Raw genomic sequence first — 120414 nt, forward strand, 5'->3', positions numbered from 1 at the left:
CAACTGGTAAGGGTCCCACATAGACGAACAATACTCTAACACTGAACGAACTAACGTATTGTAAGCTATTTCCTTTGTTGAAGGACTACATCGCTTCAGGATTCTACCAATAAATCGCAATCTAGAGTTCGCCTTACCCGTTACTTGTGCAATCTGATCATTCCATTTGAGATCATTTCGAATAGTCACACCCAGATACTTGACGGACATTACCGCTTCCAAAGACTGGGCATTTATTTTGTACTCGTACATTAGTGGAGATTTTCGCCTTGTTATACGCAGCAGGATACACTTACTAATATAACTGCCAGTCATTACACCACGCATTTATTTTCTTCAAATCCTCATTGATTTGTTCACAACTTTCATGTGATACTACTTTCCTATAGACTGCAGTATCATCTAAGGCCGCTGTCAATACCATCAACCAAATCGTTTATGTAAATCGTAAGAAGCAGGGCACCTATTACGCTGCCTTGGGGCACACCTGAAGTTACGCTTGTTTCTGTTGAAGTCACCCCGTTCAGGACGACATACTGCTTCCTGTCTGTTAGAAAACTTTCTATCCAACTGCATATGTCATCGGATAGACCGTAAGCTCGCCCCTTTTGTAGCAAGCGACAGTGCGAAACTGAGCCGAACCCCTTTCGAAAGTCGAGCAATATGGCATCAACCTGGTAGCCGGTATCAAGAGCCTGTTGTACATCATGTACAAAGAGGGCCAGGTGTATCTCGCATGACCGCTGTTTCCTAAAACAGAGTTCGACCACCTTCTGCTGCAATACATATCGCAACACAGTCCGGCATCGAGCTGATTAGATGTCTGAAGTTGTCCTGAGGCAGAATGGCCCACAAATCCTGAATAGCCAGCTCCATATTATATACGGAGTAACACAGGGGAATAAGGCGTTTCAGCTGGTCTCACACTTCCTCTATAGGAGAAAAGTTCGGGGAGCGGAGCGGCCATGGGATACTCAGAACATGACGTAAGAAGAGCAACTCGAGCTGTATGCGGACGAGCTTTACCTTGCTGGAGAAGTGTCCCTTGTAGATCATCTAGCAGAGGTCCCATATGGGGTTGAAGAATGTCATCAACATAACGCTGCCCTGTTAAGGTTCCATGTGATTTGGAGTTCACCGGCTGTCATACTCTATATCTCCACCAGACCAATACGCAGGCTGTGCGTCTGGTGTTGCGCTTGACAGCATGGGTGGAACAGTACCGTTCATGACGCTGCCTCCACACCCGTATGCTTTTACCATCCGTCCCCAAAACGAATCGGGATTCATCACTGAAGACCACGTTTTTCAAACTATGGCAGTCTCCTTCGATCTGGCTGGTCACCATCGTAGTTGGAGTCGCCGATGTCAGGTTGTTAACGGTGGTACACGACAAGGTGGCCTCGGCTGCAAATTCGCATCGCCAAGATGTCTGGACATCGTTTGCGGAGCAACTGGCACCCGTACATCTTCTTGTTTCCTGGAGCGAGTCACTGTAGGATCCCTGATCGCTTGCTGCACGATCCTTCGATCCCCTCGCCTCGTCATCTTTCTGGTCGCTCCATGGGTGTGCCATGTAGAATCCACCGCTCCTAACATCATCTGATGGAACGCTCTGAACGATCGACCTGGCGAACCACAGGGTGTGTCGATCAGCTCGTGCTTTTCATACCAATGATTAGACCCCTCTCAAACTGTCCATAGATGCCGCATAATACGCTTACCTGGCATTCTGCTGCTACGAACATCCTCCTTGAGTCGGTATGTAATAGTCACTGTATGATTCGTCTACCATGCACCTTTTAAATGGAGTCACCTGTACAATTGCAGCTCCACTACAGGGTCTGTGGCCACGCACACTGGCACCAAACATGGATCATTTTCATATCGGATCTAACTGTACTTGTTTGCAAGTTTCGCGTTTGTACCTTTATTCCCTCTGGGTGCAGAATTTTCAGGTTCCTGAATGTATATTCAATCTGAAGAATTTATCAGTTCATTTGACAAAACCGTGATGTTTCGGTGACGTCCCGGATCTTGTGCTGTAATGGGTGACAGGGGCAATTTGAGCAGCCGCCACTTTCCTTTTTAGTGACGTTTGACGTCCTTAACTGTCGGGAAACGTGACATCATTAGTTAAATGTGTTACCACATATTATGCGCTTTCAGGTTAGCGGAATGTTGTAACTATTCACAAGCAAATAAAATTGACAATACCTGAGACACAATGAATTTACAAAAAGAAACTTGCTAACTTAGATTTGCTTTTGGAGAGCGTCCGCCTTGAGCACAACAAAATTTCTTATTTTTCTTTTTATTCTTAGCTTTTTTAAGTAGCTTCCTACGTCGGAGAGGAACAGAAAATTAACTTCAAAACTGTTAAAATATCAATATTAAACATTGGTTAACGATGCAACAAAGCACAACAGAGAGATACAGAGACTGAGATTCGGTAGCAGAGGTTCAGCCACTCTGTTGATTCCTTTTCGTCGTAAGCAGCGGAAAGCGAAGATGAAGTGGAGGTTAGTAGGACACCCGTAGGCTGAACATACTGAGACTTCAGGAGGCCCTATGCACCTGTAGGCTAGTCCATAGAACCCACGCCCCTAACCTCTGTTACTAGGAGCTAAACAGCATTACTCGGGGCAGTTGTATGTCTACCAAATATTAGTCATTATCAACATTCCAAATACATTGTGATAAATTAAATTTTGTAATACATGGCTGAGAAATATGCAGGGTGAGTCACTAACTATTGTCACCAATAATAACTCCGAAAGTATGACATAAGCTGAAAAGTTTATAGGACAAAAGTTGCATGGGACAACGGGGGCCATAATATGACGTTGGTTTTTTGTAGCTAGGTGGGGTCTCTTCAGAGATATGAAAATCAACTTTGTTTTTCTTTAAATGGGATGCTATAGTTTGGTACTTATTTTCTGATGGCGGCTATCGAGAAGAATCCAATGATGTGTAAGAGTAAGATCTTTGAGGGTCAACACAGGTCACAAAGTTCGCATGAACGTCCATTTCCAGAAAGTGTTCAAACGATGACCATTGGTATGAATGCAGTGCTGCAATCTTCTTATCACACTGGCACTTATTGAAGCACATACTCTGACAATTCTCTGTTGCATATCTTCAGGTGTAGTTGGAACGTCTTTATAAAAACAATGTCTTTTATGAATACCCACAAGAAAAATCCAGAGGCGTCAAGTCTGGTGAATGAGCCGGCAACGTCACATCTCCTCCGCGTCCAATCCAACGGTTTGGGAATTGTCTCTGCAACTCATTTCTAGCCATCAGCGAAAAATGTGCCGGACACCCATCGTGCTGATACCACATTCTGTGTCTTGTTCCTAAAGGTATTTCTTGCAATAACAGACTTAATGTTTCTTGCAGGAATGAGGTGTACTTCCTGCCATTAAGATTTCCTTCGATTAAATAGGGACTATAATTCTGTCCTCCAGAATCCCACATCATACATTCACTGACCACGGTATTTGGTGTGCAACTTGCCGCAGCCAACATGGATTTTCAGTTGCCTAATAATGCATGTTATCCAAATTAACATTTCCATGGTTCGTGAATGTAGCCTCGTCAGTAAATAAAATCAAATTAATAAATGTGTCATCCCTCTAAATCTGAAGTTGAGCCCATCGGCAGAATTCAGTGCGACGCATACAATCCGTGCCACTTAATTCTTGGTGGAGACTGTTATGGTAAGGATGATATTAATGGCGACGCAGAACGCAAACAACACTACTCTGGCTCATGCCAGATCCCCTTGCGATTTGATGCGAACTAGCACAAGGACCTCGAACCACAGTGGCAAGAGTACCAATTTCCGTTTCCTCATTGGTGACTTTCCTTTGCCGGATATGTTTCCGATGCATTAAGGATCTCATTGTTCTCAATTTATCATACACATATTTAAATGTACGACGTGTATTGTGTGTACGTTGAGGAAATCTTTCAGCGTATAAGTCTCTAGCTCTCACTAAATTTCGTTGATATTCTCCGTGAATTAGATGCATATCGACTTGTTCTTCGAAGGAATACATCATTCACATTCGCTTTATTCGACGACACTGGTCTTACCGTTTGTTGCGAAACCGTCGAATGGTGTTTACATGGCAATGCCACTTTAGCTTGATACACCGTATTCAACGAATATTTATTATTTGCAGGATATATGAGAGAGAATTGTCAGAGCATGTGCTTCGATGAGTGCCAATGTGATAAGGAATACCACTCGATCCATGATAAGAAGATTGCATCACTGCATTGATACCAATAGTCATCACTTCTAACACCTTCTGTAAATGGACGTTCATACAATCTTTGTGACCTTCGTTGACCTTCCAAGACCTTACTGTTACACATCATTGGATTCGTTTCGATAGTCGCTATCAGAAATTAAGTACCAAACTGTAGCATCCCATAAAAAAAAGTTGACCTTCATATCTCTGACACGACCCCATCTAGCAACAAAAAAACCAACGTCTTGGTGCAGGCAGTCCATATGAAATAAAACGTTGTTCTACATCTTTTTGTAACAATTATTACATAACTGTTTATGTTATCTTCGAAAAACAGTAGCAGCAGATTTTTACTTTTTCTGTTGAAACACACTGGTTTCTCTGCGTTACTTATTTCACAAACAGAAAGCTTCTTTCGAGAAATTACAACAGCACAGGTCAAACACATAATTTTTACCGCAGTAAGCATCTCTTCGAGGTGCAGCATATCGCATGGAAAATTTTAACTCTATTCACATTGCAATTATACTAAAGATTTACGTTCATCATCAAATTTTCTGTTCCAATTTGCTTTTGACAGACAGACGTACATATCCTCAGTTGACTTGATAACTGCTCACAGAAATTCTGTTTTTCAGCTGGGACATAATGCTTCATGTCACTTGGAAAATTTTAACTCTATTCACATTGCAATTATACTAAAGATTTACGTTCATCATCAAATTTTCTGTTCCAATTTGCTTTTGACAGACAGACGTACATATCCTCAGTTGACTTGATAACTGCTCACAGAAATTCTGATTTTCAGCTGGGACATAATGCTTCATGTCACTTCTTCGAACTTTTTATTGGCAGAAGTTTATCATACAAGATAGGGAAAACAGACATGTTATCTGGCCACATATTTTTCCCAGTATCTGTCCGTTTCTTTGTAATGCTTTGACAAAGCCACGGTTGCAGAATGCTTCTTCTTCGCCATTAATGTATTAGTGTCGTGAGGTGAAATTTGTAGCCAGGCGTACTCTTAAGTTCTGAATGAGCCTCCAAGCAACCCTTAGACTGGCGCGCTAAGAATCCTGGACACCTCTAGATCCATTTGGCAGACAAGAAATCCGTTGTTCTTGGCGTTGGACATTACTGTAATCTAGTCGTGTGTGTGATGTAACTTACGTGAAAGGATCTTTTGTTCCACTCTGTGAGGGCACATTCTCTATGACTTGGTGTGATACACTATCCACAGTCAACGTCTATCTTCAGAAGTTCTGGGGAACGGGCTGATATGTGTAGGCTGTACTAATACCTTCAGCACTTCGTACTGGTTAGTACGAGTTCATGCTTTTCAATCGAATCATTATTAAAATGGTTTGGAGTATTGTTATCAGTAGTTAGTGACTATCAGTTAACGTAGTTAAAGTGCTGCGATTACAATCAACAGCCACGACGCCATTGCATCGTGGGCAGCTATAAGTTGATCATTTCTATTTTCTGCAGTTTTGATAGGATCTTACGTCAGTTTTTTACGGTATTTATTTTTCATTTATACAGATTATGCACTTCAATTACCAGTTGCGAGATTTCTTGTAAATGTGTGCTACTGTGACTTTTCTTTTTTATTCTCGAAGTCAGATGGCGTTACAGAATTGATCACTGGTTCATGAATTTATTCATTAAAAGTCATAGTTCCGCTAAATAAAATTTTCTGGCTACTACTTGCTGTATTGCGAGGTGCCGGGGCTAGCAGCGTATTTAACACTAAATTTTTCCAGAATCTTCATATGTAAATGATTCTCTAAGCCCCTCCTATTCTAACTCCGACTTTTACTGTTGCACATGGATTAAAAAGAAACGCGAACTGACTGTAATGGACCCTGCAAGTGGAGTAGAAAAGAGTTTGGCACCTGCAATAATTTAATTTGATAAATAAGTTAAATAAAGGAAAGTTTCATTAACGTAGTGAGAAATGATAGGGTTGCTCTACCGACTAACAGAATGAAAGTTCTGTCCAAAATAACAATATGATTTATTATGACTAAAAATAATAAACAAAACACATGAAACATTTACAATACATCCAATTGGCTCAAATTGGATACTCAAACAAATGCTGTGAAGGTGAAGTTGTCCCTAAACTAGATTGTGACATTTATGACGAAGTGGTATGTGGAGCCAATTCCTTGCAACTCAAATCTTAAGAGTAACACACAGCAAACCTAACACTAATTGTTGCTACAGTAGTGAGAACTCAGACAATGAACGCCCAAGACAGAACAAAGTTAGAAAAGATGAACAGGCGCGCTCTGCTGAGCTCTGATTATCACCTAGCAAAATTGCCTGCTTTGCCAGTGCTGCGGACGTACATTACCAAGCTGTCTTCTTAACTGCAAGGACACGATCTGGCGTAACGGAGGCGATGGCTGGTTGCTTCGACGTCCCGTCGTGGTGATAATAATGTCGCGAGTATAGCCCGAAACAAATTATCCTGGTCTGGTTGTTCCAGACTAAAGACTTCCTAGCAATACAAATACGCCTCTGAGGGAGACGAAGAAGGCTCCCCACACAATCACTGACAGTACAGTGATTGATTTTAGCAAGCGAAGTCACACAGTAACTCCGATACAGTCAACTTCAGTCAAAACTGCTCAAGACAGACAACATAGGCCGCTTGTACGCAGAACGCTCAATTGCCAACTGTACTCGGAAAGTTACGTTGAAGTTGAAACTTCAGCAACTTCGTCAAACAGTTGCAATTAAATAAAAGTATATTAGACAGCCAACGGAAGGCAGGCTGTCCTGAGCAGCGAGAGCTCAGTCTTATAACCTACTCTGACCGACAGGCGAGAGCCGACTCTCTCAAGAGCACGCGTACGAACCGAACACAGAACATTCCCGCCCCCACGACAGTGGCCGTGGTTAAATGTTCCAATCAGCAACTCGTAAACCGCCGCCGATTTTGCTACGTCACGGAACTATGCCCTGAGCAAGCCAATCACAGTTACGATTTTGCAGAAAACGCGGGAATTTGCCAGCCAAGACTGCCTGGGAACACAAGTCATTTCCATGCCTCGCTGGTAGCCCGCCAGAAACGGTTTTCACTAAGTTTCTGCGAAGTAACGGAATCTCTAGCCCAGCCGCCCCTTCCGGGGCATCTGGGCGTGTCGCTCCCACTCTTATGACAATGTCGGCTTTTGGAAAGCATCCACTTGACTCCCTCACACCCGTCAGCTTAACCTTTTCAAGCTCAGCGGAACTCGCCTGTCACCGGACCACCCGGGTGACGAGAGACGCTGTGTGAAGGAATAGCAACTTTTCACCGCATGCAATTAGAGAGAAAAATCGAATTAGAGTAAGATAGAAACATTAGAGGGGGCTTCTGCCACCTCTCAGTATTAGTCCAGTTTCTAAGCAGTAGCCCACTTACAAGTTGTGTAGATAAATGAGTTCCAAAACTGAAAATGTCAAATGGGTCAAATGGCTCTAGGCACTATGGGATTTAACATCTGAGGTCATCAGTCCCCTAGACTTAGAACTACGTAAACGTAACTAACCTAAGGACATCACACACATCCATGCCCGAGGCAGGATTCGAATCTGCGACCATAGCAGCCGCGTGATGCCGGACTGAAGCGCCTAGCTGAAAATGTCATACCACATGAAAAGGGCACCTATTCGCACAGTGATTAGTGATCACGGATTAGATTTCAGATTTATAGATATGTTTATTCACTCCAAATAATTTCAAAATTTCTGCTAGATGATGATAGGTGTAAACTAATCGCAGAAAACAAAACCTTTTAGCAGCTTGGAGTGGCTATTTTATAACAAACTGAACTGGAGTGGTCGTAGATCAGACACAGTTCTCAACATTAAATTAATTTTATTCACTTTTAGCTAATCGAGCTGCAGCACTTACCTATAGATATGGAGAGTTGGATACTGGACGGGACATCGAGCCCGTTCGCTTCAAGTCAGTTTCAGGACCGCTGACACAAAAGTTACATGTATAAAAATAAAATAAAAATTTTCCTTTTAACTTTTCGGTAGGATTTTGGATACGGACAATGTCAAACTGCCGCTGAGGTGCTCAGAGTGGTCACATCCCTAGTGCGTGTCGCGTAGACCTGCTGACGTCACCAGTCCGCTGTTGCGCGTCCGTTACGGGGAAAGGCTGGTGGCAGGCGTCGGGTTAATGGGCGGCCGCGCGGCCAAGAGGAGCTGCTTCCGGCGGGACTGCCGCGCTCTGATTGGCCGCGCTGACCCGCGGGTCGCGCCGATTAGCTCCGGCACGCAGGCAGCCGCCGACTCTGCGCAAGCAGGTCCGGCTCTCCGCCGTGGAGTACTCTCGCGGACGAGGAGCAGGTCAGTGTGTACTATCCCGTCGACAACGAAGTCGTTAGAGACGGAGCACAAGCTCGGATTAGGGAAAGATTGGGAAGGAAACTGGCGGTGACCTTTCAAAGGCATTTGCCCTAAAGCGATTTAGGAAAATCACGCGAAACCTGAATCTGGATGGTCGGAGGCGGGTTTGAACTGTCGTCCTCCCGAATGCCAGTCCAGTGTGCTAGCCACTGCTTTACCTCGATAGGTTCTCTCGCGATGACCAATGCATGGGGTGAACGAGTCATTGCACCGCCCACTCATTTAAGCTGTAACGCAGTGGTCGTGAAACTTTTTTGCTCAAGAGCCAAATGCAGTCATTATTAGACGGCATGTATGACCACAGATGTACCAATTTAATTATTAATAGGTAATGAATTAGCACGTTATGAGCCCAAATAGACTAGCTATAGTAAGGGTGCAGTAAGTTCACCGCTGATCCCCCATTATTGATCGTTATGTCGGCAACATTCGGAACATTCCCTGTCGACTATTCTCTGTTTAATTGCTGCCACTCTCGGTGACCCTAAAACTGTGACACTGTAATTGTCTGACGACCTATTGTTGCATTATTTAATGAATGTAGCTCCATCTTCTGGTGGAGTATGGGATTACCGCTGTTCAATGTTCAATAAAAACAGTAACAATCGCTGTTATATATGTTTATTTCTAGGCAACCAGTTTCGACATCACACTACGTCATCTTCAGGCCAAAACTGCTCCAATCCAGTAACCTTCGTGTCACAAATATAGCAATGACTTTAACTGGTCTTGTAAAAGCTATTACGAGACGAGTTAAAGGCACTGCTATATTTGTAACACGAAGGTTACTGCATTGGAGCAGTTTTGGCCTGAAGATGACGTAATGTAAGGTCGAAACTGGTTGCCTAGAAATAAACCTATATAACGGTGACTGGTATTGTTTTTTTAATATTGTTGCATTGTCCATGTGAGTGGATGATTATTTGGGTAATAGCGGTAACTACACTTATATTTAAATGGATTATGAAATACGCAGCAGCAGAAAATGGTATAACGGAAGTAGGATTCCTTACGAATAGAAAGATAGGGCACAGAGTGTGTAACTGTGAACAGTCCAGTGATAGTTATGTTCTTATCAGAAACGACAGCAAACCAACGTCGACAACGATTGTTCAGGTATACATGACGTCGTTGCAAGCTGAAGGTGAAGAGATAGAGAAAATATATTAGGATATTGAAAGGGTAATACAATACGTAAAGGGAGATGAAAATCTAATAGTCATGGGGGACTGGAATTCTGTTGTAGGGGAAGGAGTAGAAGAAATAGTTACAGGAGAATATGGGCTTGGACCGAGGAATGAGACAGGAGAAAGAATAATTGAGTTCTATAACAAATTTCAGCTGGTAGTAGCGAATACTCTGTTTAAGAATCACAAGGGGAGGAGGTATACTTAGAAAAGTTAGACTGCATCATGGTTAGACAGAGATTCCGAAATAGCGGATTCTAAGGGGTACCCAGGAGCAGATATAGACTCAGTTCTCAATGTAGAAGTGATGAAGAGTAGGCTGAAGTTTAAAAGATTAGTCAGGAAGAAGCAATACGCAAAGAAGTGGGATACGGCAGTACTAAAGAATAACGAGATAAGCCTGAAGTTATTTGAGGCTATAGATACAGTAATACTTAATAGCTCATTAGGCAGTACAGCTGAAGAGAAATGGACATCTCTAAAAAGGGCAGTCACAGAAGTTGGAAAGAAAAAGATAGATACAAATAAGATAACTGCTAAGAAACCATGGGTAACAGAAGAAATACTTCAGTTGATCGATGAAATAAGGAAGTACAAAAATGTTTAGTGAAATTCAGGAAAACAGATATAACGTCACTGAGGAATGAAATAAATGGGAAGTGCATAGAAGCTAAGACGAAATGGAGGCATGAAAAATGAGTAGAATTCGAAAGAAAAATTATTGTCGGAAGCACGGAATCAGCATACAGGAAAGTCAACACAATATTGGGTGAAATTAAAAGCAATGATGGTAACATTAACAGAACAACGGGAATTCCACTGTTAAATGCAGAAGAGAGAGCAGATAGGTGGAAAGACTGCACTGAAGTCGTCGATGAGGGAAAAGATTTGTCTGATAATAAGAATTATCGCATAATTAGTTTAGTAGCTAATGCATCCAAGTTGTTGACAAGAATAATAAACACAAGAATGTAAAAGAAAATTGAGGATGTGTCAGATGACGATCAGTTTGACTTAGGAAAGGTAAAGGCACCAGAGAGCCAGTTCTGACGTTGCAGTTGATAATGGAAGCAAGATTGAAAGAAAAAAAAATCAAATCATTTTCGTAGGATTTGTCGACCTGGAAAAAGCGTTCGGCAGTGTAACATGGTGCAAGATGTTAGAAATTTTGAGAAAAATAGGGGAAAGCTGTAGGGAGAGATGGGTAATATACAATATGAGTAAGAACCAAGAGCCAATAATAAGACTGGATGACCTAAACGCAGTGCTCGGAGTAAAAAGGTTGTAAGACAGGAATGTAATCTTTCGCCCCTACTGTCTAATCTGTAAATCTAAGAAGCAATGATGGGAATAAAACAAAGGTTGAGAAGTCGGATTCAAATTCATAATGAAAGGGTATAAGGATTCGCTGTTGACATTGTAATCCTGAGTGAAAGTGAAGAAGATTATGTGATCTGCTGAACGGAATGAACAGTCTATCGAGTACAGAATGTCGATTGAGAGTAAATCGAAGAAAGGCGAAAGTAATGAGAAGTAGCAGAAATGAGAACTGCGAGAAACTATACACCAGGATTGCTGGTCAGGATGAAGTTAAGGAATTCTACTATCTAGGCAGCAAAATAAGCCATGACGGATGGAGCAAGGAGGCCATAAAAAGCAGACTATACTGGCAAAAAAGGCATTCCTGGCCGAGAGAAGTCTACTAGTCTGGAACAGGGGCCTTAATATGAGGAGGAAATTTCTGAGAATGTACGGTTGGAGCACAGCATTACAGGAGTGAAATATGGACGGTGGGAAAACCGGAACAGAAAAGAATCTAAGCATTGGAGATGTGGTACTATAGACGAATGAAACAATATGTGGAAAACACTGATAAGGAGAAGGGACAGGATGATAGGACATTTGTTAATACATCAGGGACTGATTTCATGGTACTATAGGGGCTGCAATCTGTCGAGGACGACAGAGATTGTAATACCTCCAGCTAATAATTGAGGAAGTACGTTACAAGTGCTACTCTGACACGAAGCGGTTGGCACAGGAGAGAAATTCGTGACGGATCGCATCAAACCAGTCAGAAGACTAATGACTCAAAAAAAGTGAAGTATGCGAAAATCATTTATTTCGTTGGTAACCACTTTCGGAGTTTGACCATTCTCAGATCCTCATAGGGTGAATGGAGTTACAACACGCACTCCATTCGCCGCCTAACATCATGGTATGACGGTTCGAGGACGGTCAAACACTGACCAAAACTGGTTACCACCGAAGTAAATCCTTGCTCTCGATACTATTTTGTAATCCATTTTTAAAGTACTTTTAAACAGACCGCAGTTTCTCCACGAGAAAAGTTCTAAAAAATTAGCTATCACAGATGGTTATTCAATGTTTTGAACATAACTTTTTTCTATTAATTTCACTGTATTACAGCAGCCTTAATTTACTGTCGTATTCCTTGCTACAAATATGTACCGCATACGTAGATGACCGTCTCTATAATGCGCATTCACGATTCTATGTTTCTTCCGTTTGAAATTTAAACCATAGCAGCATATCAGTATGAAGCATACGTGCAGCTTAATTGTGAGCAGCACTGGAAGACAAACAATAAAACATTTCCCTTCTCACATCCTTTAACTCCACAGTGGCCGCATTATGGGCGCATTACTTACACCTCAGACGCTGAGGTTGACGGCCACCTTTACTTGGCTCATGGTAGAGTTCATCACCGTCAATGTAAATAAAGCACATCTAAAAATATTACTGTCAGTGTGCGTATTTTTGTGGGGAAGCGTACACTCTTAAGAAGCTGTTGACTTTTGTTGACGTTTTCGGTTTCAGGTGTTAGTTGCTGTCATATGTCATATGTGTGTGAAATCTTGTGGGACTTAACTGCTAAGGTCATCAGTCCCTAAGCTTACACACTACTCAACCTAAATTATCCTAAGGACAAACACACACACCCATGCCGGAGGGAGGACTCGGACCTCCGCCGGGACCAGCCGCACAGTCCATGACTGCAGCGCCCTAGACCGCTCGGCTAATCCCACGCGTCTGTTAGTTACTAGATACATATTGTTGTAAAATACAGTTAAGAACCTCGGGCCGCACGAATACTTGATTTCTGTCGCATTCTGCCGTGGACGCATCTTGACAACCACTTCCCTATAGTTTCTGTGCAACAAAACTACACAGAAGAAGGAGAAAGAAAATTTCCAATCTGTTAGATGACCAGTTTGGCTTTAGGATATGTAAAGGCAACGGGAGGCAGTTTGGACGTTTTGGTTGATAATGGTCCCAAGACTGAAGAAAGCCGGCCGCGGTAGTCTAGCGGTTCTAGGCGCTCAGTCCGGAACCGCGCGACTGCCACGGTCGCAGGTTCGAATCCTGCCTTGGGCATGGATGTGTGTGATGTCCTTAGGTTAGTTAGGTTTAAGTAGTTCTAAGTTCTGGGGGACTGATGACCACAGATGTTAAGTCCCATAGTGCTCAGAGCCATTTGAACCATATGAACTGAAGAAAAATCAATACACGTTCATAAAATATTTATACCTTTAAAAAGCATTCGACAATGTAAAGTGGTGCACGATGGTCGAAATCTGACAAAAATAGGGGTAAACTAAAGGGAAAGATGGGTAACATACAATATGTACAAGAACTATGAGGGAATAATACGACTGGAAGATCAATATTCATAAAATGGTATATTTCTCATGAAAGCCGTTTCGGTCTTCTTGGCTATCAATTATTACACTTCACAAGCAGTTTTCTTGTCCTCCTGTTGCAATTATTTTGCCTGCAGTAATGACTGAAGTGCAAATCATCAACAGCAGGCCAGTGCCGATACCGGTGTGGCTTTTTATCAAACGGTGCACTCGCTGATTTGTATATTTTATTTGGTGGCTCTTTGTCAGGTCCGCTTAGGTGTTCTCCGACAGAAGATGAATAAATTGACACTTACCTAATCACCTGTCGGAAAATCACTGACGTCTTCCTTGTTGTCTTCATGTAATAAAGTTAGAATTTCTTCACTGATAAGTCCTAAAATCTTTTTTAAAAAACTGACGTACTGTGACAATAACGTGTAAAACTAACGTTAGTACGAAACGTTTATTCCGTTATCTGCTCCAAAACCTAACCTCAGACAGCGACTGAAATGAGCATACGCCGAAAACATAGTTCCTACATGCATAACTGTGCGTGCAGGAGTTACTGTCTTTGTAGCTGTGAACGATTTAAAAATTTTTGCCGAACAGATTTTTAATTCTAGAATGAAATTTTCACTCTAAAGCGGAGTGTGTGCGCTGATATGAAACTTCCTCGCTGATTAAAACTGTGTGCCGGACCGAGACTCGAACTCGGGACATTTGCCTTTCGTGGGCAAGTGCTCTACTAACTGAGCTACCCAATCACGACTGACAAAAATAGGGGTAAACTAAAGGGAATGATGGGTAACATACAATATGTACAAGAACTATGAGGGAATAATACGACTGGAAGATCAATATTCATAAAATGGTATATTTCTCATGAAAGCCGTTTCGGTCTTCTTGGCTATCAATTATTACACAGCTTTACTTCTGCCAGTAACACGTCTCCTACCTTCCAAGCTCTCCTGCGAACCTTGCAGAAATAGCACTCCTGAAAGAAAGGATATTGCGGAGACATTGCTTAGCCACAGCCTGGGGGATGTTTCTAGAATGAAATTTCGAGTCTCGGTCCGGCACACAGTTTTAATCTGCCACGAAATTTCATAATATTTAATTGTTTCCGTATACCTTTCAGATACTGAAATACGTCTGTCTAATGTCAAAATGCAATAAATAATACACAACTAAGGCTTTTATCCACGCATATGATCCCTATAAACCATCTTGAAAAATTCCAAAAATTTAAACACAGTATCTCGCATCTGTAACGAGATATCGGTATGCTTCGAGTTGTATATAAAGCCGTAACTCCTGCACAGCCGTTTCACTTACGACTTAGTGCATAATGCGATAATATAAGGCTACAACGAAAAAAAAACAGCACCCATACAATTGTGCGTGTTACAACCGAACGTGCGGCCGAGGTGGCCGAGTGGTTCTAGGCGCTACAGGCTGGAACCGCGCGACCGCTACGGTCGCAGGTTCGAATCCTGCCTCGGGCATGGATGTGTGTGATGTCCTTAGGTTAGTTAGGTTTAAGTAGTTTTAAGTTCTAGGGAACTGATGACCTCAGAAGTTAAGTCCCATAGTGCTCAGAGCCATTTGAACCGTTTGAACAACCGAACGGAATAAGATAGAATATAGATACCGGAATTAACAAGAGAGAAGTGTAAAGCCAGCTGTTCAGATTACCGTCTATTTGAACACGAGGTGATCGGACTGCGTACGCAATAGCATCCCGTTGCATCACGCCTAGTGCTTGGTCAGCATGATGATGACGACTCCAGTGTGGAAACGTTTATCATATCCGTAGTCCCACATACAGTTGGGTCCATCACTATACTGCACGCAGAACCGAGTCTGGCCTGAAGAGACGACGTGGCCCCACTGTCATGTACAGTCTTGCCGTGGGCGCACCACACTCCCTGATGCCGTGTCATGGATAGCCGCAACAATGTGCACCTTGCTTACAGTCCGCGGTGCTCCCACGTTCTGTCACCGTCCGTGAAGATACTTGACTCGCTGCGGACAGTCCCATATTCTGACTCAAGGAACACAACGCAGCTGTGCAATCCTGCACGGCCGAGCCAACGATGGACGTGCTGAGATCTGTATGGCGTTGAGTACACTCAGCTTGAACACACTGATTTCACATTTACATGGCAGTCATGAGATCCTGACAAACGCGAGTTGCGATATCGTACAATGATCAAGCGCAGTGGAGGTAAGCCATAATCCGCCGCTGCAGAATTCCTACGTATTAGGGTAGATGTTTCGTCTTGCATAAGACTTAGCACGATCTTACCGCAAACAATCGGCATTCAGATGCGGTTTCTGAATGTGAAATCCGCTGTATAAGATTTCTAATATACAGAATGTAGGTGGTGTTTCTCCTACATACTCTGTGCGGTTGCCCCGAAATGCCAATATTTTGCACATGCAAGTGTGCAGTTCACTTCGTGCAAATATGACATTTGTTGCATGCCGCTTGCATCATGTTGCAGTTTTAATGATCAGACAAATGCTGCAGTTGCGCAAAAAATAAGACAAATTAGTCTACAGATATATCACCTTCCTTTTTGTAATATTCTAGATATTCACAAAAAATGCCAAGAACCACATAGAAAATCAAGACAAGAAACAATCTGGCCTTAGATATAGATATAGCACAATGCATGATTTGCAAATCGTTATGGAACTAATAATATGCAGCAATGAGTCTGAATTACTGCTTTGTTTGGGATACAGCGCTTGAGATAGATTTTGACGCGCTTGTCAGTTTTACCAGTGGTTCGAAGCCTTTATGAGATCATTACCCATGAGATCAATCAATCACACATTTGCTAGTTCCCCAATCCCCTTCCCCACCGTCACCGGCATTAGCGCCGAACTAAAGTTTACAATGAAAAATAATTTTCTTCGAATACTTTTATTTTTAAAATGACGAAGTATAAATTATATTTCGTTTTTTACGTTTTTTATTAAACAACAAGCTGATGAGACAATGATATAATTGGTACTGCTTATTTCTAACAACCTTTTTATGGAAAGATGTAGCAATTGTCAGTGTATCATGAGTCCCACCCAGAACTCCTTCTCACAGAAGAAAGCTACCTGCAGTAAGGGTGGACACAGGTTGCAAAATATGCTTCGTCTACACCACTCCTCTCGCTAGCGATATTTGCATTACCCACACCTTGCATCCCCATTTAAAATCAGCAAAGTTGAAATGTATGGACTATATTTACTGTTCTTAAATCATTTGATTGCTGGACTCTTTCTTTTGAAGTGCAAGAAATTGGAAGACTTCGGGCTGCCAATGCTTTGTGAGTTAGCGCTGCTACTACTGCTAGCCTACTACTACTACTACTACTAATAATAATAATAATAATAATAATAACAGTATAGTGCAGGCCCTACAGCAGCCATAACATATTGTTGTGATCTAGTGTCAATTTGTTCGTCTATCTCCTGCTAAGTGGTTAATGAAGGAATTTCTGGTCTACTGTGGAACCTACTTACAACCTAGAGAAGGCACTTCTATGATATATTTAAGCACGTGGGATGCATATGTCTGAACTTCACTGTCATAGATGTATGATGGAAAGTATACTGCAATCGAAAGAGAATTCATTTCACAAGCCGTAACCTCCAGCACACTGCAGCACACGCTAATGCTGGCATTTGAAGAAAATGTAATTATTGGTAACTTGTGTAATCAGTGACCAGACTTACCAAATAGTGATGATCTTTTAAAAAGATTACGAGTGCACATCAACTTGCTGTAGTAAGAATTATTCTGATAACACTAATACGCTTCATCATATACTTAAACCACCACATCTTAATGAACAACAATGACAACAACGGGAGGAATTACTAATGACACATTTACATATATTCAATGAAAAATCTAGAGTAATAAACACTCAAGTCTATCTCATAACGTGGCGCCACAGGATACTTTTTGTAGGAAATCATACCCCATCCCACCATCGACACGTGAGGTTGTAGGTCACAAGTTTAACAGAATGCTATCATGGAATGTTATCGAGCCTTCATACTCCTTGTATTGTAGTACTTTGTTACCTGTAACAAAACATAATGGAGAAGTATGTCTAGTCCCAGACGCATATGCAGTTAACAAAATTATAATACCAGTATGTACAGAACTTGAGAGTTTGGAAGACTAACTGCAAAATCCCCACGGTGAATACTATTTATCTATTCTAGAGTTGAGACCCACATATTTGCAGATGCTGTTATCAGTTGAGTCTAGGAAATACATGGTTTTTGTTCACACTGTCAGGAGCTATCAGTTTAGTGTTTTGCCCTTTGGAAATCAAAGTCTGGTAGAGAGAAAATTAAGTTTCTAGGTCATATTATTTCCCCATCAAGCATAGTACCTGATCCTAATAAAAGCAGTGCAAGTAAGAATTTTTGGGAACTACGTACCAAACTTCAGTTTAAACCATTTACTGGTTTATGTTCCTTCTTTCATCGTTTTGTAGGCACTCAATTGCTGACTGTCACTCTTATGTTTCCTACATACTAAGAATGTAGTTTTGTTTTGGTCAGACGGTTATCAAAAGATTTTGATGTTATTAAAGATGCACTTGTGAATTCCAATATCCTGGGACACCCTGGCATGAGATTAGACTTTTGTTTTGCCACTGATGCACCCTTTTCAGGGATCGTAGCCTGACTGTTTCAGATACCACAGAGAGCCGGTAAAGTTGAGACTGGTATGATGAGTTTTGCAAACAGAACTTTCTCTAAATGTGTACATGGATATTGAGCTGTACCTGTCATTTGATCATTTAAAAAAGTTAATTATTAAGTTTATGGTAAATATATCAAAGTGTACTACAATCTCCAGGCATTTAGTTTTCCATTAACATGAAAGTTACTGCACCCTATGATTGCTAGATGGATGGCATTTCTTCAAGAATAGGACTTGGAAATAATGCATATACAAGGTAAGAATAATGTCATCACTGTCGCTTTATTGCGCGTTCTGCAAGGGTGAACTGAACTTTTGGATCTCACTCAACAAATCGCAGATTACTGAATACTTTTCATGAAAGACACTCATTTTACCCAATATTATTTTGACATGTGTAATAACATGGCAACATAGCAGGATTTAGATCCTAGGTGGCATAAGGTAGAAACACTTCTATCAGCCAATCCATCTGAGGGAATTCAAGAACATTACAAGATTCACAATGATGCTTTATTCTACACATGCAATGTCAGTAGCAATAACTGGTGTCTATGTAACCCTAACGCATGCAGAGGATCTTTAGTCTGGCATACTCATTGTGTTTGGGGTCACTATACCGCTAGTCCTCAAATATGCACTGATAAACTGAACAGGTTTTAAAAACTTGTCTCATGTAAAAGAAGACTAAGCCAAACAATCAAATGTTGTAAATATTGAACTCAATACTTCCAAGACAAAATATGCTTTTAATATCTGTCGATATAGATGGGCCATCGCCAACTGCATGAGGTGAAGTCAAATACTTACTAGTTTTCTATGATATTTCTCTAAATATATTAAATTACCTGCCTTGAAGTTAATAAGAGCGTTTGCTATGATAAGAAGAATTCATAAACAGTACAAATCCACAGTTGGAAAACTTGTTGGACTCGATACAGACAATGCTTCGACGATTTTCTGAAAGACGATGACATTAAGCGTGTTTTGATATCTCACTTTCGTCAGCAAAGTAACCCCGCTAAACCTATTTTTAGGAAATTTAATCGAGTTACAAGAACTACACAACGCACACTCTAGGTAGATTTTATAGAACCTTTTGAACAAATAGTGGGTTACCTGCTAATTTACAACCACACCACACTCACCTCCTGAATTACTAAGCAACAACAAAGAAGCAAATGATTGGATAAATCCCTTGCCACACCTGTCGAAAGAAAAAATCACTCTACGAGAAAAAGTAAGAGTCACACTGATCGCACTGACAGAACACGCCATAATTCGAAGGGAAACACACGATAGAGAGTTAGGACGAGTTCAGACACTTCTGGAGAAACAATTTCGCTAAGATCACATTCGAATCTTGATGCTCATACATAGCGCGTGTTATGAACTTTTATGGAGAACGCTGATGATAAATACTGCGTTGTGTTGTACCACAATCACGTGAAAAAAATCATAAACAAAATTAGACAAAATAAACTTTACGAAAGGTGATATCCCTTGGCAGAAAATTCAATGGATCTCAAAGCGAAATACAAAAAAAAGTTTTAAATTTATTTCTCTGTGTTTGATGTCAAGAACGATAATTTTATATTTTTATGTCTAATGTTTTTCTTTCAGTACAACCATTGTGTGTTGTGCTGAGATATCAATGATCCCTTTGTGTAACTGTTTCATGATTCCGAAACCTGTTGAGCACCTGAACCCTACCCGAATGACATCCTGGTCATCCTACAACGCCAGATGACAGTCCGGACAGACAACTCCTTCCTTGCGTCCTGATCCTTGGGCTGGTACCATTCGTCATCCTGAATCGTCACCCGTTACACGTGGTTTCTACGTCGACAACGGTTCTACGTCTAGACACATAATATATTGTTATACGGAATCAGTGGAGAAACTAAAACTGGAACCTTTATTCCTCATGTAAACCAATCTGTTTCTTAACAGTTAAACGACTATGTAGCATCCAATATCGACAAAAAAATAAGTACGTTCAGAACGTTGCAGTCAAAAGAAAAGGACGATGCAGTTCCCAAACTGAGTAAAGACAATAACTGTGTAAATAGAACTACCATCTGTTATTTATGAACTCAAAAGCATATAAAGCTAAAACTCTGCACAATGTATTGTAAGGTAAGTTACTGAATTATTAATGTGAATGTGAGTTAAAGAGAAATGATTATGAGAATAACAGATAATTAACAGCCACCACCTCACTACTTGTTGAACGGCGTCGCCAAGTTAGAAGATAAACTATGTCACCACCATTCAAGGGGGCGTGTGTCATCCCTTCATCTAAATTAATCGGATAACCGACCAATCCATAGACGAAGAAAGTTATGTAAGCACAATCAGTAACTCTCAAAAATGTGAACTAATGTCTGTTGAAACAAATGATTCTAGTTACTTTAGTGGCGGATCTTGTCTCCCTCACTCTCTTCTGTCTTAGCTTCCGATGTAGACTCTCGCTTTGATAAGAGGTGCGTTATTTCTAATGTCTGAATCGACTGCTATTGTGGCAACCTATATGCAAATTTGTATGACCAATCATACAACCTGTCTTCAAAATCTTTTCATGATTTGAAAAGTCCGATTAAAATCTGTTGCAAGCATTTTTATGCGCCCCAGCATTGGCGATTCAAACATTTACTACCGATACGCGGTCTAGCGCCACGCTATCAATGACTAACCACGAAAACCAGCTACTCCAGTTTTAAGGTAAACCTTTTATTCATTTTATTTCCTTTACCAGAAAGTCTCGTTCTTCCTTACAATGTTGTTGTTCTTATCAATTTCACTAGCAAACATTATCAATGATTAGCTCTGAAGCCGAGCAGAAATATTATATTACCTATCTACAGAAAGTGTCTACTTTTGCCGCAAGGATATTTTCATTTTTTTGTGATTTCAGCATTGCAATGAATTAATTTTATCAAAATAAGTTCATTATCACTACTGTAAAACCATAATACTGCATTAGGGTCTGTTTCACTGAATACAACCATTATTCGCTGATAGAATGTTGTGAAGTATACAGCATTGTTTCGTAAAGTAATACTCTGTACTATTAGAGGCAGAAATCATCTTCGTGAGTCTTTATTATTGTCATGTTCAGCTACAGCAAAAATGAAATTATATCCAAGAGATTTCTTCCATTGCCTACTCAGTTGTGTAAATACCAAACGTAGCTTTACAAGAGAGCAAATCTGTTTCTTGCTGACAGCACTTATTTAACAAACATATTAGCAGAAACTGAGAACATATGTTCTTCTAATAATTTCCGGGTATGCAGCCGGATCCGGTCGACATTCTGCTACGATATTTCGGCCCAGAGACATCCGACTATCATCAGGTGAGTACACAACTACTGAAGAGCCCAGGTGCACCACCGAGGGCAGCACGTACAACTCGGCTATGCCGCGCATGTCAACATCTGACGCATGCGCTGTAGGATGCCAGTACATTTCGCTTCCGCTAGATTCGGCATAAATACCGCGACTGCACCTGGGCTCTTCAGTAGTTGTGTACTCACCTGATGATGACCGGACGTCTCTGGGCCGAAATATTGTGGCAGAATGTCGACGGGATCCGGCTGCATACCAGGAAATTATTAGAAGAAGAAATACGCCGGGAAATTTTCAGAAGTCACATGAGAACATATGGATTGGAAATTAATAAAATAGTACTTTCTGCAATTAAAGTAATGTGGTTTTCAATCGTTTATATCTCCATCAGACAGATAAAACAAGGAATACGTAGAAGTTAGCAGCATCATTTCATAGCATCACACTCAGTACGAAATCTGCTCTCAACTAAACTATAGCTGACGTTCCGTATTTTTCTTGTTGTTACATAAACTTATTTCAGTACAATTTCAAGTCAAATTCTATGTACCAGCTTCGTTAGTATTCTTCATCAAAGTGACATTTAGTCCACCATTTTACTCTCATTACCTGTCAATACATTCTCGTGTCAGAATGCAAGCCTCCAGCTGGATTATTCTGTGAACACATCAGATAAGTGTTAGAAAGGAGAGTGAAAGAAAAACACTTTATAAATGCAAATAATAAAAGAAAGGAAACATCAGAATTATTATTAACGCTGTAGAGAAATGTTTATTTTTATCCTTTCCAAGAAGCAATTTACTCATATGTAGTAACATCTCCAGCAATATTAGAACAAACGTAATCAATGATCTCTTCAGCTGTAGTGTAATTCACACTTGAAATAAACGATTGGCAGTAATATCAGTGAACGAAGGGATGAAAGTTATACATAGAGTATAGAAAACAATTAAATGTGGTACACATGGCTTCAGAATTATTGTACAGAAACTTTGATACAGCACATAAAAATGTGTTATGAGTATTCATAATGTGATACCCAATTGGACGACGGCTGATTAGCATAGCAAATGATAAGAAAAACGCCAGAGAATTAACTGATTTGATATCGGCAACAAATCTTTAACGCATACAACAGTATTCGAAATAAATAATTTGCCCATCTACCTTTCATAATTTTTTTTTCTGACCCTTACGTTCATGTCCGAAGTTTTCGTGATGGAAATAGTATCAGGCTGTTATTGGTCGTGCAGGTGCATCCATTGTTTACATAGTTTTGGTCTGGTCTCATGTGCCACGCCAAGATTTAATTTCAATCTCTTCATCTCAGAGCAATTACACATTCCGTCCTCGGTTATTATTCTTGGATGTACTACAGTCTTCTCCGACAACTTTCGCTCTCTAAAGCCCTGCCTAGCATCATGAAAGTCTTACACATGTCGTATCATCCTTCACCTTGTCTTGTTAATGTTTGGCATAAATTTCTTTCCGTGCTCAGTCCCTGACTGCGATGTTACATAACGGTTTTCTCTCTCAGCAACAGTCCGTACGAACAAAACAACTGCGAATTTACCTGTTGTCGCTCGCACCATAGGTAACTGGGCTTTGCGCGGCACTGTTTAAAAAAAATGACTGATGAAGTCATGGGCTCGAGCTGCGCACGACTACTTTCAAGCCCATCAGCTAACTCGCTGCAAATAATAACTTATAGCTGCATAGTCAAATAGGCTATGCATTGACTAGAATTGCGAATTAATAACATAAACAGACATATTAAATAAAGGTAAACGAATAATTAATAAACAGGGAACATGTATAGGTGCTGTAGACAACAGATAATGATGTTGAGTAATGTTTATTCAAGAAACTGAAACTCAAAAAAGGGAATGTGGCCCTACGACAACAAACTATAATGCAGACAAAAATAATTTTATTAAATGCAGTAAAGTTGCATTGATAGCGCTACGAGAATGTTACCAGAGTCACCAAGCTAAATGTCATCGAAGATTCGCGAAAACTAAGACCAGCTCCAAATAATTCAGAGTTCACCAGAATGATTTACAAATTAACACACTTAAGATGACGAGTAGAAACTCATATTCTTTCCATTCTCAGATCCATAATGCAACAGGAGAAAGAGCACTGTAGCGCCCAGACTCAGTTACCTACACGACCCAATAACTCAGCTCACCTCAGGCAGGTCTGCCCTCTTCCAGAACAAACGTAATAGTGTCTCAAAGTTAAAGTCTCCTAGCGGCCGTTCACTGCCCAAAATCTATCACTTATACGACCAAATACCCAGCACTAAATAAGCGTAACATTGCACGGCAAAATTCATTACAGTATCAGTGCGATTATTTTCCGCAGTCCTGTAACATCACATTTCAAACATTTCAATTATTCTCTTTCCCTATTTTTCTGCAATGCATCATTGACTTCCAACCAATATTTTGCTCCGAACATTCCCAGAAAATTCTTTCTGCAGATATGTCCCATGTTTGATTATGCTAGACGACTTTTTTCCTCCAACTAATGCTCGTTTTGCCTGTGCTAATTAACATCTCTTGTTCTCCTTGTTTTAACCATTACAAGTTATTTTGCTTCCAAGATAGGAGATTCTCTCAATTTGTCGGGTACGTGGTTCCCAATTTTGAACTCAAGTTCGCCGCTAATGTCATTCCTACTACTACTCAATACTTCGGTTCTTCCTTCGGTTTACTCTCAGTTCACACTCTGAACTGAATTAACTGCTCATCCCTTTCAACAGGTTCTACAATTCTTCTTCTAGGACAATTGTGACATTACAAAATCACGACAGGATTTTAATCCCACTTCTGAATCGTACACATTGCCTGCCATTGTAATTCCCAGAGAACAAATAACAAAAGTTTACTTGCTGTATGTATACAGTGTAGTAGGAGTAACACATACAGTGAAGTTCATTTGGGGGATACGTCGAGCGAAATTTAGCGCACTGAGCTCCCACCGCTGTCACAAACAACGCTTTAACTGGGATGGGTATCGAATCAAATTGAGTGCGAATGACAGAGACGGCTACGTCTTTCCATTCTGCTTTAGCCCTATACCAGGATTCATCAACTGTAGTGGCTGAGGAGACATAGCATGACAGTTTCTTGACAACTGATAGATGTTTCCAGCGGGTGAGAGGTATGGAGAACGTCCTGAGTAGGGTCCAACGCCTCTCTATTGAGACAGATCGGGACACTATGGCCTACATGCAGTCTTGTTTTGTATCGTTGAGAGATAACAACACAGAGATTTCGGAGATGGAGCAGAGCCATCAGTGTTATCAAGGCAGAAAAGTGACGCCAACTGTCCAAATCACCATCTGTGTGAACAGGAGGTGATCGGATAGTGTACTCAATAGCACCAATTTGATCACGCAACTTGTTGAGCCGGAATGATGCTGAATGTAGTCTGGCAACTTTCATTACCACACTAGTCTACACACACGTTGGCATCCATCGAGATGGTGTACACAGACTGGGACTGGTCGGAAGGGACGACGTGGTGCCAGTTCCGTGTGTGTCAGTGGGCGCCCCTCGCTTTCTGCGGCATCAAGGGATGCTGCAACAGTGATCGCCATGCTCACAGGCCTTGGTGCTGCAGATGCCGTCGCACTGACTGTGTCGACAGTTGGCTTCATATAAACGAGCCCATCCCATGACACAGCGTGCGTGACGTAGCTACACGATCCGGCCGAGCGACAGTACACGGAGGCGACAAAGTCATGGGATACCCCCTAATATCGTGTCTGATCTCCTTTTGCCTGGCGTAATGCAGCATCTCGACGTGGCATGCACACAAGAAATCGTTGGAAGACCTCTGCACAAATACTGCGGCATACTGCCTCCATAGCCGTCTATAATTGCGAAAGTGTTGCCGGTGCAGGATTTTGTGCACGAACTGACCTCTCGATTATGTCCCATAAATGTTCGATGGGATTCATGTCGGGTGATCTGGGTGGCCAGAAAAATCTCCAAAGTTGTGTTGTTGTTGTTGTGGTCTTCAGTCCTGAGACTGGTTTGACGCAGCTCTCCATGCTACTCTATCCTGTGCAAGCTGCTTCATCTCCCAGTACCTACTGCAGCCCACATCCTTCTCAATCTGCTTAGTGTATTCATCTCTTGGTCTCCCTCTACGATTTTTACCCTCCTCGCTGCCCTCCAATAATAAATTGGTGATCCCTCGATGTCTCAGAACATGTCCTACCAACCGATCCCTTCTTCTAGTCAAGTTGTGCCACAAGCTTCCCTTCCCCCCAATTCTATTCAATACCTCCTCATTAGTTATGTGATCTACCCATCTAATCTTCAGCATTATTCTGTAGCACCACATTTCGAAAGCTTCTATTCTCTTCTTGTATAAGCTATTTATCGTCAACGTTTCACTTCCATACATGGCTACACTCCATACAAATACTTTCAGAAACGAATTCCTGACATTTAAATCCATACTCGATGTTAACAAATTTTTCTTCTTCAAAAACGCTTCCCTTGCCATTGCCAGTCTATATTTTATATCCTCTCTACTTCGAACATCATCAATTATTTTGCTCCCCAAATAGCAAAACTCCTTTGCTACTTTCAGTGTCTCATTTCCTAATCTAATACCCTTAGAATCACCCAATTTAATTCGACTACTTTCCATTATCCTCGTTTTGCTTTTGTTGATGTTCATCTTATACCCTCCTTTCAAGACACTGTCCATTCCGTTCAACTGCTCTTCCAAGTCCTTTGCTGTCTCTGACAGAATTACAATGTCATTTGCGAACCTCAAAGTTTTTATTCCTTCTCTATGGATTTTAATACCTACTTCGAATTTTTCTTTTGTTTCCTACACTGCTTGCTCGATATACAGATTGATTAACATCAGGGAGAGGCTACAATCCTGTCTCACTTCCTTCCCAACCACTGCTTCCCTTTCATACCGCTCGACTCTTATAACTGCCATCTGGTTTCTGTAGATATTGTAAATAGCATTTCGCTCACTGTATTTTACCTCTGCCACGTTTAGAATTTGAAAGAGAGTATTCCAGTCAACATTGTCAAAAGCTTTCTCTAAGTCTACAAATGCTAGAAACGTAGGTTTGCCTTTTCCTTAATCTAGCTTCTAAGATAAGTCGTAGGGTCAGTATTGCCTCACGTGTCCCAGTATTTCTACGGAATCCAAACTAATCTTCCCCGAGGTCGGCTTCTACCACTTTTCCCATTCGTCTGTAAAGAATTCGCGTTAGTATTTTGCAGCTGTGACTTATTAAACTGATAGTTTGGTAATTTTCACATATGTCAACACCTGGTTTCTTTGGGATTGGAATTATTATATTCTTCTTGAGGTCTGAGGGTATTTCGCCTGTCTCATACATCTTGCTCACCAGATGGTACAGTTTTGTCAGGACTGGCTCTCCCAAGGCCATCAGTAGTTCTAATGGAATGTTGTGTACTCCCGGGGCCTTGTTTCGACTTAGGTCTTTCAGTGTTCTGTCAAACTCTTCACGCAGTATCGTATCTCCCATTTCATCTACATCCTCTTCCATTTCCATAATATTGCCCACAAGTACATCGCCCTTTATCGACCCTCTGTATACTCCTTCCACCTTTCTGCTTTCCCTTCTTTGCTTAGAACTGGGTTTCCATCTGAGCTCTTGATATTCATGCAAGTGGTTCTCCTTTCTCCAAAGGTCTCTTTAATTTTCCTGTAGGCAGTATCTATCTTACCCCTAGTGATATACGCCTCTACATCCTTACATTTGTCCTCTAGCCATCCCTGCTTAGCCATTTTGCACTTCCTGTCGATCTCATTTTTGAGACGTTTGTATTCCTTTTTGCCTGCTTCATTTACTGCATTTTTATATTTTCTCCTTTCATCACTTAAATTCAGTATTTCTTCTGTTACCCAAGGGTTTCTACTAGCCCTCGTCTTTTTACCTACTTGATCCTCTGCTACCTTCCCTACTGCATCCCTCTGAGCTACCCATTCTTCTTCTAATGTATTTATTTCCCCCATTCCTGTCAATTGTTCCCTTATGCTCTCCCTGAAACTCTGTACAACCTCTCGTTTAGTCAGTTTATCCAGGTCCCATCTCCTTAAATTCCCACCTTTTTGCAGTTTCTTCAGTTTTAATCTATTCATAACCAATAGATTGTGGTCAGAGTCCACATCTGCCCCTGGAAATGTCTTACAGTTTAAAACCTGGTTCCTAAATCTCTGTCTTACCATTATACAATCTATTTCATACCTTTTAGTATCTCCGGGGTTCTTCCATGTATATAACCTTCTTTCATGATTCGTAAACCAAGTGTTAGCTATGATTAAGTTATGCTCTGCGCAAAAACTCTACCAGGCGGCTTCCTCTTTCATTTCTTAGCCCCCAATCCATAATCACCTATGTTTCCTTCTCTCCATTTTCCTACTCTTGAATTCCAGTCACCCATGACTATTAAATTGTCGTCTCCCTTCACTACCTGAATAATTTCTTTTATCTCATCATACATTTCATCAATTTCTTCATCATCTGCTGAGATAGTAGGCATATAAACTTGTACTACTGTGGTGGGTGTGGGCTTCGTATCTATCGTGGCCACAATAATGCGTTCACTATGCTGTTTGTAGTAGCTTATCCGCATTCCTATTTTCCTATTCATTATTAAACCTACTTCTGCATTACCGCTATTTGATTTTGTGTTTATAACCCTGTAGTCACCTGACCAGAAGTCTTGTTCCTCCTGCCACCGCACTTCACTAATTCCCACTATATCTAACTTTGATCTATCCATTTCTCTTTTTAAATTTTCTAACCTACCTGCCCGATTAAGGGATCTGACATTCCACGCTCCGATCCGTAAAACGCCAGTTTTCTTTCTCCTGATAACGACGTCCTCTTGAGTAGTCCCCGCCCGGACATCCGAATGGAGGACTATTTTACCTCCGGAATATTTTACCCAAGAGGACGCCATCATCATTTAATCGTACAGTAAAGCTGCATGCCCTCGGGAAAAATTACGGCTGTAGTTTCCCCTTGCTTTCAGCCGTTCGCAGTAACGGTACGGCTATCTGTATCGTTGAGGCACGCAAGCCTCTCCACCAACGTCAAGGTCCATGGTTCATGGGCTCTCCAAAGTAGTCGCTACCAATTGTGGCACGATGGCATGGAGCACTGTCATCCATAAAAATTCGATCAATGTTTGGGAACGTCAAGTCCATGAATGGTTGCAAATGGTAGTCGAACATGGCCATTTCCTGGCAATGATCGGTTCAGTTGGACCAGAGGACCCAGTTCATTCCATGTAAAAACAGCCCCACACAATTATTGAGCCTTCACCAGCTTGCACAATGTCTTGTTGACAACTTGGGTCCACGGCTTCGTGGGGTATGCACCCCACCTTACTGTCAACTCTCACCAATTGAAATCAGGGCTTATCTGACCAGGCCACGGTTTTCCAGTCGTCTAGGGTCCATATGCAACAGTCACGAGCTCAGGAGAGCTGCTGCAGGCGATGTCGCGCTGTTAGCAAAGGCAATCGCCTCGGTCGTCTGCTGCCATAGCCCATTAACGCCACATTTCGCTGCACTGTTCTAACAAATACGTTCGTCGTACGTCCTACATTGATTTCTACTGTTATTTCACACAGTCTGCTTGTCTGTTAGCACTGCAAACGCTGCTGCTCTCGGTTGTTAAGTGAAAGCCTTTGGCCATTACGTTGTCCATGGTGAGTGCTAATGTCTCAAACTTGGTATTCCTAGCACACTATTGACGCTGTGGATCTTGGAATATTGAATTTCTTAATAACGATTTCCAAAGTGGAATGTTCCATACGTTTAGCTCCAACTGCCATTCCACGATCAAAGACTTAATTCCAGTCGTGCGGCCATAATCATGTCGGAAATCCCTGCACATGAGTCACATTACATATATCATCTCCGCCAATGCACTGCCCTTCTAGGCCTTGCGTACGCGATGGTACCGCCATCTGCATATTTTCAATCGCTGTCTCATGACTTTTGTCACTATGTCTGCCCTCCCTGACGCAATTAATATTGTACATGGCAGTATCACTCTTTTGAATATTTCGATTGAGAATTCGGATGACACACGTGAGTTCCAGAGTAACTCAAAGTTTTATAAAGCGGAACAATAAACAGAGTCTGTCTTATTTCGACAGATGTTGACCCTTTCTTACACAAGGGATAATGCTGTCTTCTCACAATGAACCAACATTCAAATGCTGTTTTCTTTGAGGGAACTTTTCGTATAAACAGCGTGTAGAGGACGTTACTTCTACCTACATGGGGCTGCACTGAAATGCTGACCATTTGCATATCGTAACATATTGAGCAAAACACGGCAATTTGTCGTTTCTTGCACGCTGTCTTGATGACGTTGCTGTTTAATGGCTAGCAATATATGTACGAGGTTCTCAAGACCAGAAAAAAATGTCACAACACACATTTCGAAAGGCGAGTGTGTAGCATATCCGGTAGATGCAGGAAGTGGCTATCGTATGTGACAGTTAACACTTCCTGGCGCTGTCACATCCTCCATCTTAGCTACTTAAAATAGTTACTCTGAGTTTTCCTCCTTACAACTGCAAGGAAATGCGTGCGCAATCGTTTACAAGCTCTTGGATCGTAGAGCCTATGGAACTAGCTGCTTATATTGTGTCGCCTGGACATCGTGAACAAGTAGATAGCAGTCGTCTCTCATTCGTGACGACTTTTTGCATTAAATGCGACAGTGAAGTATGCATAATGATAATGAGAAACTTGAAGATGACTATAGACCCGAAGTAGCAATAGTGTCTTATGGTGAGTAAAAGAAAAACCAAATAGCGAATCTATGAACCCGAAATCGCGATAGCGTCCAAAGCGAAATAAAAGAATAATCAAATGACGAATTTATTACCATTTAGGCTGTTGCTCAAGTTCACAGATGTGCAAAGTGATCAAAAGTGTCATAGCATTACAAAGGCTTGCTGCAAAGTAATGCCTCCGAACTTTTGATGTGGAAAGTCTTAAAGTTTATTAAAGAAAACTAATTTTATTATAATTCTAAATCTTTATTTGTGAACATTGTATTGTATTGTACGTTAACCGGGGGCCTAGAAACGTCGGAGAGGCTCCATCCCCGCCTCAGTCGCGGTGGTCCACAACCCCACGACGACTACCGCAGCCCACTTCACCCCTCCGCCACCCCACACCGAACCACTCTTTCAGGGTTATTGTGCGGTTACGCCCCCGGTGGACCCCCCCCCCCCCCCCCCCAGCGAACGTATCACACCAGACGAGTGTAACCCCTATGTTTGCGTCGTAGAGTAATGGTGGTGTACGCGTACGTGGAGAACTTGTTTGCGCAGCAATCGCCGACATAGTGTAGCTGAGGCGGAATAAGGGGAACCAGTCGCACTGCCGAGGCAGATGGAAAACCGCCTAAAAACCATCCACAGACGGACCGGCTCACCGGACCTCGACACAAGTCCGCCGGGCGGATTCGTGCGGGGGAGTTTGTCAACATAGTCACCCTGGTGTCGAACACATTTCTCCCAAAGAGGGACCAGTTTGTTGTTACCGTCACTGTAGAATGCTTTACTTTGTTGACGGAGCCACAATCTCACCTCTTATTGCACCACTTCACCATCATCAAACTGAAGTCCTCGAAGCTGTGCTTTAAGTTTTGGAAACAGATGAAAGTCGGATGGGGCCAAGTCTGGACTGTATGAAGGATGATCGAAGACGATAAAACAAAGGCCTCTGATTGTTTCAGAAGTCGCAGCGCTCGTGCGTGGTCTGGCATTGTCATTCCGAAGCAGAGGGTCCTCCATGGGTGAACAAGTTCTTCGAATTCGTTCTTTCAATTTTCTGAGCTGTTTCCCATTCACCGACATACTTACGATACACAACGCCACGTTACATGTTACAGTTCCGAGCCCTCTAGCGGCAGAGGTTTGTAACTTGCGTAAGCGAAGCGGGAAACTCGACCAAGTAATAAGCATGACATGTGTTTAACCGATATTGAGAACAGCAAAAAATGTTGGAGGTATTACTTTTCAGCGCGCTCTCGTATATGCGTTAAAATTTAGGTCCATACACAGGAAATCATCGTTGGCATCATACATGTGAAATCTTGTGTTTCTGTCTAGGGCAGTGTCTCAGTAGTTCTGGTCAGCCGTCGCCTTGCTCTTATCTCTTATCAAGTATCAAGTGTGTACGTGCGTCACGTTAATGACCTTGATGATTGTACATTATAGTGTTGTATTTGTAGAGCCTTGTTGCGGTTATTCGAAGGTCACTCCAAAAGAAATGCGTCCAACTTTCGTTCTACACATTTGCTGTTTATACTGCTCTCAGGTGTCCAGCCGCGTGTAGTCATCTTCGTAACGCGATATTTCGACATCGTACCTTGCCGTCATCTTCAGGTGATACCAGCAGAATGATTGCCTTCTCTATATTCCGCATCCTTTATACTGCGATCGCTCCCCACCCCTTCCGCACAACGCCGTGGCACAACGCGTCGGTTGTCTGCAGCCGCCTTCGTGGGCGGTTGTGGCTCTCAATTGGCGCTGTGATTTTAGTTGGCTGTGTGCTGGGTCCAGGGTGTGCTTAGGATTTCAAAATGTTTCCACCAGTGATGCTGGCGTATCACTCCCTCAAGAAAGCTGTTTCACTTGATGTTTGTCTGAAGCAAAGTGCTGTTACAGCGTTCCTGTCATGTGATAACGAGACAGTGCCACAGTTTCACAAGAGATTGAAGACGGTTTATGGGAATGACGCTGTTGATCGCAGTACAGTTATTCATTGAGCAAGCAGATTATTGGTGAATGTGGGCACGCCAATACTTCGGACCCCGCGCAGCGGCAGACCGAAAACTGCACAGATTCCACTGTGCAGCGTATTCACAAACTAATTATGGCTGAAAAACGCGTAACACTGAACGAACTGCCAATCCGAATTGGAGAGGGGGAAGCGAATATGTGCAGAATATTGAAATAGTTGAAAAATATTTGGGCCAGGTGGGTTCCGAGAACGTTTACGACTGGACAACACTGAAATACCTACACATCTACCCTGACTTGGCACCATGGGATTACCACCTCTTCAGTCAACTTACGGAATACCGTCGTGGAACTAGATTTGAAGAATTCACGCCCTTAAAAAGGCTCCTAAGCAGTGGCTCAGATGTGCTGATTCTGACTTTTACCACACAGGTTTACAAGTCTTAGTTCCACAGTGGCGTAACCCAGTTTAAAGGGACAGAGACTATGTGGAAGTATTACAATTTGCCTCTCAAGAATGTATTAACATACTGAAAAAAATACCAAAAATATGGAAAATTAATTAGAAGTTAAAAAAAAAGAACATTGTGCACTTCCTTTGGAGCGACCATCGTACATAGACTAACATCAATATCTGCATATAGATCCAGAAAGTCTTAAAAATATTTTCCTCACCGGGTCTTGTCGTTCGTCTGGTCGGTCCACTTGGCCGAAGGCGCAGTGTTTCGTGACCGGCGTGAAGTTTCCAGTCACCTGGAAGTGGTGGAGGTAGCCGGGTGGCGGCTCCGATTCGCAACTGGAGGGACCCAGGAGCACGCTGGGAACAGTCCGGCCCAGCTCCACGTCTTCGTGAAACACCCGGAGGCCCGCTTGCTGCGCCAGGTCCATCAGCGAAGCCTCCACTTCTTTGTCTCCACCTGCAGTACAGTCAGAGACCGATGGTCAAATATTTCATCTGTCGACAGTGCAGCAATTACATAGCGGTGCGGGATAGCGAGTGTCGCTTTTGCAAGATGGTACTGCTAAAAACGGAAGAAACGGATTATTAAACTAGTATATGACAGCATACACTATCTGATCAAAATGATCCAGATGCTAATAGGGTGCATCGGGGAATGCCTCCCAGATGTGGGTCGTACCGGGGAAATGAAACACCTGGGGTGGACCAAAACCAGCAATGTTGGCAGCGTCTATACTCCAGAGGATCGGCTTCACGTAGCGCCTGTTCTCTACGTTAAGAGCGGCTGTTTACTACAAGCTGACACAGAATAATGGGAATGCTTGAAATGAGTAGGGGCAGCCATGGGCAGCTGGCAGCACTGCGGGTTGGTGACAGTTAGCGAGTAAACAGAACGCCATTTCAGTAATCATGGATCAGTGGAACGGACAACAGCGTGCGTTAGCCATAAAATGTTTTAAAAAAACAATGACAGTTTGGTAGCGCTTTTTAATTTCTGTAATTTTTCTAATCTTTGATGTAGAAATAGCATTAAGTCAATCAATTGTAATTGTTATGATAACATCAGATATTATAGTTTTTACAATTTAGAACGTCATGATGCCGTTCCGCCGAAATACGCGATACAGTGATGGATTAATAATTTTTAAAAGACTGGATCTGCCCTCAAGAAGAAACCAACAGGACGATCAAGAAGTGAGCGTTCTACAGCGAACGTTGATGTACGCGAGTCTGTCTTACGAAGTCCAAGGCGTTCAATTCGTAAGCAAGCAGCATTGGTTGGAATGTCCCGAAAGAATGTTCGCAGAATTCTTCATCTTGATTTATAATTTCATCCATACATACTACAGATGGTGGAACAACTGAAGGACAACGATTTCCGGTTACGATTAGAATTCTGTCAACAAGTGAGAACAAAAATAGACAATGACGGTGAATCCTTAAACAAGTTGTGGATGTCAGATGAGGGACATTTTCATCTCACAGGTTATGTGAATAAACAGAGCTACCGTTACTGGGCAAACAAAAGTCATAATGACGCTCATGAGCGATGAGCGCCTTTTACACGCTAGTAAAGTGACACTACGGTGTGGCGTTTCATCATATGGGATTATCGGACCGTATTTTTTCACAAATTAACAGGGAAAAGCAATAATTATCAATGCCGATCGTTATGTGGAGATGTTACGAACTTTCCTTACACTTGCCTGAATAACTTTCCTAACGTTCAAGAAGGACGGAGCAACTTCACATACTGCACGGCAATCAGTGCCACATGTGCGAGAATTGTTTGGCAACCGTGTGATCTAACGATTCGATACCATTCCTTGGCCCCCTAGATCATCATATTTATCCGTTTGTGATTTTTTTCTTGTGGTGGGGGTACCTCAAGAGCAAAGTCTACAGGACTCGACCAAGAACCTTGGATGAGTTAAAACAGAGAATTACGGATGCAATTTACAGTACTCCAGCTGAGATGTTGCAGCGGTCAATGAGGAATCTCAACAGCAGATTTCACAAATGTATTCGTACAGGAGGAGGCCACCTAAAGGACGTAACTTTTTAAAAATGATAAATGCCATCAGTGTTTCGTAAATGGTAAGTTGTAAAGTTTCAGTTACTATGAATGCAATTTCTTTCCTTCATCACTTCTAGTTTTATTGGGTTGTGGAAATTTTCCAGTTTTCTGTGTCACATGGGGAGGATGGCAACCGGAAACTACCTCCGACAATAATTCCCAAGAGAATCACATAAGCCAAAAAGACAAGCATATTTAACCCAAAATTTTTAGGAGGTATAAATAGTTCCACAATCGGATCTCCCGTGGGAACTCTGTCAATTGCTCCTGAGAGTAGCAACATGAATCTTCGAAACTAAGTAAGGATCGGTACCTGGAACGTACAGAGTTTGCATGAATCTGGGAAATAACCAAACTTAATGCAGGAAATGGGAAGAATGAAAACATATTCTAGGAGTGGCAGAGACGTGGTGGACACATGCTGGAATGTGTGAGGTTCACGGAGGAACTATCTACTATTCAGGGAATCAAGACAATAGATACAGAAAAGGCGTGGGATTAACTGCCTCAGAAGAAGTTTCGAAATCTATAATAAATTTCTTCCCCACTCAGATCGACTGGCTTTAATTAAACTTAATGCCATTCCAATTAATGTCAACATCATCCAAGTAAACGCGCCCACATCAGATTCAGCTGAAGATGAAGTGTTCTACGAAGAGTTGAAGCAACTTCTTAGGCTGGTAAAAGGAAGAACATGAGATAATAATGGTTTATTTTAACTCTAAAATACGAGGGGGAAGATTTGAAGAACTAGCCTGTCCATGTGGATTATGGGTACTTAATGATCGAGGCGAACGGCTTTGTTATTTTTGTCAAGAGTAAAGGATGAAGATAACAAACACTTGGTTTGAGTTACCAACTAGACGCTTGTACACATAGAGAGCTCCAGTTGACCCCCTTGACAGTAAAGTACGGAATCAAGTAGATTACATTCTGCTTAACAAGCGCTTTGCATCCTCGGTAACGAGGGCATGCACCTATTAGTAGAAATAAAAATAAAAATTACGAATGTCAAAAAACATACACAACAGTGGAAAATAGAATACGATCGCCTTACGGATGAAGATATCGAAAACAAGGTAACCACAAAAATCAGGGGAAGAGTTACAGAAACATTTAAACCACAACTAGGAGAAGGAACAAATATAAACAACGTATGGGACGAAATACATAAAATTGTGACAGATGTTGTGGAAAATGAAATAGGTTACAAACAGAAAACACGAAAGAAAAATTGGCTGACAGACGAAATTTTGGCATTATTTAAAAAAAAGAAGAAAGTACAAAAACGAAATAAATCAGGACAAACGTAGGGACATGCAGAAAGTCATAAGAAAGGAGATAAGAGCAGCAAAAAATAACTGGCTGAAACAACAATGTAAAGAGTTGGAACGACTGCAACAAATAGATGACGACTTTAGCTTACATAAGAAGATAAAGGAAACTGCAGGTATATGTCGTAATTTTTGTAGATAAAACAAAAGGAAAGAAAACTGTAAAAAGATGAAAAACGAAAATTGTAAGATATACGACCTGTTTTAAACATCAGGTAACAGGTCTATAATTTGGAAATAAATAAATAAAAAAAAAATATATGTCGTAAGAAAATCTTCTCAAATACAGAAAATGACCAAGACGAAATAGAATAGGAGAATCAGCAAAAGAAAATTATCAGGGAGGACTATATAAACAATCTTTTTGCAGATGAAAGACCTGAAATAGAAAATAAAGATGACGAGGATCTATCGGATCCTGCCATCACAAAAGATGAAATAAGAAGAGCAATATGAACGGCAAAAGATAGAAAAGCAGTTGAAATTATTAGATGATAACGGCATCTCAGTTCTCCAAAAAATATTCAATCAAATTTATAATACGGTTAAATTTCCTGACAAATGGCTGACGTCACACCTCATCCCTTTACCCAAGAAGAACACTGCAACAAAATGCGGAGACTACAGACTAATTAGCCTGATAAGCCACACCGTAAGGATATTTCTCAAGATCATCCAACATAGAATCACAACCAAGTGTGATAGGGATATGGGATAGTCACAGTTTGGATTTAGACGGGGTCTAGGTGCGAGGGAAGCATTGGTCGCGATTAAGGTATTTGTTCAAAAGTCCTACGATCTGAGGAAGAATGTTGCGCTTCATAGACTCTGAAAAAGCGTTTGACAGAGTGCAACACCATAAGCTTGTACAAATTTTGAGAAGACGGGAAAGGTATTCGTTGCATAGAAAATCTGTACTGGAATCAAACTGCTGAGGTCAGAACTGGCGGCCAATCGACAGAAGCACAAAACATCTTTAGAGGAGATAGACAAGGCTGTGTACTCTCACCACTTCTCTTTAACCTGTACTCAGAACACATATTCCAGGGAGCGCTTGAAGATTATGAGATACGTATAAAAGTAAATGGGGTATGGATTAACAACATAAGATACGCAAATGACACAGTCTTAATTGCAGATAACATGAACGAGCTGCAAGATCTTCTAACTACAGTAGGAGAACAAAGCACGAATGTTGGTCTGGATATCAGCACCAAAAGGACCAAATTTATGATAAGCACTCGCAGTTCAAATGAGCAATTAATGGATAATAATCAACCCATAAACAGGTTGAATAGATTGCACTACTTGGGGACGTGGTTGTGCGAAAATTGGTCATCGGACATGGAAATCAGATGCAGAATAGAGAATACCCGCAGCGCATTCATGAATTTTAACCTCGAAGTTAGATTTATGAAGAGCTACGTGTGGTCGGTGTTTTTGTATAGCGTGGAAAGTTGCACGTTGAAAGTGAACACCGTGAACAAGCTGGAAGCATTTGAGATGTGATTATGTCGAAGAATACTTACAATTCAGTGAGCAGCAAGAAAAACAAATGGAGAGATCTTGAGAACAGTAAAAAGAGACCGCGAACTGCTAACCACAATCGAACGTAAGGAAACAGCTTACTTAGGCCATGTGATACAAAATGAAAGGTATCACCTTCTTAAACTGATAATTGAAGGGAAGACTGAAGGCAAAAGAGGAATTTGCAGAAGAAAAACGTCATGGCTCCGCAACATCAGACAGTGGGCAGGAATAAGAAACGCCGGCGACTTGAACCGTGCTGGAAGAGATAGAGAAGACTTGTCAAATGTGATCGCAAAATCCATTAGTGGGTATGCAGCAGAAGAAGAAGAAGTATCTAGCCTTCGCCTTTATGACGGCTTGAACTCTGCTGGAGACAATTTCGAAGAGGTGCCTGACGTATGTGGACGAACAGCAGCCCATTCTTCCCTAACAGCCGAAGCCAGAGAAGATAGTGATGCTGGACGATGAGATCTGGAGAGAAATCGACAATCTTACTCATCGCAAATGTGTTCGATTGGGCTCATGACGGGACTCTGAGCAGTTCAATCCATTTTTGGAATGTTAATGTCCACAGACCCGCGAATACACAAAGCTGTAAAATTTATTCATATACCTCCGCACTTAGCGTTTTTAAGCACAATAAGGGGGCCGCAACCTAACCGAGGAAAACGCCCTCCTACTGTAACACACCTCCTCCATACTTCGTTCTTGGCACTGCACATTATGGCACGTAATGCTCTCCAGCTGTTCGCCAAACCTAAACCCTTCCCTCTGATGTTCACAGGGTATAGCGTAATTCATCACTACGAATGTCCGCCCCAATAAGGCGGCACGGTAGCTCAGCGTGTTCGGTCAGAGGGTTTAGCTACCCTCTGTAATAAAAAACTCAGTGAACGGATCAACGAACAACTTGAACGAGTGTCATCGGACGTCCGCCACGAACAAAGTCAACGAACAATATAGAACCAAATGGGATCTAAAAAAAAAAAAAAAAAAGCTGAGTGGTCAACGTGACGGATTGCCGTCCTACGGGCCCGGGTTCGATTCCCGGCTGGGTCGGAGATTTTCTCCGCTCAGGGACTGGGTGTTGGGTTGTCTTCATCATCATTTAGTCCCCATCCGGCGCGCAGGTCGCCCAATGTGGCGTCGAATGTAATAAGACCTGCACCAAGGCGGCCGGACCTGCCCCGCAAGGGGCCTCCCGGCCAATGACGCCAAACGCTCATTTCATTTCACTACGAATCATTCTTTTCCAGTCAACCACTGTCCAGTGACGACGCTCTTTACGTCACCTCACGTCTCACTTAGCACTGACTACAGTTTCTTTTACCATATTTTAAGTTAAAATTCCCTACGTGCGGTCACTGTCCTATCTGGACTGGTGGCAGCACTTTGAAACTCACGAGTGATTCCTTTCGCCGACGTCAAGTGATTATTACAGCCGCCGTCTGCAATATCCGTTGATTCCTGTCCTTGAATACATGAGTTCTGCCTTGGTCTTCAGTTAGCTGTGGTTCATCCTTCGCATATCCACTTGAAAATCACATCGTCAACGGGCGACTCGGCCAGCTTTAGAAGGGGTGAAACGTCGCTGACGGATGTGTTACTCAGGTGACATTCAGGGAAGTCACTGAGCTCTGGTGACCGACCCTTTCCGCTCTTACTGCTTCCCTACTGCCAACAAAGTACTCCCCATCTCCTTTTATACATCTCGTGGCATCTAGTGGACCGCCGCGCTGGGTAGCCGCGCGGCCTCGGGCGTGCGGCTCCCCACGTCGAAGTTTCGAGTCCTCCCTCTGGCATGGGTGTGTGTGTTGTCTATAGCATAAGTTCGTTTCAGTTAGATTAAGTAGTGTGTAGACTTAGGAACCGATGACCTCAGCAGTTTCGTCCCGCAAGACCTTACCACAAATTTGCAAATTTGCATCCAGTGGTCAATTCCGCACAACATATGAGTGTCCGGATACTTTTCATCAGATAGTGTATGGGATTGTGAATATTCCATATATTGGCAGTGGAGTTTGACTTAAATGTTGCTGCGAACTGCGTAGGATGCTAGTTTGCATAGTCTGGTTGTCCATCTTGATATAGAAAGGATAGCTTTTAAAGGCCTAGAGACATCATTCTACAATGTAAGATTGAGTAAGAAGTTTGCAATTCTTAGAAGACTGGAACTAAAGCACAGAGAGAGGACGAATAATCTAACACATCTACAAAACCTAAGCGCGAGTAATAAAAGCGGAAGGCAAAGAAAGAGCGTGTTAAGAGTGATGTGAAGCAGGGCTGTAGCGTATTTCTACTGATGTCGAACTTGCTAGTCGAAGACGCAATAAAAGCAGTAAAAGAAACTTTCAGAAGAGGAATAAAAGTTCAGGTGGACTAAATATCAATGCTAAGGTTCGCAGAAGACATGGCGCTTCTTCTCAGATGTAAAGAAGTCGTAGAAGACGTGTTGCAAGAGAAGGGCTACATACTTAGCGCGGAATATGTATACGAATGAGTAAAGCAAAGACGAAGGGGATATAGAGTACTGAATAACAAAATGCTTAACATCAAAGACGCAGTAATGGACGGAGTATAGAATTCTCCCACCTAGGAAGCAAGATTATGTTATATGAACAAAGCATGAAAAGTAACAGGCATAGTTCGACACACCTGAAGAGCTCTACTGATATGAGATGTTGATACGTAACTGAGGAAGACGTTCGCTGAAACTGTATCTCTGTATCACAACATTGTATGGAAAGGAAAGAACATCAGAAGTACAGAGAAGAAGAAACTGGAAGAATTTGAAATTTAGTGCTGTTGAAGAATATTAAAATTACGTGGGCAGATAAATTACTAAATGAATGAGTACTGAATGTATAGATGAAGGGTAACAGCTACGACATCAAGAAATAGTTCAAATGGTGCTGAGAGGAGCAACAGAAAGCACAAATACAATGATAAAAATGGAAAACATTACAACATAAAGCACCAGCCCAGTATTGTATTGTACTGTATGTTAACTGGGGACCTAGAAACGACAGAGAGGCTCTGTCCCCGCCGCAGCCGCAGTGGTCCACAACCCCACGACGACTACCGCAGTCCACTTCACCCCTCCGCCGCCCCACACCGAACCCAGGGTTATTGTGCGGTTCGGCCCCCGGTGGACCCCCCAGGGAACGTCTCACACCAGACGAGTGTAACCCCTATATTTTTGTGGTAGAGTATGGTAGTGTACGCGTACGTGGAGAACTTGTTTGCGCAGCAATCGCCGACATAGTGTAACTGAGGCGGAATAAGGGGAACCAGCCCGCATTCGCCGAGGCAGATGGAAAACCGCCTGAAAACCGGGCGGATTCGTGCCGGGGACCAGGCGCTCCTTCCCTCCCGGCAAGCAGACCTGTACTCATCTAACTTTGTAGTTATGTTCATCACATGACGGATATTGGATGACTAAACTTCCATTCCATTCACAAGCGATGTCTATCCTCAAAATCTCTTTTTATTCACTTTACCATGGAAGCAAACATCCTTCGATCATCATCTTCAAGGATTTTTTGCAGTGTTTGCATGATTCGCAGTTCCACTTCATGAGGATTGATGGCTGGTGGCTAGTGTGCTTCCCATTGCATTCCAAATATGATATATAGAGCCATGGCACCTGGCAGGGTGGTTAGCCGTGCATTCCTCAAGACGATTGTCGTGTAAGCTGCTTTTCGTGACTTTCACCAGATGGTCAGTGGACACGCTGGCATCTAACCGCGCACAATAAGCGTAATCAAAGCTCAACGCTGAACACCGCTGAATGTCTCGGACACTTCAATGGTGATATGCATGAGCAAAATCTTCTCTGTTTACAAAGCATGTCACTTCGAATAAAACACTCGAGCTTCCGACAGCTGCCTCCACCATCATTACCATGAGGAAGAAACAACTAGGGCTGGCACGGTGTTTTGTAGGAACGTGGACTGAGATCAGCAGCGCTCTGGTCTGCCCCCAAGATACGAGATATGTTACGCCCTGTTAGAGACAACATAACTCTTCGAGTGGCCAGTGCTAAGCCACAGCCGGCCGAAGTGGCCGTGCGGTTAAAGGCGCTGCAGTCTGGAACCGCAAGACCGCTACGGTCGCAGGTTCGAATCCTGCCTCGGGCATGGATGTTTGTGATGTCCTTGGGTTAGTTAGGTTTAACTAGTTCTACGTTCTAGCGGACTAATGACCTCAGCAGTTGAGTGCTCAGAGCCATTTTTTGCTAAGCCACACGTGACATTTCAAACAAAGGGAGCTTGATAAGTCGGCTGCAGGTGAAAATTTCTTGGAGAATGGACTACGGTTTGATTACGAATTTGAAAAGACGAGAGTGTTGGCTCATATGTCATCGCACTGGGGTTCTGTTATAAAGCAGGTGGACGAGATTAGAGTAAACTACAAAAGTTTTAGCAGAGGCCAATTGCACACACTAGTGCTGAGGGTCGGCTCTGCACTTAACCGTAACCGTAGGTGGATGGTTGACACTTGTAGGGAACCGGCACCTCGTGTCACTTGACGCCATTGGTCCTGCATCAGACGGGATCTTCCCAACTCCCTTTTCCACGCATGCGTCACTTCCGCCCTTTCCGGAAGGTTCCAGTTGCTGCTATCGTGACTATATAAGGGGAACACCACGACAGCCGCGGCAGTCAGTGGTTTCCTTCTGATGATGAGAATAACGGAGACAGTCGTCGAAGTCTCGAGTGTTTTATTCGAAGTGACACAACTTGTAAACAGAGAAGATTTTACTGAATTATACAATGATACTCACTGTCGAAACTGACGTCTGACTCTGCACCATTACAGATGCTGTTGTCTGGTGTATATGATAAAGGACACATGGCAACTCAAGATCCGAGACTCTCTTCCGGTAATCTGTTCCCACGGTTCATGGTGACACTTTTCTTGAAATCATTGCCCAGATTTTACCTGTTGTCATCGGTCTATTATTCAGAGCGAACATTCTAAAATCTCGTGGTGTTTCACTAAACAGTTGTCTTGACTCGTCTCATTTCCGCTCATTCTGTAGTCATTGCAGAGCAGCCAGCTGTCTGCTCGACCTGCCAGAATGATGATCTCATGTGTCCTCATGCCAATGCTTCTATATTTCTCAAAGTCCAAAAGATGGTGGTAAGGTGCATATGTACATGCTCTAGGCATGCTGTGTTGCGATCTCCAGCTGGGAAATTCCAGTATCGTTACACACTCCAAACAGCCATCAAGAGCTGACACTTAGTTCACCTATTGGACTGAATTTGTTTGAGTACTAAACAAAAGTGAAAGTAAACTCGCATATGGATTACATTCATTCAGTGTACTAGCGACTGTCCCCCTCCCACCCCCGTCCTCCTTCACACCAGTAGCACAAAGTATCTACGGCCAGACGACTTGGGCCATTTTATAGACTTACGTTCAAAGATCAGATAACTAAGATAGGCAAATGGATAACATCACATTCACATAAGTTAGGCGATTTAAGCACGCCAGTTAACTTCTCAGGAGACGCGAATGTTATATGTAATCGGGCTCCGAATCAGTGTCTCTGTTAGTGAAAACCGTATAAAATTCGCTACGGTAGTTCCTAAGAGTAGCCTATACGTATAGACAGAAAACGGCGCCGGGGTACTTTTAATTCATAAACTGTATACAAAAAGAAGACATACAGGGTGGTCCATTCATAGTGATCGGGCCAAATATCTCACGAAATAAACATCAAACGAAAAAACTACAACGAACGAAACTCGTCTAGCTTGAAGGGGGAAACCAGATAGCACAATGGTTGGCCCTCTAGATGGCGCTGCCATAGGTCAAACGGATATCAAGTGCATTTTTTTAATGAGGAACCCCCATTTTTATTACATATTCGTGTGGTACGCAAAGAAATATGAATGTTTTAGTTGAACCACTTTTTTCACTTTGTGGTAGATGGTGCTGTAATAGTCACAAATGTATAAGTACGTGGTATCACGTAACATTCCGACAGTGCGGACGGTATTTGCTTCTTGATACATTACCCGTGTTAAAATGAACCGTTTACCAATAGCGGAAAAGGTCGATATCGTGTTGATGTATGCCTATTGTGATCAATACGTCCAACGGCCGTGTGCTATGTATGCTGCTCGGTATCCTGGACGACATCATCCAAGTGTCCTGACCGTTCGCCGGGTAGTTACGTTTTGTAACGAAACAGGAAGTGTTTAGCCACATGTGAAACGTCAATCACGACCTGCAACGAATGATGATGCCCAAGTAGGTATTTTAGCTGCTGTCGCGGCTAATCCGCACATCAGTAGCAGACACATTGCGCGAGAATCGGGAATCTCAAAAACATCGGTGTTGAGAATGCTACATCAACATCGATTGCACCCGTACCATATTTCTATGCACCAGGAATTGCATGGCGACGACTTTGAACGTCGTGTACAGTTCTGCCACTGGGCACAAGAGAAATTACGGGACGATAACAGATTTTTTGCACGCGTTCTATTTAGCGACGAAGCGTCATTCACCAACAGCGGTAACGTAAACCGGCATAATATGTACTATTGGGCAACGGAAAATTCACGATGGCTACGACAAGTGGAACATCAGCGTCCTTGGCGGGTTAATGTATGGTGCGGCGTTATGGGAGGAAGGATAATAGGCCCTCATTTTATCGATGGCAATTTATATGGTGCAATGTATGCTGATTTCCTTTGTAATGTTCTACCGATGTTACAACGAGATGTTTCACTGCATGGCAGAATGGCGATGTACTTCCAACATGATGGATGTCCGGCACATACCTCGCGTGCGGTTGAAGCGGTACTGAATTGCGTATTTCATGACAGGTGGACTGGTCGTCGAAGCACCATAGCATGGCCCGCACGTTCACCGGATCTGACGTCCCCGGATTTCTTTCTGTGGGGAAAGTTGAAGGATTTTTGCTATCGTGACCCACCGACAACGCCTGACAATATGCGTGAACATTACGGAAGGCGAACTACTCGCTGTTGAGAGGAATGTCGTTAGACGTATTGTCAAATGCATTGAGGTTGACGGACATCATTTTGAGCATTTATTGCATTAATGTGGTATTTACAGGTAATCACGCTGTAACAGCATGCGTTCAGATATGATATGTTCACAGAGGTACATGTATCGCATTGGAACAACCGAAATAAAGTGTTCAAACGTTCCTACGTTCTGTATTTTAATTTAAAAAACCTACCTGTTACCAACTGTTCGTCTAAAATTGTGAGAAATATGTTTGTGACTATTACAGCGCCATCTATGACAAAGCAAAAAAGTGGTCCAACTAAAACATTCATATTTCTTTACGTACTACACGAATATGTGTAAAAATAGGGGTTCCTATTTAAAGAAAGGCAGTTGATATCCGTTTGACCTATGGCAGCGCCATCTAGCGAGCCAACCAAATGCCATCTGGTTTCTCCCTTCAAGCTAGACAAGTTTTGTTCTTTGTAGTTTTTTCGTTTGATGCTTATTTCGTGAGATATTTGGTCCGGTCATGATCAATGGACCACCCTGTATACCAGAGAAAAAATGGTCCCATCATAGCAAGAAAACTGCGAATATGTTCCCGTTTATTCAAAAGTCTCTGAAAAATGAGGTACGAGCTATCTCTATCTGCCTCCCTCAGCACCTTTAAAAATTTTCCCAAAAAGCGTGGCATACAAACATATTCGCGCTCTCTTTAACATGCGACTCAGCTCAAACTCCCACAAGTTCCCCAAATTGTAACTCACTCACCCCCACTAGTCCATTGTAAGACGCTCATACCCATCCACTCCCAGTTACTCTTTCTCACTCACTCATTCTGCCGAACTCACTGTCATTATCTCTCTGTGTCTCTCTGTCAGTTATTGCCTCCTGTGTCACAACCACAGTCCGCTTCGTTCTGTCCTACAACTACAGTTTTCTCTCACTGTCACTAGTCATCTCTTGCTCTCTCTTACTGCTAGTATCTCATTCCTTCCTTCCTACTGGTCTGTTCTCACCTCAGTATCTCTCCCTTCTTCTTCGTTGTCAATGTCATATATTCTGTCTCTCGTTATCACTGGTTCCACTTTCTGGTTCTCTGTATTCCTTTCCGCTTGGCACAGTCTCCTTCCCTCTTTTCTAGCACTGTTCTATCACTATCAACTATGTTACACTGCCACTGTGTCTCGCTCTTTCTCTCACACTGCCTTTGTCTCCTTCGCTCTTTCTATAAGATAACCACTGTCTACAGTCTTCCAGTATTTATTACTTTTCCGTCTCTTTGCCACTGCCACTGTCTTCTTCTCTTTCGGCATAAAAAAAGCGCGATTATGTTCGCAAGCCAAACTTTTTGGGAAAATTTTTAAAGCTGCTGATGAAGGTGGAATGAGGCAGTTGGTACCCCACTTTTCAGTCTGAGCATTTCAAGTAAACAATAACATATTCACATTTTTTGGGTTGTGATAGGAGTATCTTTGCGCTGTTTCCCTTCTTTTCCCTGCTGGAGCAAGTTATGTAACTCACATAAATGTAATTTATTGGTTAGGAAAATTTACATAGTTTGCTTATGTGAAACTGAAATAACACAAAACTAATTTTACGCCGCAGGCCGGATTTTGCGTGCGAAAAAACTGCATTTGCTTCAGTACTACAATGAGGGGTTCCCAGATATTAATGGACACACTTTACAACATTTGTTGCGTCACTTTGTAAACTAAGATTTCGCCTCACAATGAATATTATGTGCGCATTTTACGTGAACAAATAGGGTAACTTTGAACCTCAGTATCTTGGAAACGGATAAAGACGTGAAGAAATTTTCACTTTTGTTCGAGATCGGAATGTTAGAAACATCGAAAAATTACAGCCATTTGCTGTGCATAGCCATTTCGGAATCCGCGGCTGGTTTTTTGTACCCAAAAAACACGTTTTTGATATGTTTCTCCATAACAGATAAAGATATTTGAAAGCGGGGAGATGGATCTGCTAGCTTAGGGGATATACTGTTAAAATTTGAGCAATTTGCAGCAGTTATTTATTACATAGATTTCGTCTCTTATCGCATTTTTCGCAGAAGAAGAGTAACTTTGAACCTCTGTATCTTGGAAACGGACAAAGATATCAAGAATATTTTCAACGTTGTTTGAGATCGGAGACTTGGGAATATATGATAAAAATTTTAGCCATTTATTGAACATAGCCATTTTGGAGCACTCGGCTGAGTTTTGGTCCGCTTGTGGCGACGAAAGTGTAGTAAAAAGACGCTTTATTGAGACTTTCAGAGGAATTGCCCATGAAGTAATGGTGCCTCCGTAAGTCCCATCAAGCCCTCCGTCGACCACATTAAATTCAAAAAGAACTAAGCGATTTGCTCTAGTTTCCTAACCAAGAGGAAGTGTGCAATATTCATACTTTGACGCTGTACTGTAGGATAGTGACACTGAGACGATCCTTCTGTTGGGTATAAGAATGGTCCCTAGCCCAAAGGCTACCAACGCATACTGTCGCATGCATACCGATGTATAGAATGTGGCAATTAGTTTCGTGTGGCTCAGTGGAATAGTGGAAGTTTCTGAATTTTGTGCCACTTCATGTTTGTACTGGAGAGCAGTGACTTGATCCGTCAAGATATGCAGGTATCACAAAGTAAACAAACGCCAGAAAGGAAAACGACAATAGGTCACAGAACCTTGACAGTGATGCCTGAAAAAGAACGCAGAACCGTCCCTGCTGGTGAAGATGAAATGGACGCTGTCAGTCATGAAGCGACAGCATGAGGAGCTAGCTCTGGCATTCACCACTATATGGCTCAAAATGGTTCAAATGGCTCTGAGCACTATGGGACTTAACATCTATGGTCATCAGTCCCCTAGAACTTAGAACTACTTAAACCTAACTAACCTAAGGACAGCACACAACACCCAGCCATCACGAGGCAGAGAAAATCCCTGACCCCGCCGGGAATCGAACCCGGGAACCCGGGCGTGGGAAGCGAGAACGCTACCGCACGACCACGAGATGCGGGCACACTATATGGCAATCGCATCTTTTTCACACCAGCGGTTCGCTTTAATTCATCATAGTTTGGTCAGTTTGCAGGAACTATTTATAAATTATATATGAGTATAGAAACATTGCTTGTAAATTAATCTTCCTATTAGTAAAAACCGTATCAAAGTCCCTACAGTAGGTCATGGGATTAGCCTGAACGTATAGACAGAAGCGAGGAGGGCATTTCAGTTTATACAGGGTACGGTGTTCCTACAGTACATCATATCACTACATACTGGTAAAATTACTGCTACAGAAGGGACTCATTACGGCGACTGACAGTGTCCGGAAGAGTCTGAAAGCACAGGATTGCATTCTGCACAGCAGAAAGAAACATGTCAGTAGGTATACTGGCTACTCTCTTGAAATGCTGCGCTTCAGATCAGTACTTGGGTGAATGTCCCCTGGTAAACCCTGTCCTTCAGTTAGCCCGACCACCAGAAATCACAGGGAATGAGATGAGGTGATTTCACGAAGCATATGGCAGTAACACTGGCCAGTCAGACTGCACGTCTTTGGTCCCTGGGCACCAAACTGTTCAAAAAAGAATGGGCCAATGATGAAGGTAGTCGTCAAGCCACACCATATGGTTACACATTCTCTATACAGAACACAGACACTGGAGGTGAACATCCCCACACTCGTCAATTCCATGTGTTCACCTCACCTATCAGAGAAAAACGAGTTTATTCTGGCCATAGGATCGTCAACTTCAATCGTTGCGAGAAAGTGGAGAGCGAAATCAACACGTCGCTGTGCGTCCTATGGTGCAAGTTGCTGTACGATATGGATCTTTTACAGATACCATCTGAGAATGGTTCGAAGCACCATCCATACAGTGGGCCAGCCGACTTCACACTACGCCCTACGATCAGGAATTGCGCGCACCGTCGTCTGCCATAGCAACCGTGATTTCATCAACCACCTGTGGTGCAACCGGTCGTTGACCTCTTCTCAGAGCGACGCCCAGTTTTCCAGTGATTCGAACTTCTTCACCACGGTCCGCACAGCAGCCAGCGATATTCTCGCAGTGCAACTGCAGCGTTACAGTTGTTTTGATAATAGAGTTTCACCAATAATGCACTGCTCCTTTGTCCAAGCCCATGTTGACAGGTCAACAAGGTCGCTGCCATTGGTCAGATGTGTGAGACTATGAATCACGATGACTGATCACAGCACCTGTTTGCCATAGTTGGAACTGGAGAGTGACGCTGTAACGCATGGAAATCATGCACCCCATACTCTGGACATTAATCCTACCAAGTTTGGACTCATACGGTAATTAGTTTCCGTGTTATAGCGTGTTAAGGGGAGCCGGAGGTGGTCAAATCCAAAAAATTACGATTTTTTTTTTTTTTTTGCTACTGAAAATTAATTGGAACATTCCTCTTTAATGTAAACTTTGAATTATAGTTCTACTCGCCCTAGAAGTTGAGTTATTACCATTTTCCCCCACGCCTGCAGAGGAAATGGGTGGACGCTGATTGCATCTAACACCCTCTCGTGACTTTCTGGCGAACTGCTTGGGATTTTCTCGGCCTGTTACGCATACAGCGCCTTATGTTACGAATACAGCGAGTGTGCAAGGGTTGGCTACATTGTTTTCTGTGACAAATGAAGTGCTAAGAGCGCGGAACATCGTCTCTTTGCTGTTTACCGTTTCGAATTAGTTCAGTGTTGCGCCTGTTGTTGGTAGTATTATACTTCTTGTGTAAAGCGTTTTTCTGGTTAAGATGCCACGTTTTAGTAACCGTGTATATAAGAAGAGGAAGAACATAGGGAAAAGAAAATTAACAGTAATACCAAGTTGCGATACTACAATTACTGAAACAGTGCGTTCTTCTGCTAAGCAACACATGGCCAGCCATAGCCCTGTGACATCTTCTAGCAAATATCACCTTGGTGATGGTGACTCCAAAGGTTTCAGGACTATAGAGGAACTGAAACCATATGGAAATGAATTTGTAGTTGAGAAGTTGGAATGCATTGGGCGTGTGCAAAAGCGTATGGGTGCACGGCTTCGAAGGCTCAAACAAACTTTGGGTCCAAGTAAGCTCAGTGATGGAAAGACAATAGGAGGGAGAGGCAGGCTTACTGATGAGGTGATTGAACGTCTACAGAGATACTATGGGTATGCTATAAGGCAAAATACTAGTAATGTTAGTGACATGCGAAAAGCAGTGTGGGCATTGTTCCTTCATACTGTCTCTTCCAATGAATACCCTCAACACAGCCTGTGCCCAAAAGATTCCTGGTGCAAATATAATGCAAAAAAGGACTATGATCACAAACATGGTTTGCCAGCAGCTGTGATAAATGCAATAAAACTAATTTTTCATGACTTAGCACAGCCAGAATTGTTACACGAATGTCTACACGGAAAGACGCAGAATCCTAATGAGAGCGTAAACAATTTGATTTGGAAAGTGATTCCTAAAAGGGTGTATGTAAGTATAAAAACCCTGCACTTTGGCCTTTATGATGCAATAGCAACGTACAACCAAGGGAACAGTGTGAAGTGTGAAGTTCTGAAGGCATTAGGATTTACAGCGGGGGTGAACACTGTATGAGCACTAAGAAATATTGACAGAGAAAGGATAAGAGGAGCAGAAAGAAGAGAAAGGCATATGAAGTATGATGGAACAACAGGCCAGAAAAGAAGACAGAAGAGGAAGCTTTTGGAGGATGAAGAAGAAGACCCTGATAATCCATCCTATAGTGCAGGAATGTATTGAGAAACTCTGATAGCCATTTCCCGTAAATTTGGAAAGAATTTTTCGAATATAAGGAACATTTTCTCAAAATCCACTCAAGCTAGACAGATTAAATTTTTATACAGCACTCCTAGTGGTCAAACTTACATTGTAACACAGCCATTTGGCAATATGTTCAATAGTTTCATTTCAGTTTAATTATAAAGCAGTTATTTGTAAAAAAATTTTGGGTCATTAATAAAAAAAATAATTGGAAGGAAACTAGAAAAGATACTCCAAAATCCCTCTGTCATAACTGCAATACTAAACCACTCTATATGTAAAAAAAAAAATTCAAAATTTTCTATTTGGTAGTTTATTCATAAATGTTCCTCAAACTTAGTGATTTTAACATGGGCAGCATAGGCACCTCTGGCTCCCCTTAAATAGGTAAAATTTAATTATAACTACCGCGTACATAGGGAAGATGAAGGCACTCACCCAACTGCTCTCCATACTTCATCTTACAGCGGAACACCTTGGCGTCTTCGAACTCCACATCCAGACGGACGATGAAGTAGAACTCGGTGCCGTCGACGTCTTGGCCAATGGGCACGCGGTGGCTGTGGCACACGAGGGGGGGTGCGGCCGGGGAAGGCGGCCTCCAGCTGGAAGGACGGCCCCCGGGCGCCGAGGAAGGTCCGCTCGGGCACGTCGCAGGTGGCGGCGCGGCCCGACGGCGACGTGACGGTGACGTCGAGGCCGTAGTCGTCCTTGTAGGAGCCCGTCAGGCGCAGCAGGTCGTCGGGGCGCGGCGCGCGCTCGGGGCAGGCCTCGCGGCAGGTGTGCGCCGGCAGCCAGGTGACGGGCCGGCCGCGGTACAGGCCCGAGCTCAGGCCCAGCTCCAACACCACCGACAGCAGCAGCGTGCGCGCCGACGGGCCTGCGGCGGCAGGGGGGTCAAGCAGTAGGTACAGCAAGGAGCCGAGGCTGCAACTGCAGCCACACACTGAACATCCGCGGAAATGTTCTGTTTTTGTTGCACTACTGCCAGTTTCTCTCCCACTCGTAGATGGAATGTGCGAAGAGTGATTACATATCCGTGTGGACTCAAACGTCACAGCAATATGCTGACAGTAAATTGCGTTTATTGTCTGTTCTGGTTCTGAGCAAGGTTGTTTGGAAGATTTCCCACAGTTCTGAGGTGACTGCCAGGGTATGTGGGAACTCCATCCCAGGTATTCCCAAACGGGATTCCTTCTGCACAGCTCGCCTACTAAAAAGCCCGAAGCAAAATTAGTACACCTGTAAAGACGACCTCGGTTTTTATCCTATGGCTGCATGTGTCACCTGGGGATAGTAGAAGTAATGATAATGGTTTCAGCGTCGTCCGCCAACAGATAGCTTAGTGGTGTAGCTACATGAGCGCTATCCGTGTCTACCCTTTGATAGGGAATGCTCACAACCAGTGTGTGCTCCAAACGTGTGAAGCAGACACGCAACCATGCCACAGAGATGGACTCATGTTTACTACAGCCAAATGAGCAAGTTTGAAACAGGTCACATTGTGGCCTTCCGAGTGGTGAGATGGTCCTATTGGAGATTCATCACACAAGCTGGACGTCCTGCATCAGTTATGTAACGATGCTGCTACCAGTGATTATGTGAACATTCTCAGACGAGGTTCTGGACGTCCATGCAGCACAGACACATACCAGGTTCGTTGTGTCGTAAGGGCACCTGTGGCAGATCGTACAGCTACCGCAGCACAGATAAGACGACTCACAAGCCCAGACACGTCAACATGATATGTTAGGAACCAGTTACTAGCAGCAGGACTACTTGCACGTGCCTATCTAGCCAATCTTCCTCTCAAACCACCGTATAGACGTGTACTGCCATCAGAGCATCACTTGGAAGATGGAAAGGCGCGCCATGGTCTTCAGCGATGAAAGCAGATTCTGCCCGCACGGAAGTGATGGTAGCGTGTGCATACGACGCAGTCCTAGTGAGCGCTGGCTTGTGGACTGCATTAGTCCAAGACTCAGTGGCCCCACTCCAGTCCTTAGGGTCTGAGGTGCTTCGGTGCTTCTGGAGGGGACGCTAACCAGCTCTCGGCACGTGCAGAACATCGTTACACCCGTTCTTCTGCCGTTCCTGCAACAGGAATGTGATGTGTTGTTCCAACAACATAATGCTCGCCCACACACTGCCCGTGAAACTCAACATCCTCTGCAAGACGTGCAGCAACTTCCCTGACCAGCACCATCTTTAGACTTCTCTCCAATCGAACAAGTGTGCAATATGATAGGACGAGAAGTGATTCGCGTGACTCACCAACCAAAAACTCAGGTCGAGCAATCGTTGCACAATGCATCCCAGGAAAGTATAAGCCATCTGTGCGATCGACTGTACGCCAGAGTTAGGCCACACTTCGTACTGATATGACTCAACACCAGAAACCTAGAGCCATTTCTACTACTGATCTGTGAATGTACTCTGTATGCACTTTCGCAAGAATAAATCTTGAGTGAATTGGAAACATCTAAAAGGGTTTACTAATTTTTTCCAGCAGTGTATTTTATTGTAGAGTTCCTGGCTTCAAACATCCTAATCCATCCAATTTGTGATTATTAATTATTATGAGTAAAATTACTGCTGCAGTATACAGGTCATTGACGAATTATTGTGCTCTCTGTCAGGCAGAAAGAAGGGATTATTAGTTTTTTGGTGATTTTAATGTAAATTTCTTGAAGAAACTTGACAGAAAGAGTCCCTTAGCCACTTTCAATCTGAATTTGGCATCAGTTATAATTTTCCCTATCCGAGATGCTCAGGGTAGTAAACTTTTATAGATAATGTATTAATTCAACAAGCGACGTTAAACAGAACATGCCTATATGGTTGTAAACGGACTGTCAGTTGACGATACACAGTCAGTCACTTTTTATATCTTAGTTACATGTACACCATGTACAATACGGAAATACTCCAAGAAAACAGCCGCGAGGAGTGGCCGAGCGGTCTTGGGGCCATGCCACGGATTGTGTGGCCCCTCCAGCCAGAGGTTCGAGTCCTCCCTGGGGAATGGGTGCCTGTGTTGTTCTTAGCATAACTTAGTTTAAGTTAGTTTAAGTAGTGTGCTAGAGTGTAAGTCCAGGGACCGATGACCTCAGGAGTTTGGCCCCTTAGGAATTCACACACATTTTTTTAAAGACAACAGCGAGACTGATTAATGACAAAATTACTAAAGATTTTAAAGAAAGCTTAGAAAATGTTGACTGAGGTGAAGCTTATAGTGAGCCTAATACTAACTTTAAGTTCAACATATTTCCTAAGTTCCATTTTTGAAAGCAGTTTTACTAAAAATATAATTAAATGTAATAACGTCAAGTCATTAGAAAACCTCGCATTGCTAACGGTATTAAAATCTCACAACGGCGAAAGCGCTTGTACAAAATATTCATAACGAGAAATGAAGCAGATTTACTTTTTAATTGTAAACAGAACTGTAACATACTAATAAAAGTTGTAAGAAAAGTGCAGTAATACATATTGTCCCGAAATGGAATAATACCGTTAAAAGAGAGACAGGGAAAGAAGCCACAGAAGATAATACGATTTCTTTTGAAGAGAATGGAGGCGTTGCATATGGCAGTTCAAGTGTGGCAGATATTTTTAATAATATCTTTCCACAAATAGGTGAGATATTTCACGCAAATAACTCAGTAAACAGTACAGTGAAGAAGCAATAAACAAGATAGTTATAAAACAAATACCAATCTCACATACTCATATGAAATCAGGAAGATCATCGTTACTCTAAAAAGTAAAAGTTCATTCGAGGTGGATATCATCTGCAATAAGACATCAAGAAGTTGTGGCCCTATAAGTCACTTACGTAATGTCATTCACTCACGGTGTTTTCTCTGAAAAATTGAAATGTGCCATTGTTAGGCCTCTCTACAAAACAGGGGACTCCAGATACGTCAATAACTACCATTCATTGTCACTCCTTACGTCATTTCCTAATTTTTTTGAAAAGGTAATGTAGTCCAGGGTTGCCATCCACCTGTGTTTGGATTTCGAAGGGGCCATTCTACTAAGCTATTCATACATTTACTGAGCACATAATAAAATCTTTAAATGATAAAATGTCACCGACTGCGTCCTTCTGTGACTTACTGAAGACGTTTGATTGTGTCAGTCATAATATGATATTGGAGAAGTTAAGTTTTTACAGAATATGTAATTCAGCAAATGCATAATTTGGTTTAAATATAAGAAACAAAATGTAGGAAGGTACCCTAGTTAATTACAGTAATACGACGAGAGATTCCATCATCTGCATGGGGAGAAATTACGATAGGAGTCCCGCAGAGTTTGTTCATTGGCGCTAGAGGGTTCTTGCTTTATGCTAATGACATGCCATTTTATTTCAATGAAGAGACACAATTATTCCTGTTTGCAGATGATACAAGCATTTTCGGAAGCCAACCAAAGAAGTATCAATCGAGAAAATAGGAAGTGATGGTTTTCAAGTTTACTGACTGGTATTTTTGTATCAAGGATCCATCCGAGCTTGAAAGTAAGGGAGAGAGTCACAAGCAGAGCTCTAAACTTCGAAAAAAAAATGCAGCTCATCCAGTTTGTACTGTCAAAAATATCTCACCTTCCATTAACATAGTATTCCAACAAGAAGTAACATACAGGGTAGAATATTGTAAGTTCTTAGTTGTGAAATTTGATGAAAACATAAGCCTGCTACAATGGCTAAGTTCAGCTACTATTGCCATAAGAATAACTGCCAACTTTGGGCATACTGAAGCCAGTATGTTTAAAGTTCGTTTAGGTAAAAAGTATTCATTACACAAAAGAAACTAATTACAATAATGTTTTGAATATTAACCACAGCCTAGCTGTACATTTATTCAGTTATGAAATTTTTGTATAAAGGATCCATCCAAGCTTGAAAGTAGAGAGATATTCACAAGCATAGCACTAGAAGCAAAAATTATCTACATTGCCTCTTAATTAATCTAAATTTGGCACAGAAATGGGTGAAATAAGCAGATACAAAACTCTTTGACAATCTATCCATGGAAATAAAATATCCAACAAATAGCATAAGAGTTTTCAAGTGTGCATTAATGATATTTCTAGATCATGGAGGAATTCTTGAGAAGAGATAAGTGCTTTGTAAGGAAAAAAACTGCAAACGTATAGCACGTAGTAATATAAATATTACTGTTTCTTTTAACTCTCAGTTGTCGTCCTGTGTTTATTCTGATGATCCGTTCAAAAATGATTCAAATGGCTCCGAGTGCTATGGGACTTAACTTCTGAGGTCATCAGTCCCCTAGAACTTAGAACGTCTTAAACCTAACTAACCCAAGGACATCACACACATACATGCCCGAGGCAGGATTCGAACCTGCGACCGCAGCGGTCGCGCAGTTCCAGACTGTAGCTCCTAGAACCGCTCGGCCACCCTGGCCTGCTGTTGACACGTTCCATTTCATAAGTCATAACGTCTACCGTGGATTTCGTCTAACAAACAAGCAACTAATTAACTCCGCTCTCTTCATATGACCTGTCATTATGATCTCTTCATTAGCGGAAAATTCCGGTATAGTTTCCCATTAGGATCTGCGGAAGAGGACTGCCAAGGGGTGAGAAAAAGTTTGAATAACCAACGAAAGGATAACTTTCTGCGAGTCGAGGCGTGGATGTTTCAACGTGGTACGGAAACTAGAAAATATCAGTCTGGTTGTAGTGGGGGTCAGTGAAGTCAAATGAAAAGAAGACAAGGATTTGTGGTCAGATGAGTATAGGATAATTTAGACAGCAGCAGAAATATGATATAACGGGACAGACTTTGTTATGAATAGGAAGGCAGGACAGAGAGCGAGTTAATGTAAACAGTTCAATGATCGGGTTACTCTCATCAGAATCGACAGCAAACCAACACCGACAACGGTGGTTCAAGTATATATGCTGACGTCGCAACCCGAAGATAAATAGATAGAGAAAGTGTATGAGGATATTGAACAGGAAAGTCACTACGTAAAGGAAAATGAAAACCATGGGGGATTGGAATGCGGTTGTGGGGAAAGGAGTACAAAAAGCGTTACGGGAGAATATGGGCTTGGTACTAGGAATGAGAGAGGAGAAAGACTAATTGAGTTTTGCAATAAATTTAAGATAGTAACTGCGAATACTCTGTTCAAGAATCAGAAAAGGAGGAAACGCCGGAAGATATGGGAAGTTTTCAGTTAGATTATATCATGGTCAGGCAGAGATTCAGAATTCAGAATGGGTTATAAGGCATACCCAGGAACTCAATCACAATTTAGTAACTGGCTGAAATTTAAGACACTAGTCAGGAAGAATCAATGCGCCAAGAAGTGGAATGTGGTTGTACTAGGGAACGAAGAGATGTGCTTGAAGTTATCTGAGGCAATAGATACTGAAATAGAAATAGCTTAGTAGGCATTTCAGTTGAAGAGGAAAGGACATCTCTGAAAACGGCAATCACAAAAGTTGTAAAGAAAAACATAGGGACGAAGAAGGTAGCTGCGAAGAAACCAGGGCTAATAGAAGAAATACTTGAGCTGATCGATGAAATAAGGAAGTATAAAAATTTTCAGGGAAAGTCAGGAATACAGAAATATAAGTAACGTAGGAATGAAATAAACAGGAAGTGTAGATAGGCAAAGACGAAATTGTTGCACGAAAAATGTTAAGAAATCGAAAAAGAAACGATATTTGGAAGGAATGACTCAGCACATAGAAAAATGAAAACAACCTTCGGTGAAATTAAAAGGAAGAGTGACAACATTGAGAGTGCGATGGGAGTTCCACTGTTAAATGCAGAGGAGAGAGCGGATAGGTGGAAAGAGTACGTTGAAGACATCTACGAGGGGGAAAATTTGTATGATGACGTGATAGAAGATGAAGCAATAGTTGATATGAAAGGGATAGATCCTGTATTAGAATCAGGATTTAAAAGACCCTTGGAACACTTAAGATCGAACAAGGCAAAGGGGTAGATAACATTCCATCAGAACTTCTAAAATCACTGGGGGAAGTGGCAAAAAAACGATTCCTCACGTTGATGTACAGTATGTATGAGTCTGTCGGTACACCATCTGACTCTCGGAAAAATATGATCCACAGAATTCCAAAGATTACAAGAGCCGACAAGTGCTAAAATTATCGCACAATTCGCTTAACATCTCATACGTCCAAGTCGCTGACGGGAATAATATATCTCATGCGTCCAAGTTGCTGACAGGAATAATACACAGAAGAATGGAAAATAAAATTGAGGATGTGTTAGATGACTTTCAGTTTGGCTTTAGAAAGGGTGAAGGCGCCAGAGAGGCAATTCTGACTTTGCGGTTGATAATGGAAGCTAGAATGAAGAGAAATCATGAGATGTTCATAGGATTTGGTGACATGGAAAAAGCGTTCGACAATGTAAAATGGCGCCAGATATGCGAAATTGTCAGAAAAATAGGGGCAAGGTATAGGGAGAGACCGGTAATATGCAAAATGTAAAAGAGAAGAAAGACGAAAGTATTGAGAAGTAGCAGATATTAGAACGTCGAGAGACTTAATGTATGGACTGGTGTTCACAAATTAGATGAAGTTAAGGAATGCTGCTGCCTAGGCAGTAAAATACCCCATCACGGGCGGAGCAAGATGGATGTAAAAAGCAGACTATCACTGGCAAAAAGGGCATTCGTGGCCAGGAGGAGTCTACTAATAACAAACATAGGGCTTAATTTGAGGAAGAAATTCCTGAGGATGTAGGTTTGTGCACAACATTGTATGGTAGTAAAACATTGACTGTGGGAAAACAGGAAAAAGAAGAGAATCGAGGCATCTGAGATGTGGTTCGACAGAAGATTGCTGAAAATTAGGTGGACTGATAACGTAAGGAATGAGGAGGTTCTCCGTATAATTGGCGAGGAAAGAAATATGTGGAAAACACTGACAAGAGAAAGGGACAGGACGGAAGGCCATATGTTAAGACGAGTAACTTACAAGCTACTAGAAGGAGCTGTAGAGGGTAAAAACTGTAGAGGAAGACAGAGACAGGAATAACTGAGGATAGTTCGCAACGGGCAGCGTTGTAGGTACGCTGCACACGTCGCTCGAGTCGTTTACTTCACGCTTAAACAAATACACTTACATACACACTGGGCTTTCGTTATTTTTCTCTAGACATTTTCTTCCCGCATCACCCGGTTCTCACCAACGTTTTCATTGTCTTTCCCTTGGTTGTGAGGCAAATACCAGAACTGGAAATTTCTCTACAATATATCAAATTGTGACCGGCTTCAGATCCAAATGGATAGCCCATCGAATAGCTAAAAACTGGACCAGATAAAATTCTAAAATGGATGGCCTATGTTTTAAACTCCTTCGTAAATGGGAAACAATTACCAGAAGAATGGAAAACATCATACACGTCCAACATAGATAAAAAGCATGACAGGAAATATTGCTCAAACTGTAGAGGAGTAAGTATAACCAACTTAATCACCAGATCATATGGGAAACTTATAAACGCGAGACGTGAGTAACAACTTGTAGGAAGAAGAACAGGATGGATTCCTTGCCGGACGTCAAGCACAGGCAATATCTTTTGCCTTCAACAGCTCATGGAGGAAACACTGACCACGAATTTAGAGCCACACGTGGTTTACGTTCAGCCTAAGAAAGTTTGTGATTTCATTCCGCTCCGTAAATTGTGGATTGCAATGCTACACGATGGAGTGAGTTGTTTATATGTCCAAGTCGTCAGGAGCTTTATATAGACGCACAGCATGTAGAATTCAAGTAAATACAAAAATATCTGAGGAGGTTCCGGTGACCAAAACATTACATCAAGGATGCGCGACACATCTGCATCACTCGGTATTCACCAGACCATGCAACGCTCTGCCACTGCGCCATCGACCAGTGCCAAAGTTCACGAGCCCATTTCAGTCGTAATTGCCGATGTCGTGGTGTCAACATTGGCATATGCATGGATCGTCGACTGCGGAGGCCTATCGAAAGGAGTATTCTGTTCACTGTGTGTTCAGCATTAAAATCTGATGCTATTTCCGCCGCACTTCACCGCCTGTCCTGTTTTACCAGTCTGCGCAGCCTTCGACGTTCGACATCTGTAATGAGGGTTGGGCGCCCAACCCCACGTCTAGACGTGGTTTCACCTTGGCTTCGCCACGTGTTGAAGACACCCACCACAGCACTCCTTGAACACTCGATAAGTCATGCTGTTTGCGAAATGCTCTTGCCGAGCCTTCGGGCCATCACTATCTGCCTTCGGTCAAGCTCAGATAGATCGCGCGTCTTCCCCGTTCTACACACCGACAGCATGCTTACTGATACTACACACACCAAAAAAATTTTTGCATCACCTCGGTTACGAGAGTTCCGGAAAGTGTACAGAAAATTGGAATACAGATCAACATAAACATCATTTCCGCCCCTTTTTATTGCTCATGAAAGTCACACATTGCATTTTGAACCACCATATAGCGGAACCTTCAGAGGTGGCGGTCGAGATTGCTGTACACACCAGTACCTCTAATACCCAGTAGCATGTCCTTTTGCATTGATGCATGCCTGTATTCGTCGTGGCATACTACCCATCATCAAGGCACTGTTGGTTCAGATTGTCCCACTCCTCAACGGCGATTCGGCATAGATCCCTCAGAGTGGTTGGTTGGTCATAAACAGCCATTTTCAACCTATCCCTGGCACGTTCGATAGGGTTCATGTCTGGAGAACATGCTGGCCACGCTAGTCGAGCGATGTTATTATCCTGAAGGAAGTCATTCACAAGATGTGCACGATGGGGGCGCGAATTGTCGTCCATGAAAACGAATGCCACGCCAATATGCTGCCGATGTGGTTGCACTAAGGGTCGGAGGATGGCATTCACAAATCGTACAGCCGTTACGGCGCCTTCCATGACCACCAGCGGCGTACGTCGGTCTCACATAATGCCGCCCTAAAACAGCAGGGAACCTCGCTGGACAGTGTGTCTAAGGCGTTCAACCTGACCTGGTTGCCTCCAGACACGTCTCCGATGATTGTCTGATTGAAGACTAATGCGACACTCATCGGTGAAGAGAACGTAATGCCAAACCTGAGCGGTCCATTCGGCATGTTGTTGGGTCCATCTGTGTCGTGGTGTCGTGGTTGCAAAGATGGACCACGCCATGAACATCTGAAGTGAAGTTGATCACAGTTTGAGCATCATGCACCCTATTGTGCACAGTTTGAGTCGTAACAAGACGTCCCGTGGCTTCAAGAAAAGCATTATTCAACATGGTGACGTTGCTGTCAGGGTTCCTCCAATCCATTATCCGTAGGTAGCGGTCATCCACTGCAGTAGTAGCCCTTGAACGGCTTGAGCGAGGCATGTCATCCACAGTTCCTGTCTCTCTGTATGTCCTCCATGTCCGAACAACATTGCTTTGGTTCACTCCGAGACACCTGGACACTTCCCTTGTTGAGAGCCCTTCCTGGCACAAAGAAACAACGCGGACGCGATCGAACCGCGGCATTGACCGTCTAGGCATGGTTGAACTGCAGACAACACAAGCGTTCCTTGTGGAATGACTGGAACTGGTCGGCTGTCGGACTCCCTCCGTTTAATAGGTGCTGCTCATCCACGATTGTTTACATCTCTGAGAGGGTTTGGTGACATCTCTGAACAGTCAAAGGGACTATGTCTGTGGTACAATGTCCACAGTCAACGTCTATCTTCAGGAGTTCTGGGAACCGGAGTGATGTAAAACTTTTTTTGGTGTGTGCATATGCACCGTGCCAGGTGACGCTGCTATCACCTGGACAGGTTTGTATCGGTGGCCATAATGCTCAACAAAAATGCATTTTAAGTGGCAGCTTCAATTGTAAAAAAAAAAAAAATTGATATGGTTGCTATCATATTGGGAAGCAATACAGTAAAAGCCAAAATAATTAGTTACTTAGGTTTCTCATCGTTGGCCCTTGATTTTACTAACTTTTTTTTATCGTCTGCTCTCGCGACATTGCTGTATGAAAGTTATTCGTGTGTTTTGTGAAGTCTGTGTAAAGGAAGCCTAAAAGCACAGGGCAAATGTATCTCGCTAATGACAGCATTGGTTCCTTCCCGAGAACCATTGTATTTGGAAAAGGGATCTCTCGTCCTTAGTTTTGTACACATGGAAGAATGACGGAGCACGATGCCCAGCCCAGAGGTCTGACTGAATGGATCTTACGTTTATGATATGGAGCTAGCAGATTGTGAAAGAGCAAGTTATTCGAAATTGTCAGAAGCATAGATGTAAGATACACGGTCTGGTCAAAAACATCCGGACATCCTATGTAATTCGGAATTGACCACTGGATGTTAGGAGACGCGGACCCGCTGGTATAAAAGAAGGCGGTGAGTACTGAGCTGTTAGTAAACAAGGAGTAACAACTGGAGAACTCTGCAACTTCGAACGTGGACTAGTTATTTCGTGTCACCTGAGTAACAAATCTGTCAGGGATATTTCAGCCCGTCTAAGGCTACCCAAGTCGGCTGCTGGTAATGTCATTGGGAAACGTGAAAGAACAACTGCATCTAAATTAAGATCAGGTAGACGCCATTCACTCTCGGACAGTAGCCGTCAAGAATTAGCCGAGAGTGGTTATTAAATATCGCAAGAAATCAGCAGAAGGACTCACTCGTGAGTTCTGAAGTTCTACCACCGGTCCAACTACCAAACTAGCACATTGACTGTACACGGGGAGTTAAAAAGAACGGGGTGCGATGTTCAAGTAGCTCCTCACAAGCCATACATTTCTGTATTCAGTGCATTTTAAAGAGCTACGCCACTGAATAGTATGTAACTGGAAACGAATGATTTGGAGTGACGAATTACGCTATCCCAGCCGCAATCCAGTGGAAGTATTTTGGTTTGGCAAATTCCCGGTGAATTTACCTGCCATCATGAATAGCGCCAACACTGAAGTATAGAGGAGGTGACGTTACGATATGGGGATGTTTTTCGTGGTTGGAGTGCTTAAGAAAATGCTAAATGTGGAAGGATATGGACACTTTTACGTCATTATGTACAGCTTGCAGTACAGTAACAGTTCTAATTCGATGATTGTATGAGAATGACAATGCACACTGTCACAAAAAAAGCATCCATAAGACAATTGTTTGTGGACCATAACGTTCCTGAAATGTAGAGGTCTGCCGAGAGCCCCGATATGATTCTAGTGTAAAACCTTTTGGATCAGTTAGAACGTGAACATTGCGTCAGACCGCAGCTTTCAACATCTCCACCTTCTCAGATTTCGGCTTCCCCACAGACATCGAGACACCTTACTGATGGCTTTCCCAGCATCGTTCAAGCCATCTTGAAGGCAGTATGAACGTCCATTAACAACTTTATGGCTACTTCCGATTAGTGTATATGGCAAGACGGGTAATAGTAGAATATGTACAAGAACCAAGACGGAATAATAAGAATGCAAGGGCAAGAATGAAATACTCGGATTAAAAAGTGCGTAAGGCAGGGATATAGTCTTTCGCCCTTCTAGTATTCAACCTATATGTCGACGAAGCAATGACAGAAACAGAAAGTACATTGCGCTTAGAATTCAGTGCGAATGGATATCCACAATATGATTCGATGATGCCTTTGTTATCCTCAGTGAAAGGGAGGAAGAATTGCAGAACGCCTTCAATGGAATGAACGATCTGATGAGCTCGGACTATCGACTGGGTATAAATTCAAGAATGACTAATGATTTCAGCGATAAACTTGACATAAGGCTTGGGGTCTGCGAAGAGGGCGAAGTGAAGGATTCTTCCTGACATCCAAGTAGCACACGACGGACGCAGCAAAGAGGACATAAAAAGCAGAGTGCATCCGTGGCCAAAAGACGCCTCTACCAAGGATATCAGTAGTTCTGACGAAATGTCGTCTACTTCCGGGGCTTCGGTTTGACTTACGTCGTTTGGTGCTCTGACAAATTCCTCTCACGGTATCATATCTCCCATCTCACCTACATCTACGTCCTCTTCCGTCTCCATAACACTGCCTTCAAGTGCATTTCCTTGTATAGGCCACCTACATTCTCGTTCAACCTTTCAGTTTTCCCTTCTTTGTTTATGACTGGTTTTCCATCTGAGCTCCTGATATTCAAACAGCTACCTGATCTGAGGCCAGTATCTCATTGACGCTTATATTGGGACCTAACAATTCAAGTCCGACACTTGTTCTAGAATATTATCTTCGTTATTGTACTGGGATTTATTATTTATGATAATCATTTCCATAAACAATTATCATTTCATAACATGAGTGAACAGCCTAGACAAATACTTCGTCGGTTTCGAAACCGTATGTGGGATTCAGAGACAATAAATAACCCTTTATATGTCTGAGAAGTAATGCCTGCCGCTGCCCAAAATGAAGGTATAGCTTCGTGAAATATAACTCATGGTCGAAAGATTATTTTTAATGTAGAACAGGACGCGCTTAATTCAAAAACGTACCTGTAGTGTTGTTAGCTCTTTGGAAATTACACCTGAAATAAGTGCTCCAGTTTTCCAAGAACCCTTGAACGAAGAAGTCAACATCTTCGTCACTCGTGTCCTCGGTTTCGTCGTTGCGCCTCACGTCGGGACTGCACAACACGTCTGGGACGTGTTCAAGGTGTATTCTGTCAATTTACAAAGAACAGATGTGAGCAGATAAAAGTTCCGCAGACATCAAAAGTTCAATCTGCCATACCGTACACAGGAAATTAAAAAATAATACAAGAGCAGAAATTAAAGTGAAAATTTGCAATCAGATGTTGTCGTACGGTAATGATAGCTGGATAATAGCATGTCAAACGATTTCAATGCTAGAGAATGTAAAGATGAGATTTTTTAAACTCAGATCTGTGATACAGAAAAAGTCTGGAAAGTAACTTAGGCTATGCGATTAAAAGCGAAAATAGCTTGCACAGGTAAAAAACTAGAAGTTTATAATGTGCCAGATATCACAGTCAAGTGAAAGAAAGATTTAGGAAGGCCAAAGAAAACACTGCGTACAGAACAGGCAACTACTACAAACTGTAAGAGCATGGGTATCATCTCCTGACAGTGGTGCTGTAGGAATACCATATAAATAAGTAAAGTTAAAGAATTTTTGACCGGGCACGTGTACCAACTAACCGTGTTACAAATTGGAATTTGTCATACATTTTTATTTAGTGCTCTATATAGTCACCACGAAAAATCAGCACCTATCGTATCTTTAAATCAGTTTCAGTAGTCACTGCTCATAATGTGACTGTGCCTCATAGTTCTACAGTGCATGGCAAAATCCTGGAGCAAATCCACACAGTGTGTTCCAACGAAATATTCATATTCAGAACTATGTTGAGTTAAGCGAGCCATCTTTTAATTACTATGTTTGTCAGGATAAAGAGTGTCAACACTTCTGCACCACGTCTGTTCGCCTACATTTAAAAATTTTGCAAACCTTCAGGACACACAGCGACCATAACGCTGCCACACTCATTCTCACAGCTTTTTTCAGTCACCACGTAAACGGCGCTACACTATCAGCGTTAATATATTCTAGACCTGATTAGACAGAAAGATAAAAACACGCTGCGGCTCTACACACACTTTCAATAGTAGCACAGTCGTTAAATATTCCAGACTCAACAACATACTTTTGATGAGAAATTGAGAGCTAATCTATCGGACTGTAAAAGTATCTTTCAGAAGCACACTCTGTCAAGTTTTGATGTTAGCGGTTCGTTCATTCCTGGTGTAGATACCCAAATTTTCTTTTCGCATATACAGAATGAATTAAAAGAATATATTCTAGCATAAGTGTGAAGTTCAAGAACAACTGTTAGTACACTTGGTATCTACTTTAAAAAAGCTTTGTGTTTTGCATTACGGCAGGTCTTGTCATGGGGGAAGCCTCGTCAGAGAGGTGCACCGGATGAGCCTCTAGGTAAGTGATTCCAGTGGTGGTTTCCCGTTGCCTTCCACTGGTAATGATGAAATGATAATGAGGACAACACAACACCCAGTCCCTGAGCGGAGAAAATCTGCGACCCATCCGGGAATCGAAACCGGGCCCCTTGGCGTGACAGACCGCCGCACTAACCACTCAGCTATCGGGGCTGACTGGTATCTACAAACGCGGAAAAAAGTGTTGGAGTAAGACATCTGTCCCACCCCTGAAATCCCGATGACATTTTACCTTTTGGGATTGGTGTGCCAACAGGAAGGGAATGGTCTAGAAGAAATATTGAAGTGGACCGATTTTAGTGCTTAATCAGCTCTGAGACGCTAGACTCATAGATGACAGAGCTTACGATATTCGTGTGTATCAGTTGCCGTGCAATAGAGTAGAACGAACAGAATCCTGTAAAATATTCAGTATATTTTTAGAAAAGAAGAAAAGTGTGTAGAACGTTGTACGATAATGCCAGAAAATATTTTACTATACCTTTGTTCTGAGAAACACACGTACGGACATATACCCCCAACACCTATAACACAACTTTTTTGTTTTTAGATTGTGCAAAACCCCAACGCATAGAAAAAATATTGACGTCATGTAAAGCAATTTTGCCAGCAAACTGGATACAAACAATGAGATGATAATCTTAGAAAAATTTGTTCTTAACTGCCGGATTAGACTCTCCCTGAGGAGGAGTGTTTACAGCGACAAGAAGAATCATTAAGTCAAACGAAATCACAAATGAATACAAGGGTGAACAAATGTGGACAAGAATAACCGCTCTCATTAGTCATATGTTCCTGCCCACCATCAGATTCACACCAATCAGTCATACGGTCGTTAAAAGATAGCCAAAACTAGATAGCAAGGTAAAACCACAACCATATGGTGCTATAGTAGACGCGACGAAGAAATACGTCTGGCAGCTGGCAGTGCTGTTGCCAGCTTTCATTTCCGGAAAATAAATTGTCCCAGGCGAAATAACAGTTTTCTCTAGAATTGTGCCAAACCTGAGGCACTGCTACAGGGAATTATACAAAATAGCGCTACATGACTGGTTGAGAGAGGCGCGTGAAGCACTCGCTACAAGCCACCGCAGCTGTCAGGGATGAAATTCGCCATCTCTGCTATTCTAGATGATGACCTTAACCTGCTCAGCATCGACTGGGGGAACTACGACTACCCTCAACCATGCACTGTACAGTGACTTATTTGTACAGCATATACGTAAGTGGAGATACGTCTCAAGTTAGTGGTGGTTGAATCGTTCGGGAGAATGGGAGGGTCGAGTGGTGGCTGCAATAAAAGTTTTACGTTACATTAATAATACCGTGAACTTATAAAATATTTTCCTTTATACACTCCTGGAAATTGAAATAAGAACACCGTGAATTCATTGTCCCAGGAAGGGGAAACTTTATTGACACATTCCTGGGGTCAGATACATCACATGATCACACTGACAGAACCACAGGCACATAGACACAGGCAACAGAGCATGCACAATGTCGGCACTAGTACAGTGTATATCCACCTTTCGCAGCAATGCAGGCTGCTATTCTCCCATGGAGACGATCGTAGAGATGCTGGATGTAGTCCTGTGGAACGGCCTGCCATGCCATTTCCACCTGGCGCCTCAGTTGGACCAGCGTTCGTGCTGGACGTGCGGACCGCGTGAGACGACGCTTCATCCAGTCCCAAACATGCTCAATGGGGGACAGATCCGGAGATCTTGCTGGCCAGGGTAGTTGACTTACACCTTCTAGAGCACGTTGGGTGGCACGGGATACATGCGGACGTGCATTGTCCTGTTGGAACAGCAAGTTCCCTTGCCGGTCTAGGAATGGTAGAACGATGGGTTCGATGACGGTTTGGATGTACCGTGCACTATTCAGTGTCCCCTCGACGATCACCAGTGGTGTACGGCCAGTGTAGGAGATCGCTCCCCACACCATGATGCCGGGTGTTGGCCCTGTGTGCCTCGGTCGTATGCAGTCCTGATCGTGGCGCTCACCTGCACGGCGCCAAACACGCATACGACCATCATTGGCACCAAGGCAGAAGCGACTCTCATCGCTGAAGACGACACGTCTCCATTCGTCCCTCCATTCACGCCTGTCGCGACACCACTGGAGGCGGGCTGCACGATGTTGGGGCGTGAGCGGAAGACGGCCTAACGGTGTGCGGGACCGTAGCCCAGCTTCATGGAGACGGTTGCGAATGGTCCTCGCCGATACCCCAGGAGCAACAGTGTCCCTAATTTGCTGGGAAGTGGCGGTGCGGTCCCCTACGGCACTGCGTAGGATCCTACGGTCTTGGCGTGCATCCGTGCGTCGCTGCGGTCCGGTCCCAGGTCGACGGGCACGTGCACCTTCCGCCGACCACTGGCGACAACATCGATGTACTGTGGAGACCTCACGCCCCACGTGTTGAGCAATTCGGCGGTACGTCCACCCGGCCCCCCGCATGCCCACTATACGCCCTCGCTCAAAGTCCGTCAACTGCACAAACGGTTCACGTCCACGCTGTCGCGGCATGCTACCGGTGTTAAAGACTGCGATGGAGCTCCGTATGCCACGGCAAACTGGCTGACACTGACGGCGGCGGTGCACAAATGCTGCGCAGCTAGCGCCATTCGACGGCCAACACCGCGGTTCCTGGTGTGTCCGCTGTGCCGTGCGTATGATCATTGCTTGTACAGCCCTCTCGCAGTGTCCGGAGCAAGTATGGTGGGTCTGACACACCGGTGTCAATGTGTTCTTTTTTCCATTTCCAGGAGTGTAGCTTTTATTCCCCTGGATTACTTTTGCGGTTACTTGTTTGCTTTGATTTTGCTCTTTGGATAGACTAGATTTCCTTTCCAGCTTAATACACGATTAGTCTTCCTAAACAACTGGATAATAAGACAAGACTGGATAATTAGAGAAAGTATGTGTGAACGCCGTTCTCAGCCGCAAATGTCTTTATTTTAAATGAAACACAGTGATAGTTAACCTCTTTATCTTGCTGTTCTCATTTGCATACGACCTTTTATACGCGAAACTTAGTATAAGTCAAGAACTAAGGGTAAATATTAAAAATACTGAAACTGCACAAGTTCGTTACTTATGACAGACCTTAACCTAAAGATGGTGCACGATATAAACAATACTAGTCATGGAGCGCCCTTAGTAGACACAGTAAGAATAAGGCAAGGGAGTTTTTGGCGCCTGTGGAAATGTACCCACCTTTTTCCTCCGACCCATTCGTGAAGAGAATGGAAAAGATGGTAGATGATGTTGTGTGTGTGTGTGTGTGTGTGTGTGTGTGTGTGTGTGTGTGATAATGTTGGCATAGTCCACCATTCATCGTACAGCGGCATGAATCGCATATGTATCTAGAACACAACGACAATAGCGGACGAACGGTGTACACAAATTCCTTTCCATGTGTGTAGGAAGAGACTGAAACCATTGTGTGTAAAAACGCATCAGACGCGAACCCTGCAGTGAAACCAGGATACTGCCAAAACAATCGGGTTTTCTAGATGTTTCAATGAAAACACGAGTAATTTGACGTTTATGTCGAACCGAGGCGACAGTTGCGTAATATCCCGTTCCGGACAGTACTCATGGTCGGGCCGTGTTTCCTGCAAGATGGAGTTACGTCAGCCTCGGATGAGGATCCGCCGCCGGTGCTCTCGGAAAAGATGTTTCCAGCGGACGTCTGCGGGATGTGTGGTTTGTGGTCAGTCTAGAGAGCAACTAGATGGGACATGAGTCCAACTTCGTTCATAATCGCTACAGATGCTACCTCGTAGTTCATTACTGGACACCAACGATTCGTTTACAATATACGTTCGCATACCGAAATGTGCTAAGCACTTACAACCGATATCAGATTAGCCATCTCGGATGGTCCTCACTGTTACCTGGCTTCTAATGTGTTTATTCAAACCAGTTACTGTGTATTTCTGGATGGCTCGATTATTCTCACTAAAATTCACAGTACTCAGACGGCTAAAAAATTAAGCATACGCCATAAACAATGAAACTTTCGATCTGCAGCAAACGATGCGCTGTTATCAGACTTCGTAACATATTTAGACTGAGTGTTGGATCCCGACTTGAACCCACTCCCTACTGACAATGAAACTTATTATTTTTATCAAACAATAAGGAAATCACGTTACAACTGCAAATGATTATAGACTTCTATACGCAGAGTGTGACCCTGTTTGATGACAAACCGACGCACAGTGAACCAGACTCCTGACCTCTATGCAACACAGATCGAACAGGCATTTGCACAGCCAGAAACAACGCGTTCACGTCCAAGTAAGAGGCGGAAAATTCGAAGTGTTGTGCCACCTACAATATCCGCAACTATGTCCACTAGAGGGTTTTCAAATAATGGATAATATCCGCAACTATGTCCACTACAGAGTTTTCAAATAAAGGATATAAAACTACAACCCGACGTCACTTTTACCTTGACGCCACAAATACATTTAAACCGTTGCGCTGCAGACCTGCTACATGACGGCTCAGATGACTTGTTGTGTGCCCACCCTCTTTGCGGCGAGCGACGCTGTTCAGCGACACCTAGCGCCATACGCTAAGTCATGCGTACATGGATTGTTATGTGAAATATGTTTGTTGTGACTCACTCTGCCAGCCCTCTCATTGTCTACATTCATGTCAAGAAACAGGAGTCGATGTACAAGGGCTAAGGGCCTCACTATTAGAATCAGAATTTAAAACAGCTTTGGAAGACCCAAGACTAAATAATGAAGAAGGGATAGGCAATATTCCATCAGAATTTCTAAAATCATTGGGGGAAGTGGCAACAAAATGTCTATTCACTTTGATGCGTAGAATGCATGAGTCTGGCGATAATCCATCTGACCTGCGAAAAAACATTACGCACAGAATACCAAAGATTGCAAGCGCTGACAAATGAGGCAATTATCGCACAATCTGCTTAACAGCTCATGCATCCTAGATGCTGACAAGAATAAGCAATAGAGGAAAGTCCACTGGACCTGACGGGATACCAATTCGATTCTACACAGAGTACGCGAAAGAACTTGCCCCCCTTCTAATAGCCGTGTACCGAAAATCTCTTGAGGAACGGAAGGTTCCAAATGATTGGAAAAGAGCACAGGTAGTTCCAGTTCTCAAGAAGGGTCGTCGAGCAGATGCGCAAAACTATAGGCCTATATCTCTGACATCGATCTGTTGTAGAATTTTAGAACATGTTTTTTGCTCGCGTATCATGTCATTTCTGGAAACCCGGAATCTACTCTGTAGGAATCAACATGGATTCCCGAAACAGCGATCGTGTGAGACGCAACTCGCTTTATTTGTTCATGAGACCCAGAAAATATTAGATACAGGCTCCCAGGTAGAGGCCATTTTCTTTGACTTCCGGAAGGCATTCGATACAGTTCCGCACTGTCGCCTGATAAACAAAGTAAGAGCCTACGGAATATCAGACCAACTGTGTGGCTGGATTGAAGAGTTTTTAACAAACAGAACACAGCATGTTGTCCTCAATGGAGAGACGTCTACAGACGTTAAAGTAACCTCTGATGTGCCACAGGGGAGTGTTATGGGACCATTGCTTTTCAAAATATATATAAATGACTTAAAAGATAGTGTCGGAAGTTCCATGCGGCTTTTCGCGGATCATGCTGTAGTATACAGAGAAGTTGCAACATTACAAAATTGCAGCGAAATGCAGGAAGATCTGCAGCGGATAGGCACTTGGTGCAGGGAGTGGCAACTAACCTTTAACATAGACAAATGAAATGTATTGCGATGTATTGCGAATACAAAGAAAGAAGGATCATTTATCGTATGATTATATCATAGCGCCCCCTCCCCCCCACCCATGAACCATTGACCTTGCCGTTGGTGGGGAGGCTTGCGTACCTCAGCGATACAGATGGCCGTTCCGTAGGAGCAACCACAACGGTTGGGTATCTGTTAAGAGTCCAGACAAACGTGTGGTTCCTGAAGAGGGGCAGCAGACTTTTCAGTAGTTACAGGGGCAAGAGCCTGGATGATTGCCTGATCTGGCCTTGTAACAATAACCAAAACGGCCTTGCTGTGCTGGTACTGCGAACGGCTGAAAGCAAGGGGAAACTACAGCCGTAATTTTTCCCGAGGGCATGCAGCTTTACTGTATGGTTAAATGATGATGGCGTCCTCTTGCGTAAAATATTACGGAGGTAAAATAGTCCCCCATTCGGACCTCCGGGCGGGGACCACTCAAGAGGATGTTGTTATCAGGAGAAAGAAAACTGGCGTTCTACGGATCGGAGCGTGGAATGTCAGATCCCTTAATCAAGCAGGCAGGTTAGAAAATTTAAAAAGGGAAATGGATAGGTTAAAGTTAGATATAGTCGTAATTAGTGAAGTTCGGTGGCAGGAGGAACAAGACTTTTGGTCAGGTGAATGCAGGGTTATAAATACAAAATCAAATAGAGGTAATGCAGGAGTAGGTTTAATAATGAATAAAAAAATAGGCATGCGGGTAAGCTACTACAAACAGCATAGTGAACGCATTATTGTGGCCAAGATAGACACGAAACCCACACCTACTACAGTAGTACAAGTTTATATGCCAACTAGCTCTGCAGATGATGAAGAAATTGATGAAATGTATCATGAGATAAAAGAAATTACTCAGATAGTGAAGGGAGACGAAAATTTAATAGTCATGGGTGACTGGAATTCGAGTGTAGGAAAAGAGAGAGAAGGAAACATAGTAGATGAATATGGATGGGGGCTAAGAAATGAAAGAGGAAGCCGTCTGGTAGAATTTTGCACAGAGCATAACTTAATCATAGCTAACACTTGGTTCAAGAATTATAAAAGAAGGTTGTATACATGGAAGAACCCCGGAGATACTAAAAGGTATCAGACATATTATATAATGGTAAGACAGAGATTTAGGAACCAGGTTTTAAATTGTAAGACATTTCCATGGGCAGATGTGGACTCTGACCACAATCTATTGGTTATGAACTGCAGATTAAAATTGAAGAAACTGCAAAAAGATGGGAATTTAAGGAGATGGGACCTGGATAAATTGACTAAACCAGAGGTTGTACAGAGTTTCAGGGAGAGCATAAGGGAACAATTGACAGCAGTGGGGGAAAGAAGTACGGTAGAAGAAGAATGGGTAGCTCTGAGGGATGAAATAGTGAAGGCAGCAGAGGATCAAGTAGGTAAAAAGACGAGGGCTAATAGAAATCCTTGGGTAACAGAAGAAATATTGAATTTAACTGATGAAAGGAGAAAATATAAAAATGCAGTAAATGAAGCAGCAAAAAGGAATACAAACGTCTCAAAAATGAGATCGACAGGTAGTGCAAAATGGCTAAGCAGGGATGGCTAGAGGACAAATGTAAGGATGTAGAGGCTTATCTCACTAGGGGTAAGATAGATACTACCTACAGGAAAATTAAAGAGACCTTTGGAGAAAAGAGAACCACTTGTATGAATATCAAGAGCTCAGATGGAAACCCAGTTCTAAGCAACGAAGGGAAAGCAGAAAGATGGAAGGAGTATAAAAATGGTTCAAATGGCTCTGAGCACTATGGGACTTAACATCTGTGGTCATCAATCCCCTAGAACTTAGAACAACTTAAACCTAACTAACCTAAGGACATCACGCACATCCATGACCAAGGCAGGATTCGAACCTATGATCGTAGCAGTCGCGCGGTTCCGGACTGAAGCGCCTAGAACCGTTAGACCACCGCGGCCGGCGAAGGAGTACATAGAGGGTCTATTCAAGGGCGACGTACTTGAAGACAATACTATAGAAATGGAAGAGAATGTAGATGACGATGAAGTGGGATATACGATACTGCGTGAAGAGTTTGACAGAGCGCTGAAAGACCTGAGTCGAAACAAGGCCCCGGGGGTAGACAACATTCCATTAGAACTACTGACGGCCTTGGGAGAGCCAGTCCAGACAAAACTCAACCATCTGGTGAGGAAGATGTATGAGACAGGCGAAGTACACTCAGACTTCAAGAAGAATATAATAATTCCAATCCCAAAGAAAGCAGGTATTGACAGATGTGAAAATTACCGAACTATCAGTTTAATAAGTCGCAGCTGCAAAATACTAACACGAATTCTTTACAGAGGAATGGAAAAACTGGTAGAAGCCGACATCGGGGAAGATCAGTTTGGATTCCGTAGAAATATTGGAACACGTGAGGCAATACTGACCTTACGACTTATCTTAGAAGAAAGATTAAGGAAAGGCAAACCTACGTTTCTAGCATTTGTAGACTTAGAGAAAGCTTTTGACAATGTTGACTGGAATACTCTCTTCCAAATTCTAAAGGTGGCAGGGGCAAAGTACAGGGAGCGAAAGGTTATTTACAATTTGTACAGAAACCAGATGGCAATTATAAGAGTCGAGGGGCATGAAAGGGAAGCAGCGGTTGGGAAGGGAGTGAGACAGAGTTGTAGTCTCTCCCCAATGTTATTCAATCTGTATATTGAGCAAGCAGTAAAGGAAACAAAAGAAAAATTCGGAATAGGTATTAAAATCCATGGAGAAGAAATAAAAACTTTGAGGTTCGCCGATGATATTGTAATTCTGTCAGAGACAGCAAAGGACTAGGAAGAGCAGTTGAATGGAATGAACAGTGTCTTGAAGGGAGGATATAAGACGAACATCAACAAAGGCAAAACGAGGATAATGGTATGTAGTCGAATTAAGTCGGGTGATGCTGACGGAATTAGATTAGGAAATGAGACACTTAAAGTAGTAAAGGAGTTTTGCTATTTTGGGAGCAAAATCTCTGATAATGGTCGAGGTAGAGAAGATATAAAATGTAGACTGGTAATGGCAAGGAAAGCGTTTCTGAAGAAGAGAAATTTTTTAACATCGAGTATAGATTTAAGTGTCAGGAAGTCGTTTCTGAAAGTATTTGTATGGAGTGTAGCCATGTATGGAAGTGAAACATGGACGATAAATAGTTTGGACAGGAAGAGAACAGAAGCTTTCGAAATGTGGTGCTTCAGAAGAATGCTGAAGATTAGATGGGTAGATCACATAACTAATGAGGAGGTTGTTGTTGTTGTGGTCTTCAGTCCTGAGACTGGTTTGATGCAGCTCTCCATGCTACTCTATCCTGTGCAAGCTTTTTCATCTCCCAATACCTACTGCAACCTACATCCTTCTGAATCTGCTTAGTGTATTCATCTCTTGGTCTCCCCCTACGATTTTTACCCTCCACGCTGCCCTCCAATACTAAATTGGTGATCCCTTGATGCCTCAGAACATGTCCTACCAACCGATCCCTTCTTCTGGTCAAGTTGTGCCACAAACTTCTCTTCTCCCCAATCCTATTCAATACTTCCTCATTAGTTATGTGATCTACCCATCTAATCTTCAGCATTCTTCTGTAGCACCACATTTCGAAAGCTTCTATTCTCTTCTTGTCCAAACTATTTATCGTCCATGTTTCACTTCCATACATGGCTACACTCCATACGAATACTTTCAGAAATGACTTCCTGACACTTAAATCAATACTGGATGTTAACAAATTTCTCTTCTTCAGAAACGCTTTCCTTGCCATTGCCAGCCTACATTTTATATCCTCTCTACTTCGACCATCATCAGTTATTTTGCTCCCCAAATAGCAAAACTCCTTTACTACTTTAAGTGCCTCATTTCCTAATCTAATTCCCTCAGCATCACCCGACTTAATTAGACTACATTCCATTATCCTTGTTTTGCTTTTGTTGATGTTCATCTTATATCCTCCTTTCAAGACACTGTCCATTCCATTCAACTGCTCTTCCAAGTCCTTTGCTGTCTCTGACAGAATTACAATGTCATCGGCGAACCTCAAAGTTTTTATTTCTTCTCCATGAATTTTAATACCTACTCCGAATTTTTCTTTTGTTTCCTTTACTGCTTGCTCAATATACAGATTGAACAACATCGGGGACAGGCTACAACCCTGTCTTACTCCCTTCCCAACCACTGCTTCCCTTTCATGTCCCTCGACTCTTATAACTGCCATCTGGTTTCTGTACAAATTGTAAATAGCCTTTCGCTCCCTGTATTTTACCCCTGCCACCTTTAGAATTTGAAAGAGAGTATTCCAGTCAACATTGTCAAAAGCTTTCTCTAAGTCTACAATTGCTAGAAACGTAGGTTTGCCTTTCCTTAATCTTTCTTCTAAGATAAGTCGTAAGGTCAGTATTGCCTCACGTGTTCCAGTGTTTCTACGGAATCCAAACTGATCTTCCCCGAGGTTGGCTTCTACTAGTTTTTCCATTCGTCTGTAAAGAATTCGTGTTAGTATTTTGCAGCTGTGACATATTAAGCTGATAGTTCGGTAATTTTCACATCTGTCAACACCTGCTTTCTTTGGGATTGGAATTATTATATTCTTCTTGAAGTCTGAGGGTATTTCGCCTGTTTCATACATCTTGCTCACCAGATGGTAGAGTTTTGTCAGGACTGGCTCTCCCACGGCCGTCAGTAGTTCCAATGGAATATTGTCTACTCCGGAGGCCTTGTTTCGACTCAGGTCTTTCAGTACTCTGTCAAACTCTTCACGCAGTATCGTATCTCCAATTTCATCTTCATCTACATCCTTTTCCATTTCCATAATATTGTCCTCAAGTACATCGCCCTTGTATAGACCCTCTATATACTCCTTCCACCTTTCTGCTTTCCCTTCTTTGCTTAGAACTGGGTTTCCATCTGAACTCTTGATATTCATAGAAGTCGTTCTCTTATCTCCAAAGGTCTCTTTAATTTTCCTGTAGGCGGTATCTATCTTACCCCTAGTGAGATAGGCCTCTACATCCTTACATTTGTCCTCTAGCCATTCCTGCTTAGCCATTTTGCACTTCCTGTCGATCTCATTTTTGAGACGTTTGTATTCCTTTTTGCCTGTTTCACTTACTGCATTTTTATATTTTCTCCTTTCATCAATTAAATTCAATATTTCTTCTGTTACCCAAGGATTTCTACTAGCCCTCGTCTTTATACCTACTTGATCCTCTGCTGCCTTCACTACTTCATCCCTCAAAGCTACCCATTCTTCTTCTACTGTATTTATTTCCCCCATTCCTGTCAATTGCTCCCTTATGCTCTCCCTGAATCTCTGTACAACCTCTGGTTCTTTTAGTTTATCCAGGTCCCATCTCCTTAAATTCCCACCTTTTTGCAGTTTCTTCAGTTGTAATCTACAGGTCATAACCAATAGATTGTGGTCAGAGTCCATATCTGCCCCTGGAAATGTCTTACAATTTAAAACCTGGTTCCTAAATCTCTGTCTTACCATTATATAATCTATCTGATACCTTTTAGTATCTCCAGGGTTCTTCCATGTATACAACCTTCTCTCATGATTCTTAAACCAAGTGTTAGTTATGATTATGTTGTGCTCTGTGCAAAATTCTACCAGGCGGCTTCCTCTTTCATTTCTGTTCCCCAATCCATATTTACCTACTATGTTTCCTTCTCTCCCTTTTCCTACACTCGAATTCCAGTCACCCATGACTATTAAATTTTCGTCTCCCTTCACAATCTGAATAATTTCTTTTATTTCATCATACATTTCTTCAATTTCTTCGTCATCTGCAGAGCTAGTTGGCATATAAACTTGTACTACTGTAGTAGGTGTGGGCTTCGTATCTATCTTGGCCACAATAATGCGTTCACTATGCTGTTTGTAGTAGCTTACCCGCATTCCTATTTTCCTATTCATTATTAAACCTACTCCTGCATTACCCCTATTTGATTTTGTGTTTATAACCCTGTAGTCACCTGACCAGAAGTCTTGTTCCTCCTGCCACCGAACTTCACTAATTCCCACTATATCTAACTTCAACCTATCCATTTCCCTTTTTAAATTTTCTAACCTACCTGCCCGATTAAGGGATCTGACATTCCACGCTCCGATCCGTAGAATGCCAGTTTTCTTTCTCCTGATAACAACATCCTCCTGAGTAGTCCCCGCCCGGAGATCCGAATGGGGGACTATTTTACCTCCGGAATATTTTACCCAAGAGGACGCCATCATCATGTAATCATACAGTAAAGCTGCATGCCCTCGGAAAAATTACAGCTGTAGTTTCCCCTTGCTTTCAGCCGTTCGCAGTACCAGCACAGCAAGGCCGTTTTGGTTATTGTTACAAGGCCAGATCAGTCAATCATCCAGACTGTTGCCCTTGCAACTACTGAAAAGGCTGCTGCCCCTCTTCAGGAACCACACGTTTGTCTGGCCTCTCAACAGATACCCCTCCGTTGTGGTTGCACCTACGGTACGGCTATCTGTATCGCTGAGGCACGCAAGCCTCCCCACCAACGGCAAGGTCCATGGTTCATGGGGGGGCAATGAGGAGGTATTGAATACAATTGGGGAGGAGCTTGTGCCACAACTTGACGAGAAGAAGGAACCGGTTGGTAGGACGTGTTCTGAGGCATCAAGGGATCACAAATTTAGCATTGGAGGGCAGCTGGAGGGTAAAAATCGTAGAAAGAGACCAAGAGATGACTACATTAAGCAGATTCAGAAGTATGTAGGTTGGAGTAGGTACTGGGAGATGAAGGAGCTTGCACAGGATAGAGTAGCATGGAGAGCTGCATCAAACCAGTATGCGTACGGAACGATCTGAACTGGAATGATCATATAAAATTAATTATTTGTAAGGCGGGTGCCAGATTGAGATTCATTGGGAGAGTCCTTAGAAAATGTAGTCCATAAACAAAGGAGGTGGCTTACAAAACACTCGTTCGACCTATACTTGAGTATTGCTCATCAGTGTGGGATCCGTACCAGGTCGGGTTGACAGAGGAGATAGAGAAGATCGAAAGAAGAGCGTCGCGTTTCGTCACAGGGTTATTTGGTAAGCGTGATAGCGTTACGGAGATGTTTAGCAAACTCAAGTGGCAGACTTTGCAAGAGAGGCGCTCTGCATCGCGGTGTAGCTTGCTGTCCATGACTCGAGAGGGTGCGTTTCTGGATGAGGTAGCGAATATATTGCTTCCCCCTACTTATACCTCCCGAGGAGATCACAAATGTAAAATTAGAGAGATTCAAGCGCGCACGGAGGCTTTCCGGCAGCCGTTCTTCCCGCGAACCATACGCGACTGGAGCAGGAAAGCGAGGTAATGACAGTGGCATGTAAAGTGCCGTCCGCCACACACCGTTGAGTGGCTTGCGGAGTATAAATTTAGATGTAGGTGTAGAATAAAATTCAGAAGAATGGAAAAGATCAATTTGGCTTTAAGGAAGGTAAAGGCGCCAGAGACGCAGTTCTGACGATGCGGTTGATAATGGAAATAAGGCTACATAAAAATCAAGACACGTTCACAGGATCCGTCGACCTGAAAAAAGCATTTGATAATGTCAAATGGTGTAAGACGCTTGAAATTCTGAGAAAAATAGGGGTAAGCTATAGGTAAAGACGCGTAACACATAGTACCTTCAAGAACCCAGAGGGAATAATAAAACTGACAGACCAAGGACGAAGCACACGAATGTATGCTATGTAAGATAGGGATGTAGTCTTTTCGCCCCTTCTGTATATAGCGAAGAAGCAATGACGGAAATAAAAGAAAGGTTCAAGAGTGGGAAAAAATATAAGGTGAAAGACTATCAGTGACAAGTTTCATTGAAGCTCTTGCTGTTCTCAGTGAAAGTGAACAAGATTTAAAGGCTCTGCTCAATGGAATGGTCTAATGAATGCAGAATATGGATTGAGAGTGAACTGAAAAAAAGACGAAGGTAATGAGAAGTAGTAGAAATAAGAACAGCGAGAAACTTAACATCAGAACTGGTGGTCACAAAGAAGATAAATTAAGGAGTTCTGCTAACTAGGCAGCAAAATAACCCATGATGGACGGAGCAACGAGGACATGAAAAGCAGGGTAGCACTGGCGAAAAGGGCATTCCTGGCCAAGAGAACTCTACTAATATCATACAATTTGAGGAAGAAACTTCTGAGAATGTACGTTTGGGGTACAGCATTTATGGTAGTGAAACGTGGATAGTGGGAAAACCGGAACGGAAGAGAGCCAAAACATTTGAGATGTGGTTCTAAGGAAAGAAATAAGGATATTCCCAGCAGAATCGTCGAGGAAAGGAATGCGAGTATATAGAAAACACTAACAAGATGGTAGGACGTTTGTTAAGGCATCACAGGATAGCTTCCATAGTACTAGAGGGTGCTATAGTGCGGTAAAAACTGTAGTGGGAGACAGAGGTTGGAATACATTCAGCAAATACACTCCTGGAAATGGAAAAAAGAACACATTGACACCGGTGTGTCAGACCCACCATACTTGCTCCGGACACTGCGAGAGGGCTGTACAAGCAATGATCACACGCACGGCACAGCGGACACACCAGGAACCGCGGTGTTGGCCGTCGAATGGCGCTAGCTGCGCAGCATTTGTGCACCGCCGCCGTCAGTGTCAGCCAGTTTGCCGTGGCATACGGAGCTCCATCGCAGTCTTTAACACTGGTAGCATGCCGCGACAGCGTGGACGTGAACCGTACGTGCAGTTGACGGACTTTGAGCGAGGGCGTATAGTGGGCATGCGGGGGGCCGGGTGGACGTACCGCCGAATTGCTCAACACGTGGGGCGTGAGGTCTCCACAGTACATCGATGTTGTCGCCAGTGGTCGGCGGAAGGTGCACGTGCCCGTCGACCTGGGACCGGTCCGCAGCGACGCACGGATGCACGCCAAGACCGTAGGATCCTACGCAGTGCCGTAGGGGACCGCACCGCCACTTCCCAGCAAATTAGGGACACTGTTGCTCCTGGGGTATCGGCGAGGACCATTCGCAACCGTCACCATGAAGCTGGGCTACCGTCCCGCACACCGTTAGGCCGTCTTCCGCTCACGCCCCAACATCGTGGAGCCCGCCTCCAGTGGTGTCGCGATAGGCGTGAATGGAGGGACGAATGGAGACGTGTCGTCTTCAGCGATGAGAGTCGCTTCTGCCTTGGTGCCAATGATGGTCGTATGCGTGTTTGGCGCCGTGCAGGTGAGCGCCACAATCAGGACTGCATACGACCGAGGCACACAGGGCCAACACCCGGCATCATAGTGTGGGGAGCGATCTCCTACACTGGCCGTACACCACTGGTGATCGTTGAGGGGACACTGAATAGTGCACGGTACATCCAAACCGTCATCGAACCCATCGTTCTACCATTCCTAGACCGGCAAGGGAACTTGCTGTTCCAACAGGACAATGCACGTCCGCATGTATCCCGTGCCACCCAACGTGCTCTAGAAGGTGTAAGTCAACTACCCTGGCCAGCAAGTTCTCCGGATCTGTCCCCCATTGAGCATGTTTGGGACTGGATGAAGCGTCGTCTCACGCGGTCTGCACGTCCAGCACGAACGCTGGTCCAACTGAGGCGCCAGGTGGAAATGGCATGGCAAGCCGTTCCACAGGACTACATCCAGCATCTCTACGATCGTCTCCATGGGAGAATAGCAGCCTGCATTGCTGCGAAAGGTGGATATACACTGTACTAGTGCCGACGTTGTGCATGCTCTGTTGCCCGTGTCTATGTGCCTGTGGTTCTGTCAGTGTGATCATGTGATGTATCTGACCCCAGGAATGTGTCAATAAAGTTTCCCCTTCCTGGGACAATGAATTCACGGTGTTCTTATTTCAATTTCCAGGAGTGTATTTGAGGACATAGGTTGCAAGTGCAACTCTGAGATAAAGAGGTTGACACAGAGAGGAATTCATGGTGGGCCTCATCAAACCAGTCAGAAGACTGATGAGCCAAAAAACAAAAAGGAGAAAAAAATATCTATATATGCTTGGTTGAGTGTAAATGTGTACAACGCTTTTGAAGACTGCCATAAATTTATTTTAGTATTTAATCTCCTTACAGCTTCGTTAGAGTCCATCTGATGCGGGCAGTCAGTCACACTACGTCAAGACTAGCCTTACAGTCCTGCACACTTCAGTAGCAGAGAACGAGTAGGAAGCTATCGCAAGAGCATCGTTTTCGGATTCGTCATAGTCGCGATACTACGGCGGGAAGGAAGACGGCTATTATACACTACTGGCCATTAAAATTGCTACACCAAGAACAAATGCACATGATAAACGGGTATTCATTGGACAAATATATTATACTAGAACTGACATGTGATTACATTTTTACACAATTTGGGTGCATAGATCCTGAGAAATCAGTACCCATAACAACCACCTCTGGCCGTAATAACTGCCTCGAAAGGCCTGCGCATTGAGTCAAACACAGCTTGGATGGCGTGTACAGGTACAACTGCCCATGCAGCTTCAACGCGATACCACAGTTCATCAAGAGTAATGACTGGCGTATTGTGACGAGGCAGTTACTCGGCCGCCGTTGACCAGACGTTTTCAATTGGTGAGAGATCTGGAGAACGTGCTGGCCAGGGCAGCGGTCGAACATTTTCTGTATCCACAAAGGCCCGTACAGGACCTGCAACATGCGGTCGTGCATTATCCTGCTGAAATGTAGGGTTTCGCAGGGATCGAATGAAGGGTAGAGCCACGGGTCGTAACACATCTGAAATGTAACGTCCACTGTTCAAAGTGCCGTCGATGCGAACAAGAGGTGACCGAGACGTGTAACCAGTGGCACCTCATACCATCACGCCGGGTGATACGCCAGTATGGCGATAACGAATACTCGCTTCCAATGTGCGTTCACAGCGATGTCGCCAAACACGGATGCGACAATCATGATGGTGTAAACAAAACCTGGATTCATCCGAAAAAATGACGTTTTGCCATTTGTGCACCCAGGTTCGTCGTTGAGTACGCCATCGTAGGCGCTCCTGTCTGTGATGCAGCGTCAAGTGTAACCGCAGCCACGGTCTCCGAGCTGATAGTCCATACTGCAGCAAACGTCGTCGAACTGTTCGTGCAGATGGTTGTTGTCCTGCAAACGTCCCCATCTGTTGACTCAGGAATCGAGACGTGGCTGCACGATCCGTTACAGCCATGCGGATAAGATTCCTGTCATCTCGACTGGTAGTAATACGAGGTCATTGGGTTCCAGCACGGCGTTCCGTATTACCCTTCTGAACCCACCGATTCCGTATTCTGCTAACAGTCATTGGATCTCGACCAACGCGAGTAGCAATGTCGCGGTACGATAAACCGCAATTGCGATAGGCTACAATCCGACCTTTATCAAAGTCGGAAACGTGATGGTACGCATTTCTCCTCCTTACACGAGGCATCACAACAACGTTTCACCAGGCAACGCCGGTCAACTGCTGTTTGTGTATGAGAAATCGGTTGGAAACTTTCCAAATGTCAGCACGTTGCAGGTGTCGCCACCGGCGCCAACCTAGTGTGAATGCTCTGAAAAGCTAATCATTTGCATATCACAGCATCTTCTTCCTGTCGGTTAAATTTCGCGTCTGTAACACGTCATCTTCGTGGTGTAGCAATTTTAATGGTCAGTAGTGTAGGACAGACGTAAGAGCGGCGCCTCGATTTCAAATGCATGCAACCCGCAACAGGAATGTCGTAATCGTTCCGTTTGTGGTGTCTAGTTCACAGGAGCAACAATACATACCTGATGGCCAGAGCGCCGCCGGTGGGCTGCGGGAAGCGTGGGCGGTAGGCGTCGTGTGGCGGGGGCGGCGACTGCACCAGCAGGCACCAGGCGGCGTGGTGGGGGGCGCGCCCGGCCACCACCACCAGGTCGAAGAGCGACGCCAGCAGCCGGGGGCGCGGCACGCACCGCACCTCCGGCGCCAGCACCTCCACCATCATGCCGCCGCGGCGCAGCGAGCGCGCGCTGTGAAACAAACATTACGTAAACTTAATCTACATTTTTCGATTCATTAACCTATTTCCAGCATGTGTTAAGTATGCTTCCCACCATTTTCATTGTTTTACGTTCGCACTAAAACCTCTTAGCACTTCGGATCTTACTAGACATCTAGACACTGATTTCGTTACCTCCTGCAGGAAACGCACTGGTTGATACTTGGCACGTAGTACAAGGTCACTGGAATAGATACTCACTCTACTGTTCGTGAAAATTGCAACATCGAGAAGGACACGTGTAATTACAATTAATGATGAGCGTCAGTGACCATTGATGATAGTCAGTGACCGTGAGAATTCTGTAGTGCGTGAAGTTGCCACATGCTGCAATCAGGGTGTTGACATGGAATCGAGCCTCGTCTATGCTGCTGGGGAATACACTGCCATGTGGTTTGTAGGTGCATTCACAAAATATCGACAGTGTTTGCAGGAAGGCCAGAACAAACAAGTTGCCGACCGATCGTATCCCAGACATGGTCGATGTGTGACACGCCAGGTGAATTTGCAGGCCAGGGAAGCAGTGACATCCATAATTCTACGAAGATGGCTTAGAACAGGGGTCTCCAAACTACGGCCCGCGGGCCGAAACCGGCCCGCGAGAGCCGGCAAACCGGCCCGCGTTAGCTGGCCGGACATCCACGGTATGCGGCCCGCCAAATATTTGAGGTGGTACCTATACTGCCAACAATTGAGTTTCGAGGTCTATCGCGACCAATACACCGCGACATTGGCTCTGCTACTCGCTACCAGACTGCATAACTAATCTTATTGTTGCGCCGCTTGAAATAACAATGCGTTGACTTACTCTACCTCTGTTACGTCTTGCAGTAATAGTGTTGCTAACAATGATTTTGAGATTTCGTTAACTTTGCAGGACGGTTTCGTGAAGAATGTGCAGTGACATACTTTTTTGTCGGTGAAATTCCCCAGAATAAAATACGCCAGAATTTCGGTCAGGTACGTCCACCAATCAAAATTATGTAATTAAATAAAAATCGTAGTTCGTTTCAGTGCTAGCTAGTCCCACAACCTTAGATTTTTGCGATTTCATCTTTTCTTTAGCCTTACATTACGGTCATCATGGAGTGCTATGGTGCTTTAATCCCACTAAGTAGATCTTGGCCCTTATGACTTCGTGGAGGAATCAATGTGGCCCGCGGACTAAAAAGTTTGGAAACCTCTGGCTTAGAAAAATGGTTCAGATGGCTCTGAGCACTATGGGACTGAGGTCATCAGTCCCTTAGAATTTAGAGCTACTTAAGCCTAACTAACCTAAGGGCATCACACACATCCATGCCCGAGACAGGATTCGAACCTGCGACCGTAGCGGCCGCGCGGCTCCAGACTGAAGCACCTAGAACTGCTCGGCCGCACCGGCCGGCGAGATGGCTTACACCTTGTTACCACACGTGGCTGGGCATTGCCCTCCTGAAATACAGCATGTGGAGATTCCTTGCTCTATAACCTCCCCGAAGCAACAGTTGGTACTCATATTTTCATCAGTATAAGTGAGGCGACACTGCATGCTATAGCCAATGACGCTCCAAATCATCACACTTGACGTTTGCCAGTTATGCCGCTCAACAATTCAGTCTGTCCAACTACATTTACCACAACAGCATCTAACATGTTTACGGCCATCACTGTAGCAAAAACTGAAACAGGACTCGTCCAAAAACGCTACATTATCCCATTCAGAACACCAGTAACAGCTTTCACATTCACAGTGCAATCTGAGGACTTTCTGGTCCGAACGAACACTGAATCGTAAAAGTGTACAACTTTGCTTCCGCCGTTTACCGATAGGTGGCGACAACGGTAAATAGCGGTCGAAAGAAACATATCGCAGACACCATGCAGTTAGCTTGGACCTCGGTCAACCTAACCTCATTCAAACATTAGTCGATTTGTGTCTGCATCATAAAACTGTTCTTGATTGAAAATGTCAATTTACGAGCCTAATTCTCGTCATTTGCGGGAGGTGTTACTGTTTTGTTTTAGTATGAAGAAAACAGCGGCCGAGCCTCATCAAATGCTCTCAAGTACGTATGGTAAGGACGCTATTAGTGAAAGAACGTGACGTGAGTGGTCTCAACGCTTCAAAAACGGTGATTTTAACGTCGTAGACCGGCTTAGTGGTGGAAGAGAGAATGTTTTCGAAGATGCAGAATTGAAGATATTGCTGAGTGAAGACTCGCGTCAAACTCAAAAGAATTGGCACGCTTAGTGGGAGTGACACAGCAAGCCATTTCAAAACGCCTCAAGGCTATGGGCATGATCCAGAAAGAAGGAACTTGGGTCCCGTGAGAGCTGAAACCAAGAGACGTTGAACGGCGTTTGTATGTTTGTGAACAGTTGCTTCAGAGGCAAAAACGGAAGGGATTTCTGCATCGCATTGTGACCAGGGACGAAAAATGGGTTCATTACGATAACCCTCAACGCAAAAAATCATGGGGATATCCCGGCCATGCTTCTACGTCGACGGCCAAACCAAATGTTCACGGCTCCAAGATCATGCTCTGCATTTGGTGGGAGCAGCTCGGCGTCGTGTACTATGAGGTGTTAAAACCATGTGAAAGAATCACAGGGACTCGTTATCGAACGCAATTAATGTCTTCGATCAGAGCTTTAAAAGACAAACGACCGCAATACAGCAGGAGGCACGATAAAGTGATTTTGCAGCACGACAACGCTATACGTTACAAAAGAGGTCAAAAAGTACTTGGAAACGTTAAAATGGGAGGTCCTACCCCACCCGCCGTATTCTCTAGACATTGTTCAAAAATGGCTCTGAGCACTATGGGACTTAACATCTGAGGTCATCAGTCCCCCAGAACATAGAACTACTTAAAAGTAACTAACCTAAGGACATCACACACATCCATGCGCGAGGCAGGATTCGAACCTGCGACCGTAGCGGTCGAGCGGTTCGAGAATGAAGCGCCTAGAACCGCTCGGCCACACCAGCCGGCCTCTAGACATTGTTCCCTCTGACAGTCACCGGTTCAGATCAATGGCGCATGGCCTGGCTGACCAACACTTGCGATCTCATGAAGAAGTCACAAATTGGATCGATTCGTGGATCGCTTCAAAAGATGATCAATTTTTTCGACGCGGGATCCGTACACTGCCCGAAAGATGGGAGAAAGTAGTGGCCAGCGATGGAAAATACTTTGAATGATACATGTGTAACGAATTTGTTTCGTTAAAGCCTAAGATGTTGTACCCTTGTAATTCTGGATGACACAGGCACTGCAATATCGGTTTCTGCTTTCTGGTTTCTGATCAATGGAAGCCGATGCAATGGCACCCACACACCCAGTCCAACCCTCGGCAGACAGCCTCGAACCGCCGTCGCAGCCATGTCCACATCCAATGCAGTGAGCCAATGGCGAACCAACTTTGTAGGAGAAGCTGTTTTGTTCGTTTCGGCTATGCGGAAAAAATCACACTCATCCTGCGCTATGGTCACAGTGAGTGGTCCAGTACCTCCTAGCCATTAAGTGAAACCTGCTTCCACACCTGCATCGCTGTCACTGCAGCGCGCCCAGAGCGAGCCGCAAAGTCATCGTATGAGAAACCTCTTTTTACGTAGACAAATCGTCCTGCCCTGTTCGAACTCACTCACATGCTGATATTGGGTCCTTTGATGTCGACAAGGCATACTGACACGTTTCCACTACGTTCGGTGGCTCTGCACCGAATGAGCATGGAATGTTGCTGTTGTTGTTGTTGTTGTTGTTGTTGTCTTCAGTCCAGAGACTGGTTTGATGCAAGCTCTCCATGCTACTCTATCCTGTGCAAGCTTATTCATCTCCCAGTACCTACTGCAACCTACATCCTTCTGAATCTGTTTAGTGTATTCATCTCTTGGTCTCCCTCTACGATTTTTACCCTCCACGCTGCCCTCCAATACTAAACTGGTGATCCCTTGATGCCTCAGAATATGTCGTACCAACCGCTCCCTTCTTCTAGTCAAATTATTCCACAAATTTCTCTTCTCCCCAATTCTATTCAATACCTCCTCATTAGTTATGTGATCTACCCATCTAATCTTCAGCATTCTTCTGTAGCACCAAAGGAATAACTCGGAATTAACCATACAATGCACGGTATTTGCGTTTTCAGTGATTTTTTTGTTTTATGGACATTAGGCTATGGTTCAAGGCATATTTCTCTGTTAAACATTTCGTTAGTAAGAAGATATCATACTGCCACCGTTGTTCAACCTTCTCATTCTGAAAGCATTTCCAGAAAATCTTACGGCGACTGTGAGTACTTTAGCTGCCACGAGAGACAGAGTCTTCATCGCGAGTTGTAGCAGTTTTCTCCGAATTTGCCTGGCGTTCTCTGAGAAGCAGAGAAATGGAAACCTCCGACCGCGAACACACCCTGTAACTAGTCCGTTATCTCCTTACAGCAGCTACAAAGAAAACATTTTATCTATAGTCAAATTTTTTCAGAGATTTTTATATTAGACAGGTAAAAATTTTTAAAATCTGTGCATTGAGGCAAAAAATCAAAAGAGAATTTAAACGCAGTACCTGCCTTATCTGAGTCAAAGTCAAAGGTCAAGTTGCTCCGAGAAAATATTGTGGAACTTGCACAACGTGATCCGGTGACAAACCCGGAAGGCTATTTACAACACATCCGCCGGGGAAGCTTGAAGAGTCACAGGTTTTATCTCGCCTACGCTTCGAATTACGTCTAACCTACATGCAAACTTACCTGACTCCAAAAAAACTATCTCCAATAGTTATTTCTTACCTCCAACAATTGCAAACTGAGCAAGATGCTTTTTTTTTCATAGCAAAGATCGTTGTCATCTCGACAAAAAGCGTTGTCGTCCCAATTACGGTAGCGCATCACCTCTGGTACTGGCAGCTCGAATATTACAATAATATTACAATACGTAGAGACTCTGCAGCGATTCATGCTATTATCCTCTGAAGCATTAACAAATTTCAGCATCTGTGTGGTACCACTCAACCTAAATGGGCATATAATAAACAATAAGGGAGTACTTCCTGATTCAGCGATAGTGAGTGCTATCAAGAATTTTCCTACACAATCAAACAACGAGCAGCTAAAATCATTCATAGGAATGACGACCTTCTATGGGCGAATTTTAAACATACAGTTGATGAATGCAGAGCCCTTACGCCAGCTTCTACGAAAAAACGTACTGTGGAGGTCGAAAAATGACTGAAGTTGCATTCCTACTCATCAAAGACACTTTTGCGGATGCAAAATTGTTACACTACCCAGATATGACTTTGGAGTTTGGTTTTAAGACCGATTCATCGAGGGTTGGTTTATTTTGCTTTTTGTTTCAAATAAAGGACATCAATAAACAGCCAGCGTTCTGTCATATAGCGTACGCAAGACGCGTGTTATCATGTTGCGAGCGCTCATACACAACAATGGAATTGGAAGGTTTGGCGGTTGTGTGGGCGTTTCGAAAATTCCGCTAATACTTGTTTGGAGAACGCACTACCGTGTACTGCGATCATCGAGCTCTCACATTCTTGCAACAATGCAAACTACTTCACGCTGGACCTTGGCTTTACAAGAATATGATTTCAGAGTAGTATACGTAAAAGGAGAACATAACCACGTCGCAAAAGCTTTATCTAGACTACCGAAGGTTTGGAGGACAATACCACTGTGGAAGACGAGGAGAAGCAGCAGAGGATCTTGCTGATTAAAGATTTGGAATCCAGGAGATATTATTTATACGTGTCTACTAACCTATCTGTCCTCCAGCAACAAGATGATAATTGGCCAATAATTTTGAATTTTAAGTGTTTGTTAAGTGATTCTAGCATATAGATGCAAGTCAACAAAATTTCAGTACTGACAACGTTTACATTTTGGCGTACATATGCACAACGGACATTTTAGCATTTGCATACAAAGAATTGCCTTTGATGGAGTATGCTTACCCGTACATTAGTGTATATGTCTTATTTCTTGGCACACTTGTCCACCTACATATGAAGGGCTTATTTCAGTAGTGGTACAAGGCCATTTTTGTTCATTGTGAGATACAGCGCCCTAAAGGTAAATGAGCTCTGAAAAGTCTGCAGTTGAGATACCAGAAATATTCAAGCCTATGGCTTCTTGATAGAGATGAACCTTTCTTTCTGTTTGTTTGGATCATTGATTGCAGAAGCATTATAGGCAGAAAAGTGGAGGTAATGGACTTGTACCACTATTGAAATAAGCCCTTCATATATGTTCTTATTTCTTGTAAGCAGATGGTGTCTCTTCATGAATACTGACACGGAACTATGTGCTATGATCAATTAGTCCAGTCACTGAAGGAAAATTAAGGGAAAAATCGTGTAGCCGCAAATTTTTGCCCGGTGTGCCCTGGCCTGCGGGGCGTGAACGTTGGGGAGGCAGTGGGTTAAAAGTAATTTTTAATTTTTTGTAGAATAACTCGAAAACCACAGTTTCCAGCAAAAATATTTCCCCGTACAAAATGAAACCACATTAAATCTCCTACGAAACGAGTCCTGTTCAATTTTTCTCTAGAACTAATAGTTTTCGTGTTTATCAGATATAAAAATCGCAGAGTATTAAAGCATTTGCTGACCAGTTCTGTTATGTGAATAGACTAAATAACTTCATTGAGCTCCTGTTTACGTAGTGGATTTATTTTCAGTTTCAGAGAAATGCATGAACACAATCCGGCGACCTATAGCGCTTCTACCTTCCCCCCCCCCCCCCCCCCCCCCGCCCCCGTCCTGGACTTAGATGTGGTTAATTTTTGTGGGGTTAAGACTTCATTAATTTTACACCGTTAGAACAATATTTTTAATAATCTGCATTTTTTTCTGTCGCCTGAACGCAAAAATTGTTAGTCCTAGAAAAAAATAAATGACACTTTTTTGTGAACGAAATTTAAAATAGTTTTAATTTCGTACTGGGAAACATTTTTGTTAGAAGCCCCGGTTTTATTATTCGAGAAAAACATTAAAAAGTGAGCTTTGAACTCACTCCAGCCCAACGCTTGCACTCCATCAGTCACGATTTTAGCATGTTCTTCAGGACGCTTCCTCCCAGCACTGTGCAAAAATTTGCGTTTATATAATTTTTCCCCCTAATCGACCAATTTTGGCCTTCGTTGATTGGGCTGACTTGACAGTTGCGATTAATACTAAAATGTGTCTAATTGGTGCTAGGTTCTTTCTTTTTTTAATTTTCACAAATGCTTATAGTCTCCGTGGAACCTTGGGTTTAACCTTCAATAAACTCTTAGCGGCTGTCGAAATCAACGTAAATAAAATGGAGATTGAGATTCTCTGTCGCCTAGAAAGCAAGATTACGCAAGATGGCCGAAGGAAGCAAAGCATCAGATGCAGATGATAGCCCATCTTGAATAAAAGAGGAAGGAAAAAATTGAAGGTTTTACTTCCCGACGAACAAGCAGCCACTATAAATGCCTCACAATCTCTGTATGGAAAAGAGGAGGAATGATATCGGTCGTGCCTTTTTCAAAGGAACCCCAGAAGAATTCGCCTTTTTTTACCATCTGACCTCTCCTTGCAGCCTTATCATTCCCTCGCGAAGGATTTCCTTCGACGGCTTGCCTTCTCTGTCGTTAGCATCCGTTCTGCACAATATTGGATAGCTTTAATTTTCAGTAGGCCGTCCTCTCACCCAACCTGAGCACACACACAAAGTGTGTCCCAGTTCCGTTAGGACTGCTTGAGTGAAATTCCAAACTGCGGTTCTATCTCGTAGAAAGTTTTCTGCATTACAACCCTTGAAGTTTCAAAATCAGATGTGTAGAAAGTCAAAGCGCTAGTATTGCTGCAGCAAGCCGCAAAATGTGACAGTACGTGTCTGACAGTCGTTGGAAAATGTCAGTGGAGAAGCGAGGCAACAACAAGTTTCATGAGTGTTCCAGCGTTTGTGGGCGAGAGTACGTCAAATTCGAATACCGAGAGGTTGGTTCCTGGTTGCTCCTCCATGACTACACCCCAATCCACAAAGCAAAGTTCGTGCACGAGTTTTTCGCCAGCAAATGGATCACAGTCCTGGATCACCCACTGTGTCCGATGGACTTGCCCCCAGCCGACTTCTGGTTGTTCCCCAAATCGAAGGTGGCAATTAAAGAACACCGTTATGACGCAGTGACGGACATTCAAGAAAATTGTACTTCGGTACTAAATGCAACTCCAGAAAAAGGACTGCAGTGACTGTTTCAAAAACAATTTAAAACGATTTTAGTAGTGTTTTGATTCAGGGGGAGACTAGTTTGCATAAATACCGTGATTTTGAGAATATAATCCACGACTTTTATTTTTCATGGCCACAATTCTAAAGGAACAGGGACACAGAGTGTACATAAATAGGAATACTTAATGTATGAAATTAATCGAGCCAAAATCCCGCTGCTTACTTGGGAACTTAAAGGACGCAGTTCATCGCTACACGTGACGCTTCAGATCGGGTCTTACGTCAATGTAGTATTTAGAAACAAACAATCCTGCTAGAGGAACATCTGTAACTGAGCTTAATAGCATAGGTTGAAAATAACGCTTCAGTTGTGAGGTTGTTTTTATTTTCGAACCAAATTAGAATTATTTTGATACCTTCAGCTGCTAACGGGCGTTGATATATATCGACGGGGACAGGTGAAAATGTGTACCCCGACCGGGACTCGAACCCGGGATCTCCTGCTTACATGGCAGACGCTCTACCAATCTGAGCCACCGAGGACACAGAGGATAGCGCAGCTGCAGGGACTCTCGTGCACGCCTCCCGCGAGACCCACATTCTCACCTTGTATGTCCACACAGTACTTTCGTAGTGTCCCACGCCAACACACTCATTACTCGTGAAAGACATTCTTTCCAAGTCCCGTAAGAGTTCGGTGAATATGTCTGCATCCGCACAGAGGAAGAAGGTCATGGCTGGTGTTGCCAGAACTATATTTACATGGATATGGTGTCTGTTCTTTTGGACATGTCCGAAAGAACAGACACCATATCCATATAAGTATATTTTTATTTTCGGGCTAATAGATGCTCACCATCAGGTTTGATACTGAAAATAAACAAGAGACCGAAGCTAATAATAGTTGTTACACGCAGTAGTACATAACAGAAAGAAAGGGAAGGCACACACAACATTTTAGAACACAGCAGTCGGGCTAATTGCGGTAAATCCTGAGTCGACGCCAAGGCGACACCAGACAGTAAGCGGACGACTGACTGGGTAAATAAATACACAATAAACACTAGGAACTTACTTTATGCTGTGACCCCGAACGCCGAGGAAGGACAAGTACAGGACATGGTGTACCACCAGCGAGCGCAGAGCACGTAGTAGAATACACGAAGGAGGCTGGTTGATTGATTCGGGGGAGGGGACCGAACAGCGAGGACATCGGTCCCACACGACGGAGAAAGGAAACTGGTAAACTAGACTGGCAAAAGTACTGGCATCTGTCGACGTTGTTTTTCCCGTCAACAGGTAGCAATAATTTTGCCACTCTTGTTTACCAGTTTGGTTGCTCCTTTACGTACGCTACCCTTGCTCTGCGCTCGTATACTCGTCCATATATTTTACAAATTTTATTTTATTTTTAATTATGCAGTTCACTATTTTTCAGGGATGTTCAAGTACAATTCAGTGTGGCCTGTGTGCCGAGCAGGATAACCACTTTAGCAGATGTTGTTTGTTCCTGTGGAACGTGGTCTGTTCATAGCCTGCACCCTTTGTGGGTAGCCCATAGGGAGTACAGGAGAGGTAGCACGTGTTATAGCTGACCGTTACTGGAGTGTTGGTTCCAAACTGGACCCTCTCTCTCTCTCTGGCCCCTCCTTTCGACAACAATGACGTGATTCCTTTCTTGCTTCCTTTTTGGCGACTTCAAAAAATGGTTCTAAACACTGTGGGACTTAACATCTGAGGTCATCAGTCACCTGGACTTAGAACTACTTAAACCTAACTAACCGAAGGACATCACACACATCCATGCCCAAGGCAGGATTCGAACCTGCGACCGTAGCGGTCACGCGGTTCCAGACTGAAGTTGGCGGACTTCGTCCTGACGCCGGAATTAACGTCCTTTTATGACCGCCGTCGCTGACTAAGATTTCACAAGTCAACCTGGGCAGGCTCATTTGTATTCCGAACAAGGAATAAACTTCCTTTTTGTTACTGAAAATCATCGTCCTATAACTCAATGGCCCTATCCCGACCAGGTCCCTTCTCCACCTGTACAACGTGATAAGAAGGGCCTGCATTAATTGTTTCTATAAGGGGCAGTCAAATGAAAACAGTAAGTAAGCTGTTTATTATTTCAAAAGCAATCGCCGAGCTGTTAATACGCTTGGCCCACTGTGAGACAATGCGTTCATGGAAAAATGTTTACGTTTGCCCACAGAACCATGATCGTACCCGAGAGTGCACCTCTTCGACCAAAGCAAATTGACAGCCAAGAGCGTTTTTCTTCAGGGCTTCAAAAATACGGAAATCGCGTGGGAAGAGATCGGGACTGTATGGAGAATGTGTAAGGGCCTCCCAGCAAAACTTATGCAGCATACTCAAAAGAACCATTGCATATGTAGACCGGACTAGGCAGCAAAATATTCGCTAGGAATCTCATACGCATCCTCCATATAGCACCTGCGGCAGCGCGGTTCCTTCCGTCCCTTTACGATGCACCTGCACCTACCTGTGAACATTGTCTCAGAAGATCATCAGTTGGGAAGCCGAGCGAAACCAACTGTACTTCGACGTGAACCAGGCTGCAATTAAAGTCACTAATCTATGTTTTGGGAGAAAGTTTTCACGCGAAATGAAAGGTTGGAAATTTTGTCCTTATTAATATATTCTGAAACTTAGGTGAACAAGTATCACTGCCAAGCCCGTGCTAGACTTAAACACAGTCACTCACAATCCCTTTCATTCACGTTAGCAAGTTTATCGTGTTACATTTCCCGAAAACGTAATAGCTACAAAAGTACGGATTGTTTTTGATTGAGAATGCTCGACAAATATTAAGTCTGTCGGTACCTAATGCAGTCACAGTTATTAGCCACCGACCTGCTCAATACGCCACGCGAAATTTATGTCCTTTCTCGTCACAAAATTCACTTAAAAATTCCGAAATTTCTACACACCCATCGGAATAATTATGCCGTCACTTTACAACACTTTTGATGAATGAAACACTGCTAGATCCGGCAACTTATCATTTCCATCGGAACTACTACTACACACGTCCGAACTGTTTCACGACTAGGCTCCGACTCCTCTCTAGAATACTCAAAGTCTTCTCTACCAGCAGAGAAAGGCGCGCGAAGAATATTGCTTTACCATTGGTCAGTTTACCCAACAGCCAATAGCAAAACAACATTCTCCCGCGTCAGTCCGCGCTTTTCATCAATAACCAATCGCAAAATAGTAAACCTAACGACTGCACTTTTTACCAACGTCATTATCTAATATGCTGAAGTTTGCTTATGCATTAAGTTAGGTACTATTGTTATTTATACCTGAATTAAATTTCCCATTACCATAAACTTACTTTACAAATCTATTCTATAAAAATCCCCTTTGTCCACATCCATACTTCGAAATGTTCCCACACTAAATCCCACTACATAAGTTAAACAATTACCTTCATATTAACCTTAAACCACACCCAAGCATCATTCATACTGCTAAAACATATTTATAACATTTTACATACACAAAAACACATAATAACACTTCATGAAAATACTGTAACAGTTTCTGAAAAACATTCTATTACTTTAGTGCACTCTAGTGGGCACAATCGAAACTAAATCACGGTACCCTATCCAGTACTGTCCTCTATCGGCTGATACATAAACTACATGTGTGTCCAGTCTCGCGTCACCATCTGTCACTACCCAGCTCTGAGACACATCTCCCACTTAACCGCCTCCAAGGCAGGATCGTTATACGGCGCTACGCTCACACTGATGTCTCTCCAGTCGAAACGACCTTGGCAACTTGTGAGTGGAGTTGTTTCGAGTACGCTGCAGGAGTTTCTCTGGGAAGCTCATACACATCCTGCATTCAGTCCCGATCTCTCCCCTTACATTTTGGAAGTGAAGTGATCTTGGCGCGTTCAATTTTTACCATTTTAAAAAATTCATCAAGGAAAGTAAATTATTGTCTAACGCATAATGTGCTTATTGGTCTGTAAGCCCTTAAAAATCATACGCAATCTGCACTGGGTATGTGACCTACATTTATTTGTATCTCGCTAACTGTGGCCGAAGCACTTAGTTTCTTCTTAATCCACTTTCACATTCTGCACTGTTAGTATAATTGAATCTAGTAACTAAAACTTTTGGCATAAGTGGGCTCGTCTTAGTTTAATTTTGTGCGGGTTCCTGCCTATGGATGTGATATTGTTGACCACCTCATATCGTTTCAACTCCTCAACTCTTGCGGAATATTGTAACTGTGATTTTTATCCTTTTTCGCGTCTTAGGAAAGCCTGCCTCATAAAGTTTCACTTCTATTGTTGGATGTATCAGGCCACTAGATAATAGATCTTTTATTTATGATGTTTGTTGCTCCATGTAGGTACCTTAGTTTCAGATGATACCTGCGCACATATTCCGACACTAAATATATCTCTCGGCTATCCAGGCATGTCACAACCAACCTCCCACAGCTTCAGTTCTTCTAGTACTTTTTGGTGCGAGTCCCAGGCTGATACACAGTTATAATCTCTCAGAAAGTTTCAAAACAGACAGACACACGTCACATTTTTTTTCGAAATAGCTTGAGAAAAATAAATACCGCTTCTATAAAGAATTCACTGAAGATGGCAGTGTAGGCATCTCGCGTTATCACCAAAGCAATTTAGCTAGTTTCTGTTTTTTTTTTCAGAGTGGAGCGGAAGTCCGACATTTATAAAAGAAAGTGCCTCAAGATAGAGTAGAGCGACGCCTATCAATATTGTTACAATAGGCCATAGGTTAATGATATATTCAGCATAATGTTGCATTAAACAGGGGTGGATTATATAAAAAGTCGTGCTCAATTTCCTTCTGGGCTTCTACCGCAATTGAAGGGGAGCCCAAGGCTAGTTGGCATGTATTTTGGCTTTTGATTATTTTAATGTTTTGTGCAATAACTGCGGAGATTCTGGTGAATGTGGCGGATTGCTTAATCTTTTGGCTCCAAAGCCATGTTGTACCCATTATTTAAATACGTGTCTAGACAACACTAAAATACTTTTTCTAAAAGCTTGCATCTATCCCAAATAACCCCGGTGCTGGTATGCCCCTAGTAGCGAGTTGGCATAAGCTGATACGCATAGGGATACTTAAATCACTGCAATTTACGAAGGAAAATATTTTGTTTTATCAAAATTTTGGGAAACTTCCTTTGAAAAGAATGGATTGTTCAAAAAACAAATTCCTCGCAATGAAGTCGCATTTGAACAAAAATGAATTCTGCTTGGATGTGTAAACAATAGTACGATCTTAAATACGTAAACAAACAATAAATCCTTCAATAAAAATGAATCTTGCTAATTATTACAGCTACCTATACTTACTCAGATTGAATTAGACCAATGTTTTAAATCAGGCATAAAAGTAGGAGTTCATCACCCGTATATCTGAGCAGGTGGGTTCAATTTTCGCACAATTTTTCTTTGGTCGTATACAACTGAATCTGCCCATTGTCTGGCAATCTCCAGTTTTGCTCTGTTTGACCTTGGTAGATACGCGAATTTCGTTGCCATTGGTTTCGACAATCTTCTCAGGATAATGGCGGGGAGGTACTTCACCATAACAGTCATTTACATGAAATTCGGCGTGATCAGGAGGCCCTTGAGATTATGGGGGATTCGTTGCTAGTCTTGTTCGATGTGACATGTAGGAAACTTTTTGAGTTTCTCCAAGATTTCTGGGGACTATCGAATGAGAACCTTACCTTCTCCTAGGCAAGAGGCTGAAGGTAAAGCTCTTCACCATGGAGCTTTCTTCAGCCTCTGAACTGTCACTGAGGGAGGACAAGCTGTTGTTATTTCCGGTGAAGTTAATATGTGACAAGCCGTCACCAGAATCCTTAGAAGAAAATTCCAGTCGACGTTTTCTGGGAAGTTCTTTTTCACTTATAGCTGGATTCTTTTATTTTTCTAATGGACAGTAACGGAGGATTTAGTTGGTATAGGTGCGGGACAAGTTCTCATAGGCGTGCCAACTGACCTCATATCTAACTATGCCAATTAGGCCCAGGCCGATATTAAAAACGAAATGGATACCACACAATCCGAAACAACAGAAACAAAAGATTGTAATCGTGCGTGTAACAACAGTTTACAATTCTTTCGAAAACCACTCCTCAATTCCGTCTACAGGTTCACCAGAACAAAAAAAAAAAACTGCGAAGAAAAAGTTTACTCACCAATCAGAAAAAAAAATACACAGTAGTCCTTTCTTCATGACCCATCCAAGCGGACTGAAGCTTAAGTGGATGTCGCACATTTACATACACTCCCCACTAAAAGGATCACAGCACTTTCATTTCACAGTGTCAGAAAATAGTAGCTGTGTGGCGACTAACTCCTTATGCCAACTAACACTGGTCTCCCATACTGTACAAGTGTGCTCTATACCCTTTATCTGTTGCTACATTCAGGATATATTCCTGTAGTGGTAAGATGAATGTGGACCTTACCTCCATTTGAGACCGACGTGCCGAATCATGGCTCGCAGATCATTATCCGTACCTCGGAGTGCGCAGAAGAGGTTCTTGGGAGATTCTGGAGTCTTGAAGAGGAACTTGCGGTCGTAGCCTGGGAACTTCTCACCGCGAGGATAGCCGGTCTTGGCGCAGGCGAACTTCGGGTGGCCGGTGAACTGCGCCTCGAACCAGTCATCCCGTTCCCACCTGGGCACAAAACAAGACATGAAGGCAAAATAGTCTGGGCGATGTCGCGGTCATTCGAGACAGTGCTTCAGCTGGACGATGGTGGCAAAGCAAGCAGCCTCGCCCGTACCAGCAGTTACCATCGTATTCATTCATGAGATTCAGGAAAAACGTAAAATTTAAGAACAGTGATTGGAAAAAGGTTTGGAAGTAGCCTCTCCCGAATATTAGCATTGTGTCCAGAGCGCTTTTATTTTATTCGTATGATCCTAAAAGAAGACCAGGCCGTAGTAACTTACAAAATACAAGTGTGTTGGAGCTATACTGACCGAAAAAAGTATTTCAACACCTGCCTATCTAAGAGCATCTAAATGCTTAGAATCAAGGAAAACAGCGAATGATAGACGATGATTTAAAAAACTTAAAATAAATAGCGTTACTGTGAAGTAAAGGCACTCAGTTCAAATGAATATATACATCTGCGAAATCATAATCTAAAACTACTCAAAGAAACGTAGGCGCTTCAAAAAATAAGTTACACATGTCGTCTAACACTTAGACCATTGCGCAACGGGAGTGCCGTATTGTCGGAAGAGAGTACACATTCTGGCTTTCCTGAAGACACAGTTCTGCGGCTGTGCAGATGACACGTGCCCTACAGTGTGCGAATGAAATGGCGCGGCAACTGGAAATGTACTCCAAAGTTGAAGTACATCGGTACAGGTAGCGGGAACAGGGAGGGGGAGGGGGGGGGGGGAGCCGAGGTGGAATGGACTACTGGGACAGAACGGTCTAGGTTGTCTAATTTCGTCTACAGGCACTAGGGTGCGCACAGACTCACAAGTGTATTAACACATCAATGTCTGTGAGACCTGAGTTTCTCCTGGCGTATACAACTTTCAAATAACTCCTGGGAATTCAGCCAGGTAACACTTTTAGCGACAGCCGATATTTCGGCGGGAGAACACCCCGCCATTTTCAAGGCAAACTGCAACGAACAGGCGGCGTACATGCAAATTTAAAACCTCGGTTCTCGGACTGAAGCAGGAAACATAACACACACACTGAACACTACTGCCACCAAAGATGACCAAAGTTTGAGCTATTGATAGTGAGACTACGAATTCACAGGTGAGGTAGCATTGAATCTGTCCCTCTGTTTCTTGACAAGGGAGAGAGCCGGATTCCAAACAGAGTTTAAACAGAAACCTCCATCCCTGTTACCGAGGTTGCTCGCTAATTTAATCTCAACTGCCTCCTTAATAACACTGTCCCAATAGCTGGACGTGCATGCCAATATCTCGGTGTTATTATATAACATTGGGTGACCAGTATCCAAGCAATGTTCGGCAATAGCAGATCTACTTGGCAGCTGTAATCATGTGTGCCGTTTATGCTCAGTACATCGGTCCTCCACGGTCCTGATGGTTTGACCAATATATGCCATGGCGCAGCTACAAGGGATACGATATACAGGAAACGTACTCACACCGACTTGTATTTACAGGCTAATAGATGTCACCATCCGGCTCAGTTTAGAGGGGAACTACGTACCTTGGTATACAGGGCACATGTCGTTTCTGACGCTGAGACTTTGCCAGCTGAGCTGTCCCATCTTGCAGCTACATTTCGTCAAAATGGTTATGGTGATAGACAGATTGAACGTGCGTTGCGCTATCGACCAACTGTACATCGGGTGGTTGATGATAGTTCTGAGTTAACACCTTAGTCAACTGCCTTTTTGCCTTACGTAGGAAACACGTCCAACAAGATCGGTCGTATTTTACGGAAATACGATGTGAAATGTGTTTTCCAACCTCCATCTACAATTAGAGCGCTTTTGAGTTCCGTTAAGGATGATCTTGGACTGCGTAAGGCGGGTGTATATCGTATCCCTTGTAGCTGCGCCATGGCATATATTGGTCAAACCATCAGGACCGTGGAGGACCGATGTACTGAGCGTAAACGGCACACACGATTACAGCAGCCAAGTAGATCTGCTATTGCCGAACATTGTTTGGATAAGCAACCTCGGTAACAGGGATGGAGGTTTCTGTTTAAACTCTGTTTGGAATCCGGCTCTCTCCCTTGTCAAGAAACAGAGGGACAGAGTCAATGCTACCTCACCTGTGAATTCGTAGTCTCACTATCGATAGCTCTGACTTTGGTCATCTTTGGTGGCACTAGTGTTCAGTGTGTGTGTTATCTTTCCTGCTTCAGTCCGAGAACCGAGATTTTAAATTTGCATGTACGCCGCCTGTCCGTTGCAGTTTGCCTTGAAAATGGCGGGGTGTTCTCCCGCCGAAATACCGGCGGTCGCTGAAAGTGCTACCTGGCGGAATTCCCGGAAGTTATTTGAAAATCAATCTCTGTTATGGTTTAATAAGGTTACAATTACTGTCGCACGCAAGTTGCGTAGTCCGTCAATAAAAGTGAGCGAATTTGAACCATTTCCAACTAGGTAAGTCTGTCATACTTTTTTCTTCACAATCAATGTTTAGTCCACCTAATCGGGATGTTCTGAGCTATCTTTGTGTACAAAGCAGTTGGAAAAAGAACGTTTACGTTGGTTACTGATTATTTTCTCAATAAATGGGGCATAATGGATTACTATAGTATAGTCCGTTCCTCCACGGATGCTTTTTATTCTTCTTTTGAATTCTACCGCACTGTTTTTTGCAGATGGTACGTCATTATGTACGGAAAACAGAGAGACAAAGTAGGTCCACGAAAAACATGGAACAAGCTGTTGATTAATCGGGTTTCTGCCTGTTATTCGCGTCTTTTGCTGCACGATGTTTCAACTGCGCGACTCACAGTCTTCTTCAGGTGCTGTCTGACAGCACCTGAAATACCGTGCAGCAAAAGACGCGAATAACCGGCAGAAACCCGATTAAACAAAAAGAGAATGCCTCGCACGGAAAGTCTGAAGAATTACATGGAACAAGCTGTACCTAACTGATAAAACTATGACCCACAAAAAAGCATCGAAACAATTTCTCGTGTCTTTGACAACTTTAAAACGAAAGGTAAAAATGATAAACGACAATCCCCTTTCAAAAAATGACAAAACATACAGAACATATCAGTACCTTAGAATCCCCAAAAGCGAGGTTTTGGTAGAACTATGAAAAAATCTGCCCAGATTAGTGTATCAGATTGCTGAACGAAACGGATGCTTCCACCCACTCCACAACGAAACAAAAATGACAGGAGAAAACTGGGTTCTTAGATTTCTGGCTCGCCATCCTAACTTAAGTTTCAGGAGGCAGTGGGCTCATAACTAGTGTGCCGACATGGATACGGAGGACGATGAAGCCTAGCTTATTTTTAAGATGTGTCATCGAAGAAGGTAAAAAAAAGAGTCCATGCCACCCCGTGCGTGGGTCTGAACGTACTTAAAGACAGCTATTGCATGTCCATCCTTCTGACTGAAGGTCTGAGAGACTTCGGCAGTTCACTTACGTAATAAGATGGAACACCGGCAAGCGTTCTTGCGATGTTATTTGTTATATAGATACCAGTTGTTGGCTGCAGACGCAACACCGCTGTTAGTCTACGGAAACCAGTTCATAGAAGTTGGCCAATATGGAAATTTGTAAATTTGTGGTAAGATCCTATGGCACGAAACTGCTGAGCTCATCGGTCTCTAGGCTTACACACTGCTTAATCTACCTTAAACTAACTCACGCTAAGGACAACAGACACACCCACGCCCAAGGGAGCACTTGAACCTCTGACAGGGGAAGATGTTGGCCACTGACGGGATCCTGTACACGACTGGAATTCACACCCTCAGCGTCAGTTGACGCCTGAAGATGGTGTACTGAATCAACGAAAGTGTACTGAACAACGAAACTGGTAGCTGTATAATAAATAACATCGAAAGAACGGCTGCAGGTGTTCCATTTTATTACATGAAGGCCCTTAGTTTGTTGATATAACAAAAGAAATATGCCGTTTTATGTTATTTTCATTTGAAAATTTTAGTACAAAAATGTTTGAATAAACGGTTCCAAATTTTTATAAAATTTTTTTTCATCACTGAGACCTCCAGAATTTGCTGCAAACGTTAGGCGTTCCGCCCTGGTCACCCCTGTGATTATTTTGGCTAAAATTCACCTTGAAACTCTGGCGCAGTGAAATGGTGGCAACAATTTGGCCAAGAACGCACAGACCAAGGGCGGTATTTCTATTGTCGACGAGCTGAACGACCGGTAGACGGCCGGCCGGTGTGGCCGTGCGGTTCTAGGCGCTTCAGTCTGGAACCGCGTGACCGCTACGGTCGCAGGTTCGAATCCTGCCTCGGGCATGGATGTGTGTGATGTCCTTAGGTTAGTTAGGTTTAATTAGTTGTAAGTTCTAGGCTACTGATGACCTCAGAAGTTAAGTCGCATGGTGCTCAGAGCCATTTGAACCATTTTTTGAACCGGTAGACGTTTAGACTGTTGTTTACAATGTCTTGGTCAGTACGAGTATAGCTATGGCTACAAAATAACGGGACTATAGCTGTAAAACATTTCACGTCATAGATATACATATTTAGTTATTGCCGCCTTCAATATACTCCCCTATCCCTACAACGCTGCAATGATGCAATTTTCCATTGATGCAAACGGTGCTGGAAGTCTACCTCTGTGAGCTCCTTGATGTCGCGTCTCGTTTTTTCCTTCACTGCTTCGACGAACTAAAATGTTCCTTTTAATGCAGATTTGATCTCGGGGAACAAATAAAAGTGCTATGTCAAGCGAATAAGGAGGGCGGTCTTACAGTGGCATCCAGAACTTCGCTAGAAACCTCTAACAGGCAATGCGATATGAGCTTGATACAGAAGCCATGACTTGTTCTTCCACAGTTCGGGTTGTTTCCTTTTATTTTTTGTTTCTTATTTTCTCACGGAGTTGAGCAAAAACCTCGAGGTAGTAACGATAATTATCATCATGCAGGGCCTGTGTTGTTAAGAATATCGATGCAGTGTTTCTTCGGCCAACACAGGCATTGCAGTATCGTATTTGTCCACCGGTACCAAGCAGTGACTCTCAGTTAAAATGTACTCCTCTGTACGGGAGTCACATAATGTGCGTACAAGCACAAATTGTGACGCTGGAACGACGACATATGTCAGTTTAAGTATGGCCGTGAGTCGTGCACGGATAGCCAAAATAATGAGAACGCTCGCGTAAAACGGGAAAACGGGTTTGCAGTCGCAGTCTGGCATAAATTTTCATTGTCGTCGTTCCCTTACACAGCTGATGATTATTCGAACTCGCAACGGCGAATACATTTATGTATATCAATGTTGTTATGTTGATTAATACTTTGACCATCAGGATCCCAGTGAAGATACACCATTCCATTAACATCGAAAAAAAGAAAAAAAAAAAAAAACAAGCATCTTCGCTTTGTATCTTCATTTGCTCATTCGACCTTCTTTCGCTCTCGGTGAAATTAGGCCCTTCCAAGCATGGACTGGCGCTTAATTTCTAGGTTATAAGTGAAAAATCAAGATTCGTCACATGTTTCCAAGAAATTACGGCCATTTTCAATGGTATTCAAAGTGTCAACAACAACATTTTTACGAGATTTTCTTTTTGGTTCGTTAGTGAGAATTTTCAACGCCAGTTTCGCACTCATTATTCTCATGTTAAACCGGTTATGTAAAATTTGCCTTACTCACTCTTTGTCAGTTCCAGTAGTTTCAGAAATTGATCGAATACTCAACCGACGGCCAGAACGAATCACAGTACCTACGTTTACACGTAGTAAAGTTTTTGATGTTGAAGGTCCTCCCGGACCCGATTCATCTTGAACGTCTTCTCAGCCATCTTGGAAACTCTTGAAGCACTCAGTTGCCAGCCGCTGTGGCCGAGCGGTTCTAGGCGCTTCAGTCCGGAACCGCGCGAACGCTACGGTCGCAGGTTCGAATCCTGCCTCTGGCATGGATGTGTGTGATGTCCTTAGGTTCGTTAGGTTTAAGTAGTTCTAAGTTCAGGGGACTGATGACCTCAGCTGTTAAGTCCCATAGTACTTAGAGCCAAGCACTCAGTAACTCGCGTACCTGATAAACAGTATTCGCCATACACTTCTTCTAATAACAGATTTCAGTAGCAGTTTTTCCACTTTCAAGCTAAACTTAACGACAATTCGTAGCTCTGTAATTACGCTTATCATTTTTCAGTCTAAATAAAGCAGCAGCTCTTACACAAATGAAGTTCATGGTTCAAATGGCTCTGAGCACTATGGGACTTAACTTCTGAGGTCATCAGTCCCCTAAAACTTAGAACTACTTAAACCTAACTAACCTAAGGACATCACACACATCCATGCCCGAGGCAGGATTCGAACCTGCGACCGTAGTAGTCGCGCGGTTCCGGACTGAGCGCTTCAACCGCTAGACCACCGCGGCCGGCTGAAGTTCATGGCGTTACTGTTTTGTGTACAGACAGCAGAGACCGCATTCAATTGAGAAGGCTCTACGCTGCACACCTATTGGTTGTTTATCTTTGGCGCCGTGTGACAGAATCAATTTTGTTATTTTATAGATGTGATAAAAAGTGTCGTGTAGCTGTTTCACTTTCAAATGTAGTGCAGCATCATTAAACGTTATTTGGCCTTCCATAATAATGTGTTAATTACGTTCCGATGTCCCATCGTACTTTTAATTACATGCAGTAGCGATATATCCTCCTCACAGATCGCAAGAACAGATACCACACCATTACTTCCCATTTTACGCCTTCGTAAATGTCTAGGACAAACTGCAAAACCGGACAAGATGTTTTGCATGAACACGCCGAAAAAAACGAGTCAGGTAGAAAAAGGAGATAGACCATTCCGACCCCTTGCGAGCAAAAAATATGCAGACGCCCCTGCGCGCATTGATACTTTGAGGACTCTCGTGGCTGTGAATTCAGCACAAAACGGAAATCGTGATGTGCATCCAAAGAAAACAACTCATTTCGTGTCACTCATGAGCAAGGATCACTGTAATTACGCTGCGGCACAATGCATTAATATCGCTCGAAATGCGACAAACGTTATTTATCATGGTTTTTCCGAAGATAAGAACTTGCAACGTTAGTGGATAGTTCGAAGCAAACGTCCGGAAAAAGTGAATATGGAAACTACATGTACGTCGCCAGTTCACTTTCAACCCGAAGTTTATGAATGATATTAGAGAAACGAACTGTTAGCGTTACCTCCAAGAAAGAAGCTACTACCGAAAGTAATCCCTAGCATTCCAAACTGGGATGGGGAAGAAAGCAGCGATGCAGGTGCAACGAGAGAATTCAGTGCATAAATAACACTCAAACTAATTATAACTCAAGAATTACCTTAAAATAAAAAAATCACACAAATTCAATAATTTTTTTCAGGAAATTGTGGATTACTCCACGCTATATTTGCTCCTCAATACTACAGCTTCATTTCTAGTAGAAACAGCCGATATTTTTTTCCTATCGCAAGATGTGTTAACTATTCTAGTGAGAAAACATTGTTCAACTTTTGATTGAGATCTTATACCTGGACATTTCACGTGTTACTCAGAAAGATCAGAAATAACAATAATAGCCGAGATTTAACTTTTAATAAAACTAAATGCACAGAAAAAAGCAGTACTAAAGAAATGTAATGTAGCCTTATGAAGTATAACAAATTCTCTTCGCCGTGTTCTCTCGTGAAAGCGGACAAAAAGGTTATCTGACGCGAAACAGAAAACCAATTACACATAAGTGTGAGTAATATCTTGTCAAAATGTTTTACACAGGCGCAAATACGATGTCTGTTGAACAAAAGCAAAAGGATAAAGTGAAATTCAGAGCACATTGCCTATGCATCGACTTTAAGAGCTCTATCGTCCAAAAGCATATGCTTATTTACGAAAGCAAAAAATGGCTTTGTTATGCAGATCAGCGCTTCAGAAATGGACGAAGGAATTTAAATGCAGACCTGGTACTTCAAAATGGTTGGCTCAAATGGCTCTGAGCACTATGGGACTTAACTTCTGAGGTCATCAGTGCCCTAGAACTTAGAGCTACCCAAACCCAACTAACCTAAGGACATCACACACATCCATGCCGGAGGCAGGATTCGAACCTGCGACCGCAGCGGTCACGCGGTTCCAGATTGTAGCGCCTAGAGCCGCTCGGCCACTCTGGCCGGCTCAAAATGCTTCAAATGGCTCTGAGCAATATGGGACTTAACATCTGAGGTCATCAGTCTCCTAGAACTTAGAACTACTTAAACCTAACTAACCTAAGGACATCACACACATCCATGCCCGAGGCAGGATTCGAACCTGCGACCGCAGCGGTCGCCGGCCGATGTGGCCGTGCGGTTCTAGGCGCGTCAGTGTGGAACCGCGTGACCGCTACGGTCGCAGGTTCGAATCCTGCCTCGGGCATGGATGAGTGTGATGTCCTTAGATTAGTTAGGTTTCAGTAGTTCCAAGTTATAGGGGACTGATGACCACAGATGTTAAGTCCCATAGTGCTCAGAGCCATCTGAAGCCATTTCGTAGCGGTCGCGCGGTTCCAGATTAAAGCGCCTAGACCGGGTACTCTCGAAGATATCCCGTGTTTATTGAACGCTGAGTCAAAAACCTTTACTACCCAACAGAGACTAGCATTTTTGACATCTGGAGAAATGAATGTTGATGTCTGCGTATCTTACGATTTGTCGGAGGACATAGCGATCGATCTACAATCTAGTGTTCAAGTTTGCATGATCCCTAGGTTGTGCAAGTAGTGGCGCAACCAATTTATTTTGACTTTTACACAGTTATCACTAGTATTTTGCTTCAGAGTATGATTAAGGCAGTTGAGGAATCGGAAATAAATATTGTAGCTGTGACATCTCATACGGGTAAAAGAATATAAAAGTTTGTAAGGAATTTTGTGCCGATGTAGATAAAACATATTTCGTGGATCCAGCAGACGATAACAGGAATGTATGGGTTGTGTGACAAAAACAATGTAATGTCTCTGCGCTCTGTTTTGAAATTAAAATTTCCTGAGGTTCGTGCTCTTTATGTAAGAACAAGAGTATATGTATCTGAATCGAAAAGCGAAGATGGAAGCCATGAAGAAATGTGCCATAAGGAGGAAGCAGCTATGGACTGCATCTTCATCTGATAAATAGCATAATAATTCTGAAACAGGCTACATTAACATCTGCTTCTTCATCGAACGAGTGACGTATTCTTCATCTTAATTATCATTTATTTGGACCTAATGTGTAATACATCTGTCATTCCACTTGATTTGATTTGTCCAACTGTGTACTGAACCAAACCGAAAGTAAAATTAAAGTGTAACACGACACTGCGTGTGCTGCGCAGCCTCACTGTGACGTCAGTGGACTGCTGCCAATAGCAAGCGGTTTTGCCGAAATGCTCCCCCCCCCCACCCCACCCATTCACCTGGCAAAAACCATCACTGGCACAGGTGTTTCAAGATTCCTCTGGAGCCCTCGAGTTCCGGGCACGCATTCCACGACTATTCGCATCAATATAGTACGAAATGCCAGCGTTTTGCTGATCACGTTTCCGTTGTGTGGCCAAGCAGTTGCAGATGCTCACCTGAAGCGCCCCTTGCGGCTACCAGACTGGACAGAAGCTCTGGTGACGTCATCGACGGCGACGGCAGCCGTCAGCATCAGCAGCAGAATGGGTCCCACTTTCCGAGCGGAGAGCCCCATGTTTGCCGCAGCGCTCCTCCGAGGACTGCACTGAAACGCCTCACATATCGCGCAGTCTGTAACCGCCGCAAACAGGATCCGCTCTCTGCGGCTCTTGTTTTGGCCGCGTTGTGAAATATGGCAGCCGGCCGCTGCCGACAAAGTTATCGCTCCGACGTCCTTCCGGATTTTTCTCAACTCCCTCCTGCCCCCTTCTCTCTCTCTCTCTCTCTCTCTCTCTCTCTCTCTTTCTCTTAGACTGTGTATTATTAATTGACGGCTCCGCCAAACGAGTATTGACCACGCTGAGCACTTAGAAAGATGCCACATTTATTCTATGAAACACCCTGCGTGCCAATGCTTGCTTTCTAACCTATAATCTGTTCAAAATTACACTACTGACCATTAAAATTGCTACAACACGAAGATGACGTGCTACAGAGGCGAAATTTAACCGACAGGAAGAAGATGCTGTGTATGCAAATGATTGGCTTTTCAGAGCATTCACATAAGGATGGCGCCGGTGGCGACACCTACAACGTGCTGACATGAGGAATGTTTCCTACCGATTTCTCATACACAAACAGAAGTGGACCGGCGTTGCGTGGTGAAACGTTGTTGTGATGCCTCGTGTAAGGAGGAGAAATGCGTACCATCATGTTTCCGACTTTGATAAAGGTCGAATTGTAGTCTGTTACGATTGCGGTTTATCGTATCGCGACATTGCTGCTCGCGTTGGTCGAGATCCAATGACTGTTAGCAGAATATGAAATTGGTGGGTTCAGGAGAACGCCGTGCTGGATCCCAACGGCCTCCTATCACTAGCAGTCGAGATGACAGGCATCTTATCCACATGGCTGTAACGGATCGTGCAGCCACGTCTCGATCCCTGAGTCAACAGATGGGGACGTTTGCAAGACAACAACCATCTACACGAACAGTTCGATGACGTTTCCAGCAGCATGGACTATCGGCTCGGAGACCCGGAGACCATGGTTGCGGTTACCCTTGACGCTGCATCACAGAGAGGAGCGCCTGCGATGGTGTAGTCAGCGACGAATATGGGTGCACGAATGACAAAACGTCATTTTTTCGGATGAATCCAGGTTCTTTTTACAGCATCATGATGGTCGCATCCGTGTTTAGCGACATCGCGGTGAACGCACATTGGAAGCGTGTATTCGTCATCGCCATACTGGCGTATCACCCGGCGTGATGGTATGGGGTGCCATTGGTTACACGTCTCGGTCATCTCTTGTTCGCACTGACGTTCTTTGAACAGTGGACGTTACATTTTAGATGTGTTACGACCCCTTGCTCTACCCTTCATTCGGTCCCTGTGAAACCCTACATTTCAGCAGGATAATGCACGACCGCATGTTGCAGGTCCTGTACGGGCCTTTCTGGACACACAAAATGTTCGACTGCAGCCCTGGTCAGCACATTCTCCAGATCTCTCACCAATTGAAAACGTCTGTCAATGGTGACCGAACAACTGATCCGTCACAATACGCCAGTCACTACTCTTGATGAACTGTGGTATCGCGTTGAAGCTGCATGGGCAGCTGTACCTGTACACGCCATCCAAGATCTGTTTGACACTATGCCCAGGCGTATCAAGGCCGTTATTACGGCCAGAGGTGGTTGTTCTGGGTACCCAAATTGCGTGAAAATGTAATCACATGTCAGTTATAGTATAATACATTTGTCCAATGAAAACCCGTTTATCATCTGCATTTCTTCTTGGTGCAGCAATTTTAATGGCCAGTAGTGTACTTCCGGATTGACAGCTACGATGGAAGTACCGCTTTCTGCCAGTCCCAGGATATCTGTAGATCCGTAGCAGCAGCAACCACCCGAAGTTGTCACGCTTTCGCCCCAACACCACAAACTTCCCGCTTGCACTATGTTACAGTTTCAGCCTGCTTGCAGTCCTGTGTGAACGTCGTACTCTGTGATTTAGTCTGTTCTTCTCTTTTTACTGTTGCAGGAGTTATTTTATTTGTAGTTACTTTTATTTATTGTCTTCTGCCGAACAATAACAGAAGTCGTTCGTCAAAAATTATGAGTGGAACAGTTCCACGTCTTTGTTTGCCCGCGAGACTCCCATACAAGGTCAATAGAGATAAATAGTTTGCGCGTTATATGTCTATTCTGAGACTGGAAAACTTTATAGTGGCCCTCTGTTCTCCGTTGAAAATTTAATCGATATAGTAATTTTTAAGAACTTTTCTCTTGGACAGCAGCAGTTCTTATTAATACTTGCTAACGAACATAAACAGTCTCGACCGCAAGAAACTTTTTTGTTTTTCAGGTTACCAATTTCAATCTGTTTTAGACTATCTTCAGACATCATATCACGATGTTAGGCGGTGGCGGTGTACGGAGCAGGCGTTACGGCTCCACGAATTCCAACTGCTGCAGCCCTGGTCGTATGCAAAAATACAATTGTGAAGATTGGCTAGGAAATGTCCTAGAAATAAAATGAATCTGGAATAAATGAAACCTTGAAACGCTTGGGGGAATAAACTTTGTATGGATAAGCGAGTTAGCCGGCCATTGTGGCCGAGCGGTTCTAGCCGCTTCAGTCCGGAACCGCGCTACTGCTACGGTCGCAGGTTCGAATCCTGCCTCGGGCATGGATGTGTGTGATGTCCTTAGATTAGTTAGGTTTCAGTAGTTCTAAGTCTAGGGGACTGATGACCTCATATGTTAAGTCCCATAGTGCTTAGAGCCATTTGAACCATTTGATAAGTGGGTTAACAATATAGATTCATTTCCCGTGGATGCGATTCGCTGTCATGCTTGTGTTTGTGACTGCAGAAAGGGAAATCCACGCTCAACATGTTATCGGTTACTGTTAAGAAATCAGCTCTTTTTAAAGTTAGTCACACACATTTCTTTCATCACATCTGTCATAGCGACGACAGTCATGTTAGGGAAGTTTCTGACTCACCATTACAGAAACGACATATTGTAGAGGATGATTCAGTTGCGTGTTTGAACTGCTTAACATAGAAAGACATATATCTACGTAAGAGAATTATATTTTCGTAGGTTCTGACATTTTAAAAGAAGGCCTTATCAGCAACTAACTACAAATGAAATTCGTCTCAGGAATTCAGTCTATATCACGCAAAATAACCTGCTATCCCTCCCCCTCTCCATCCCAGCGTCCTTCTTAGCCCTACCACACTGTTGTCACTCTCATCACAAGCTGCTGCTGCTTGAAAACTGCCTTCAGGTGCGAGATACTGTGGTCATGTGTATGTGAGTTGTGTTTGCGTGAGTGTGTGTGTGTGTGTTGTCAAATTTCGAAGAAGGCCTTGTTGGCCAAAAGCTTAGTTTCTGACAGTCTTTATGTTGTGCCTATGTGTGAATCAGCATCTCTGCTATATGGTGACTAGAAGCTATCCTTTTCATGATACTGTTGCATTCTATCCTGGAGTTTCCTTTGCTTGATTTTATCTGATGGCTCTTCTTCCACCGTATAACCAGTGGCATTTTCCTTTGTTACCGCTTTCCAATGCATTACTATCGTCAGGGTCCGTCCTTCTTTCTCTTCTTTCCTGTTTTTCTCTTGTAGCCTTACTAACTGCACTGCAGGCTCTACTTACAAGCCACACTGTATCAACAATCTTGCCCACACACACACAGCTACAAGACCATGCTGATTGTTGGTGCAGCATATCATGTCCCACATTACACCCACCAATATCATTAAGCCTATACCTCCAAACTGATCACTCTTCCTGTCTCACTCTCACATATGTTATTGTATAAGCGTGTTATTACCCATGCTTAAGCTGTGCCACAGAAAACTTGTATCTCATCCTACCAACCCCTCCTCACCTCCCACTACTTCTCCTTTCTATTCTACACTCCTGGAAATGGAAAAAAGAACACATTGACACCAGTGTGTCAGACCCACCATACTTGCTCCGGACACTGCGAGAGGGCTGTACAAGCAATGATCACACGCACGGCACAGCGGACACACCAGGAACCGCGGTGTTGGCCGTCGAATGGCGCTAGCTGCGCAGCATTTGTGCACCGCCGCCGTCAGTGTCAGCCAGTTTACCGTGGCATACGGAGATCCATCGCAGTCTTTAACACTGGTAGCATGCCGCGACAGCGTGGACGTGAACCGTATGTGCAGTTGACGGACTTTGAGCGAGGGCGTATAGTGGGCATGCGGGAGGCCGGGTGGACGTACCGCCGAATTGCTCAACACGTGGGGCGTGAGGTCTCCACAGTACATCGATGTTGTCGCCAGTGGTCGGCGGAAGGTGCACGTGCCCGTCGACCTGGGACCGGACCGCAGCGACGCACGGATGCACGCCAAGACCGTAGGATCCTACGCAGTGCCGTAGGGGACCGCATCGCCACTTCCCAGCAAATTAGGGACACTGTTGCTCCTGGGGTATCGGCGAGGACCATTCGCAACCGTCTCCATGAAGCTGGGCTACGGTCCCGCACACCGTTAGGCCGTCTTCCGCTCACGCCCCAACATCGTGCAGCCCGCCTCCAGTGGTGTCGCGACAGGCGTGAATGGAGGGACGAATGGAGACGTGTCGTCTTCAGCGATGAGAGTCGCTTCTACCTTGGTGCCAATGATGGTCGTATGCGTGTTTGGCGCCGTGCAGGTGAGCGCCACAATCAGGACTGCATACGACCGAGGCACACAGGGCCAACACCCGGCGTCATGGTGTGGGGAGCGATCTCCTACACTGGCCGTACACCACTGGTGATCGTCGAGGGGACACTGAATAGTGCACGGTACATCCAAACCGTCATCGAACCCATCGTTCTACCATTCCTAGACCGGCGAGGGAACTTGCTGTTCCAACAGGACAATGCACGTCCGCATGTATCCCGTGCCACCCAACGTGCTCTAGAAGGTGTAAGTCAACTACCCTGGCCAGCAAGATCTCCGGATCTGTCCCCCATTGAGCATGTTTGGGACTGGATGAAGCGTCGTCTCACGCGGTCTGCACGTCCAGCTCGAACGCTGGTCCAGCTGAGGCGCCAGGTGGAAATGGCATGGCAAGCCGTTCCACAGGACTACATCCAGCATCTCTACGATCGTCTCCATGGGAGAATAGCAGCCTGCATTGCTGCGAAAGGTGGATATACACTGTACTAGTGCCGACATTGTGCATGCTCTGTTGCCTGTGCCTATGTGCCTGTGGTTCTGTCAGTGTGATCATGTGATGTATCTGACCCCAGGAATGTGTCAATAAAGTTTCCCCTTCCTGGGACAATGAATTCACGGTGTTCTTATTTCAATTTCCAGGAGTGTAGTTCGCACCTACTAACTTCACCTAATATAGCCACATCTGCCTTTTCCATTTTCACACTTATATACCCACAGACCTGAAACCTACATTGCAATCTTTTTATTTATTTATTCTTTACTCTCATTGTGTCTTCACGCCATTTTCATATGGTATTCGCCATACATTACTGGCCTACTCTCTCTGTAATAATCTCATTTCCCCTTGCTTCACCGTTTCATCATTTTCGTAAATTTTTCTACGTGTTTAGCTGTATTTTTGCAAATTTATGTACAAATTTTTTTAGACTTTATCCTATACTATTCACGTATTTTTAAACATTTTTGACCATCACTATGGATCCTTGCTCCTGTCATCTGCATCAATAGAGAAATGTTTTCTTATCCCTGGACAGAAACCAGTCTCACATACTCTTCCTGCATTGTTTCTTGGCCCATACAATCGAACCCAGAAGACCTTACCATCAAATTACCCGCCTTCAGTTGCCACAGTTCCTTCCACAATGACCTTCATCTGTTCAGATTCTGCCAGTCCTTAACCCTCACCAAGATAGTTCTCCAAAACCAAGTCAATCAAACCTATCCCTATTGCAATACCTTCTACCATCCCTAAAATTCTCCTGCTATGCAATCCCAAATTCCTGGATCTCATAAGACACACTGAAACTTTTGCGCTCCAGGAACTAGAACAACATGCACAATGCCACCTCAAAAAACTCTCTGCCCTCTTGAGTTTATACTCCTGTCTTAGACTACTACTATACACCTTCTCTACAACAAACTCCAAATCGCCCCCAAGTCCCCTCATAGCTGATAAACCCTGTCTTGCAGACTTACTACATTTACCCCACCACAAAAAAATCCCTCCCACTACCACACAGAATCCAGAACCTAAACAGACACAAAACACAGTCATGAAACTTTCCTATAGAAACCTTAGCCCCGCAGAAGTATTAGTCCTTTGCAAAGGCCACACTTTTGCCCCAGCTGAAATTCAGTCATGCAGGGCTTCTTAAAGAGCTTCTCTCCCCCTCCTGGAGACTGCAGTGTAAACTCTTTTTCACCACCAACCCTACCAATCAGACTCAAGCAAAGACCACAGCTGAACCCTGCCTGACTCAGTTCACTCTTCCATCTAGCGATGATCCATCCCCACTGCCCTCCAAATCACCTCCTGTTAATTTTCAGAATTCCTTAACCTTGAACCTTGCCTCACTATCATTCCTCAAATCACTCAACATGCAAACTAATGTTAAATCCAATGAAAGAACTACAATCCACAACCTAAAAACTTACCCTGACCTCATAACCCTCCCTGCTGACAAAGGCTCCTCCACTGTTGTTTTGAACTGCAAGAATTACCTGGCAGAAGGACTCTGCCAGCTGTCAGATTCATTCACCTACAAATCCTGTCACAGACACCCCATTCCTGAAATCCAGCAGGAACTCGAGTCTCTCCTCAAATCCGTAGGCCCATCCCAGAACCTATCCCTTGAATCCATCTCTTTCCTCACCCCTACTCTTCGTGTGTGTGTGTGTGTGTGTGTGTGTGTGTGTGTGTATGTGTGTTGTCAAATAAATTTCGAAGAAGGCCTTGTTGGCCAAAAGCTTAGTTTCTGAAAGCCTTTTTGTTGCGCCTGTCTACAACTCAGCTTTTCCACTATATGGTGAATAGCAACTATCCTTTTCATAATATTGTTACATTCCATCCTGGATTTTCCATTGTTTGATTTTATCTGTATCACTAAGATAGGGAAGCCTCCCCATCCTTGGCAAGGTCCACAGTTTTATTCCTTATTGCTACAATTTGACCATCCTCAGCTCACAGGAGTCACTATATGGCATGTGGTCAGCACGCTGCTCTCCTGGCCATATGTAAATTTATGAGACTGGAGCCATTACTTCTCAATCAAGTAGCTCCTCAGTTTGCCTCACAAGGGCTGAGTGCATCATGCTTGCCAACAGTGCTTGGCAGACTGGATGGTTATGCATCCAAGTGCTTGCCCAGCCTGATAGCAGGTAACTTCAGTGATCTGACAGGAGCTGGTGTTACCACTGTATCAAGTCCATTGGCTTCCTGCATCCTCTTTTCTATTTTATTAAAGTCTGTCATATTTTCTCACTATTTGGTTTAATTATGCCCACAATTTCTCATATGAGAGTGTCAGCTCTTTTATATTTAATCCAAAATATTCTCTTTCTGCACTTCCACCTGTAATTCCATGAATACCTCCTGTAACCTGTGTACCTCATTTTGTATTTCCCAAATGTTGTATGTTAGTCTTAACATCCATCGATGACTAGTTAGTAGTACATCCAAATGTCTGGAGAACAACATCCCAGAATTGAGCATTTGGTTCAGCTGTATTTGGTACTCTGTGACAAAATAAAGCCTTATTGGGACTACGATAAGTTTACTGTATGTCAGTATTTCATTAATTTCTTCACGTTTCCAAAAATAAGTACACCTACAGAAAAAGAAAATAAGTCCTAACCTACTCATTACTAACTTCTGAACCCTTTCATATAAGATATGTTGATAATTACATAGCAACACTCAAAGCTAACAAATGTACAGAAAGCTCTCACACAACATAAAAAATCTGATCATAAGTTTACATTATGCAATCCAACTATGTAAGGCATATTCTGTATCTCTTGATTGTCATCAGATACCTGTTTCCGATCACCTACGGACAGTGTTTTTGAGACTGGTGCAAATGACGGAACTTGTGGTAAAGCATCAAAAGATCCGTTGAATGGTTTCTCCTTGCTTATGTAAACACAAGATGTTTTCATTGGCAATAGAAACTTAACATTTACCATTAAACTCATGCCCTGGTACTTAGTTAAAAACTTTTTGGTTTTGCCTTTTGGTGTGAATGGGTTACTTAAAAATTTGTTGGTTTTGTATAACTCTGTATTGTGCCAGTTTCACTACACATTGCCCTGTCTGTTCCTGGTGGTCTAAAGATTTTGTACTGGCTCATTTTACTCTTTGCAAACTTCACATAAACATTTTGTGAGTTCTGTTACTGACTTGCTGTCGGTTCCAAGCATGGATTTTATCATGTAAAACGAGACGGACGTTTTCTACTCAATACTGCCTTGTGTGGTGAAAGTTTGGTACTCGTGCAAACTTTAGAACTGTGAATGGTAGGTGTATGTTCCAGATATTGTGCTGTGTGTTAATAATGGGGCTCATCATTTTGGAAATCATCCTGTGAATCATTCCTGTTTGTCCATTTGCTTGTGGATGGAAAGGACTTGGTCTTAACTTGCAAATGTGAAGTAAATGAAAGAGCTGTTTCATTAAATACAATATAAAATTTGTACCTTTGACTCTTATTATGGCATCTGGTACTCCCAACTTGAGGCCTCATTTATTTAGTGAAGCATGTGCTACAGTGTTAGCTTGTCTGTCTGAGATTTCTACCATTTCAGAGTATCAGGAAAATTGATCTTTTATTGTTAGTATTTATTTATTTCCTGCAAGGGTTCTATTAAATGATCCTAAGCCATCCAATCCAAACATTTTGAATGGTTTATTTACTTCTGGCAATATTTGCAATAGAATTTTTTGGTGGCTAAGATCAGCTCCGTGTACATAAGATACATAATTTTGTACATACTCTTCCACATTAGTTTTCCACCAGTATTTTTTGGCAACTCTCCTATCTGTAGTTGTGTGACTCTCATGACCTGATAACAAATGGCCATGTGTGTGTTGCAAAACATCGACCCTGATGCTGCTGGAACTACCATATATTGTCTGCACTTCGTCAATCTGCAGAGTAAACCATTGTGCATCATGAAGTATGGCTGCAGTTTAAATACCTGGCACTCTACTTCATTTGCTTGCGCCTTATACCAGTCAGCTATGTTGAAATGCTTCAGTTCTTCTGCTCAATGTGTTCACATTTGTGTGATTCTTTCCTTGTTTATGATCTACTTCATAACTGAATTCATCCAGTTTTAGTACCCATTTCATTAACAACCTAGAAGGATCCTTTAATTCTAACATCTGTTTTAGCAATGTGTGTTCTGTTACTACTTCAAAATTTTGGTCATACATATAATTAAAAAAGTATGTAATTCCATAAATCACCGCTGGTGACACCTTTACTGTCATAGAATAATTCTCTTTTGCCTTGATGAGCATGCATGGGTCACAGGATTTTCTTCACCATTTACATTTTGATTGAGAATGCACCCTGGTGCATATTACTAGCGTCAGTTGAAAGGATGGATTTTTTTCAAAATCTGGGAATATTAATGCTGGATATGATATTAGTGTTTTCTCCAGCCTCTCAAATGCTGTTTGGCATTCTGTTCTCCTTTTGAATTTGGCACCTTTTTCACAATAATTGGTTCAGTTGTTTTGCAATTTTTGCAAAATGTGTAATGATTTTCATGTAATAATTCCATAGAGCAAGTAATGTCTAAAGTTATTTAGTTGTTGGCAGTGTTTTTAAGTCACAGACTGCTGAAATAATTGTGGACCAGTTTTTACACCTTCTGCACTAATTACATGGCCAATATATTTAACTTTTGTTTGTGTAAAAATGGCATTTATCTACATTGAGCATCAGGTGTGCTGTTAGTAGTCTATTAAATACTTCTTCCAAATGCTTGATGTGTTATTCCATGTCTCTTGAGAATACACTGGCATCATCTACCATACAGTTTTTTAGGTTTCAGTCCACAAAGTAATCCATTCAAGAGTTTCTGGAAAGTAGCTGATGCAATGCCCAGATGGCATTCTTCAGTACTGCTAATTATCTGGTGGAGTCTTTAAGACAGTTTTTTAGTCCATCTTCTGGAACAACTTCTAGTTGGTGATACCCACTACTTAGATCCATTGTTGAAAAATATTTCTATTGACCCATATTCTCTAATGCCCAGTAATATAAGGAATAAGATAAACATCAATTACAATTTTGCCTGTAATCACAATAGAATCTGTACTACTTAGAATCATCTGGTGGCTTTTTTGGACAATGACTGCATTTACACTCCGTGGACTATAACTATGTTCTATTATTCCCTCTGCCAGTTGCTGGTCAAGAAATTCTTTGATCAATAGTTGTAAATGTTTGAGAACACAGTATGTCTCTTATAGACAGGGGCACTGTTTTACATAGGTATATGATTTGCGTAGTAGGTGTCACTGGTTAAGGACAATTTGTGCTAAACAAATCTAAAAATTACAGTAACAAATCTTCCATTGCTTGTTGATCCCTTCCTGGCAAGAGATTCACTTTACAATGCAATACAGATGGATTAATGGTTTGCTTGCAGCTCTGGTCATCACATGACCTGTCGTTATTTCTTCATTCATAACATTTAAACTGGCAATCACCAAGCCCTTTAGCAGACTGACCACATCCCTGTCAAGATTATCTAGGCTAACCATAATTTCTCTGTTTATATTACTAATACATGATATGCTTCTGCATACAAAACAATGCTTTTTGTCTAAATCTTCATTTCTTGGAAGTGGCTGTGCCACACAAAACTTTTTAAGGCTCATTGGCATCTACAGGAATCCAAACCAGCTTTAGTGTACCTGATGCTACGTTATTGTGGAACCAATCTTTAGTGTATGTGTTCACACTTCAGTTGGTAACACCCACACAATTGATGTACCTTGCGACATTGCCTCACTAGTAGCTGTTGTTCCCAGTGGGAACAAAGTTTCACTGAGTTCAGTTGTGTATCATGAAAGATTGATTTTTGCATGATGTTTATCCAGAAACAGCCAGTCATCAACATTGGCAATACTTCCATTATTCTTGAGAACTCCTAGCTCCAGTGTTAAAGTTGAGCAGTGTTGTACCCAATGACTTCAAATCATTATCACCCAATCCATGTAACTTGTACTGTGCCTGTGGAGACCTATGTCTGTTCTTGCCTAAGACATCCAGACTAATGAATGACACATGCACACCTTTGTGTACTATAAATTTATGTTCCTTGGCCAGTACTATGTCTGACAAGCAGCATTTCGTATCTGCATATGTATGTGTATTGTTTCGTTCTACTGGAAATGGCTGAAGTTGTTTGGCTGTTTGCAGTGTTGTGAAGTCACAGACTACTGAAATAATTGTGGATCAGTTTTTACACCTTCTGCACTAATTACATGGTCAAGATGTTTAACTTTTGTTTGTGCACAATGACATTTATGTGTTTGTGGGTAATAAATGCTCCTCTCATGTTGCTTTACTTGTTTCTTATTCCTACAGTTTCATGTGTTACAATCAACTTGACCACACTCATAACAATCTGGATGGTGACATTGCTTCTGCAAATGATCCTTACATCCACACCTGATTTCAGAGGCAAAGACCCAATGGTCATTACACCCATTAATAGCAATACCTATTTCCTACAACCATGTGGCAATCCTAATAGCTTCAACCAGGTCAGATTGATTCTCCATCGTGACTCTGTGAGACATGTCAGCAGAGATAGTGCATAAGAAAGCATCAAGAGTCCTATTTTCAGATTTTCACAAGGTAACTGCATCAGCTTCTGCTCCTTGCACTGATCTTCTAGATTCTATCTGCAAAAGATTCCACTAATTCATTTGTCGTCTACACTAAATTACTCAGTCCCTCTTTAAAACAAATCTCATGCTGTCTTGCTTCTGGTAATGCCAGTGCAGACCATCAGATGGCTCCTGGAATGTTCCTGTCTTGTGAAGTGCCTCATGTTACTTTACAAATGTTCTAGCTTTACCCATTAACCGTGCATCAGCCATACGTAAAAATGTTTCATTCTTCCAGTTGCTCAGTTCATCTTGTAAGTTTTTGCATTGATCTTCTAGATTCTATCTGCAAAAGATTCCAGTAATTCATTTGTCATCTACACTAAATTACTCAGTCCCTCTTTAAAACAAATCTCATGCTGTTTTGCTTCTGGTAGTGCCAGTGCAGACCATCAGATGGCTCCTGGAATGTTCCTGTCTTGTGAAGTGCCTCATGTTACATTACAAATGTTCTAGCTTTACCCACTAACCGTGCATCAGCCATATGTAAAAATGTTTCATTCTTCCAGTTGCTCAGTTCAGCAGTATCTGAAACATCTCTAATGAATGCAGTGACATCCTCCATTGTTTTTCCAGAAAAATGTATTATTAAATTTACTGC

General features: G+C 43.1%; 1 protein-coding gene and 1 non-coding gene across 2 annotated transcripts; both read right to left on the reverse strand.

The window, feature by feature from the left end:
• Nucleotides 1–21939: 21939 nt before the first annotated feature.
• On the reverse strand, nt 21940–108082 carry LOC124711637. The gene is made up of 7 exons (XM_047241823.1): nt 107870–108082; nt 98098–98310; nt 83147–83371; nt 64081–64247; nt 51021–51462; nt 33054–33295; nt 21940–22245 (listed from the first exon to the last, which is right to left on the reverse strand). The coding sequence occupies exons 1-5, from the start codon at nt 107986–107988 to the stop codon at nt 51044–51046; spliced, it is 1143 nt and encodes a 380-aa protein (XP_047097779.1). The 5' UTR covers nt 107989–108082; the 3' UTR covers nt 21940–22245; nt 33054–33295; nt 51021–51043.
• Nucleotides 92063–92136, reverse strand: Trnat-ugu. The gene has a single exon. It is a non-coding gene; the product is annotated as a tRNA-Thr (tRNA).
• Nucleotides 108083–120414: the final 12332 nt, after the last annotated feature.

The sequence above is a fragment of the Schistocerca piceifrons genome, chromosome 8, assembly GCF_021461385.2.
Source record: "Schistocerca piceifrons isolate TAMUIC-IGC-003096 chromosome 8, iqSchPice1.1, whole genome shotgun sequence".
Taxonomy (NCBI): domain Eukaryota; kingdom Metazoa; phylum Arthropoda; class Insecta; order Orthoptera; family Acrididae; genus Schistocerca; species Schistocerca piceifrons.

Coding starts and splice junctions, on each gene's coding strand:
- LOC124711637 (XM_047241823.1), bottom strand. CDS start 107,988: ATGGGGCTCTCCGCTCGGAAAGTGGGACCCATTCTGCTGCTGATGCTG. Junction 98,311..107,869: donor AGCCGCAAGGGGCGCTTCAG/GTGAGCATCTGC, acceptor TTTTGTGCCCAG/GTGGGAACGGGATGACTGGT. Junction 64,248..83,146: donor GGCGGCGCTCTGGCCATCAG/GTATGTATTGTT, acceptor GTAAATTGACAG/AATACACCTTGAACACGTCC.